Source organism: Capricornis sumatraensis, chromosome 14 (genome assembly GCF_032405125.1).
Source record: "Capricornis sumatraensis isolate serow.1 chromosome 14, serow.2, whole genome shotgun sequence".
Classification (NCBI taxonomy): Eukaryota; Metazoa; Chordata; class Mammalia; order Artiodactyla; family Bovidae; genus Capricornis; species Capricornis sumatraensis.
In genome coordinates, this window is record NC_091082.1 from 47,384,021 (window position 1) to 47,528,199 (window position 144,179).

General features: G+C 38.1%; 1 protein-coding gene across 1 annotated transcript; it reads left to right on the forward strand.

Annotated features, from left to right (window-relative positions):
• The first annotated feature begins 28,528 nt into the window (after window positions 1-28,528).
• Window positions 28,529-118,205, forward strand: SUCO (SUN domain containing ossification factor). Its single transcript, XM_068985733.1, has 24 exons — window positions 28,529-28,590; window positions 49,823-49,931; window positions 51,595-51,705; window positions 54,076-54,230; window positions 62,916-63,053; window positions 63,288-63,441; window positions 67,523-67,646; window positions 68,319-68,443; window positions 69,494-69,561; window positions 76,167-76,274; window positions 78,255-78,360; window positions 80,889-80,909; window positions 81,106-81,161; window positions 81,881-81,972; window positions 82,920-82,985; window positions 88,751-88,819; window positions 89,759-89,849; window positions 93,261-94,424; window positions 100,607-100,694; window positions 103,396-103,500; window positions 105,401-105,555; window positions 106,002-106,093; window positions 114,965-115,020; window positions 116,222-118,205. The coding sequence occupies exons 1-24, from the start codon at window positions 28,529-28,531 to the stop codon at window positions 116,663-116,665; spliced, it is 3,759 nt and encodes a 1,252-aa protein (XP_068841834.1). The 3' UTR covers window positions 116,666-118,205.
• The last annotated feature ends 25,974 nt before the right edge of the window (window positions 118,206-144,179 follow it).

Consider the following 144,179-nt stretch of genomic DNA (forward strand, 5'->3'; position numbering starts at 1 on the left):
CTGATGGCAAGGAATCATGATAGTTTATTCCAGTTTTGACAGTTGATAATATATATGAAAGCACTTTTACATTTGTAAAGGGAAAATATAACTGTTGTAGTTACACAGTACTCTAAAAATCCATGACAATGGAATTTCATGTGATTGGATGTGAGTCTGGAAACCTGACCAATCAGTGACTAAGAATAGTATTATAGGATTTTTTAAAAATACATCTTTTTAAGCTTTAGACTTCTTTGCTTATGAAATATGGTTATGTCTAATCTACCTACCTCAGTGGGTGGGATATATGATCAAATGAGATCATGAAGATTGAAAATGTAGACACCGTCTTTCCCCCTTAACCAACAATCAACATCTCAAGTCTACTTCCAAGGGAGGAAAGTAGAGTAAAGGATACTTCTAATCTTCCTGTGAATCCCTTTGAAGAGGGAGGAGAAGTAGATAACGTGGTGTCTTGGCTCACCATCCTCCCCACCCCCAGTATGAGTCTCAGTGAATCATTAGCCTTTGATACAATAGAAACAGGTTTTTCAGAAACTTTGTAGCATATTTCCCTGCTTCTGCCTGCCACTGCTAAGTCGCTTCAGTTGTGTCCGATTCTGTGCAACCCCATAGATGGCAGCCCACACCAGGCTCCTCCACCCCTGGGATTCCCCAGGCAAGAATACTGGAGTGGGTTGCCATTTCCTTCTCCAGTGCATGCATGCATGCTAATTCGCTTCAGCTGTGTCTGACTCTGTGCGAGCCCACAAGGCTCCTGAGCCCACAAGGCTCCTCTGTCCACAGGATTCTCCAGGCAAGAATACTGGGGTGGGTTGCCATTTCCTTCTCCATTCTGCCCAGAACATCAAACATTTATTGTATCTACCTCATGAAAGACAATGGGCTTTAAAGGTGAAAAATCACAGTTCCTGCTCAGGAGTAAAATTGCACTGGGAAGTGACCCCTAGAAGTTTCAGACAAGAATAGTTCACAAGACAGGCAATGGGAAGGAAGATCTTTCCAAGCTAATTGTATCAGGGTCAAGATTAATTCAGAAACTTTAGAAGATATGTTTAAACTAAGGTTGAATGATTGTTCTCATCACTGGACAAGATGCATGAGATCTCATTTTTTAATGAAGTAAAACAACAGATCCCCCAGAATGATGGAGCGTCTTGCTTGCTTTGGAGATAACGTGGATTTCATTCCCAAGTTTTCTCAGATGTGAGGTTTCAGTAATAAAGGTTCAGCAAGACACAGTGTTCTTGCTCAGTCGCTCACTTGTGTCTAACTCTTTGTGACCCCATGGACTGTAGCTCGCCAGGCTCCTCTGTCCATGGAATTTTCTAGGCAAGAATACTGGAACGGGTTGCCATTTCCTACTCCAGGGGACCCTCCCAACCCAGGGATCAAAAACCGAGTCTCCTACGTCTCCTTCATTGGCAGGCAGATTCTTTAACACGGCGTCATGTGGGAAGCCCCACTAAGACACAGAAAAGCAACAAAATGATAGAACTGGAAAACAACAGAAATGGGTAGGCGACTTCAGGGGAATTGAAATGAAAGAGGGATGGCAGATCATGGCATTAAATCCGCGAATAGACTATGTATTTACTTTGCATCAGTTACCTTACTAATTAGTGTGAAGGTAATCTAAATGAAAGATTTTTAAAAGTTAACGTCTAGATTCAAGTTTTTTATTAATGTGCTATTTAGTTTACTTAAATCTCCTTTTATAGTGTCTGATCGAAAGCTGCGCCAAGACTTAAATCTGGTAACGTTGAATATTGAATGGATGAAGATTTGTCCTTGATCTTCTGCTTTTAATCCTTTACTTTGGGCACCAAACAAAACCTGCCTACATTGATGAGAACCCTGTGGTCCAGACCTCTCCCTGACCTGTGTACTCCATCAGCATTTGGGTTCTGAATCAAATTTCAACATGACCCTGCTCTCCACTGAGAACAGAACCAGTTAATCAACAGCAGTAGAACCTCCATTAAAGGAGAAAAATAGAACTGGTTAAGAGAGATGATTTAGGGAGCTAGGAAGAGAAGCAGAGAAGCCAAAGGAGAAATGAGGTTAAAAAAGGAGGTGGTGAAGAGCAGTCTTGGACAACTGAGAAGAATTGTATTTAATGATTTAATGATTAGAATTGCTGAACTGAGTAAAATGAGAGGAGAAAAGAGAGAATGTAGCATGTTAAGGAAAGAAATCAGCCCATGAAGAAGTGGAGACAAGGTTATAATAATGATGATAACCAGTGTTTATTTAGGAGCTTAGCTGTGTGTCTAGTATTCCACTAAACACTTGGCACATATTATTTCCTTACAGAGACCCTATTAAGTAGGTACTCTCATTATCCTCATTTTAGATGAATATTTCAATACAGAGTAAACAGTAATTTATGTAAGTGGGCTTCCTTGATGACTCAGTGGGTAGAATATCTGCCTGCAGTGCAGGAGACATAGGAGACGCAGGTTCCATCCCTGGGTTGGGAAAAAGCTCTGGAGAAGGAAGTGGCAACCCACTGCAGTATTCTTGCCTGAAAAATCCCATGGATAGAGGAGCCTGGTGGGCTACAGTCCAAAGAGTCGGACACAACTGAGTGGCTTAGCACACATGAATTTACTACATTGTGTTACTGATAATCTGGAGCTGATGAAGCTCAGATTCAGACTCAGAACTGTGCAACTCTTGACTCCCAGGCTATGGTGCCTCTCTCTCTAGGTTTGGTTGATTCAGGGGAAAGAAATAATTTTATCTGTATCTCACGAGGAGAATGTGGTTTGGGGGAATTTTTTGTCAAGATGAGGATACGAGGATCTATGTGAGCAGATGGGAAAGGAGCAGTGGAGATGGAGGTCAAAGATACAAAGAGCTGAGTCTCCTAGATGGAAACTTGCAACTGATGGGATAAAATTTCCCCAGGATAGAAAGGACTCTGATTACAAACACAGCTAAATGAATTAAGACATAAGAAAAGGAAGAAAAGGCTTGCTGGGTTTGATGATTAGGAAATAATTTTGTTTGAAATAGCTTTAAAACTCAGATTTCACAGAGGAAGTCAGTTGTTAAGAAATATTCAGTTATTTCTCAGATGAGTTACGCACCCTGTCAAGTAGAGTCAACAACAGTACTGCTTGTCATTTCTAATTATTTTCTAGACACTGATTATAATGATGAAAAACAGTTTATCATTACTCTGCCACGTAAAATATTTGTGTTGCTCCATTCATCTGAGAAATTGTATTCTTCAGGTAATCTCTGGATAGATAGGGCATGTCAATTAGAATTCTTCTAATTGTAAGGATCAGGAACACAACTGGAACTAGTTTAGGTAAAAGGATTGCCATGTCTCACACAACCCAACCCAGGAAGGCCAGGGTTGTAGCCAGCCTTGGGAGAACTGGAGCTGGGAGTTGGGTATCAGCAGGGTTCTCTCTTCTCTCTGTTTCTCTGTGCTGCTGACTTCATGTGCTCCTACTCCGGGCTACAGTCTCCATTCCCTCCCTACCAGAAAGAAAGGCATTTCTCCCAAACTCCAGTATGAAAATCTCAGGGAAACCCTCAGAGTGCACTATAACCCAGGTCACATGCCCAGTGATGTGGCTAATGACTGACCAGGGGAGTGGGGTCAGCTCCCATCCGAACCACGTGGGGCCAGGTGCAAGGTGAGGAGGTTCAGGTCTTCTAAATAAGGAGATGCTGTTCCCAGAAGAAAGAAAGGCTGACAGTCAGAAACAGATAAAACAGATCCACCGCCTGAGTGTGGTCAGCTCTTTTACTGATGGGGAAAGGGAAGCACAGAGGCATTAGAAAATCCACTCAAGAGTCCTGGAGTCAGAGCTGGCAATAGATGTGGTTCTTTTTCTTTTTAATTAGTTTATTTTTTATTGAAGGATAATTGCTTTACAGAATTTTGTTGTTTTCTGTCAAATTTCAGCATGAATCAGCCATGGGTAAACACACATCCCCTCCTTTTGGAACCTTCCTCCCGTCTCCCTCCCCAACCCCACCCCTCTAGGTTGATCTGCTCATCCTCCTCATCTTCCTTCTGGCTACTGTGCTAAATGTTGGGTTCCGTTTTGATCATAATTATTTTGCCCTCCAGTTGTATTCTTTGTGAGCATATAGAAACATGTGGCTATAAGTACATATTTCTGGATATATCCTCAAGAGTCAGCTTCCCTCTTCTCCAAAGAAAATAGTAGGAAAAGATTCATTACAAATTTCTCCTGGGTCAGCAAGACTCCGCTTGCTTCAGGCCTGTCTTCACCTGGCTTATTCACAGTGATCTCAGAGAGAGCCCCACCTGCAGAGTCATAATGAGTGAGCTAAGAAATAGGCAACTTCAGCTCCACCCCATCTGCTGACACAAGCCTTTGAGCTCCCATTTCATCTTCCACAGTTCATTTAGAGTGAGGATGTTCCCTTCCCAGTCCTGAGAATATAGACATTTAGGGCCTCTAGAGCATGGTCATTTTATGTCCAATTTGTGTCTTTTAACTTTAAATATTCTTAAGGAATTGGCATATTTTGCAAAGCCAAAGAATATTTTTTCTCCGCATTAATGAAAGGAATTTGCAGAAGCAATGATTGGATACTCAGAAGTAAAGCAGAACACAAGGATTATCATTGTAGGCAGTGCTCTTGGAAATATACATACATGAAAAGAAGGCAACGTGGAACTGAATAATGCTTATGTCTCCTTAATAGTATGCAGATCTTAGACTGGAATACTGAAAAGATTCATTGAGAAAAACCCAATTCATTGCTTCATTGTTGAGAAAATAAAAGGAACTTTTCTATTAACCTCCAGATTAGTAAGTATAGGCTTCCTGGGTGGCACAGTGGTAAAGAATCTATCTGCCAGTGCAGGAGATGCAAGAGACCTGGGTTCGATCCCTGGGTTGGGAAGATCCGCTGGAGGAGGAGGAAAGGGTAACCCACTCCAGTATTCTTGCCTGGAGAATTCCATGGACAGAGGAGCCTGGCAGGCTATGGTTCATAGGGACACTACTGAGCAATTAGTAAATAAAATGCAGAAAACATGGCCCTTGACTAGCAGAACGGCTTTTAAGACTAAAAATGCTCCCAATGGGTATTTTTCAAGTATTTGGTATTCTCTGCCACCACTGACTCAGACTCAGCTGATGTTTGTGACGGACTGCCCTGTTCTGGCACTTTGCTGTTTGCCTGTGTTACCTCATTTGATTCCTGCTTCAACTTCAGAGGAGTCTCAGCATTCTCATTGTACAGAGACTTAGGGAAATTCAGAGCCTAATTAAGGCCTCTTCAGTGTGGAGTGAGGAGTTGGGGTTCTGGCATCAGAATCTGGTGTTTCCTGACACTACAACTCTGACCCTTGTCTGCATTTTATCGGAGTCTGTGAGGTGTATCGACATGAAGACATCAAATAGGAATAGGAGTAGGAGTGAGCAGAAAAGTATTCTTTCTTTGCTAATCTTAATTTTATGAACAAAAATTTAGTGATTTGCACAGAAATAGCAAAGAATAGAGCAAGCATAATCTGAGCAGTCATGAGGCATGATCTGAAACCATCTGTTCTTTCCCATGTCTTTGTGTGTGTGTGTGTTTGCTTTTTGTAATGTCAACAAGTTCTCTGTGTGGCAGAAAGGCATGAAAGATGAAACAGCAGGTTTGAATCACAGAGTTGTATGGGTCTGGCCTGTCCCCCAACTCAGGGAATTTTATTTACTCATTGAAAGCCTTGTGCAACATGTGTTCAAAGACAGCTGGGTCTTGAACGAAGCGATATTACACCGGTGATATCAGAGGGTCACGGAGCCATGTGGGACCTTAAGATAAAAACACTCCTGCACAGCCTGTCCCAATCAATACACAATGTGCCAACTTCACATGAAATGTCCTTTGGCAAATAAAAAGGTTCTCTTAGAGAAATACAGGATGGATACATGCTGGGTTTTACCTCCAATTAAAATAAAGTTATCAAGTAGACTGTTAAGGAACAAAGGTCAATTATTCCTAAACACATCACCCTAATACTACAGCTGATTTCACTTCTGTATATTCCCTTCCGAGGGACATCACTGTCTTTAGGACGCATCGCTTTAGCTCCCATGACCTCTTTTGATAAATGACAGTTTGCTAGAGATGGAATGCCTGACCTTGTGGTTTATTTTGCAAGCCTGTGGCCCTCAGCAGCATGATTACATGGTGTTTCTTTCTTTTTTTTTTTTTTATTCCCTGGTGGTATCTAGATGTTCAAACCCACATCCTAAGAACAAAGCGAGTGTGCTAAGTAACAACCATTTCTCTGTAGCCCAGCTCTGCCCAGTTATTTCTGGTACAAAAGGCAGATCCCCTCGAACTGCTTCCTGATCAAGCATTTTTAGTTTCTTAAGCAACTGCAACAGGAAGGTGTGAGACAAGGCCTTATTTCCTAAGAGGCATTATTTTTGTCAGCCCATTGCTCCTATCAGTATTCAGCTCTTAATTTTTACATTTTTAAATAAATCCCTTATTTTTTTCTTAAAATAAAAGAACCGTACTCTAAACTGCACACTCATTGCTGCCAGTAAAAGCAATGAAAGAGGACAAAGGTATAGGAGCTTCCTTCGACAGTAGGTCAACACTTTCAAGCTTGTTTTTCTGGAAACACACAGGAGGAGAGAGAGATTGTTTCACAAAGGGGATCTTAATGCACGCAAAGTTGCAGTACTCACCCCCTTATATATTTTTTTATTATTTATTTATTCATTTGGCTGTAACATGTCATAGGGGCAGTATGCAGAATCTTTGATCTTCACTGTAGCATGCAAGATCTTTAGTTGCAGCATGAGGGATCTAGTTCCCTGACCAGGAATCAAACCTGAGCCCCCCCGCATTGGGAACACAGAGTCTTAATCACTGTACCACCAGGGAAGTCTCTTGCCCCCTTCTTAATCACTCCTTTCTCCTCTCTCCCAGCTTCCTCCCTCTTCGTCTGTTTTTCTTTCTCCCTGTCCTTGACCGTATTCTCCCTTCTCCCCTCTTTCCCTTGTATGTTTCTATCTGAACAGGTTTTTAATGCTGTAAGAATATTAAGATTAATGAAATAATATTTGAGTGTTCTGATGCTCTCAGAGGAAGGTTCTTTGGATTTCCTTGTTCTCTCATAACTAATATCTTCTCTGGGAGTGAACTGTTCATCCATCAAGAATATTAGCTCTTCTCCAGCCAGATAACCATCTGCTGGTCTTTGAGAAGTAAGACATTCATTAGGTGATTTTTTTTTTTTTTAAGACTAAGGCCAAGGATCTGTATTGGCACCTCATTGGAAGGAAATGGGAACAGTTCCACCCAGGGCTGCTGTCCAATGGGAAAAGAGGAGAACAGGACTATTGGAAGATTGAAGAGGCATTCAAGGCCTTCTATAATATGCCCCAAACTACCTTTACAGCCTATCACCTGTAGTCCCCTGACACGCCTGTAGCCTTCTCTCAAGGTAGACTGAACTTCTTTCTTTTCCCTTAGTCTATGAGGCAGGCCCAGACCTTAGCTTATACGCTCTTCCCACTGCCTGGAAAACACCATCCCATTCCTCAGACACAACAGGCACACACATGGGACCTCATGTGCTCCTTCTGCCAGGGAAAGTGCATCTATCCACGAAGGCCCCATCCTAGGCCCATCTCTTCCTCTGCCTCCCTCGAGTATCTCACCTCGCTCCTTCTCTTCTTTTCTTCTCTGAACACCTGTGGCACTTACTTGTGTCAGGCAAAATCTCATCTCCATGAAGAAAGCATACTGACAGTGAACCTAAAGATGATGCTCTTGATAAAATGTAGCATGCTTTAAAAAAGTGGCATGTGTGTGTCTTAGTGAAGAGAGGGTGAGGAAAGTAGATGATGAAAACAGACTAACTAGAGAGAAGTGATGAAAGTAAAACATCACCTTCTGGCCCTGACTGTGTACCTTACAAAACCCTTTTTCACTAGTCCTCTCGTATAGCCGTGCTAATTGTCTCTCTCTCTTTCTTCACTTTGGCCTTCATCCTGCAACTGTCAGTCATACTGATGGTAGAAACTCAACAAGGCTTCTCAAACTCCAGTTCAAAATTTTAGAAACATATTTTTCATTAGGAGACACCACTATACATACCACACACACACACACACACACACACATGCACACACACTCTATATCACTCGCACACACACACACACACACACACACACACACTGTATATATCCCAGTTGGCCAGATGTCCACTAAATTGCACTTAACTTCCTAAATGCTGCTGCTGATGTTGCTTTTGGCGCCTTCTGCATCCTCTTGGCCAAAACTAAAACCTGAATAGTCTATATTCTTCTCCCTTCCCTTCCCTAGCCTTTTCCTGAAAGTTCTAACATGGTGTCAGAACGGCTTCAGGCAGTCTCCATCCTGTGCTGCAATCTAGTCTGCACACACGCTGACGCTTTGACACATCAGACAAAACCACCTGGCACTTTGGTTCTCTAGTGTGTGTACCCATATCCTTACAATTTGGGATCACATACTCTCAATAAGTTGTGAAAAATAAATTGTTAAAAAGCATTTGTCAACACCCTATTTTGCTTCTAGAGTAAAGACATATTTGTGAAGGATAATGGAAACCTTGTAGACCTTCAGATAAAATCCTAAAAAGCATTTATATATATATATTCATAGCCATACACATGTAAAACATGATCATTATAACTCATATGGTTTATTTACTTATTTTAATTGGAGGATAATTACTTTATAATATCGTTATGATTTTGCTATGCATCAATATGGGCTTCTCTGGTAGCTCAGATGGTTACAAATCTGCCTGCAGTGCAGGGGACTTGGCTTTGATCCCTGAGTTGGGAAGATCTTCTGGAGAAGAGAATGGCAACCCACTCCAGTATTTTTGCTTGGAGAATTCCATGGGCAGACCATGGGGTCCCAATCGGACATGACTGAGTGACTAACACACTTCGTAGGTGTGCATGTGTCCCCTCCATCCTAAACTGCCCTCCCACCTGCCTCCCCACCCTATCCCTCCAAGTTGTCCCAGAGCACCGGTTTGAGTACCCTGTGTCATGCATCAAACTTCCACTGGTTATCTGTTTTACCTATGGTAATATATATGTTTCAATGCTATCCTCTAAGATCATCCCGCCTTTGCTTTCTCCCACTAAGTCCAAACGTTTGTTATTCATGTAGTTTTGAGATGAAAGAACAATGAAACAAATATGTACAATATCAAAAGTAACTCCTTCCTTCCCCAGTGCCTCAGAGGTTAAAGCGTCTGCCTGGAATGCGGGAGACCCGGGTTCGATCCCTGGGTCGGGAAGATCCCCTGGAGAAGAAAATGGCAACCCTCTCCAGTACTCTTGCCTGGAGAATCCCATGCAGGGAGGAGCCTAGTAGATTACTAGTCCATGGGGTCGCAAAGAGTCGGACACGACAGAGCGACTTCACTTTCACTTTCACTTTCCTTCCTTCCCACTTTTCCTTTCTTTCAACAAATACTTAATACCTACTGTGTATAATATCTAAGCTTTCCAGGTGGTACTGTGGTAAAGAATCCACCTGCCAATGCAGGAGATGCAAGACACGTGGGTTTGATCTCTGGGTCAGGAAGATCCCCTGGAGAAGGAAATGGCAATGCATTCCAGTATTCTTGCCTGGGAAACCCATGGACAGAGGAGCCTGGTGGGCTACAGTCCATGGGGCTGCAGAATCGGACAAGACTGAGCACAGCAATACATACATACATGCATTTGCTGCTACAGGGAATGCTTATGCTCAGTGTCAGTCGCTCAGTTGTGTTCGACTCTTGCTTCCCTTTGGACTGTAGCCCACCAGGCTCCTCTGTGTGTGGTATTTTCAGGTAAGAACCTGCTATATATGTATTCAGTACTATAGGGAATAGAAAGATTAAAATACTCATCTCTGTCCTGAAGTCACTTTCAGTCTTGTTAGGAAGATAAGGAAAGATGGAAAAGATTATATGATACAGATATTGAAAGATTAATACATAAAGTGTTATGAAGTAATATGTGATGGTGTAACAAATAAGTGGCATGGGGAATTAGTGCTATGATTTTGAGGTAGACATCTTTGTGGGTTAGGTGGTCCCAGCAGGCTTCCTAGACAAGGAAAAGTTTTAGCTGGGCAGAAAAGAGAAGTGCAAGACCATTTTGATGGGGGGAACTAAACTAAGTAGTGGAATAAAAGACTGTATGTGGGATTAAAATGTTGTATCAATAATGTGGTCTCAATGAGATTTTAAAAACAGATACTTAGAAAAAGGAAGGACAAGGAATACAGAAAAAATACTAGCTGGTTGACTTTGAGCAGTGAAACGATTGTTTTCTTGGTAGTATCTGTATTTTCCAAATTAACTATCGTGAAACTTAAAAAAATAAGATGTGATGAAACGTTGGAAAATCATGCATCAACCTTTGTTGACTTTTTGATCACAGATCTTCTAGTGACAAAACAGGATTATCTCTCCTAGCTCATGTTTGCAATAGGCCACTCAATTATTTTTCTCACAGAAATGTGTGTGTGTGTGGATTTCCATGACTGATGTTTTGTTTGATATGTTAGGTAGCTTTTGTGTTCTCTTCCTTTCAGTGTATTAGCCATTGTTCCAGTTATCTTCTGAGTAATAAAATCATCTCCATACCTAGAGGAGTAAACAGGGCTTTATTGTGCTCATGGGTTCCATGAATCAGACATAAGTGTATGCAGGGAGGATTCATCTTTGCACCATGATGTCTGGGCCCTCTGCTGGAAGATGAAAGCTTTGGGGTGACAACAGCTGAAGTCTGGAATTATCCGAAGGCTCCTTCACTCAGACGTCTGGCAGAGGATGCTGACTGTTGACTGGAATGTCAACATTCCGATAGCTGAGACTATCAGCCAGAACATCTCCATGTGACCTCTCTGTGTCTCCTGGGCTTCCTTATAATAGGAAGTCATTTTCTGAGGGTGTTTCCAAGTAAGAGAACTAGGCAGAATCCATAGCTCCTTATTTATTTATTTGCAAGAGGTATTAACTGTGGCATGTAGGTTCTAGTTCCTTGACTGGGGATCAAACCCAGGCCCCCCACATAGGGAGCATGGAATCTCAAAACTGGACCACCAGGGAATTCCCTGTGTCTTCTTTTCAGATCCTCGATGACACAACCCTGGAAATCACACAGCCTCACTTTCACCACAGTGTATTGGTCCAGGCAATCACAAAGCCCACCTCCTCCTCTAGTTTCAAGGGGAGGAGAGAGAGTCTCTGCCTCTTAATGGAGGAGTGACAAGGTTCCAGAAAAACATGGGGAACTAGACAAGTTTATGTGACAATTTTCAGTTCAGTTCAATCGCTTAGTTGTGTCCGATATTCACGACCCCATGGACTGCAGCATGCCACACTTTCCTGTCCATCACCAGCTCCCAAAGCTTGCTCAAACTCATCTCCACCGAGTCAGTGATGCCATCCAACCATCTCATCCTCTGTTGTTCCCTCTTCCTCCTGTCCTCCTTCTGACAAGGACAATTTTGGGAAGATAAAATCTACTACAGCTGTTGTCATGCTTTTTCTTGCAGTTAAGTCAGTTGTACCCAATTGCTGCTGAAAAAGCCAGATGAGCCAGATTTTCAGGCCCAGATCTTTTTTTTGATAGCTGAGAGATCCCTTAGTGCAGTGATATCAAGTATCTGCTGCAAGTTGCTTTCCCGCTAAAGAAAGGCCTCACTTTCATCACTGAAATGGTTTGGTTTATAGTCTGGGAACTGCTGCTTATTAATATGTTGACCAAGGCCAGAAAGTTCTGTTGAGAGATACCCTGTCTTATTGAAATTTATGTTCTGTGTTATGTTTATGTCAGATTTTTTGTTTTCTTTTGGCTATGCTGCATAGTACATAGGATCTTCGTTCCCCAGTCAGGGATCAAACCCTGTGCCCTCTTCATTGGAAGCTCAGAGTCTTCACCACTGAGGGACCACGGGAAGTCCCTTATGTTATATTTGTAAATACAGATATAAAGCCATTACTTGAGTATGGAAGGACAAAACAGACCCAACAGAGGGAGCAGGGAAAGAAGGAAAGTGAGTACATGGGAGAGAGGATGAGTGGAAGGAGCTTTTTTAAAAAATATCTTCCATTCATCATTGCCAAGTGGGAGATCTAGGTTGATAGCAGTTGGGGCCTGGTCAGCAGAAGATTAGCAGAATGATCTCCAAACCATTCTGCTTAGGTCTGGGAGATGTAGAGGTAAAATTAAAAAATGAGACTCCAGCCTTAGGATGTTTACCTGTCTCAATGAGCATGGCGAGGAGGAGGGCAAAGGAAAATCTCATCCATATATACTTCACTTGTTCACTCTACAAAGAGAATGGGAGTTGTCCACTAATCAGAGTGGTGGAACAACTTAAAAATGGACTGAAATTAGAATCAAGTTTATCAAATTTCCCCGCAGCCACACTTGTAGTCCAAAACAATGGAGATGCTTTATATACTCCTGTACAAATAATGGCTCAAGGAGATGAGGGAAGAATGTCTTAGAATAGTGTTTCCAAACTTATTTGACAGCAATAATCACCTCTTATGTATGGATTTCAGGGACTGTCTTCTGGAGATTCTGATTTTGTGTTTGTAGGGTGGGCTTAAGAAACTATACTTTTTACAGAGGATTCCATTACAAGGAAAATTTAGAAAATTGAGATCTAGGAGAAATTGCAGCTGACCAAAGAGGAGTGAAACCCAAAGGACTGCTTGTGCAAATAAAAACACAGAAGCACAGCTCATTTCATGCTTTGTGCACCTTTCACAAGTTGACTGAATCTACATCAGCAGGATTGCAGATAAATATAGTAAAAATAAATTAATTCAAAATACATCTGTCAAGATATTTCCAACAAATATGAGTCTCTGACTAAAAAGTACATAGTTACTCACAACTGTGCAAATAAATGCAACACGTTAATTTTTTTAGCCTATAAGTAGTTTCTGAAGAAAGGTAAAATCAAAAACATACAATGTTTAAATTTAATCAAAGTCATTTTAAAGGATTCAAAATTTAAATTCTCCTCAGATGATCAAAAATCCCTTTCATCTTCATCCTTATTCTTTAGGAATAACCTTTCTATTTTTCTCTCTTTTCAAACTTCTTAGAGTATTTTTTGTTTTCAATCGTATCTTGGAAGATGCGACTTTAACTACTGACAGTCCTAATAAAGTCCTATAAAGAATGAATATTTCTAAGCATTCTAAAAACATGAGACTAATGTTCTATCTTATATAAGTAATAAAAGGAGGGTAGTATTGCTTCACTGTAGCTTGAATTTTTTTTTAACATAGTTGTAATTTTAAATGAAAGAACACACACGAAAGCTCTAACTCTGAATATAAAAGATGCCCAATAAATTTAAGTGTCCCACTTTTCCATCATTGTCAGCATCACCAGTGTCTTCCTCATAGTTCGACTCGATTCAATGGCTCCTTTGTACCAAGACTCATGCTACGTGCTGTGGCGGTGACAGAGGTGAAATAAGATACTTCCCATCCCTCCAGTGAAGGACACACTAACTGTAGTGTATGTCAGAATGTAATAATCCACACTACAATGTTCACAAAATGGAGGGACTGCGCAGCAAGATTCTGCCATACTTTATAAAGTGGCTTTTTAGCCGGTCTACAAAAAGTTTCTATATAAATGGAATAATCTCAACAACTTTCCCTAGAAGCATCCTTGTTACTCTTCATTAGTTATTTGGCGATGTGGAATGATGAATGTATAATGCTTTCCTATGGAACAGACTTTCCCAATGAGTTCAGTCAAATGGTTTGAGTCATTTCAGGGTCTCTTATTGAAAGTTGTTTTGTGGAAGGAAACTGCAAAGGCTCTTCAATGCTAGTTTACTTTGAGTATCGTTTCATGCAGATCCTTTAAAGGTTTACTGACTGACATGCCTTAATATCCCATTATCTCCCTGTGCAAAATGAAGAGGTGAAATTACTCGATCTATATAACAATCTTCACAGTTTAGGCCTCAAAACAGGATAATGACTGAACAAGGAGGCAAAGTAAGTATGCCTCAATTATCCAAGTAGTTGCTTCACTTCATGGAACAGTAGAAAGATGGTTTAAAAATAGGTGCAGATAACAGAGGGAAGCAGAACTTTTTAGGCCTGGAAAAAGTTACATTTTAAACACTAAATAAGTGGTTCTGAAAGCAGAAGTAGCCAGAACAGTTCTAATAACTGGCTTTCTTATTCTAAAAGAGAAAAATAATCAATAGGAAAGTGTTCATTTGCTCCACATCTCCACTTTTTATTATCTTCTTATATTTGACTCAGATTTTTAAGTCTAGGCACTGAATGAACATATGTGAAATCTACACATTATAGCAGGTAGTTTACTTTGTTCCACAGATCCAGTACAGACAAATGGAGAAGAATATGAATACATGAAAAATATGAACTTATTTTGCCACAAATCACAAACATTATAATAAAATATCTTAACTTGGGGGAGTACCCTCATGGGAACTAGGATGGATCCTAGTGGCCAGCATTCCAAGCCTTTGTTTCTGTGGCCCAGGTTCAATCCCTGGTCAGGGAACTGAGATCCCACAAACCACGCAACATGGCCAAAAAAAGAGAAAAGAAATACTTAATTTTTAAAAAATCCAAAGTTTACATGCACATAAGAATCAAACAATTGTAACAAAGTTATGAAAAAAATCAATTCCCTACTGGTCACCTTCTATTTCTTCCTGTTCAAAAATCAACTGCTTCTACTACTTATTGTCAGCTATTTTCATATTTGCCTCCATATCCTAAAAACCGTATTGTTATTTTTTGTTTCTACTTTTCCAAGTTTTAGGCATTATTGATTGACTTTCATTTATGGAAGCTGAGGATTTTGCTCTTGTTTCTTTTTCCTGACCAAGAACTCCTACCAGAAACCTATAATCTTTCCAATCCTCCCATCCTTCTCATGCAGTTATAATTTTGTTTGGATTTAATTTCACTGTTTGTTATTCAGATCATATAAATGTTCATCACAGATGAAACTTTCTGCATGGCTGTTTTCTAAATTGTTATGTTTTAGTTTTCTAAGTGCTTCTCACTCATCAACTCTTTATTTCATAGACATCTAAGTTCCCACCAAATCACTCAGCTCCAGTAGATGTTCTACAGATGCCATCTTCTTGCCGAGGTCTCTCTCAGGGCCGCTGACCTGCGCCAGTCTGCATGGCTGCCTCCTTCCTATGTCTGGTTCTCAGCTGTCCTGCTGGGTTCTTTCTTCACTTGTCACCCTGGGGATCCCTTTCACCTCTTTCCTCTGTACTGGATTTCCTGTTTCCTGTATCAAATGTCTTCTTCTTTTGGGTGTCCTCCCTTGTTTTGGTAGAGCAAAATCTCTTTTCATGAGAAATTCCCAACAGGTAAATTTATTGAGATCTTGCCTGTCTCAAAATGTCTTTATTCCCCCTGGCACTTGGGGATTGATTAATGGCTTGAATGAGCAAAGAATCCTTGGTTGGAAATAACCTTCCTTCAGTATTTTGAACATGTGGCTCCACTGCCTTTCAGCTTTCCATGTAAACGTAGACAAGTCTGAAACTAGTATCAATTCCTGATTCTTTGTGCATGGTCTATTTTTCTCTCCTGTCTCTAAAACTTCTGTGATCTTCTCTTTGCCCGCATTGTTCTCAAATTTCACAGTGGGGCACCTTAGTGTTGGCCATTTTTATCCAGTATGCTGGTCACTTTGACTAGGGAACTTTCAATACAGAAACTCTGAACTCTAGGAAAACGTCTTGAAAATTGTTCATTATCTCATCTATGTCTTCTGTCTTCCTCTATTACAGATACATGCCTGGACTTCCTGGATGAGTCCTTTATCTTTTTGTCTACTTTCTAGATGATTTCCACAACTTTATCTTCCAATTTTTTTCTGTAGGGTTTTTTTATTTCATAGCTTTACTTCCTAAGAGTTCTTGGAAGATGTTGACAGGTTCCTTCTTTTTAGTATCCTGCTCCTGTTTTATGGTGGCAATATCTGGCAGTGTTAGAATTTCTTTCTTTTGTTTAAGATTTCTTCTCACTTCAGAGTCTCATTTCTTCTCACTTCAAGTTAACAGCTGCTCCTATTTGTTCTCTCTCTCTTTGAATCTTTGAAAGTAAGGTGCCATCTGTTTATAATAGCCAGGACACAGAAGCAACCTAGATGTCTATCAGCAGACGAATGGATAAGAAAGCTGAGTACATATACACAATGGAGTATTATTCAGCCATTAAAAAGAATACATTTGAATCGGTTCTAATGAGGTGGATGAAACTGGAGCCTAACATACAGAGTGAAGTAAGCCAGAAAGAAGAACACCAATACAGTATACTAATGCCTTTGACTGTGTGGATCACAATCAACTGTGGAAAATTCTGAAAGAGATGGGAATATCAGACCACTTGACCTGCCTCTTGAGAAACCTATATGCAGGACAGGAAGCAACAGTTTGAACTGGACATGGAACAACAGACTGGTTCCAAATAGGAAAAGGAGTACATCAAGGCTGTATATTGTCACCCTGCTTATTTAACTTATATGCAGAGTACATCATGAGAAATGCTGGGCTGGAAGAAGCACAAGCTGGAATCAAGATTGCCGGGAGAAATATCAATAACCTCAGATATGCAGATGACACCACCCTTATGGCAGAAAGTGAAGAGGAATGAAAAAGCCCTAGAGGATTTTTTCATCTAGAATGAAAGTGAAAGAGGAGAGTGAAAAAGTTGGCTTAAAGTTCAACATTCAGAAAACTAAGATCATGGCATCCGGTCCCATCACTTCATGGGAAATAGATGGGGAAACAGTGGAAACAGTGTCAGACTTTATTTTTTGGTGCTCCAAAATCACTGCAGATGGTGATTGCAGCCATGAAGTTAAAAGATGCTTACTCCTTGGAAGAAAAGTTATGACCAACCTAGATAGCATATTGAAAAGCAGAGACATTACTTTGCCAACAAAGGTCTGTCTAGTCAAGGCTGTGGTTTTTCCTGTGGTCATGTATGGATGTGAGAGTTGGACTGTGAAGAAGCCTGAGCGCCGAAGAATTGATGCTTTTAAACTGTGGTGGAGATGACTCTTGAGAGTCCCTTGGACTGCAAGGAGATCCAACCAGTCCATTCTGAAGGAGATCAGCCCCGGGATTTCTTTGGAAGGAATGATGCTGAAGCTGAAACTCCAATACTTTGGCCACCTCATGCGAAGAGTGGACTCATTGGAAAAGACTCTGATGCTGGGAGGGATTGGGGGCAGGAGGAGAAGGGGACGACAGAGGATGAGATGGCTGGATGGCATCACTGACTTGATGGACGTGAGTCTGAGTGAACTCTGGGAGTTGGTGATGGACTGGGAGGCCTGGCGTGCTGCAATTCTTGGGGTTGCAAAGAGTTGGACACAACTGAGCAACTGAACTGAACTGACCTGAATGTATATATATGGAATTTAGAAAGATGGTAACGATAACCCTGTATGTGAGACAGCAAAAGAGACACAGATGTATAGAACAGTCTTATGGACTCTGGGAGAAGGCGAGGGTGGGATGATTTGGGAGAATGGCATTGAAACATGTATAATATCATATGTGAAACGAATTGCCAGTCCAGGTTCAATGCATGATGCAGGATGCTTGGGGCTGGTGCCCTGGGATGATCCAGAGGGATGGAATGGGGAGGGAGGTGGGACGGGGGTTCAGGATGGGGAACACGTGTACACCTGTGGCGGATTCATGTTGATGTATGGGAAAACCAATACAATATTGTAAAGTAATTAGCCTCCAATTAAAATAAATAAATTTATAGTAAAAATAAATAAATAAAATAAAAATAAAAAGTAAGGTGCTGTCACTATGACATTTCACTCTTTAATATTTCAGCATATGTCTCCTTAATGTGAGGACATTTCCTACATAATGGCATTATCATATCTAAGAAAAAATAATGTATTAATTAATAACCAGTCCTCATTCAAGTTTTCCCAACTGACTGTCACAAAAAATACTCTCCTTTTTTTTTATTGTTTGCATGGTATTTTTGCTTTAAACTATGCTCAGTTCAGTTGCTCAGTTGTGTCCGACTCTGTGACCCCATGTACTGTAGCATGCCAGGCTTCCCTGTCCATCACCAACTCCTGGAGCTTGCTTAAACTATGATGGATGTTCCCAAATCCAAGCTTTACCTTTATTTTCCCCTGATAATAAATCTATAGGTTTTTTTTTCTTTCTTGCTGGTGGTAGGGGAAGGGCACTCATCGAGCCATGTAGAGCAGTGGAGGGTCTCTATTTTTTAATTTGCAACCCCTTTCTACTACCACACTACCAAACACACATACCATTAACCTTACTTCCCATGGTACTTTGTGTATTGTTTCCTGAATGGGCTTTCTGGGGATTCTGTGTCACAAATCGAGTCAGTTTTTGCTATTTCCTGTTGCTAAATTAGGGTTCATTTTTTTCATGTCTGCTATGTTGAACATTACTATTTATTGTTCAAACCAGAACATATTTGAAAGTAAAAGTTCCCACTGTTATTAATTATGCCAGGACCATCAATAAGGGTAAACCAGAATTGTCCTTGGAAGGTCACATTAGGAAGTTGTTTCCTTACCAAAATAATTTTCAGCTTCAAAGTTTTGTTCTTTTGATTCTCTCACCTGACCTCTCCGTCCTTGTGACTTTATGTACAAAGAACAAATAAAACTTTCCTGTTGTTTTATGGAGTTTTGTGAGTAAAGGTAATTGTGTGTGTTCAACTGTATTATTTTTGCCCAGCTTAAAGATCTTGAACTCACTGTGATCACTTTGTACTTGGCATCACTTTTTGGTATTTTAATGTTCTTGAATGTCTTGTTTCTTGTTTTTGAAGGCTATTAAAGGGTATAGCATCTCTAATACTTAGTCTTTAAAGTTATTGTATGACCTAACGTGAATTATTTTATGTAGATATTCAACAAATACCTGTTTCTTTATTTTTTGTTTAGAATTCACTGTCACTGATTATGTCAAACACAGAGTACCAAATAAATGTCAGGCAAACCAAAATTATAAGGTTCATGGTAAAAATTGTTAAGGTAGTTTTTAATTAAATTATAGAGTTTACTGTTCTCTCTACCTGAAATAGGTACTCCTCACATCTCTGTCTATTCAAATACTACTCATCTTTCAAAGCTCACCTTAAATCTACTACATTTTCAGGTCTTCCCTGATGATTTCCTTGTAAGAAAAAAATTTATCCTCTAAAATCTGTGACACATATGATTTGTATTGTTTGTTGCATTTATTCCAGAGGGCTTCCCTGGTGGCTCAGACGGTAAAGCATCTGCCTACAATGCGGGGGACCCAGGTTCGATCCCAGGGTCAGGAAGATCCTCTGGAGAAGGAAATGGCAATCTACTCCAGTACTCTTGCCTGGAAAATCCCACGGACAGAGGAGCCTGGTAGGCCCCAGTCTACAGGGTCGCAAAGAGTCAGACAGGACTGAGCGACTTCACTTTCACTTTCACTTTATGTATCTTATTTCACCTAGTGCAATGGCTTTCACTTGATTTTTACTGCAGCCCACATTAAGACATATGTTTTACACTGCAACTCAATATGCATATACATATATAACAGAACACACGCAAATATACACACATGCATACACGTGCATATATATACGACATTTATACCACTGAAACAGGAGTAACTGAGATATTACCCCTTACTGAGACACTGATATTTTATAAATTATTACTTTTTGCTTTTTAAAAAGTTCTACTGATGTCCCTGAAAATTGATTACTTGACTCTCTAATGAGTTGTGACTCACAGTTTAAAAAGTAATGCCCAGCTGCAGGGATTCTTGACTTAGAATCCAAATATAAATTCACTGGTCCATGAACTTGGACAAAAAATAATTATGTCTTTACTTTCACTAAGCTTGTACTGAAATTTAGAATTCTCTCTTATTGCGAATGGAGGTAACTATCTCAGAAACTTGTCACTAATAGAAGTCTCCATGTCACATGATACATATTGTAGGTATCTTAAAATACATTTTAAACTCATCACTCTTTTGATGATTGAAAATCACCACTAGCCATGGTGGTTTAGTCGCTAAGTTGTGTCCAACCCTTGCGACCCCATGGACGGTAGCCAGCCAGGTTCCTCTGTCCATGGGAGTTTTCAGGCAGGAATACTGGAATGGGTTGCCGTTTACTTTTCCAAAGGATCTTCCTAATCCAAGGATAGAACCCACACCTCCTGCGCCTCCTTCTTGGCAGGTAGATTCAATTACTAATCACAAATTTGCTTTGAAATAGTTTCACAACGGTATTTCAGTTTAATTGGTTTCCTTTGTAATCTATTATTTTATTTTATTCCCTTACAAATACTCTGAGGGCTTCCCTGGTGATTCAGATGGTGAAGAAGCTGCCTGAAAACACTCTGAGAAGGGACTTATGTGTATCATGAGCCTGCCAAAAGGGTGCAGTCTGGAAGAAGATTAAGAAACTACAACACTGAGTTTCCTGGAGGCAAATAATCTACTGCAGCACCTTTCATATAAAAAAAGCTCAATAAATACTTGTTGAACACATTATTTCTCCAGATTACTCAAGGATAACTTAAACCCAGAAAAGTTTAGTCACATAAACGTCAAACAGTGTTATGCTAAAAAACTAATTTGGCTACTTGTAGTGGAAGAGATAGTTGGCTAGTATCTCTGCTGCTGCTAAGTCGCTTCAGTCGTGTCCTACTCTGTGCAACCCCATAGACGGTAGCCCACTAGGCTCCTCTGTCCCTGGGATTCTCCAGGCAAGAACACTGGAGTGGGTTGCCATTTCCTTCTCCAATGCATGAAAGTGAGAAGTGAAAGTGAAGTTGCTCAGTTTTGCCCGACTCTTAGCGACCCCATGGACTGGAGCCTACCAGGCTCCTCCGTCCATGGGATTTTCCAGGCAAGAGTACTGGAGTGGGGTGCCGTTGCCTTCTCCTAGTATCTCTAGTCAGTTGCTAAAATTTAGGGATTTTCTATTCCTGGGAATTGAAAATATTGAGCAGCTTGTAGTTTGGTATGATTAGACAAATGAAATAGTAACTAAGTAAAAAATCATTTTTTTGGCTCCTGTAATAAAAAACACATTGTGTTTTTCATATATAACACATGACCTCTTTGCATAAGGAATTGATAGACTGCTTGGGGAGACAGACATTACAAGAACTGAGAACACAGGGGTTTCAGAACTTGGCAAGCAGCATGGTCTGTGAGAAGGTTGAGTCCTGAAAGGAAACAGTGGAGGATATGTCTTATACTGTCAGCTGAGTTGGATCTTGAGAAGCTTTAAAAGCAGGACTTTATTCAACAAATATTTAAGTGCTATTGGAGATTTTCTTTCCTTTATTTTTTTTGCATCAAAGAAAGGATGTGATGGGCAAAGATGTTTGTGTTCGCAGGAGCTCTTTCCTTGGCCTGGAATTCTCCTTCCCTGAATCCTGGGGAGACCTGCCCTGACCCTTGCCCACCCAAGACATCCACCCATCAGCACCCTCCACACCCCTCAGTCTATGCATCTTCTTCCTGGCATCTTTTCCTCTATGGGAGGTTCCTTGCCATCCTGAGGGTAGGCACTCCGGGCCTCGGATGTGCCTGGCCAGTGGCAGGTGGCCATGTGGACAGTACCATCCCCCATGTGGCTGCCAGTACTACCACCCACAGGTCTTGAGAAAGCAGGTGGTGTGTTCCTTCCATAGGACGTGGGCACCATTAGGACCCATTACATCCTAGGTTCACATCCGAACTTTGATGCTTGGGTGACCTTGAAGAAGTTATTTAGTGTGCTCCTGCCTCAGTTTCTTTATCTGTACAATGGGGACAAGGCTGGTGCCTATCACATAGCATCACAAGGATTAAATTAATTAATATGTGAAAACACTTAGCACAGCCCCAGCACATGGTAATACCACCATGAAGGGCCCTGTGGGGTTCCTGGGCACAAGGCCTCTCTGTGTCCCCCATTTCTTTGATTATAGGAAATAGCCTTCATTCAACCTCCACGAACCTTCATTCAACCTCCATGAACTTCCCTGAATTCCAGTGGGCAGAGGCAAACAAGTAGTTGTTAATATGGAAGAGAGACCAGGTAGAACAAACTGTTAAGAGCAGTGTTGGGCAAGGTCCCATTTCCCCATAAAAGGATACACACAACAATATCTTTGAATTATTTTGTAGATACTGAAACCCCTTCTAGATGGGAGAAGTTAACAATTAATGATGGTAGGCTGCCCACAAGCATGTAGACCCCAGACCAGTTGGACCTGAAGGTCGATGATGCTGACTCCTACTTCAGTTCAGTTCAGTTCAGTCCCTCAGTCGTGTCCGACTCTTTGCAACCCCATGAATTGCAGCATGCCAGGCTTCCCCATCACCAACTCCCGGAGTTCACTCAAACTCACGTCCATCGAGTCCGCGATGCCATCCAGCCATCTCATCCTCTGTCGTCCCCTTCTCCTCCTGCCCCCAATCCCTCCCAGCATGAGTCTTTTCCAATGAGTCAACTCTTCACATGAGGTGGCCAAAGTACTGGAGTTTCAGCTTTAGCATCATTCCTTCCAAAGAACACCCAGGGCTGATCTCCTTCAGAATGGACTGGTTGGATCTCCTTGCAGTCCAAGGGACTCTCAAGAGTCTTCTCCAACCACTCAGTTCAAAAGCATCAATTCTTTGGTGCTCAGCTTTCTTTATAGTCCAACTCTCACATCCATACATGACCACTGGAAAAACCATAGCCTTGACTAGACGGATCTTTGTTGGCAAAGTAATGTCTCTGCTTTTGAATATGCTATCTAGGTTGGTCATAACTCTCCTTCCAGGGAGTAAGCGTCTTTCAATTTCATGGCTGCAATTACCATCTGCAGTGATTTTGGAGCCCCAAAAATAAAGTCTGACACTGTTTCCACTTAGCTCACCACTAACACATCAGAAGAATGTCCACGAGCTGATCCTGCCCTCTTTGGACAACTGATATAAAACTTTTCACTCTTTTCCATAAGTAAAGACCCACGGTTTTGAGGACATGAGCCCGTTGTGGCCCCCTTTGCCTGGCAAAGCAATAAAGCTATCCTTTTCTACTTCACCAAAAAAAAAAAAAAATAGATGTGAATGAGGTAATATTTTAGGACATGTTTAGGACATGGACTTCCCTGGTGGCTCAGATAGTTAAGAATCTGCCTGCAATTCTGGAGACCTGGGCTCGATCCCCAGGTGGGGAAGATCTCCTGGTGAAGGGAATGGTAACCCACTCCAGTATTCTTGCCTGGAGAATCCCATGGACTGAGGAGATTGATGGGCTAGAGTCCATGGAGTTGCATAGAATTGGACACAACTAAACTACTAGCACCCCGAAGGACATAGCAGTTAGAACTCTTAACATGTCATCATCAGTTGCTGTTTCTCTCCCTTTTGGGAAATATATGTTTGTAAATGCTTGCCAGATGCTTCCACCAGAACCTAAAGCTCAATACTACACTTCTAAAATCAAACTAATCTTCCCTACAAACCTGCATGTCCTGACTTTTCTATTCATGTCAAGACCACATGCCTTCTCAGAAATCCTCTTAGATTTCTCCCTCTCCATCACCCACTTCCTGAGTAATCCTTTCTCTGGCTGATTTCATTACTGCTAAACTCATGAGCTTTCAAAGTAGACATTGAAAAGCCAATGTACCCGGTTGAGAAACCATGTTATAGCATGGTAAACCAGTGATAGAAGACTAAACTGATGGTCAGAAAGTGCAAACATTTTAAGGGGAAATCTTTTGTTATTTGCAATATAAACAGAACTAAACAGACTGACATTGCAATTTGTGATTTTTCTGTTAAGAAACTAAGTTCTCAGGCTGTCCTTGAGAAACAAGTTTTTCTTCTCTCCCTCTGATTTCTACCTTTAGTTCCTTAAGTAGCTACATCATCAGAGCTCTAAGGTAAATTTGGTAAAGTAGCTTAGGCTCTCCTCAGGCAAGCAAGCAAGTTTAGTTGGTCAGTTATATTTGATTCTTTGTGATCCTTTGGACTGTAGCCCCTCAGGCTCTTCTGTCCATGGGATTCTCCAGGCAAGAATACTGGAGTGGGCTGCCATTTCCTTCTCCAGGGGAATCTTCCCAATCCAGGGATCAAACCCTTGCCCCCTAGGTTTCCTGTATTGAAGGCTGAACCTTTATTTGCGGAGCCATCGGGGAAGCTCTTCTCAAACAACGAGTGGCTAAATAAAACAGGCATATGCTATTCTATGCACGTATCTATAAACACTCAAAGAAACAGCAGCAAATGGAGTGAAGAGAAATAATAATAAATCTCTATATCTACTGTATCTATATGTAGATAATATTTTTAAGTGCTGACCACCACATTCACCCTTCTTCCAATCTAGTTTAGTCCCTTTCCTAGTCTCTATATTAGTCTTTTCTCAGTTCTCTGGGCTTTCACTGATTTCCAGGGAACTTTTGTCCTAACTAGTTTTGCTCTGGAAGCATCTAATTTCATTGAGCCTTAGCTGTTCCTCTGTAACACACAGTGTCTCAGTATTTTATAATATTGAAAAGGGCAGATGAGTTTTCAACAAATTCAAAATATGTCGAAGCTTGCTCACCAAATACCACCACCAACTTGAACAAATATGCCTTCTCGGGCTTTTAAAGTGTGATTTATATATGAGACAAAGTACAAAGGAGCTGGCCAGAGGGGTTGACTTCTTATCTGAGATCTGCTTGTTCTTTTTCACCACGAGCAAACACAGTATCTGACTTTTATCCTGGCAGGGACTTAACCTGTCCAGCGTTTCTATGTCTTTAACCTTTTAAGAACAGGAGAACTCCTGTTCACCATGTGTCTTGTCCTTGGTGACTTCCTAAATAACCAAGGATCTGTAAGGCACATAAGTTATATGCGTGTAGTTTGTGCTTTATAGATTTTATAGAATTGGGTGATTCTGTTATAGCAGGGTTTCCCAAGCTGGGCACTTTTGACTTTTCAGGCCAAATCATTTTTTGTTGTGTAAGGTTGTCTTCTGCATTGTAGGATGTAGCATCCCTGGTCTCTAACTATTAGATATAGCGCTTCCTCAGTTGTGATAACCAAAAACGTTTTTAGACATTGCCAATTTACCCTCAAGGGAAACAATTGCTGCTGGTTGACAATCACTGTAGCACAATTAAGAGGTGGTAGATGGTGGTTAGTTAGCTTGTACTAAGATTAAATACACATTTTTCTTGCCATTTTCTGGCATACGGTATATATTTGAGTATGAAGGCAGTTATCTATACTCAATTTATTCTATATGATACTTACTTATTTTATCACATTTATTGTGTTATAATAAAATTTCTTCCATTATTTTTTCTCATATTTAACAACCATGCAGAAAAACATCTACTAGTTTTTCAAAGGTTAGCTCCATGGAACTCCTCTTATCCTCACTATCTGAGGCCTTAGAACAAAGAAGAATTAATGCAAATAAAAACTCAAGTGAAGAACTTAATTTATGGGGAAATTGAATTTATGCAGAAGCAATTTTATTTTATGTAGTGATGGTAGTATAAGTGTTATGTCCAGCCACTATTCGAAGAGAGGCTGGGATCTAGAGTTGACCTGGGAGTCAACTGTATAGCTGAGAACTGAAATTATGAAAAATCCTAGAGAAAAATGAAAAGCTAAAGGGACTGAAGATTAAACCTTAACATGAAGCTATGGACATGAAACTGGCAAAAAGAGAAAAGGATATTTATTGCTTGAAACAATAGCAGCCAGTGATTCATTAATAATAAGGGAATGACAACTCTACCACAGCAGCACCCTAAAGCCTCAACTGTGAGAAAAACGGAGAAAGGAAAGAAGGGAGGGAGAAAAAAAGGATGAAAAATTCTATTAGTTGTATGTGGACTTGTGGGTTTGGAGTGAGAAGGACAGGATACAAGACTGGCACCTGATAACTTGTCAGGCTTGAGATGAGTATGTATTCTAACAGAACTTTGTTGGCTGTGATCTATGGAGAACCAGCTCAGGAACACCTGCTCTTCGTCCTGAATAACCTAGTTCCTGGAGTGAAAGGAAAAGGGTGCCCAACACGGTAAAGAATGTAAAATAATCCCCATACTTCTTTTGTCCCTACCTTCCTTTAAATTTACATATTAATCATTTGATACTGCTCTTGGGCTAGTTAAGTGCTTGCCTACTGCAGTGACAGAGATAAAGAGCCTTTGTTGTCATATGCCAAAACGGCCATGAACAGATCATTCTAGATTTTGCAAGAAAAATTAGTTTAGGATGAATTCTTCTAAAACCAAATCATGCTTTGTAGAATTTTTTTAAATATCCAGTTGACTTATAGCAAGAATTTTAGAATGAGTCAAAACATTCAGTTTCCTGGAAATACAATTAACAATTCAACCTAGAAGGTTTACAAGGAAATTACATGGCTCAAAATTAGATGGACATTTTATGGAGTCTTTTTTCCTTTAATCACATAAGCAATAAGTGCCTCATACTTTAATAACACTTGCTTTGACCATTGGACAAGTCGGACAGTTGGAGTCTCCATTCTCCCATTTGTCTGGATGCTTTCTGGAGAAGGTAGTTTCGAGTTTCTGATAGCCAAGACAAAAAGGGAAACACCATTGAGTTATATTTCTTATTTTATAAAAGAAAATAAGCGACTCGGTAGCGACTAACTTCCTTGGTAGTGTCAAGAGTCTGAAACAAATGTATCACCAGGGATAGAAGAAGGAACACGTTAGGCCAGAGACCAGATGTCTTCTTCCCAGATCAGAAGCTAATGCCTCTTCCCCTATACAATCTACAAGAAGAGAACTACGTTAAGAGGCGCTTGGGAAGAAGCTGCTGCTGCTGCTAAGTCGCTTCAGTCGGGTCCGACTCTGTGCGACCCCATAGACGGCAGCCCACCAGGCTCCGCCGTCACTGGGACTCTACAGGCAAGAACACTGGAGTGGGTTGCCATTTCCTTCTCCAATGCATGAAAGTGAAAAGCGAAAGCGAAGTCGCTCAGTCATGTCCGACTCCTAGAGACCCCATGGACTGCAGCCTACCAGGCTCCTCTGTCCATGGGATTTTCCAGGCAAGAGTACTGGAGTGGGGTGCCATTGCCTTCTCCGGAGAGGTTAAGAATTGCGGACTTTCAGGCAGACGGTCCCTAATCTAGTTTCTGAGAGATCTTTAGAAGCCTCAGGGGCATAAAAATCTCGGGTGGGTACATTGCTCGTTTTACAGATTGAGAAGGGGTAACTTTTTGGTCTCAGACGGTAACGAAAGACGTGTGAAGGCGACCAATTCCCCCGCTTTCGGTGAACCCCAGAACTTGAAACTCCGAAGGAGCCGCAGTTTTCCTTTCTGGCCCCACCATAGCGAACCAAAGCATGAATCCAAAAGAATAGAGATGAATCGAGCCGATTCCAACAGAGGAATCCAGCCGGCTGCGAAATTCTCCCTGAGGCGGAAAAGATGAGAAAGTTGTCCCACTCCAACCAATCAGGTTAGAGGAAATCTTGACACACACCCCTTTCTGCCAGCCAATCAGCATCTAGTTCGATGGGCCCGGCCCACTGACACAGGGACACTCCTTTTAAATTTTATTAGTATAGCTTCCCCCCTACCCCCCCACCGTCATTCTAGGCCTTTCCACAAATTGCGGTCAAAAAAGGAAAACTGCCTGTAATACTTCCAAAGCTGGTCAGTCTTGCGGTGAGAAGCGAAACCACAGATTTCTTAAAACAGTGATACTAAGAGGGACAGGGACAGGGAAACGAGGGTTCTGGAGAGAAAACTACAACTCCCAAGGGCCTTTGCGCGGACTACGCGCGCCCCGAGCAAGAGGGCGGACCAGCGTAGGAAGGAGGCTGAGGGTCACGAGGCTGCTCTAGGACTTCCTGAAGTGGGCGGGACTTGAGGTGGGCGGGGCGGTGGCCACCTCGGCTCTCCGGCTTTGTGTCCTCCTCCCTCGGCGTCAGCCGCCAGAGACGTCGGAGGGGGCGTGGCTGGCGCGGAGGCTGGTGGGGGTGCGATCGCCGCGGGACGTGGGTGACGCGTCTCCTTCCAGCTCAGCGGTGTGTGAGGTGTCGCGGCTCGGCTGGCGATTGGCTGTTGAGAGGCGAGTGCGCGGCGGCCGTTGGTCGCCGGCAGCACGGAGCGAGAGCCGGGGCGGGCGGGGGGGATATGGGGCGGCAGCGGAGGTGGCGGCTGGAGAAGGCGGGCGCGGACGAGCCGGCGGCCGCGGCAGCAGCGGCGCTCCCCGGAGTCGTCCTGTGAAGCGCCCGGGTCGGCGCCGCCGTGGGCCCCTGGGAGAGGGCAGCCAGCGCGCGAGCCGCTCCGGAGCCGGTCCTCCAGCGCCGCAGCCCTTCGGACTCTCGGTCCCATCCTCACTCTCCAGCTCCGGCTCCTCCATCTTGGCCTCGGCAGTGGCAGCTGCAGGGAGGATGTGCCGCCTTCTGGCAGGGGGAAGAAGGAGGAGAAGATGAAGAAGTACCGGCGGGCCTTGGCCCTGGTCTCCTGCCTCTCTCTATGTTCCCTGGTCTGGTGAGTAGCCGCGACCGTACGGGAGTTTCCCGTAAGGGGAGACGGGGCAGGGAGCGGCCCAGGTCACACCCCCAAATTATCCTGGCTTTTGGGGTGCGGGTCTCCGAGGCGCCTATGAAGCAACAAACACATTATTCCGTGACTTCCCGGCGGACTGGCCTGGCAGCACTCTGTATGGAGGTTTTCATGGTGCATTTTGGAATTTACAGTCTTAAGTGGCAGAGGAAGCGCCCGGGTGCCTTTGTACCCAGTTACCCTGGCCCTTGGCGATGGAGGGGTGTTTGGGTAGTGTTCAGATAGAGACTGGCTAAGTTGTTCGGGCTTAGTACCAGCCACTTGGTTTCATGGTGTGCGAAGGGCAGAAAGCTTGTCGGATGTGGCGTGTTCCCGACAGGCGATTTTAAAAACGTGACTTCTGAAGGTGAAATGTACAAACAGTAGTTCTGGCCCTTTTCTCGCCTGGTCTTTGCCTCGGATACTCTTGGGGTTGCTGTTGTTGGAAACTTTGGGGGGCGTTATGTAGTCCTTTTTCAAGGGGTAGATGATAAGCTGTTCAGTAGTGTGTCTTAGGTGTAGTGTGCACGGGGATTTCTGATAGTGTGCCTTGGATAATGTCCCTTAGTAATGGAAGGATAAGCCCTGCATTTTGAAGGCGGGAAGAGTGCTTTGTCTATAAGTTTATGTATGGAGTTTCTGTTAATCCCTGGCACATTTGGGTTTTTGGGGAGGAACAGAGAAAGCCAGCTTATCAATCAAAGGATCATTACCATTGCACTTGAAAATTCCCTTCTGTACTCCGAGGGGATTTCTTCAGAGCTGTGTGATGTTTGCTGATTGAACAGATGCTTCTTGGTCAAAGTGACTTGCTGTTACATTAAAATCTAGGTAAACTAAGTTTCTTGTTTAGCTTATTTCTGCAAAACACCAATATTTTTCTTTTTCATTAATGTGGGGTGTCTGACGGATTCCAAAGACACTGAAGTTGTACCAGAAAATAATAGATAAATAAGAAGACACTTGCCTGGCTGAAGAATTTTGAGTGGTAGGTTGGTAGACGTTTTAGAGAACAAGAAATTTGACCTTTTTGACATTTACTCTCAACGCTTTAGTAAGACCAGTGTTACCTCACCTTAATACTTACCAGCATCACGTTGGGTACAAAAAGTGCTTGTAGGAAGTGAGTACACTCATCTCATTTTAAATTTAAATTTGTACGTGAGAGAGGGAAACCTTGTATTCATAACCATTTCTTTCTACTGGCTGTTTAGTTGTAGGTTATGTATCTTTTCTCTTTCTCCCTGATCTTGCCCATCTTTAGACCATGTTATTGTTATTCATTACTTTCTGAAATGGTTTAAGGCAAAGAGGTTACACTTTTCATTCACATTTAAAACGCACCAGGATCTCTGATTTTTGTTCTTTTTTAAGTTGAAATATACCCAAGTGAAGAGGAACTAAAAAGCCTCTTGATGAAAGTGAAAGAGGAGAGTGAAAAAGTTGGCTTAAAGCTCAACATTCAGAAAACGAAGATCATGGCATCCGGTCCAATCACTTCATGGGAAATAGATGGGGAAACAGTGAAAACAGTGTCAGACTTTATTTTTCTGGGCTCCAAAATCACTGCAGATGGTGACTGCAGCCATGAAATTGAAAGACGCTTACTCCTTGGAAGAAAGTTATGACCAACCTAGATAGCATATTCAAAAGCGGAGACATTACTTTGCCAACAAAGGTCTGTCTAGTCAAGGCTGTGGTTTTTCCAGTGGTCATGTATGGATGTGAGAGTTGGACTGTGAAGAAGCCTGAGCGCCGAAGAATTGATGCTTTTGAACTGTGGTGTTGGAGAAGACTCAAGAGTCCCTTGGACTGCAAGGAGATCCAACCAGTCCATTCTGAAGGAGATCAGCCCTGGGATTTCTTTGGAAGGAATGATGCTGAAGCTGAAACTCCAGTACTTTGGCCACCAGATGCGAAGAGTTGACTCATTGGAAAAGACTCTGATGCTGGGAGGGATTGGGGGCAGGAGGAGAAGGGGACGACAGAGGATGAGATGGCTGGATGGCATCACTGACTCGATGGATGTGAGTTTGAGTGAACTCTGGGAGTTGGTGATTGACAGGGAGGCCTGGTGTGCTGCGATTCATGGGGTCACAAAGAGTTGGACATGACTGAGTGACTGAACTGAACTGTCTGACATATAACATTGTGTAAATTTCAGAACATATTGTGTAAATTGTAGAACATATTGATTTGATACATTTATATATTGTAATATGATTACCATTGTTAGAGTAGTTAAGCACCTCTATCATATTACATAGCCATTCCTTCTTGTGCTGGTAATAGTTAAGATCTAGTCTCAGCAAGTTTATAATTATCATAAAATAGTGTTGTTTATACTAACTATACAGTGGTCTTCAAGACTAACTTATCTACCAGTTCCAAGTTTCTACCCTTAAATGGAATTGAAAAAAATTTAATTGATTGGTGGCAGTGAAATCAAGCATTTCAGTGTAGTTTTAAAAATCATTTCTGGATTTAAATTAACTGTGCTTCTATTACTTTGTTTAATTTCTGGCTGTCTTTTGCTTAAGCTAATCTCAGAATGGTTTCTCAACTTGATTCATTAGAAATAGTGATGAGCTCATGATTTGTTGTTCAGTTGCTCAGTCGTGTTTGATTCTTTGCGACCCCATGGACTGCCAGCACATCAGGCTTCTGTGCTTCACTGTCTCCTGGAATTTCCTCAGACTCAGGTCCATTGAGTCGATGATGCCGTGACCTGTTAGGGGAAAAGAAATCAGTTGGCCTATTGAAAATAATAGTCATAAAGTTCTGTAAAGTTTGTTGATTTTCACAATGAAAAATAGATATTGAGGGTTTAAGTAATGCAAAATTTAAGAAGTTTTTGTTTAAGAAACAATTGGGTTAGTTTGTTTTGAGATTTGTTTGCACTGCCAAATTCAGAGAGATTTTAATTGCCCTCTACTGAAGCAGTGGGAAGGCATTAAGGTAGAATATTAAGGCTTGAGAATATTTTGGAAGGGTCATGATGACATCAGGAAGAGGAGTGGTGTATGGTGTGATTGGTAAGGAGACTTTTCTTCCTTGGGAAATTGGAATAATGAAATTAAGTCACTGACTCACCTGGCGATCTGGTCCTAACAGAGCTACAGTCTGCTCTGTTAGGGCATTTCTCAACATCTCCGTTCTCCCTTAGCCTAATGCCATTTTAGGGTTCAGCAGGTTTGGCAAAAGAGTCATTTTTGTCTTTGTCATTCGTAAAGTGTTCCAAGATTTTGTGATTCATTTCTAAGTTGTATCATTTTGTCGATTTTTGAGTGCTATATGTTTATACTACAACACTCTAGTTTCTAAATTTCCAGCCTCCTCATCCTACCAATATTACTGCATTTTGTAACCACCTCATTTATATTGTCACATATTTACAGATCTTGATTATGTCTCCCCTCTCCTTTTGTCTTTCCAGCCTGGAGTCCTAACCTTAGATTACTTTCACAGAAGACCCATCCAATCTTTACTATTCATTCTGGTTGCTATTTTTTTCCTTTTTTCATACTTTTATGTGATTATCAAGTAGCATAGTATTCTAGGCATAAATGTACTATAGCTAACAGCAAGAATAATTATGATAGCTGTTATTTATTGTTAGCTACCTCTTTGCCAAACCTGTGGTGTGTACTTTGTACATTTTAGCACCTTTAATCTTCAGCACCTTTAATCTTCACAACAACACTATGTGCATATGATAAATTAATTTTACATTTTACAGTTGAGGAAGTAGAGAAGTAACTTGGCTAAGGCAAAGCAGCTATTAAGCTCTGAAGCTTGGATTTGAACCTAGGCTGCCTGATTCATAGGATCCTGATTGCTGTAATCCTTTTGATTATGGGCCAGAAAGCCTATATTGTAGTTATGGCTCCATCACTTAGTAGATCTGTGTCCTTGGACATGTTTTGTGGTGTCTTCGAATCTTATTTCTTATATCCTAAAAGTGGGAAAACTAATTCATTCACAGCCCACAGGGTTTTAGGATGATAATACAAGAGAGAATATATATGATAGATCTTTGTAACATAGTAAGGGTACATTATCTATATATTTCACCATAAACTCATTCAACAAAGGTTTTTTGCATGCTCATTATGTAGCAGATGTTGTTACTGTCATTGAAAACCTGAAAATAGGGTGACCAACTTATCCTGGTTTTAGCAGTAAAAGCCCCAAGTCCCAGGAGTCCTCTCTGTTAGTTTTCTATTGCTGCTGTAACAAGTTACCAAAAATTTAGTGACTTAAAACAACATACATTTATTATCAGTTTTGTGGGTCAAAAGTCCAAAATAAGTCTTAACTGGGCTAAAGTCAAGGTGTCAGCAGGCCTGGTTCCTTGAGACTCTAAGGGGAAGAATCTACTTCTTGACTTTTTCAGCTTCTTGGGGCTGCTTGCATTCTGTTGATCACCATTCAAAAAAAGGAAAAAAAAAAACAGTTGCCTTAAGTGGTAGACATTCAGATTTTTTTGTGTCCTCCCCTCATCAGAAATTAAAAGATGCTTACTCCTTGGAAGGAAAGTGATGACCAACCTAGACAGCATATTAAAAAGCAGAAACATTACTTTGTCAACAAAGATCTGTCTAGTCAAGGCTATGGTTTTTCCAGTGGTCATGTATGGATGTGAGAGTTGGACTGTAAAGAAAGCTGAGCGCCGAAGAATTGATGCTTTTGAACTGTGGTGTTGGAGAAGACTCTTGACAGTCAAAGGAGATCAGTCCTGGGATTTCTTTGGAAGGATTGATGATGAAGCTGAAACTCCCATACTTTGGCCACCTGATGCGAAGAGTTGACTCATTGGAAAAGACCCTGATGCTGGGAAAGATTGAGGGCAGGAGGAGAAGGGGACGACAGAGGATGAGATAGTTGGACGGCATCACCGAGTCAATGGACATGGGTTTAGCTGGCCTCCAGGAGTTGGTGATTGACAGGAAGGCCTGGCATGCTGCGATTGATGGGGTAGGAAAGAGTCGGACACAACTGAGCATCTGAACTGAGCTCATCAGAAAAACATTGTGTATGTAGCTTTATTATGTACTTAGTTGTTTATAAGATTTATACATGTGCAAATACGGTATTAGTGTATTTATATACTAATCACTGTATATAATAAGTGACACAAATTAGGTAATTAAGAAAAGTGAGAAAGAAAATAATCTAATACTTTGTTAACAGACTTTTTGTTCTTATTTAAAAAGTAATAATTTGGTGAGAGGTGTGTAATTGACTAAATTATTTTACATCATAATGGGGATGAATAATAGCTTGTTCTTAGCCCTGCGATTTTGTTGTTGGCTTATGCTTCCCTTATTGTTATCTTTGTGGGAATTTTTTCAGAGCCACTTCTCCATGTTGTGAGAGTCAGTTTAGTTAAAACTAAATAAGTTAATCCCTGAATCTGCTTCATTGGGCACATGTAAATGATATTGTATCACAATATGCTGGAAGTAAAATATATTTTATGATTTACTGTTTATGGAACTTTCATTCTTTCCTTGACTTTCAGCCTGTATAGTCTCTGCTGTTATGACTGGCTGACCTTTAGATGGAGTGTGAATCCTTATATTAATCTTGGTAAAGCTAAATAAATGAAAAGTTAACTTTTTTTTAGAGTATTTTTAGGTTCATAGCAAGATTGAGCAGAAGGTACAGAGATTACTTTCAATACTTGATCTCTGCCTCCACCACATGCAAAAATTCTTCCATTATCAGCATCTCCCACAGAGTGGTTTAGTTTATTTAAGACTAAAAAAATCTATTTTTTTCTTTTTGCACCGAAAAGGATCATCTTAGAGGAGCTCATATTTAGAGCTAATGAGAGAGGAGCCTGACATTTAAACGATTCTCATACATTTGAGAGATAGTTACCAAAAATAGTTTAAAAGGTCTTTAGGAACTCGAAGGGAAGACTTTGTATTCTGTAATAGATATGGTCTATCTCTAGTTGTGTGTCCTGGGACAAGTTACCTCTGTGAGCTTCAGTTCTCATCCACAAAATGGTTTGAGAATGGTGAAGTGGCAGTCACACTAGGGGAGAGTTTGATAGATAACCTAATTCAGGGTAATCTGTTTTGTTGGCCTTTTTGGCCTTAGTATTGATAGTAATTTTTCTGAGGATATGTCACCTAGTTTTCATTGATTTAAGAGGTTTATTTCTTGGTTTGTAATTTTGTCTCTGTACCCTTTATTTTGCGTTTTCTCTGACAGTTTTGCTGGTTTCTTGCTCATTTGTCAATATGCCTAAGTGAGCAGAAAAATAAGAAACTTGATTTTTTTTTTTGCATATATTTTTATAAGCAGTTCCCCCCCTCCCCCGCCCCCCTTTTAAAGATAATGATTAGAAATTTCCTTGGGGGAAAAATTTTTCCTTGAAAAATCTCAACTCTATCTTTGATCTGGAGATTTTTTTTTTCCTCTATGTTTTGTTTCTATAACTTTTTAAAGACTCTAAATCTGCTTCTTTTCTGAATCAAATAATATTCAGAATAAGTAAAATAATAAAATAACCCTTTTTCTCCAAATCATTTGATGACTTTAAAAAAAAGTCTGTGTTGTTATGGGAATGTAATGTTCAGCATGGCGAGTGTAAGTAACAATAGTGTATTGTATGTTTGAAAGTTGCTAAGAGAGTAGATCTTAAGAATTCTCATCACAAGAAAAAGCATTTGTACTGGTGATGGTGGATGTCAGCTAAACTTTTGTGGCAGTCGTATTGCAATAAATACTAATATTGAATCATATTGTACACCTGAAACCAATAAAATGTTATATATCAATTATATCTCAGTAGAAAAAATTAAACACTTTCTTATGGAACTTTATGTGAGTTTGGGAAGAAAGTTTATTTTTAGTCTGGGATATACATTCCATAAACAATGTCTGGTACTTAAAAGAGGTTTTGGATTGTTAAAAACAGTGTCAGATCCCTTCAGACAAATGAGATGAAACCAGATTGCCTAAATAGGAAAAAGTCTGTGAGAGAAGGTGTATGATGTCTTTGTGTAAAAGCTGAACACGTGTCTTCAGTAAAAAATGATAAATAATTTACTTATAATATCCTTTGGAATTATTGTTTAAAGAACTGGATGTATTTCAAAAGAGCCTTTTTAGATTATTAAACATTCGGGGATGTATTGGAATAGATGCAAGTAGTAGACAGTAAGAAATGTCTTGGCAGACATTGAAAAAAACAAGAGATGTCAGCTCCAAACACGTTTGGATGTTGGCTATTTCATTTTTCAGCTGTTCATGAACTCTTTAAGTATTCTTTCACTTTTCTCAACAATCTGAATAGAGAAATGAATCTACATGTATACCTAATAGTCTAGTGCTTTTTAATGAAAGGAAAGAGATGTTTACTAAACATTTAAGTGCTTTATTATTCTCTCAAGTCATCTTTATGTAGAGACATTTGTGTATTTGAAATACGTTAGTGAGAACCTAAATACTCTTTGTTGGAAACATGTACATGTTGCAGCTGGTACTTCAGTGCCAGGTGTATGTTCACCTGTTTTGTTTTCAAGGCTGTATTTTAAGTAGTTTCAGAAAATAAAATTGTACATGTCTCAAGGGAATGAAAATTGCTTTTAAGTATTTGCAGTATGTCAGTCCTTTGGTATATATTTGTTTTATAAATGCTGAGTTTTTTTAAAGAAACTTTGATTTTATTTTTAGGACTTCGTTTTTGTAATGACTCAGTTAAAAATTATTTTATATTTTTCGTAAAAGTAACACTTCGTTAGAAAATGTTTTGTAGCATTGACATAGCTCGTAAATACTAAGTTTATGTTGTATTTCTTATTATGGAGTATCTGAAGTCAGTAACAGGAGAAAATGTTTAAAGTGCTTAAAACAGTGCTTTGCTCTTAGTATGCCCTGTTAGGTAAGTTCTTGTTATTCACTCAGTCTGGATACTTTGGCAGAAGTTGGATCCTAGGCTGAGGTATCAGAGTTCAGAAACAGGAATCCATATGTTTGTTCAAAATATTATTTGGTGGCCAACAATGTATTGGGTGTGGTGGGGGTTGCTGAAGAAGCAGGAGACTTGAGCTCTGCCCTGAGGAGTATACAAGTTGATGTCAGAATATACAAAGATACTGGTGTAGTGAAAATGGCAGGAAACCAAGTTAGACTTGATTGTAATCCTTTCTTTCCTGTATTAACAGTGAACCTTTTGGGTACTTATTTTTGTTCTAAGTGCTTTATACACACTAACTCATTTTGACTTTATTAAACTGTTTTTGAGATAGTCACATTTTAAAGAGACTAAGAAAGGCACAGAAAAATTAACCAACTTGCCAAAATTATCAGTAAGCAATGAACTGGAATTCAAGTAGCCTTTGAATCTCAGCCTGTGCTCTTAACCACTACCCTGTGCTACCTTAGGCTGATAGGTGGGTTTAGGCAAGTTTTTCTACCTTTTCTTTGTCAGTTTTCTTATCTAAAAAATGAGGTTGACTGGATTGACTCAATGAGGAATGAATATTGGAATTATTCATTCATGAAGCTTTTAAAAAAACGCCTAAGCCACTTACCTTATAGGTTTGCTAACTCTGGAATATTTTTTTGTGTGTTCCAGTAGTTACTACCAAATTAAATGAATTCTGAGATTTTTCTTTTGCACTGTTAACATTCTGAGATACCTAATTTGAGCATTAGTGAACAGTACAAAAAGCTGAGTTGGTTAGAAGGTGCTTGAAGAGAAAAACTGGAGAGGAGTTGTCAGATAAGACTTGGTTTTAAGAGAAATGATGTCCGTGGTTCATAAAACTTTGCTTCTGTGGAATACAGGCACTTCACAGACTGAAAAAAGATATACTGGTACTGCTAATATGAATAGTGGCCTTTCCCTGGTTTGTGTGTCTGTGTTTCTGCTTGCCTGCCTGTAGTGGGCAGACCTTAATTGTCAGGAGAAATGAGAAAGAGTTATGGGTAAAGGAGACAGTGTACTGGATATGGGTGGAAATGATAGTAAGCAGACAAACCTGAGTAGGAAATAGAGTCATTCCTTGGTATTTGTGGGGGATTGCTTCCAGCACCCCACCTCGATGTTTAAGTCTGCTTTGTAAAATGGCATAGTCACTTTGTCCTCTGTATAAATGGATTTGGAACATCTCCAAATGTTTTCTGGAGATTATGATGGGTTTTGCATGTTAAACCAAGGAATTAGGCAGCGAAGATCCAGCAAGAGAAGTGGTGTTTGGAGACTGTTATTTTGACATCATTGTACTAGATATTTCTCAGAGAAGAACGGCTGGAGGGATGAATACTAAATGAAAAGCAATTGGAATAGTTGAAGTTTGTCTTAACAAGGACTTCACTTGGCAGCAGAAATGGAGAGGGTGTGTTGAACAGAGGTTTTGAGCAAGTCAGTGATAGGTTTGGTGATAGGTTGGCAGGTTGGCAGTGCAGTAGAAACAGCATTGGGCTGTGATTGAAAGGAACTGGGTTTTGGTTTGCCTCTGACCAGCTCTTGGTCTTTGACGTTGCCTTTCTGTCATCTATCTCAGTGTTTAAAGATGTTTACTGAGACTTCTGTTTGCTGTGTTCTATGCAGGATTCTGGTGGACAAAACAAAGTAGCTGCTTTCTTGGAGCTGATGATGGTTGAGAAAATAAATTCTAGGGTCTAAAATTAGGAATCTGAGATAAAGTTCAGAGAGGAGTGAACTTGTTTCTTTTAACTTGGGCAACTAGAGGAATTGGAGGTATTAAAAAAGAATTAGAAGAGTTGCAAAGAGTTTTAAAAGAGAAGGAACTTTTGGTTCAGTTGAGTAGAATGTCCTGGTGGAGATGTTGTATGAGTGAAAGTTGCTCAGTCGTGTCTGACTCTTTGCGGGCCCATGGACGATACAGTCCATGGAATTCTCCAGGCCAGAATGCTAGAGTGGGTAGCCTTTACTTTCTCCAGGGGATCTTCCCAGCCCAGGGATTGAACTCAGGTCTCCTGCAGTGCAGGCAGATTCTTTACCAGCTGAGCCACAAAGGAAGCTACAAGGGAGACTTTATATAGGCACTTAAATGCAGACTTCAGTAAAGATGACACTTTGGCTGGAGCTGTTCTTGTAGAGGGGATCATTTAGGAAACAAAATCTTTTGACTGAACATGGAGTTGCTGCAGATACTTAGAACAAAGAAAGGTGACAAGCAAACTAAGGCTCTGAAGAGAAGGAAGAAACTAGGGAAAGAAGTTTAATGAGGTCAGAAATAGAAAAGTCCCAGATAGCCTGAGAAGCTTGAAAATTGAGAAAAGGACCTTGTTTTCAAAAGAGAGAGGTGATTGATAAACTTTTGTGAGCAGAAATAGAAAATATTTGGAGAATGGTAGGTGTGAGTTCATACACATTTGTTTGGCAGCCAGAAGGAATGTAAGAGGTTGGAGTAGCCTCCTGTATGCTTCAAATTATCCAACCCAATTCCATCTGAGGTTGATTGAATCCAAAGATGCTGAGGGCCTCCTGCAAGGGATGTGAGCGTCCATGGATTTTGGCATCTAAAGAGGGTTGTAGAACCAAGATACCTAGAAACAACTGTTTTCACTACTTTGGAATTCGATAAATCAAAGACGATGAGAAGGACAGCAGCTGATAGCAACTGCTGCAATTTGAGTGCAAATTCTATGCCAGACTAAGCATTGCACAAATAGATGCAAGGGATGAGGTTTGATAGACAGAGTGCCTGAAGAACTGTGGATGGAGGTTCATGACATTGTACAGGAGGCAGTGATCAAAACCATCCCCAAGAAAAAGAAATGCAAAAAGGCAAAATGGTTGTCTGAGTAGGTCTTACAAATAGCTGAGAAAAGAGAAGCGAAAGCCAAAGGAGAAAAAGAAAGATATACCCATTTGAATGCAGAGTTCCAAAGAATAGTGAGGAGAGATAAGAAAGCCTTCCTCAGCAATCAGTGCAAAAAATAGAGGAAAACAACAGAATGGTAAAGACTAGAGATCTCTTCAAGAAAATTAGAGATACCAAGGGAACATTTCATGCAAAGATGGGCTCAATAAAGGACGGAAATGATATGGATCTAACAGAAGCAGAAGGTATTAAGAAGAGGTGGCAAGGATACACAGAACTATACAAAAAAGATCTTCATGACCCAGATAACCACAGTGGTGTGATCACTCACCTAGAGGCAGACATCCTGGAGTGTGAAGTCAAGTGAGCCTTGGGAAGCATCACTACGAACAAAGCTAGTGGAGGTGATGGAATTCCAGTTGAGCTATTTCACATCCTAAAAGATGCTGCTGTGAAAGTGCTGCATTCAATATGCCAGCAAATCTGGAAAACTCAGAAGTGGCCACAGGATTGGAAAAGGTCAGTTTTCATTCCAGTCACAAAGAAAGACAATACCAAAGAATGTTCAAACTACTACATAGTTGCACTCATCTCATGCTAGCAAAGTAACGCTCAGAATTCTCAAAGCCAGGCTTCAACAGTACGTGAATTGAGAACTTTCAGATGTTCAAGCTGGATTTAGAAAAGACAGAGGAACCAGAGATCAAACTGCAAACATCCGCTGGATCATAGAAAAACCAAGAGAATTCCAGAAAAACATCTACTTCTGCTTCATTGACTACGCTAAAGCCTTTTACTGTGGGTCATGAGAAACTGTGGAAAATTCTTCAAGAGGTGGAAATATCAGACCAACTTAGCTGTCTCCTGAGAAATCTGTATGAAGGTCAAGAAGCAACAGTTAAAACCGGATATGGAACAATGGACTGGTTCCAGATTGGGAAAGGAGTATACGTCAAGGCTGTATATTGTCACCCTGCTTATTTAACTTATATGCAGAATAGAAAGTGAAAATGAAGTCGCTCAGTCGTGTCTGACTCTTTGCAACCCCATGGACTGTAGCCCACCAGGCTCCTCAGTCCATGGAATTTTCCAGGCAAGAGTACTGGAGTGGGTTGCCATTTCCTTCTCCAGGGGATCTTCCCAACCCAGGGATCGAACCCAGGTCTCCCACATGGCAGGCAGATGCTTTACTGTCTGAGCCACCAGGGAAGCAGAAGACATCATGTAAAATTCTGGGCTGGATGAAGCACAAGCTGGAATCCAGATTGCCAGGAGAAATATCAATAACCTCAGATATGCAGATGACACCACTTAATGGCAGAAAGCAAAGAAGAACTGAAGAGTCTCTTGATGAAAATGAAAGAGGAAAGTGAAAAAGCTGACATAAACTCAGCATTCAAAAAATGAAGATCATGGCATCCAGTCTCATCACTTAATGGCAAATAGACGGGCAAATTTATTTTCTTGGGCTCCAAAAATCACTGCAAATGGTGACTGTAGCCATGAAATTAAAAGACGCTTGCTTCTTGGAAGAAAAGCTATAAACCTAGACAGCATATTAAAAAAGAAACATTGCTTTGTCGGCAAGAGTTCATCTAGTGAAAGCTATGGTTTTTCCATTAGTTGTGTATGCATGTGAGAGTTGGACTATGAAGAAAGCTGAGTGCTGAAGAATTGATGCTTTTAAATTGTGGTGTTGGAGAAGACTCTTGAGAGTCCCTTGGACTGCAAAATCAAACCAGTCAGTCAATCCCAAAGGAAATCAGTCCTGAATATTCATTGGAAGGACTGATGCTGAAGCTCCATTAGGACTTTGGCCACCTGGTGTGAAGAACTGACTCATTAGAAAAGACCCTGATGCTGGGAAAGATTGAAGGGAGGAGGAGAAGGGTCGACAAAAGATGAGATGGTTGGATGGCATGACCAACTCAGTGGATGTGAGTTTGAGTAAACTCTGGGAGTTGGTGATGGACTGGGAAGCCTGGTGTGCTACAGTCCATGAGGTTGCAAAGAGTCGGACACAACTGAGTAGCTGAACTGAAGCATTGCACATGCGTTATTTCATTTTCCTGTTTTACAGTGTTTATATTGAGACTTACAGCTTTTGTAATTAGTTTGTCTAAGAGAATGCACATAATAAAAGGGGGAACCCAGGATGTAAGAGTTGGTTTATAAAGAAGGCTGAGCACCAAAGAATCGATGCTTTTGAATTGTGGTGCTAGAGAAGACTCTTGAGTCCCCAGGACTGCAAGGATATGAAGCCAGTAAATCCTAAAGGAAATTAACCCTGAATATGCCTTGGAAGGACTATTGCTAAAGCTCCAATACTTTGGCTACCTGATGCGAAGAACTGACTCTTTCGAAAAGACCGTGATGCTGGAAAAGACTGAAGGAAATGAAGGGGGTGGCAGAGGATGAGATGGTTAGATAGCATCACCATTTCAATGGACATGAATTTGAACAAACTGGTAAATAGGAAAGGACAGAGAAGCCTGGAGTGCTGCAGTCCATGGGGTCACAAAGAATTGGACAGGCCTTAGTGACTGAACAACAAGTTTTGACTCTGAAGTCCATGCCCTAGCCACTACACTACAAAACTTTGTCTCTTGGGGCTGGTATCTAAGTCAAGGGGTAAACATTGCCCCTGCTTTATGATAGTTCTTATATTTGTATCTGCAGTAACTAGTCTTAACAACATGATCAGTTCTTAAGAGAATGGATGAATGTTATTTTCTCACCTTTCTTTTCATTTATCTGTTGACTAGAGAATATGACATGGGAAATGTAGCAGGACAGAAAGATGATAGGCTTTGGAGAGATCTAGATTGGTTGAGTGACTTTTGACCAATTAACTTCTGAGGTTAATTTTCTTTATTTGTAAAAGTTAAATTAATATTTTAATGTAAACAGTTTGACGCATTAAAGAGAGACTGTGTTCTCTTCTAGAGACATCAGATACTTAGAATCGGATTGGTCATACTCAGTTTATGCTACATTCTTTATCAGTTCAGTCGCTCAGTCGTGTCCGACTCTTTGTGGCCCCATGAATCGCAACACGCCAGGCCTCCCTGTCCATCACCAACTCCCGGAGTTCACTCAAACTCATGTCCATTGAGTCGGTGATGCCATCCAGCCATCTCATCCTCTGTCGTCCCCTTGTCTTCCTGCCCCCAATCCCTCCCAGCATAGGTCCCCCTTTTTCCCTCCACTTTACATCATTACTCTTTTATATTCTATCTTCATTTTCGCTTCTATCTCCCCCATGTTGGGCATTTACCCTGGAGTATATTTGATGTGTTTTTCCAGTTAATCTTCATGTATTTACTTAGATTTCTGATTTCTTCCAAAAATAATGTTTTGTTTATATGTTTTAAAATTTGCGTAAATGGTATAATGCTATTAATCTCATTCTTTTTCCTATTTCCTTCTAGCTGACACTTTAAAAAAAAACAAAAACACTAACTTGTTTTAGTTACTGGAATCACCGTTATGTGAATTCTGAGTAGTGTGACAGATGCCTCAGGAAGGGCTGATGTCATTTATTCACTGAGTATTTATTGGGCCCTTTGCATGTATGCTGCTTCTAAAGAGAGACTTTATACCAACAAATGCATTTGGGAGTATTCTGTTCCATTTGCTTATCTTTTGCTGTCCTAATACTGTAGACTAATTAGAGTGGTTTTGCGATAAATTTTAATTATCTGGCAAGGTGAACCACTTGCCTTTGCTTTTTTTGCTAATATAGTTATTCTTAGATCAGTTTTTCCATATTTAGAACATCCTTCAGGTTTTTTTCTCTAGGATTTTCTTAAAAAAATTTTTTTTAGTTTATATTGGAGTATATAGTAAATTTACAGTGTTGTGTCAGTTGCAGGCATACAGCAGAGTGATTGTTATATATATACATGCATCTGTTCTTTCTCATTTTCTTTTCCCACATTATTACAGTGTATTGAGTAGAGTTCCCTGTGCTATATGGTAAGGATCCTTCAGGTATTTTGATAAGAATTATATTGGAGTGCTGAATTAGTTCGGGGAGAACTGCTGTCTTTACTTTGCTGTCAGCAGCACTCCATCCATGAACATACTAGATCTTCAGTTGTCTCTTCATTTTATGGTCTTTATTAGAGTTAACATTTTTTCCTCTGTAAATGGTTGTGTAGTTTTTAAGGTTAATTTCTAAATTATTTTAAAAAATTGTTACTGCTAATGGTTTATTTTCTATCTTGTTATTGCTGGGGAGGAAAATATTGACTTTTTTGCTTATTTTTTAAATTGAAATAATTTACATACAGCTAAGTGCATATGTTGTCAACTGTATAGTTGGATCAGTTTTGACAAATGCATACATCTGTGTAACACACCCATCAAGATGTAGAGCATTTCTATCACTCCAGAGTGTTTTCTCATGTCACATTCTACAGAATTCCTCGAAGCAACTGGAGATTTGGTTTCTATCACCATGGATTAGTTTTGCTACTTCTGGAAACCTATTTAAATAGAATTAATACAGTATTTATTCTTGTGTCTGACTTCTTTCACTCAGTGTAATGTTTCCAACATTTATCCGTCTTATTTCATTCATTTGTAATTCATTCCTTTTGATTGTGAGAACTAGTATAATACATTGTATGAGTATACTACAGTTTATTTATATTCTCCTGTTGTTGAGCATCTGGACAACTTTCAGGTTTTGGCTATTAGGAGTAAAAGCTATTGTGGGCATTTTTGTACACATAGTTTTCATTTCTCTTAAGAAGTATGTAAAAGTGGAATTGCAAGTACTGAAACAGATGGATATCCTGTGCTTCTGGAGATGGTACTCTGAGAAAGACACATTGCTTATGAAGGATTCCAGCTAGGAATATATAACCTGAATCTGGTCGTGTTGAAACATAAGACAAACCTCAAAAAAAGGACCATGGTATTTAAAAATAAAAGGATTATGTCCTTCAAAAGTGTCAGTACCATATAAGATAAAGGCCAAGAACTGTTCCAGGTTAAAGGAGGCTAAAGACACAGGACATGGTCTTAGACTTGATTCTGTGCTTGGGGTTGAGGAGGGGAGGGGGAATGCTGAAAGGACACCTCTGGGGACATAGATTAATTGTGTCAGTTAACATTTACTCAGATTGTTAATTGTAGTGTGGTTGTGTAAGAAAGTATCCTTTTTTCTGAGGAAACACGTACAGAGATACTTTGAGATAGATTACATGGAGTGGGGAAAGAGAGAGGGCCATGAACTTGCTGTGAGAATGGCAAATGACGGGACAAATGGGTCACAGAAGGTAGAGAGGGTTTGCAGTTGCTCTTTGTACTATGTTGGCATTTCTTCTGAAAGCTTCAAATTATTTCCAAAGGAAAAGTAGGGGGAAAAAAGATTGGGATTTCCTTTTCTCTAGATAAGGTGTTGATTAATCCACTCAAAATTTTTACATTATTGTCAGTGAATTCCAATTTTTGTATACTTTGTCCCAATTTTGTTATTTTTCTAGAAACATCCATGTCTTCTGAGTTTTCAAATATATTAGTATATATAGCTGTTAATATTTTATAATTAAAAAAATATGTCTTGCCTGTGGCTATTTCATGCTTCTAGAACATATTTTGTTAATTCATAGCACCAACTCTCCTTTACCAGTTTTTCCAGAAGTTTGTCTTTTTAATATTTTCCTTGGAGAATCAACTTTTGGTTTTAATCTTTTGGTTTGGTTTTTCTTTCAGTGATTTCTGTCCTTAAGAGTCCTTTTTTCCTTAGATTTAAACTGTCCTTTATCTTCTTGAGTTGAAAGAGTAGCTCTTTTGTATTCAGTTTGTCTCCAGATGGGCTCAGAAGGATAGTTTTCGTGCTGCTGTTTTACCTGCATCCTACCTACCAGTTTTGACCTGTGGTCTTCTGCTCTAATATTTTGTAATGTGCCCTATATTTTCCTCTTTAATAAAAAAATTATTCTGCTTTATAATTTAGTTTACAGGTTTTAGAAGATGGTTAGCTTTTTGTATCCTAAATGACACTCAAATGCAAATTTCACAAGACTTTTAATTACATCTACTCTAAAAGTTGATACCTTTCCATATGAATGGTGAATCCATGCCACATTAGTGGGGTGGCGGTGGAGGGGGGGGTGACAACAAGACACAATTGTCGTCTTATTTTCCAGATTCTATGTTTTGTGTTTGTGTGAGGGGGTGGTGGATCGGTGGTTGAGTTGGGGAGGTGGTGGTAGTGGTCAAGGCAGGAGATGGGGCTGATGGGAAGAGGAATGAAAAGTGATTGAATTTTGTTTCTGCTGTGTGCTACAAAACAGTTCCCCTAAGAACCCTCTTTAGTAAGTATTTGTTAAACACCTGATGCTTGCAGGTTTTGGCTATATGGGGAGGGGCTAAAGTAGTTAGGGATATGAAATCGATTCTCAAAGAGTTTAAGTGTAAGAGGATATACTTGGCTCACAATCGATTTAATCAGTAGTAATAGAGTCTGAGGGGAGAGTGTCGGGCTGCATTTATCTTGCTTGTTGTGATTTCTGGTGCTGAATTTCTAAAAAATTTTGAAAGTAATTTCATCAGGCTTGGGGTTTTCACAGTACAGTTTTTGAAAGTTGCTTCAGTAGTATGGAATCAGATCCATTTAGTCATGCAGCAAAGTGCCCTTAGCTGTTTTAATGTGGCCCAGTGATTCTTAATGATGGGGCATGCATATCTAATTCACCTAAGAGAACTTGTTGACAATAAAGACTGTATTATAGAGATTCATTCTTCTTCAGTGTAGTTGGTATGGGTTTGTGTTATTTCATTTTACTTTGGTGATTTAAAATTTCTTGACAGTTCCTAGTTGGTGATCATTTTTATCTATTTTAGGCTTTTTTCTTATACACAAAATTAAGGATATCTTTGCAGGTCTGTCTTTAATTAGCATCTGTCTTTATATAGGGACTGATATATTAGAGGTAAACAGTGATACTATTGATAAAGCTATAGGGTAGCTTTATCAGTAGGGTAGATATGCTAATAATGTAGTACATACTAATGTCAGGTGTACTAGGGTTCTTCAGAGAAATAGAACCCACTTTATATGTAAAATGAGATGTTGAGTCACACGATTATGGAATCTGAGAGATTCTACTGTCTTAAAGCTGGAGACTGAGGAAACCCAGTGGTATAATTCAGATCAAGTCTGAACGCCTATTAACCGTGTGAAGCAGAAGATATAATCCCAGTAAAAAGGCTAGAGAACGTGAGATGCCACAGCTCAGATAGTGAGGCAGGGGAAAAAAAGGGCAAATTCTTCTGATCAGTCCCATAAAGGATTAGATGATGCCCACTTATATCGGGGAGGACAGTCTGCTGAGTCCACTGATTCATATCTTGTTGTTCGGTTGCCAAGTTGTGTCTGACTCTTTGCAACCTCATGGACTGCAGATTCCGGTGCTAGTCTCACTCAAAAAGCTCCTAACTTTGGATAATGGAATTTGATTATGTGATAGTAAAAATAAGTCTCATGAGATTTAATGTCTTTTGGCTGTCTTCACACTAACTGCGAATATTGGGATTTATATATACATATGCACATGCAGAATTACTGATAATAAAACTAGTATATGCTCGTAGTAGAAATTTAGAAAGTATAGAAAAGAATAAAGAAAATAAGGGGGTATAATCACCAAAATTCTAACACCCATAGTTTTGAATATCTGAAACTTTTTGCTGTCCCAAATATGTGTATATATACACTGACAAGTACAACTACAAACACCCATGTGAGAAACAATGCAAAAGTCTGTCAATAAGGAAATATTTAATAAATAATGATATATCTATATGACAATTTGAATAAGTAATATATTTTTATGGCTCAAAATTCAAAGGACTTAGGGTATTAAAAAGTGAAAAATATCCATCTATCCAGTCATTCAATTTTCCACCCTGGAAGCAACCAAGGTGGTGCTTTTTTTCCCTTTTGTTTTTAATTCTTTCAGAGAAATTTATGCATGTACAGGTGCCTTTAGTACACATGTGCACACATAGAAGCATACTATATGTATATGTTATTATGTACTTTGCTGTTTTATTTGATTTTAATTTTTATCAAAATGATGTAACAAAAAGATAGCTCTACAAGGATTTTTGTTTTATTTGCTTTTGCAAAGTAGTCATTCCTTCATCCCTCTTTCCTCATTTTTCCTTTTCAAGGAAACCACTTTGATCTTTTAGTTGATGAATTTTGTTTACTTCTTTTTCTCTAAAATAATTGTTTTAATGTCAGTTTTAGGTATGTTACAGCAAATGATCAGATTCTCCTGGTAATGTAGTCAGTCATAATTTGTATTAGATCAGTATTCATGACTATGAATGACACAACTGAGCCATGTAGTAAAACATGATTACTTTTCCTTTTTCTGTTTTACTTTTCCATTTTCATGGGGCTAATATATGACTTGTGTTTTCTTATTTTTCTCTTTAATTACAAATTATCTGCTAGTTATGCAGATTTGTTCTTGAGATTTTCAGAGACTCCTCTAACTTGTGCTGTTAATTCCGTCCTCCAAAAGAAGACTCTTCCAGAGCTTCTGATGACCTCCAATTTAGTTTCGGTTGCCCTCTTTGTGTACGTACAGCTGTCATCCACGGAATTCTCTTTGCAGCCACCCTGGGAATTCCCTTTTGCTTTTTCATCTCACTGCTATATTGTTGTAATTATTGTGATTTCTTAGATGTCTAATTTCCCCACATTAAAATCTTCTTGACTACTCTGTTTAAATAAACTTTAGAGTCAGTTTGTCTTAATTTTTTTAAAGCTTTATTTTTTGCAACTTCAGTGTGTGGTTTTCAGATCTTCCATATAACTTTGAATTGTGTAAAACTTTTTTTCAACTTAAATAATATCAATTTCAAATATTTTTACAATTAAGAACACAGAACACGTATGTGTATTTGTGTAGAACATTTCTCGCTAAGTTTATCTTTGGTATTTTATTGTTTCTATTATAAATGGGGACTTTTCTTCTGTTAACTCTTACACCTGGTGGCGATGATTTGAGTAGAGTATCTGCTGATTTCTTTCTTAATTTTTTATCTGCTGCTACTGCTAAGTCGCTTCAGTCGTGTCCGACTCTGTGCGACCCCGTAGACAGCTGTCCACCAGGCTTCCCCATCCCTGGGATTCTCCAGGCAAGAATACTGGAGTGGGTTGCCATTTCCTTCTCCAGTGCGTGAAAGTGAAAAGTGAAGTCGCTCAGTCATGTCTTGACTCTTAGCGACCCCATGAACTGCAGCCTACCAGCCTCCTCAGTGGGATTTTCCAGGCAAGAGTACTGGAGTGGGTTAGGAATATTATTTTATACCCAAGCCTTCTTTTAACACTTTTTAGCTTTCCAACCATATAAACTCATCTGCAGTTATTGGTAATTTTACTGTATCCTTTCCTGTTTTTATACTGCCTTTGTCCTCGTATTATGTAATACTAGTGATAATGGACATTCTTGTCTTGTTTCAGATCTAAATAGGGATATTTTGGTTTCTTCACTGATTATGATAGTGACTCTTAGGCTTATGTGTTATGCATGTACTGTGTATTTCTCATGTTAAATATCTACGTATTACTATTTTATTGACTTTTAAAATCTGGATGGCTGCATAAATTTATCAGATGTCCTTTGGTGATGATAATGAGATTTCTTTTCCTTGATATTTTTGCATAGCAAAGTAAATATATTCTAAACCATTTTGGAATATCAGAGCTAAACTCTACTTGACCGTAACAGTGGTGTGTTGCATCTTGGGTATGTTAATGGAGATTTTTTCTTTTTTATTTTCTTCAGAACTTTTGTGTCTGATTTCATATGTATTATTAACCTATAGTATTTATATATATGTACTGTTTCCATTAATTTTTGATATCATTGTTTTGTTCCCTATGAAATAATTTGGAAGCTTTACTTCTATACTTTGAAATAGTTCAGGTAGCGTTAGCATTATCTGTTCTTAAATATTTGGTAGAATTTAGAACAACAGTGGCATCTGGTGCTTTTGAGGAGGTTAGCTGTTCGTCAACTTTCTCTGTTCCTTCTGTGATAATTGTCAGATACTCTTATTATTGTGAAGTATTTCCTGTTTTACCTTTGTGAGATTAATGATGTCTTACTTGGAGTGCTGATAACACTTTATATTTTTCTTAGGGTATTAAATAAAAAACCTTTGTCTTATGTACATTTGTCTTCATCATTAAATGGTCAAATTGTCAAGAACATTAGGATAAGAACCATCTGTTTGTCTCTTGCCTCAAATTCTAGTTCATGGTATGGAATATGTTGATTTAACAACCTTACTCTTTTTTTTTTTGGATGGTGACGGTGGATGTTTTACAGGCTTCCAAGTTGGCATGTGTGTTGTAAAGAGAGTTCTTCAGCTTCATTGTATTACTCTCAAGATGACAATTGTGCACTAGAAAATGAAGATGTACAATCCCAGAAAAAGGTACCTTAAATAAAGATGAAGTTGTAATTTGTGTATTAGCTTTCTGTCTTCTCAAAACATTTGGAGTAAAAATATTTCAAAAATACTGTGACGTTATTTTTGATGGAGATTTGTAATTTTCTTTGCTATACTTTGAGGAGTTACTTAGGTAATTCTGAAATTAACCTAAATATTTATTTATTTATTCTTATTGCTTATATTATAAGGAGAAAAATAGTACCTGTTCAGAGAACTGAAAACTAGGACTCTCTTTTTAATACTTTAACTACTTAAAGTGTCTCTAAAGAAACCTGAGTCTTATAAATTAAAAACTATTAGAAATGAGAATTGTAGGGAGAACCTGAAATGATTGGCTATGTACTTTGTTTCATATAATTGGGTAGAATGAATAGACAGAGGCAAAAAAATCTGATGGTCTCTAAATAGTTTATTATCATTTTAAATCGTAAAAGGTGATTATTGACTTCAACTAGATTTGGCTTCCCCTCACCCACCCCCCCGAAAATCAACGTACTTATTTTAAATTAGAGGAATAATTTATAGACACTGTAAGATATTCATCTTGTATCCCCTTCCCATCCCCAAAGGAACCATAATTTGCTGTTTCTTATTAAAACAATCAGACCATTGTCTTTGGGTATAGATACATCATAGCTCACAAATTAATGTTTTAATTTTTAGTGAAATGCCATAAATATTGCACAAGTTGACTTCCCCTCTTCCCCAGCAGTATCTGTGGCTACCTTTGTATGTTACTGTATTATTTTGAATAGCTACATTTTTATTCCATTATATGGATATGTTAAATTTATTTAAGCACTTTTTTGGCTGCGAGGCTCTCAGTTGTGTTTATACATGCGTGTTTGTGTCTGCATTTGTGTGTGTGTGTGTATGCATAAACTTTTAATTATATGCTTGGGTGTTTTCTTTTTTTGACATGATGTTTAGAATGGATTTAAATTTCTGAGTTATACAGGATCTGTTTCAAGGATAGAGCAGTTAAAATTTTGAAGACTCTTGCTGGATACCTCTCCAAAAAAGTATAATTGTATGCGTCTATGCACGATCTGTAAGACTTAAAGCTGATCTCTTTGATGAGAAATAAGACTTAAATGTTGTTAAAAATGAATTTAAGCAAAGTGTTAAGGAAGGGGAAATAGACATTCTTTTAGTAAACATTTGGTTACCTATTATGTTCTTTATAGGGTTAGAATATGATGGATATGAACTTTGCTTTTATGAAACTTATATGCCAGAATATACATTTAAAGAAAATATATCTGAAATTCTAACTTAACAGTATCAAAAGAGATGACACAAAAAGCTATAAGCATATATATTTACCAGATATTTACTGATCTTCCTGTGTGTCTAACATATAGTGCTGGGTGGTAGGACTAAAGTGCTTATTAAGAAATCAAATGTAGTGTATATTTGGAAGGCAGCTATGCTCATTACTGTACTGCTAGTGTACACATGTAGTATACATTTGAAGTGAAGCAGTAAGGAGAGTAATGCATGAAGGTAGACAATAAGCATGGAAACAAAATTATTAAAATCACAATAAAGTGTTTTGGTTGTATGGAAAGACAGTCTTAATATTGCTTCAGGACTGTTTTGTGAAGCAATTTTATCAGTCGGCCTTTTCTTTGTTGCAATATAGGATGAAAGAGGGGGACCTGTCAATGCTGAATTATCGGGAAAAGTAGATTCAAGCTTACCTGTTCCTCCAGAAGAAAACAAATTAAAAGATGACTACATTGTGAATGTACAGGTAAGATTTGTTGCTTTGATTTTTGAATGATACAGCTTTTCAAACCACTTCACAACATAGAATACATTTATTTGGTCAACATATTGTATATTTTTTTTTTCCTCTTTCTTTTTGTGATACCATGCAACTGGCTTTAATACTAGTCACCTGTTAGTTACTGTTTTTGAGAAAATTAAAAATTACTGATGTAATAGTAAATGTGACCATTTTCCTTGTAGTATAGGTTTGGTTGTAAATCTTTCTTTTTAGGTTCCATTTTGCCTCAGTATAATTACTTATCTTCCCTCAGGTTTTCAGATGTCAGGGGACATTTTTTCTGACTTAAAGTATTTGTATGTAGAATACAGAGTATTTTGACACCAAAATTGTATCACTTAGTGTGAAATATTAATAAATAATCATTAATAGATTATGTTTTTTCCCCTTTTCTCTCATATTATATCCTAAATGTTATTTTTTCATTTTGTATACCAGCTTTTATGAACTATGTAAAACTAGACCAGAGTGTAAGTTGATCAGAATGCTGATGTATCTGGAAACCATTTAACATCAGGAATAACTGAAGAAACTGGGGATATTTGATCTGGAAGGAAGAAGGACTAAGGAAAAACTAAATCTCTTAAATATTAACAAAAATAAATTTCAGCTTAAAAGAAGGGGAAATGCTCTTTAAAAAAACACAGCTGGAGTTATTTTATGATTTAATTGGGTTATCTAGGGAGAGATAGTACATTTCATTTTAATGAATTTTGGAGGACATTTGGAAAAGATTTATGCATCAGAGTAAGGGAAAAGTGATCTCTGTAGCCCTTCAGTTATACAAGTATCCCAAACAGTCTTGCCATTTTTCATTTTCCTGAATTTTTCTCATGATATTCTCTTGTTCAAGTACATTGAAGTGCTTACTGCATCTTTAGAGACTTGTGCTGTTCAGTACAGTAGCCACTAGCTACCTGTGGCTCTTGCACATTGGAAATGTGGATAGTCTTAGTTGAGATTAGCTGTAAGTATAAGATTCACATTGATTTTGGAGACTTAGTATTAATAAAAGAAAAAACATAGTGTAAACTATCTTATTAATTTTTTCTGTCGAATGATAATGCAATATTTGATAATAATGCGATGGTTCTTTTCTCAAAGCCTCCGTCATAAATTTTGCAAACTATTTGTATTCCTTTGCTAACTTTTCATTCCAGTGTGAATTCCTCAAATGATCCCATTTTATTTTATTTTCTTATTCTATAAAGAATTTTTGTTTTATATCACATTGTTAATTTTATATTCTTTTATATTTTATATTGTTTTATATTTATTTTCTTTTACGTTTTAATTTTATATCACAGTCCTTATTTTATATTCTTCTGACTCTGCCTCTTGTTTTCTTTCTGTTGCTGTACTGGCTTGTCCTTTTCTTCGAAGTCCTAGTTCTTCTAGTTCATTGTAGTCCTTAGTTTCTCTTTTCTTTGAACTGAGCATGAGTACCTCTCTCTCATTTGATACTCACTTAGTAAGTATTGTCTACTGTGTGCTGGGTACTAGTACATGCTAGGCACTAAGAACATGAAGATCAAAAAAACATAGTCTGTACTCAAGACATTTATAATGGAATTGAAGAAGAGAAATAAATAAATAAGGGCAATTAAGGTGTGATTAAAGTCTATACAGATAACAGTGGAGGCATAGAAGAAGGGGAATGGCTAATTCTATATGGAGTTGGTTGGTGGAGGGAAGTACTTATAAGAGGTTTTCAAAGATAAGTAGGTATTAAGTACATTTCAGATTATATTTTGGAAGAGTGAAACAGCATACAGGCCTTAAAAGAACAGCCAGAATCGTGTATTGCCTTGTAATGTTATTTATACATGCCTTGTATTGTTACTTCTTGATACACATTATCTTCTAAACTGCTCAGGGACAAAAAACTATGTGGTACACTATTTTATACTACTTTAATTTATACTATTATATATTAAATACTAGTATATAATATTTTATACTAATAAATAGTAATGCTATTTAATAGATACTGTTTAATGTATTTACATAGGATTTCAGTGTTGCTGTAGGATACATTAAGGTGTAATTATAGTAAGAGAGAAATTTTGTAGGTCCTGATACAAAATAGGAAAGAAGAAAGACAAGCTGCTTTATCCTGGCTTATGAAATGCTATGACAAATCTGTAGAGCCTGTATTGTAATATGAGATGTATTCCTTAGGGTGGTCATGTTAGAAGAAGGGACTTTTATAAAAGTAATTTTTAGTGAACATTATATTGTTACTTTGAGACATACTTTTTATAATATCCTCTTCAAATAAAGAGAGAATTTGTTAATCCAAGCATTAAATATAACTGACTTTTTTAGAAACAGGATGCGGAGTCAAAAAAGTTAAGTCCATCTGTGACTGAGACACTCCCTACAGTTGATCTTCATGAAGATTCTTCCAGTGTAGTTGTGGACAGTGAAAATAATGAAAATATTTCCAGTTCATCTACCTCAGAGGTCACTCCAATCTCAAAACTTGAGTAAGTCATAACAAAGAAAAAAAGAACATCATTAGATAATGACAGAAAAATTTCTTTGATACTTAAATTTGACCTTTAGTCTGTATAGCAGACCTATATAATAATGCACCTGTTTTGTGTTTTTAATTTTTTTATTTTTAAATGTAATGATCTTATGGCATAATGAGTATTTATTCTTCTGTCTAACTCAGGGAAGTTGATTGTATCCCAGGCATGAATTATCTGCATAATATAGGTAAAGTGAGATTCTTGTTTAAGAAACATGGAACCTAACTGAATAATCTTTCCTATAATTATCAAAAATTCCAATGTCAGAGTGTTCATTTCCTTTAAGTATTACTGTGTCATTCCATTCATAATATGTCTTTGTATGATAGCTAACTTTCTCAAGCTTGATAATAAATATTCAGTATATTTAGATAAATTTGGAATATTTTGGTTTCTTTTTCTCTCTTTTAAAAATGTTTTACACCGTTTTTAAAGGCTACTTTCCATTTTCAGTTATTACAAAGTATTGACTCTATTCTCCATGTTTTATGCTACATACTTGAGCCTGTCTTATACCCAGTACTTTGTGCCTCCCACTTCCCCACCCCTGTATTGCTCCTTCCTACACAAAAGGAAAGATATACCCATTTGAATGCAGAGTTCCAAGGAATAGCAAAGAGAGATAAAAAAGCCTTCCTTAGCAATCAGTGCAAAGAATTAGAGGAAAACAATACAATCGGAAAAACTAGAGATCTCTTCAAGAAAGTTTGAGATACCAAGGGAACATTTTATGCAAAGATGAGCACAATAAAGGACAGAAATGGTATGGACCTAACAGAAGCAGAAGATATGAAGAAGAGGTGGCAAGAATACATAGAAGAACTGTACAGAAAAAGATCTTCATGACCCAGATGATCATGATGGTGTGATCACTCACCTAGAACCAGACATCCTGGCATGTGAAGTCAAATGGCCTTAGGAGGCATCACTACGAACAAAGCTAGTGGAGGTGATGGAATTCCAGTTGAGCTATTTCAAATCCTAAAAGATAATGCTGTGTAACTGCTGCACTTAATATGCCAGCAAATTTGGAAAACTCAGCAGTGGCCACAGGACTGGAAAGTGTCAGTTTTCATTCCAATCCCAAAGAAAGGCAATGCGAAAGAATGTTCAAACTATTGCACAGTTGCACTCATCTCACATGCTAGCAAAGTAATGCTCAAAATTCTCCAAGCCAGGCTTCAATTGTACATGAACTGTGAACTTCCAGATGTTCAAGCTGGATTTAGAAAAGGCAGAAGAACCACAGATTAAATTGCCAACATCTGTTGGATCATTGAAAAAACAAGAGAATTCCAGAGAAACATCTATTTTTGCTTTATTGACTACACCAAAGCCTTTGACTGTGTGGATCACAACAAACTGTGGAAAGTTCTGAAAGAGATGGGAATACCAGACCACCTTACCTGCCTTCTATGAAATGTGTATGCAAGTCAGGAAGCAACAGTAGAACTAGACATGGAATAACAGACTGGTTCCAAATAGGAAAAGGAGTACGTCAAAGCTGTATATTGTCACCCTGATTATTTAACTTATATGCAGAGTACATCATGCGGAATGCTGGGCTGGAAGAAGCACAAGCTGGAATCAAGATTGCTGGGAGAAATATCACGAACCTCAGATAGGCAGATGATACACCCTATGGCAGAAAGTGAGGAAGAACTAAAGAGCCTCTTGATGAAAGTGAAAGAGGAGAGTGAACAAGTTGGCTTAAAGCTCAACATTCAGAAAACTAAGATAATGGCAGGTGGTCCCATCACTTCATGGCAAATAGATGGAGAAACAGTGGAAACAGTGACAGACTTTAGTTTTGGGGGCTCCAAAATCACTGGTGATGGTGACTGCAACCATGAAAATAAAAGATGCTTGCCCCTTGAAAGAAATGCTATGACCAACCTAGACAGCATATTGAAAAGCAGAGACATTACTTTGCCAACAAAGGTCTATCTAGTCAAAGCTATGGTTTTTGCAGTAGTCATGTATGGATGTGAGAGGTGGACTATAAAGAAAAGTGAGCATTGAAGAATTGATGCTTTTGAACTGTGTTGTTCGAGAAGACTCTTGAGAGTCCCTTGGACTGCAAGGAGGTCCAACCAGACAATCCTAAAGGAAATCGGTCTTGAATCTTCATTGCAAGGACTGATGCTGAGGCTGAAACTCCAATTCTTTGGCCACCTCATGCAAAGAACCAACTCTTGCAAAGACGCTGATGCTGGGAAAGATTGAAGGCAGGAGGAGCAAGAGACGACAGAGGATAAGATGGTTGGATGGCATCACCGACTCAATGGACGTGGTTTGAGTAGGCTTCAGGAGTTGGTGATGTGGGATGGGGAAGCCTGGTGTGCTGCAGTATGTGGGGTCACAAAGAGTTGGACACGACTGAGTAACTGAACTGAACTGAACCGTCCCCATTGGTAGCCACTAGTTTGGTCTCTATATCTGCGTCTGCTTTTTTTTTGGTTACATTCACTAATTTGTTGTAGTTTTTAGATTTCACATATAAGCTATCTCATACAGTATTTATCGTTCTCTGACTTATTTCACTTTTAGCATAATGCCCTCCAAGTCCATCCATGTTGCTGCAAATGGCAAGATTTCATTCTTTTTTTTTTTTGCTGGGTAGTATTCCATTGCACGTATGGGTATATATATGACAGCTTCTTTATCCATTCATCTGTTGGTGAACACTTAGGTTGTTTCCATGAGTTGGGAATTGTAAGTAATGCTGTTGTGAACATTGAGTACATGTATCTTTTCAAATTAGAGTTCTGTTTTTTTTCGAGTTCATACTCCAAGGGAAATTGCTGGGTCATAGTTTTAATTTTTTTGAGAAACCTCCATGCTGTTTTCTACAGTGGATGCACCTATTCACATCCCCACCAACAGTGCGCATGGGTTCTCTTTTCTCCATATCCTTGGCCAACATTTGTTACTTAGTCCTTTTTTTTTTTTTGGAATTTATTTAGTTTTGGCTGCACTGGATCTTCATTGCTATGCATGGGCTTTCTCTCAGTTGTGACGAGTGGGGATTATTCTCTAGTTGCAGTGCACAGGCTTAGGTGCCCCACAGCATAGGGAATCTTAGTTCCCAGGCCAGAGATTGAACCCAGGTCCCTCCATTGGGAAGTGGATTCTTAACCACTGTACCACCAGGGAAATCCCTGCAAACTTTTCGATAATAGCCATCTGACAGATATCTCTTTGTGGTCTTGATTTTCCTTTTCCCTGATGATTAGTGATGTTTAAAGTTTCCTTAATTTAGAAAGTCTCTTTTGTATGCCTAGCTTCAGCAACAGTACAAAGAACAAAACCCCTTTCTTTTAATAGTATATTAAACATATCCTTTGTCAAATGAGTTAGCTTATATAAAATGTATAGGACAGTATCTGGCATAGAGTAAGAATATATGCATGAGTTAATATTTTTATCATTACTACTATTTTTCTGCCTCAGGCACTTTTTAGATACATGCTCTTTTCTAGAATATGAGGGACTGGGTTGAAGGAGTTGTACACAAAGATGGTACAGTTATCATTTAGGAGTTCACCCTGGTAAGGGACGAGGGAACAAAAGACATGCCTAGAAATAATGACAGTTTTTAAATTTTTTTAATATTAAACACTTAGTATTTAAGTCTAGATACTATATATCTGAACAGTACATCTCATTTTCTCATTATATTCAACATGATTGTCTAGTGAAATGAAAGTAAGTTAGGGAAAAATACTAAGATATATATATTTTAAATGAAATTATAAAAGTGCTTTAAGAAGTTTAGTGAAGCATTTTGAGGTAATAGATGATTTCTTCATACTGTAGGCAATAACTCTAATATTGGCTCAGTTCAGTCGCTCAGTCGTGTCCTACTCTTTGCGACCCCATGAATTGCAGCACGCCAGGCCTCCCTGTCCATCACCAACTCCCGGAGTTCACTCAAACTCATGTCCATCGAGTCAGTGATGCCATTCAGCCATCTCATCCTCTGTTGTCCCCTTCTGCCCCCAGTCCCTCCCACCATCTCTCTTTTCCAGTGAGTCAACTCCTCACATGAGGTGGCCAAAGTACTGGAGTTTCAGCTTTAGCATCATTCCTTCCAAAGAACACCGAGGACTGATCTCCTTCACATGGACTGGTTGGATCTCCTTGCAGTCCAAGGGACTCTCAAGAGTCTTCTCCAACAACACAGTTCAAAAGCATCAATTCTTTGGCGCTCAGCTTTCTTCACAGTCCAACTCTCACATCCACCATACATGACTACTGGAAAAACCATAGCCTTGACTAGGTGGACCTTAGTTGGCAAAGTAATGTCTCTGCTTTTGAATATGTTATCTAGGTTGGTCATAACTTTCCTTCCAAGGAGTAAGCATCTTTTAATTTCATGGCTGCAGTCACCATCTGCAGTGATTTTGGAGCCCCCCAAAATGAAGTCTGACACTGTTACCACTATTTCCCCATCTATTTCCCATGAACTAATGGGACCAGATGCCATGATCTTAGTTTTCTGAATGTTGAGCTTTAACAACTTTTTCACTCTCCCCTTTCACTTTCATTAAGAGGCTTTTTAGTTCCTTTTCACTTTCTGGCATAAGGGTGGTGTCATCTGCCTGTCTGAGGTTATTGATATTTCTCCCAGCAGTCTTGATTCCAGCTTGTGTTTCTTCCAGCCCAGTGTTTCACATGATGTACTCTGCATATAAGTTAAATAAGCAGGATGACAATATACAGCCTTGACGTACTCCTTTTCCTATTTGGAACCAGTCTGTTGTTCCATGTCCAGTTCTAATTGTTGCTTCCTGACCTGCATATAGGTTTCTCAAGAGGCAGGTCAGGTGGTCTGGTATTCCCATCTCTTTCAGAGTTTTCCACAGTTGATTGAAATCCACACAGTCAAAGGCTTTGGCATAGTCAATAAAGCAGAAATAGATGTTTTTCTGGAACCCTCTTGCTTTTTCTATGATCCAGCAGATGTTGGCAATTTGATCTCTGGTTCCTCTGCCTTTTCTAAAACCAGCTTGAACATCAGGGAGTTCACGGTTCAGGTATTGCTGAAGCCTGGCTTGGAGAATTTTGAGCATTACTAGCGTGTGAGATGAGTGCCCTTGTGCGGTAGTTTGAGCGTTCTTTGGCATTGCCTTTCTTTGGGATTGGAATGAAAACTGACCTTTCCCAGTCCTGTGGCCACTGCTGAGTTTTCCAAATTTGCTGACATATTGAATGCAGCACTTTCACAGCATCATCTTTTAGGATTTGAGATAGCTCAACTGGAATTCCATCACCTCCACTAGCTTTGTTTGTAGTGATGCTTTCTAAGGCCCACTTGACTTCACATTCTAGGATGTCTGGCTGTAGGTGAGTGATCACACCATCGTGATTATCTTGGTCATGAAGATCTTTTTTGTACAGTTCTTCTGTGTATTCTTGCCACATCTTCTTCATATCTTCTGCTTCTGTTAGGTCCAGACCATTTCTGTCCTTTATCGAGCCCATCTTTGCATGAAATGTTCCCTTAGTATATCTCATTTTCTTGAAGAGATCTCTAGTCTTTCCCATTCTGTTGTTTTCCTCTATTTCTTTGCATTGATCGCTGAAGAAGGCTTTCTTATCTCCTTTTGCTATTCTTTGGAACTCTGCATTCAGATGCTTGTATCTTTCCTTTTCTCCTTTTCTTTTCACTTCTCTTCTTTTCACAGCTATTTGTAAGGCCTCCCTAGACAGCTGTTTTGCTTTTTTGCATTTCTTTTCCATGGGGATGGTCTTGATCCCTGTCTCCTGTACAATATCACAAACCTCCGTCCATAGTTCATCAGGCACTCTGTCTATCAGATCTAGTCCCTTACATCTATTTCTCACTTCCACTGTATAATCATAAGGGATTTGATTCAGGTCATACCTGAATGGTCTAGTGGTTTTCCCTACTTTCTTCAATTTAAGTCTGAATTTGGCATAAGGAGTTCATGATCTGAGCCATAGTCAGCTCCCGGTCTTGTTTTTGCTAACTGTATAGAGCTTCTCCATCCTTGGCTGCAAAGAATATAATCAATCTGATTTCGGTGTTGACCATCTGGTGATGTCCATGTGTAGAATCTTCTCTTATGTTGTTGGAAGAGGGTGTTTGCTATGACCAGTGCGTTCTCTTGTCAGAACTCTATTAGCCTTTGCCCTGCTTCATTCTGTATTGCAAGGCCAAATTTGCCTGTTACTCCAGGTGTTTCTAGGCTTCGTACTTTTGCATTCCAGTCCCCTATAATGAAAAGGACATCTTTTTTGGGTGTTAGTTCTGAAAGGTTGTGTAGGTCTTCATAAAACCATTCAACTTCTTCAGCGATGCTGGTTGGGTCATTGACTTGGATAACTGTGATATTGAATGGTGTGCCTTGTGCTGGGGTCCAGCCCCCACAGGATCCAGGGGAACCTGAAGGAAAAACAGCGTCAGCGGATGAATTAGAGAGAGATAAGGAAAGAATATTGTAGATAAGAAAATAGAGGAGAGAAAGAGGCTGATATTCCTTGGTTTACATAGAAAGCCAATAAAACTTCGAGACAAGAAGTTTGCCTTGTTCATGGAGGCCACAGGTGCCTTCCCGGTCTTCCGAGGGAGTGAAGACGCAGAGCGTCTTCCCGTTCAGGTCTTAGAAACCTGGGCAGATAAGTGAACGCAGGGAGCCTCTGTGCTCCAAGGGATCAGCCTGAAAAAGTAAGAGAGAAAAAAAGAGAGAAAAACACGGAGTGACCAAGCTTCTTCAAGAGAGGCCCATTGTTTTTATTTTTAAAAGGATCTTTTATACCTTTACTTGTACATAAAGGGAAATGAAAGATGCAAAGTCATACAGAGTCAGCCCAAACATTATATCTGTTTTGTCTTTATCGAAACCAGGATTTTTCTGCAAACCTTTCCCATAAACAATATTGTGTACATTATCTTCTGACCTTGGTGGTCTGTGAACATTTTATGACCCTCTTTTGATAAAGGCTTCTCAACCAGAAAACTTATTTTCCCTTGAAATGTTTTTTCTTATATTTCTAATCTATGTCAGCCTCAAAAAGTATTAAACAGAGTTACATTCTCATGAAGCAAAGGTGTAGTGAGTTACAAGAAAGAACCAATTAGCTCAAAAGTCTGATGTGGTTAATTTCAAGGCTACACTTGTTTTTCTTACTTTCCAACTGTGTTAACTAATGCACTCCCAGGTGCACAGTGGATAAGAGATATGGGAACTTAGCAACAAGCATTGGCCTAATAATGAAATCCTATGCCTAGCACTACTCTAGTAACTTTTAACTCTTTGAAAGGCTCTATGTTTTAGGCTTTCCGTGCCTCTCACAGTTGGGAGGCTGTAAATAATCACATGTGTAGCTGCAAGAGTCTGAATATATCTGCCAAGCAAGCTAAAATGCTAACAGAGGGGTTTTGATTGGAAATATTCTTCTCATGTCCAGGAGACTTATTAGCTATAGCCCTAAGTTGATTTTCTCCAGAGAAAGGTGATCAGGAATAGCCCCCTGTTAATGTCAGAGGAATTGGTGAAAGTCATGAAATAGTAAAACAGACAGATTCTGGTTTTGGGGTAGATGTTCGAGAAAGCCTAGGGAGCCCGTTGAGTTCTGAAGCCTTGCTTAACAGTTCTCTTCCACATGACCCTGTCATGGGTGGGATCTCCCGGGGTGGCTCCCAGCAGCCTTGGAAACGAACTGAGATCATTCTGTCCTTTTTGAGATTGCATCCAAGTACTGCATTTCAGACTCTCTTGTTGACCATGATGGCTACTCCATTTCTTCTAAGGGATTCCTGCCCACAGTAGTAGATATAATGGTCATCTGAGTTAAATTCACCCATTCCAGTCCATTTTAGTTCGCTGATTCCTAGAATGTCGACGTTCACTCTTGCCATCTCCTGTTTGACCCTTCCAGTTTGCCTTGATTCATGGACCTAACATTCCAGGTTCCTATGCAATATTGCTCTTTACAGCATCAGACCTTGCTTCTGTCTCCAGTTACATCCACAACTGGGTGTTGTTCTTGCTTTGGCTCCATCCCTTCATTCTTTCTGGAGTTATTTCTCCACTGATCTCCAGTAGCATATTGGGCACCTACCAACCTGGGGAGTTCCTCTTTCAGTATCCTATCATTTTGCCTTTTCCTACTGTTCATGGGGTTCTCAAGGCAAGAATACTGCAGTGGTTTGCCATTCCCTTCTCCAGTGGACCACATTCTGTCGGATGTACTAACAGAAGTGAAACATGAGAGAAGATGCATTTAGAATAAATAATTTTAAGATCTTATTTTTGACAATATTAAATATTAATATATTTTTATATATTAATATATAATATTAATTATATATTATATTAACATATATATTTATATATAATATTAAATATTATAATAATATTTTGTTTTACATTTTGGTACTTAGCTATTTAGAGGCCAGGCAACGGCACCAGCAGATCAAGGGTCTACAGTTCACACGTTTTAAGTCTTTCCACAACTTACAGTATGTGAAATCTTGAAAACCCTCTGTAGAACTATAAAGCATTTTTTCCTGGCTTGGATTTTTTTGGAAATCACTAATATCACTTTTAACTTATGCTGCATTATGTCCATTAAATTGTCAGATCGTCTTTTTTGTTTCTATTTTAGTGAAATAGAAGACTCTGGTACTATCCCTATAGCCAACCCAGGGGAAACTGAGCAGTCTGAAACTGATTGTGATGTTGGTGAGGCCCTTGATGCAAATGCTCCAGTTGACCAACCTTCCTTTGTCAGTCCACCTGAAAGGTGAGTGTGAGCTGTTGTTTGTCTTTATATGATTCTATAATAAACGGCAGTGTCACCTTTGAGTAGACTTTGGTGTATACGTAATTCAGTTTTATGATTGAGAGAAAACTTACTTCTTTGTGCTCCTTTCTTGGTTTACTTTTTATTCATGTATACTTTTTATAGTTTGGATTTGTGTGTACTTGTTATTCAGCTGAAATTTGTTGATTTAATATGCCTTTTGATTTCAAATAGCCTTGTCGGCCAACATATAGAAAATGTGTCATCTTCGCACGGCAAAGGAAAGATAACAAAGTCAGAATTCGAATCAAAAGTTTCATCAAGTGATCAGGGTGGTAGTGATCCAAAATCTGCATTGAATGCTTCTTCAGATAATTTAAAAAATGAGGTAGGTAAATAACATGCACTATCTCCTACTTTGTTATACAATTCATTTTCGTTTTTAACCAGTCTTGTAATTTGTTAATCATATTTGCCATAAAGTTAGGGGATCAATAGTTAGTGATCAGTGTGGAACTGAGGTGAAGTGTGCTCCCAGAGAGCAAGTGGTTACTTCATGAAACTATTGCCAATGTAATGTTCATACATAAAGTTGTCCCAAATGTGACCTCTCTTTGGTTATGTTTACGTATAAATGGTTTTCTGCCACCATAGACTGTTTGGTACCAGATGCATAAAGTTCTTTTTTAAGCGATTTTTAAAGAGAGCCTTATAGAAGTTATGATTGTTTTAAGTATCTTCAGACTATAATTCAGTAATACAGGATTAAATTTAGGCTTTTCAACTAGAATTATTTTAAAGGGACATTTTACCCTTTGTTATTTGTATGCAAAATACAACTAGACCAGCTTATATTAACGAATATGATTCTTAAAGGCAAGGCTCATCCCTGTATAAGAGCTTTATTTTCTTTTCTCCTTTTGAGTTTTACTTTGACTTCATGTAGAGGCCAATACACAGGCCAGTATAGAACTTCCTGAAAGAATATTGGCAGAGAAAGTGTATTCCCTTCATCTAAGAAATAACTAAATAAAGAGGGAAAGGCCACTCAATGAACTTAACAAAAACAAAACGTGAAATTGGAGTTCAAAATACTGAGTGCCACGTCTGTATTTGTTTGTTTCTCATTCAACTGTTCTGTTCTCCACTTTTTCTTTTACATATTTTCTGTGAATCTGCATTCATCACTAACTAAACTTCATTCTGGAGACCTGACTGTTATTGGGCTAACTGTTTCTACAATGCTGCTTATAAATGTAGGAAATCAACATTTCATAGTCTGAAATCTTGTAGGAACAATTTTCCAGTGAAACCAAGTCAAGTATGTGTTACAGTTCAGTTGTCAAATATCACAGGCGTAAATAAAATTAGACAAACATTACAAAAATGTCTTCTTTAAGCTATTTAAGTACCAAATGTAGAATTCAAGCATGGCAGCTAGTTTTGTCCAAGATTTGCTTGTTCGCCTTGACCATTCACAGCAGTGTCTTGCAGATCCTTGAGGTAATAGGGATAAGCTCTTCCACTCACACAGACTTAATTGGGCAGAACTATTCTGAACTGGATAGTGTATAGAACTACTGGACACTTTGTGATAAAATTCATCTGACAGTTTTTCTGGAGTATTAAATAATTTAGGAGGTAATTAATTCAAAATTCCATTCCTTTGCTTGTTATAATGCTTTGCAAAATAATTTTATTGTGTTATTTAGTTTTTATATTTGTTGCTAAGAGGTGAGAGTGATTGCTGTGCCTGGCCCTCAAAGAGTGTGTGTGTATTCTTACTTTTTATTGTATTTCTTTTAGTATTTGGGCTTTACTGTCAAGCATCTCAACTAGATTAATTTTTATAAATATTTGTTTATTTTCTCACTTAAACTAAATTTTTATTTAATTTTTCAATTAGTGTAATGTTGGTTTTTTAGTTTTATTTTCTGTATATTATTTTTTAAATAGCTACATACTTTTATAAGCTTGTGTGTTCTGCAAAACACTCCCAACATGAAGGTTGTGGAGGAACCAGTTTGCTAGTTTGTCTTCCTAAAGCGAGATTATGGAAATTTGTGTTGGTGTGTTATACTGATATACAAATTAGCATCAGTACTTGAAAATGTACCCTAATACGAGATTTGTGCCATTTACTGAAGTGAGTGAGTGAATGAGTGATAGTCTGTCAGTCATGTCCGACTCTGCGACCCCCATGGACTGGAGCCCACCAGGCCTCTCTGTCCATGGAATTCTTCAGGCAAGAAGACTGGAGTGGGTTGCCATTTCCTTATCCAAGATTTACGGTCTAATAGATTTTGTATACTTCTCAAGGCACTATTAGCTTTCCTGGTGGCTCAGACGGTAAAGCATCTGTCTGCCTGTAAGGCGGGAGACCCAGGTTCGATCCCTGAGTGGGGAAGATCTCTTGGGAGAAGGAAATGGCAAACCACTCCAATACTCTTGCCTGGAAAACTCCATGGATGGAGGAGCCTGGAAGGCTGTACAGTCCATGGGGTTGGTTGCACAGGGTCGGACACGGCTGAGCTATTTCACTTTCATTTTCAAGGCCCTATTAATAAATACATTATGTATTGTTTTAGGGAGACAGAAATAATGTTAAAATGGAATGAACATCCTTGCATACATTCTTCCAATTAAGGCTAAAATGAATTGTATGCCCTCTCCAGTTACATTTCTTCTCTCCGCTTTAGATTTAACCACTATCTTGAATTTTTTTTTTATTTTTACATTTTAGAGCATATTTTTAAGGTTTTTCAAATATTCGTTGCTATAAACAATATATACTATTACTTGGCAAATTTTGAAACATAAAATGATGTCATTTTAAATATCATTTTACTCAACATTGTTTTTGAGTTTTACTTATTCTTTGTTTTCACTGTTATATTTGATTCTACCACAGTTTACCTGTTCTTCAATTCGTAGATATTTAGATTATTTCTAATTTTTTTGACATTATGAATAGTGCTGTAATAAATGTCCTTATGCATATTTTCTTAGGCACATATGTATGTTTTCATTGATATTTATACTTAGGAATTAAATTATTGGGTCATAGAGTATGCATATCTTTAATATTGCTAAATGTCGCACTCACTTTGGCAGTCTCATAGATGTCCATGGCTCAACAGGCTATCACATTTTAACCTCCATCAGATTGGTATAATTTATTATCTTTAGTTTTCATTTGCATTCCCTGATTTTACTGAGAGTGAGCATTTTGTATTTTCTCTTTACTCAGTTGGCTGTACCTCTTCCACTTTTCCCCATTATTGATTTGTAGGCAGTATTTATGGTTAGTAATAATCCTTTGTTGTCTGAATAGTGTTTCATATATTTCTGTCTGTGGCTTATTGAACTGTGTGGTTTATGGTCTTTTGATATATTTAATTTTCAAATTTTAATCTAGCCAGATGTATCAGCCTTTTAAAAATGATTTCCTTCATCTTGCTGAATCCTGGTATAGCCTGAATCATGAAGATATCTTTTCAATACTTTCTTTAAAGCTTTGCTTTTCACATTTAAGTTTTTACAGCCACCTTAAAATTTTATATAAATGATACTTTTATTTTTAAATTTTTTATTAAAATCTTTGGTGGCTCAGCGGTAAAGAACCCACCTGCCTAAGCAGGAGTTAACGTGTTCAGTCCCTGGGTCCGGAAGATACCTTGGAGAAGGAACTGGCAACCCAGTCCAGTTCTCTTGCCTGAGAAATCCCATAGACAGAGGGGCCTGGCAGGTACAGTCCATGCGGTTGCAAAGGGTTGGATACCACTTAGTGACTAAATAACAACAGCAACAATAGCTGATTGATAGTGTTGTAAAAGAGTTGGACACTACTGAAGTGACTGAGCACGTTGTGTTACTTTCTGTTGTATAGAAAAGAGAATCAGTTGTATATATATGTATATCAACTTTTTCGTCAGATTTTTTTCCATATAGGTTATTACAGTGTTCCATGTGCTATACTGTAGGTCTTTATTAGTTATATAAATGGTACTTTTTATTAAAGATTTAGGAGAAGCAGTATGCATGCTTAGTTGCTCAGTACTATATCTAAAATTAGCTTGCTTTAATATATATATTATTTTAAGGTAGATTTTAAGGTGGATTCACGACAGTTACAGTCTGTGTACAGTTTTTGTTTGGGTAATTGTTGGCTTATGAAATTATATAGAGTTTTTTACAACCCATGCTAATATTGCTAACATATGAAGGGATTCATCCTGTGATACTCAGGTAGAGAAGGTTTTAATTCTTCAAAGAGAAACTCAGCTTTTAAGTTAAACCAAAACTTTCCTTTGTATGTTTTTGTTTTTTTCCAGAATACTGTCATTCATTATAAAATTGGACTTCTAGTTTAATTTGACAGAAACATTTGTATTTACTACTATAATTTATTCTGTTTCCTCTGTATTCTTTGAAACCTGAAATCTATTTATTTTTGACATTTCTTTCAGAGTTCTGATTATACAAAGCCAGGAGAAATTGACCCTACACCTGTTACAAATTCCAAAGACCCAGAGGATATACCAACATTTGATGAATGGAAGAAGAAAGTTATGGAAGTAGAAAAAGAAAAAAGTAAGGAAGCACTAAAATGTAATTTTTTTTAAGGGATTGGTTTAAATACGCAGTTTCTCTTCTTAATTGTTAAAGTAAAACTTCTGAAAACTTTTTAAAGGTGAAACTTAACAAATATGCTTTTGGTTACCCACATGGAATTTATCTGTGTCTGTCTTATTAATCTTAATTAAAATCCATTATTGTAAATTATTAAACAAGGCTAAAATAAGATAAAGTGGGCAAAAGCAGTGATTTTCCGTATCAGTTTATAGGAGGAAAGTTGAAGCATGGAAAGTTCTCAGTCATAAAGCTTTAAACTGTAAACAGAATTGGACTAAAGTATTACACTTTCTCTTTGTCATTGTAAAAGTCTCAGAGTTAAAAATTATTGTTGGAGTTAGTGATTGGTAAGCTTCTATCCTTAATACAATAAAATGTATATGCAAAAGTTTTGATTCTCATAGTAAACTCCGTTTTGTGGATTACACTAAGCATAAGTCAAGTAATGTGGATTTTTGTAGTTAATTTGTTTACTAAGGATATAAAGCTATTTCATATGGGTTTTAAAAATATTCTCTTTAGTATTAAAACCTGGACTCTAGATGGCAGCCTGTTCTTGAGATTGTTTGCTGTGGGTATTTTCAATCATAATCATCATATATATATGTTCATAATAAGGTTTGTCTGCAGGTCAGTCAATGCATCCATCTTCTAATGGAGGTCTACATGCCACAAAAAAGGTCCAGAAAAATCGAAATAATTATGCTTCAGTAGAATGTGGTGCCAAAATTTTGGCAGCTAACCCAGAAGCCAAGGTACTTAAGTGTAAAATTCTTCTATACATATAGGAAGCTAGAGATTTTATTAAATATAAGCAGTGGTTTCCTGGAAACTGTATTTTAACATGAGCTATTTTCCTAATCCACTAATAAGTGCAAGATTATGCTTTAAAAGACATAATTTCTTACATGAATTCTTAGTGTATTGGTTGATGCATTGCACCATTTTTTTTTTAAGAGTAATTATAAGTTCCCAGCCAAATTGAGAGGAGGGTCCAGAGATCTGCCATATACCTGCTGTCCCCACATGTGTTAGTCTACTCCATTACCAGTATCTCCCACTAGAGTGGTACATTTGTTACAGTTGATGAATTTATATTGACAGATTTTTATCCCCTGAAATCCATAGTTTATGTTAGAGCTCACTCTTACACATTCTTACACATTTGGATAAATGTATAATGACATGTATCTGTCATTATAGTATCATATAGAGTATTTTTACCGTCCCAAAACTCCTCTGTGCTCTACCTATTCACTTCTTCTTTCCTCCAACTTTTGACATCCACTGATCTTTTCACTGTCTCCCTAGTTTTATCTTTTCCAGAATATCATATTGTTGAAATCATACCGTATGTAGCTTTTTCAGACTGACTTCTTTCACTTAGTGATATGCATTTAAGTTTCATCCGTGTCTTTCCATGACTTGATAGCTCCTTTCTTTTTAGTATTGAAGAATACTCCATTGTCTGGATGTACCATAGTTTATCCATTCACCTACTGAAGGGCATATACTTGGTTTTTAAACTTTTAAAACCTGTGTTTTAAAAGGAAATAGCTAATAGGAAAAATCATTTTGCTTCTATAGCAACAGATGTTTAATTTTAGTTGTTTTATTACAAGCCTTGCTTAGCATAGTATAGACAAAACTTGTAAATTTTAGCCGCTGTTATGCTTTCTTCCCAGGTATTTCAGTCTCTTAGGTATATTTTAAGATCTAAAAATATAGAAAACCTAGAAAACTTGAGAGTTGAAATAAATATTTTTCTTTAAGTAATTTATTCCCTTCCCCCTTTTTGAAAATAGAGCACATCTGCTATTCTTATAGAAAATATGGATCTTTATATGTTGAATCCTTGCAGCACTAAAATTTGGTAAGTAATATAAAATTTAATAAAGTATGCTTTATATATATATATATATATATATAAACCTTTTATGTTAGGGTTAGATTGATTTGTTCATATAGTCACTTAATAAGCATTTATGATTTGTTTATATGTCACTTAATAAACATTTATGATTGGTGCTGGTACTATACTTTCCTTAGGTCCTGGGGTCTAAGGACCTAAAATGTCTTTCCTTTTAAGGATGTCACTCAAAATTGACAGATCTAGTTCAGCAATTATCAAATAGTATGAAAAGTATGCCTGAAAAGATACTATAGAAACGGAGATGATATATAACTGCAGAAGAGAATGAGCTTGCTAGAAGAGGTGATTTATGAGCTGAATCTTAAAGAATTAATTCCTTGAGTTCATAAGTAAGTCACAGATAAGGGAGACAGAGGTATTCAGGAATTGTAAGAAGAAGGGGCCAGCACTAATAGGAGCGAATGTCTTCTGGGCAGCTGTAAGTAGGAGCAAACCGAAGAAGCTGTTTCAGTGATTACAAGAATAGAGGTAAAACTAGAGTAATCATGAAAGATGAGCCAGGAGACTCAGTTTAGCAGTAATCAGGCCATTCATGCTATGTATAACGCAGCTTAAAGGTTTCTGAGGTTTATCTTAAAGACCATGGAGGGTAGTTTTAAGTAAGGTAGTTTTAAGTAAGGAAATGACATGACCTCACTGGCATTTTGGAAAGGGTTATCCTCAAAAGATGGCCTACAGCATAATGCAGTTAGAAGCAGTGAAACCAGTTAGGAACCTACTGTCATAGCTCATGTGGAAAATAAGGGCTTTAATTAAGGCATGTAAATTTGGGTAAAGAAGAGAGAGGAAAATCTGAAAAATGGTTATAGCAGTTAAAATTGACAGCTTTTGCTTAGAAATCAGATGTGAAGAAGACAGAGGCATCTGATAAATCTCCCTGGATTTTGGCTTCATTGCTTCAATCTAATTCTTCCATTAACTAATAATATAAACAAAGAAACTTATGGGGGATATATGGGGAAAATAACGTTTAATATGCCAACAGTTTTATTAGATTACTTGATTTCGTTGATCAAAAGCAGCTGTTTTAAAAAAGAATTTAGGTGAATCACCACCATTTTACTGACTGATTAATGATGTAGTGTAGTCACTAAGTTGTGTCCAGCTCTTTGCAACCCCATGGACTGTAGCCTGCCAGGCTCCTCTGTCCGTGGGATTTCCCAGGCAAGAATACTGGAGTGGGTTGCCAGTTCCTTCTCCAGGGGATCTTCCCAACCCAGAGATTGAACCTGCATCTCCTGCTTGGCAGGTTGATTCTTTACCACTGAGCCTCCTGGGAAGCCCGTTTTCCTCTTTTAGATAATTGTTTATTCACACTTTCCCCTCTGATTTACAATAATACATTTATCATAAAATTCTCTTCTATATGGGAATTTGTTTCTATACTCTTTGTCCTGTTCCTTTGGTCAGTTTATCATTACCTGCAGAAACACCACACTCTTTAGCTTTATAAATCTTAATAACTGGTAGGGCAGGTTTCTGTACCATATTCTTCAGGACTGACTGGGCTGTTCTGCCGCTGCTTTCTTTCTTTTTTCTGTTAAATCTTAGACTTATTCTATTGAGTTCCCCAAGTGTCCCATTGGATTTTGTTTGTGATTGCATTGCATCTTTTGCTGACTTTTAGATATTGAGTTTACTTATCCCATATAGGGCATATTTTTAAATTGTTTTTAATATCTTTTAATTATTTTTTTTAACTTTTCATGAAAGTATTGTGTATCTTTTGTTAAATTCATTTGTTGGTATCAGCAGGAAACTAACACAACATTGTAAAGCAACTATACTACAGTAAAAATTAATTTAAAAAATGGTGTTTTGTTGTGTTTAGATATCCAGTTTTTTTTAATATATGAGTCTTAGAGCCAGCTTTTTTTATAGTCTCTTATTTTAATAGTTTATATGTAGAATCTTTGAGGATTTCTGCATAGAAAATTATAACTTCCCTACATATTTTTCTCCTTTTTAAAATTTTCTAATCCTTTTTATTATATTTTACTTTCTTTTTGTCATCACATGCTGGCTAGATCATTGAGAAAATTGTACGTAGTGATAGTAAGCAGTTTCATCTTATTCCTTATTTTGAAGGCAGTGCATCTAACCTAATACTTACAAGATATGTGTTTTGTGTTTTTTTTTCTTTTTTACTGAAGTGTAGGTGATGCTAGTGGTAAAAAAACCCATCTGTGAGTGCAGGAGATGTAGAGATGCGGGTGCAATCCCTGGGTTGGGAAGATCCCCTGGAGAAGGGCATGGCAACCCACTCCAGTGTTCTTGGCCAGAGAATCCCATGGACAGAGGAGCCTGACAGGCTATAGCCCATAGCGTCACAAAGAGTCAGACAAGACTGAAGCGACTTAAAGCACAGAGCTGATTTCCAAAATTGTATTAGTTTCAGGTGTACAAAATAGTGCTTCAGTATTTTTCTTGATTATATTCCATTTAAAGTAATTACAAAATAATGAGTATGTTTTCCCATGCGGTACAATATATCATTGTTGCTTATTTACTCTGTGTATAGTATTTTGTGTCTCTTAATTCTGTATCCCTATCTTGTCCTTCCCCTTCCCTCTGCCTCCTGTTAGCCACGAGTTTGTTTTGTTTTCTTCTTGTCTTCTTTGTCATGGGTGGATCGACCCTAAGTTCATGGGGTCATTTCTGGGCTCTCTGTCCTGAGCCGCTGATCTGTGTGTCTGTTTCTGTATCTACCATGCTGTTGTGATTACTGTAGGGTTGTTGTATAATCTGCAGTTAGGCAGCATGATATCTTAAGCTTCTTTTTTCTCAAGATATTCTAAGTTTGAATCTCAACTGTAAAGCCTTCCATGCCTCAGGGAAGATGTTAATTTTAAATTAAATATGTGATTTCAAAAATAGGATATTCATGTGGCTCAAACTCAAAAAGGTGTTTAAAAGAGGTAGAGGAGCTACAATGAGCAATACACTTCCAATCTGTCATCTATCTTCCTGTTCAGTGTTAAATTTTTAGATACCTTTTAATTTTCTTTATGCAGAAACAGAGATTTTATTTACCTCTCAGTTTTCACAGCAGCGTATTATACATAATATTTATCACCTTGAATTAAGTTTTAACTTAAAATTTTCTGGTCATGTTTCTATTTCATTCATACATAAAACTTTTTCTTTTTTTTTTTTTGATAACTTCATGAAATTCCATTATATGATTGTAGCAAGATTTAACTAGTCTTATGTTGATAGTATTTGGGCTGTTTATAGTAATCTTTTGCCATAACAGACAGTTATTATAAATAAGCTTGTGCATGCCGTGTTTTATACTTGTGTGATAGATGACAAGGTTTAATTATTAAAAAAAAAGAAAAAAACATATTTAAAAGAAGTAATGAGACTGTATGCGTGCTAAGTTGCTTTAGTTATCTCCGACTTTTTGCAACCCCATGGACTGTATAGCCCACCAGGCTTCTCTGTACATGGGATTCTCCAGACAAGAATGCTGGAGTGGTTTGTCATGCCCTCCTCCAGGGGGTTACCCTGACCCAGGGATCAAACCCTTGTCTCTTAAGTCTCCTTCATTGGTAGGTGGGTTCTTTACCACTAGCGCCACCTGGGAAGCCCATACATGAGACTGTATAGGTTTTCTGTTTCTTCTCAACTTAGTTTTAGTAAATTAGTTTGGTTAATTACATTTTTCTAGAAATTTATCTTTGATCCATTTTGAAGGTTTTTGTAATGAAGTTGTTATTCTCTTACAGTTAAAAAATCTTTTCTTTGTACCTTTGCAGATAAGTCTAAGGTCAGCTTTGTTCTTTCTCAAGATTATTTTGGCTATTTGGGGTATTTTGTGTTTCCACATAAATTTTAGAGTTATGCATTCTAGTTTTGTAAAAGTGTCGTTGGTATTTTGATAGGAATTGCATTGCATTTGCAGATTACCTTGTGTAATATGTTCATATCATCTAAATTTTGACACGTGGTATTTTATCAATGTACTCTTACATTTAGGTCTGCTACTTTACTGATGTTTTAAAATTTCTGACCTACTATTAATTAAGAGAAGTATGTTGAAATTAGATGTGTCAGCTTTTATACGTAGTTTTTACTAATTTACATGTGGTGTTATCTACCTCTAAGAAAATATAAAAGATGAGGCTTAGATAAAAAAGCATTTTAAAATCAACCTTTATGAGGCACAATTGCATATGTACTACTAATTTTATATATATTATGAGTGTTTACTACTTTAATATAAGTTTTAGAAATGTTAAATCTTCTTGGTGGATTGATTGTACACCTGGTAATACATTTGTCTAAAAATTTATTTTAATAGTATCAATAATATAGCTCATATCTTCTTAGAAATGGAGAACCTTGTATGCAAAGGAGGTAGAGAAGAATTTGCTTTTTCTTCTTAGTGCTCTTTTAGATTTGTAAATAAAAAGCAAAATCTGAGTCAGATTTTCTTTAGTTTCCTCTCCCTGGGATAGTAGTACAGTGTTTAGGCTTTGGAGCCAGATAGATGTGTCTTTTAACTTTTAACTTTGTTACTCACTGGCTAAATAACTCTTTAGTTAAGGCTCTTGATCCTGCCTTTTTAACAGAGATGAATGAACTGTGGTTTGAAAAAAATAGTTAATTTTCTCTGACACAAAAACCTCAAGTTGATATGTGGGGCAGGGGTATAATAGAAAACAATTAAAGGACACATTTACCTTCTGTCATGTTTCTCTACCACTCCCGAGATGTTGTCCCTGCCTGCATTGCTGTGATGATTTCTTCCTGTCACATCCTCATTGTGACCTATCAGGTGGGAGAAAGCAGAAGTAGAGGTGGCAGCTTCCTTTTGAAGGCTTAACCTGAAAGTTGCACTGGAGACTTCTGCCCACATCCCATCACTATAATTAAGTAACATTGCCAAGACTGGGAAAAACAGTCTTTGATTAGTGACTGTATGCTTGGCTACATCTTTGGAGAGGGGAGCAAGTTCTGTTTTAAAAAGGCAGAAAGGAAAAATGTGAAGTAACCAATTGAATGATTCTGTAAAATAGAGATAATCTATGCATTTTGGTTGTAAGAATTAAATCAGAGCATGGACATAAATCATCTAATATGGTATCTGACACAGACTAAGCATTCAGCAACTGTTAGTTTACTTTTTATCAGGAGCTGTTCTCTGAAACATGGCTGTTCTTACCATCTTCTGGAATTCAGTTCTGTTGCTCCCCAAACACAATATGTTAATTGTAATGCTTTTAATTTAACATTTACTTGTTAGTGTATATAATCTCATTTGATATAATAATTAGTTTATTAAAGTATTGATTAGAGTCCTAGATATCAAGAGTATTTCTTTCCTCAAATGCCATGCTGGATGTAGTTTTATGTTATACATGTAGAAACATACTGTTAATGTTTTCCTAAATAGCAATATTTTGTGGCATCTTTTCCAGGTCCATGATACATATCTCAAATATCTTTTTTTTCAAAAATTTCACACACATGATTTCATATAGTTCCATAATAATACTTTTCTTTCCCTACCCCTGTTTGCCATCCCCTGTTCCACCTCCCCACTGGTAACCGCTAGTTTGTTCTCTATACTTGCGAGTCTGCAGCTTTTTTGTTTTATTCACTAGTGTGTTGTTATTTTTAAAAACAGTTTTATTGAAGCGTGACTGACGTATAAACAACTACATGTAAAATAAATTGTAAAATGTTAAAGTGTATAATTTGATAAGTTTTGATATTTATTCATCTATGAAGCCATCACCACAGTGAAGATAATAATCTGTCTCCCCCAAAATTTTCTTCATGCTCCTTTATAATTTTTCCCTCCCACCCCTTACCCCCATAGCAATTACAGATCTGTACTTTCTGTCACTATACATTGGTCTGTATTTTCTGTATTTTTATATAAATGCAATATATAGTTTCTAGTATCATTTTTAATAGCTCTTTGGTATTTCATTCTGAATGGGGCCATAGTTTGTTATAGTTTCTAGTACCATTTTTAATAGCTGTTTGGTATTTCGTTGTCTGAATGGGGCCATAATTTGTCAATCAATCCTCTATGTTAAACATTTAGATTGACTTCCCTCCCCCCTAGCCCTCACTTTTATAAACTGTGCTTTGATATATTTATTAAGATGCGTATACAAGGGTGATGATTTGGAGCTGTGTGTCCGTAGATTAAATTTCTAAGAGTATATTGCTGAATCAACAGCTGTGGTACCTTTTGAGATAATATGGCCAAACTGCCCTCTAGACTAGTCAGGTTACACTCTTACTAGTTGTTCTTTGTCAAATCATTCCTCCAAGAATGAACTTTGTTATTAGAAAAGAATCTTTATTAAAAAAATACTGTAGGACAAAATCAGTATTTTTTTCCTACTAATGCTATGCTTGGGGAATACTTAGGGGTGTTCTTTCTCAAATCCTCTTCCTTCTTTACATTTTTTAATGAATAACTTAATAGAGGTCTAGTTTATGTAAGTTGTTAATGTCATGTTTAATATGAATTGTTATTCTAGTTGGTTTATCTAAATAATTGTCTTGTGCTCTTTTTAAAGGTTTGTTATTGAACTCTGTGAACCAATTCAAGTAAAACAGTTTGATATTGCAAATTATGAATTATTTTCTTCTACTCCTAAAGACTTTCTGGTTTCTATCAGTGACAGGTAAATTCTAAAGCTGGTTTCTAAGGAGTTAATATTGGATTTTCAGAATAAAAATTTTTAAATGGGTCATGATTTAAAACTTTAATTATTTTTTTTTTGTTTTAATCAACTTGTACCCATTTGTAAGAACAGTAATAATACTGTTGTAGGGTAGTCGTTTGTTATTTTACATTCATTAACTTACATAGTGCTTATAACAACCCTCTGATATTATTCCCTTATGAGACGAAACAGAGAGAGATTAAATAGCCTATCTAGGTCACTTGATTTGTGAGTTGGACAACCAAGAATCAAACATAGATCTCTATGATTTTGAAGTCCTTACTTTGCATTATTACGCTGTATTGCTTCCAAACATTTCTTTACAAAGTTATTAAGAACATATATGAGAAAAAGAAAAAAAAAACATATATGAGTATTTCATTTTACATCATTTTATAGCATATGTTTTTGTTAAAGTATATTTTAAAAACTTTGGTATATATGTGTGATTATAAGAGAAACATACATTCTAAGGAATTTGGTAGAGAATCCCAGTTCTATCAACCAAAGATACCTATGTTAACATTTTAATATGTTCCCTTCCAGTCTTTTGTACACATTTATATGTTTATAGTTCTATCAAAAATCAGTTTCGATGCTTACATCTTGAGAATATCCTCTTTTTTTTTGTTTTAAACACATCATTTTTAATAAATACTTGATATTTTCCTCCAGATGGAGGTATTAGTTCATTCCGTAAATGCTTTTTGAGTGCCCGCAATGTACCATGTAAGGATGCTGTTATTTAATCCTTCTTTTATTATTGACTATTAAGAATTTTCTGTGGTGTTTCTTCCCCTACCCTACATGTAGCATTGCATATATACAGTTTTCAAAATGGTTTCTCAAGATCTCTTACTCATTTTTCTTTAGCTAACTTTGCTCAGGTCATTTCCTTTTTCCCTAAGCTGTAATTTTCCTACCTGTCAAATGAATGTGTTCAGCTATGACAAGTAAAGTGTATTTTTTTAATGTGATAAGAGAATACTCATTACTTTCAGGGATTCTCTAAATGCTGTAGTAAAGAAAAACAGTAGTTTGGGACTTTTACATTAGATTTCCTTTAAAATCGGAAAAGCTATGTAAATGCTGTGAAATTCAAATATGATATTAAAGGATTTTTTTCTGTTTCCCTTTCAACTAGTACTTATGCTTTATATCATCACACACTTCAGTTCAGTCGCTTAGTCGTGTCCAACTCTTTGCGACCCCATGAACTGCAGCATGCAGGCTTCGCTGTCCATCTCCAACTCCCGGAGTACACCCAAACCCATGTCCATTGAGTCAGTGATGCCATCCAACCATCTCATCCTCTGCCTTCCCCTTCTCCTCCTGCCCTCAATCTTTGCCAGCATCAGGGTCTTTCCAGATGAATCAGCTCTTCACCTCAGGTGGCCAGAGTATTGGAGTTTCAGCTTCAACATCACTCCTTCCAATGAACACCCAGGACTGATCTTTAGGATGGACTGGTTGGATCTCCTTGCAGTCCAAGGGACTCTCAAGAGTCTTCTCCAGCACCACAGTTCAAAAGCACCAGTCTGATCACACACTTACTGGTACATAAAGAGTAGTACCTCATCCTTCCAAAACACTCTCTTGGCTACTTTCTGTTTTAAAGCCTCTAGTTTACTTGGAAGCCCTCTAAAACTCCAAGAGGCAATCCTTGTCCTTTTTGTCTTCTTCTTATCTTCTATTTGATAGTGTGATTTTTCAAGATAGTCTTTCTTCATAAGGAGAAACCTGTCAGAGTTTAGTTGGAAAAGAAAATGTATTTATTGAACTTGATGCTTAACTCATATTTAAACTATGTTAAGTGAATGTGTTACCTGGAGAGGGGAAAAAAAAAAAGTACAAGATCTCATTTGAAAATGATAGGACCTCTCAATGTGTGATTTATGATTTTCTAAAAAGGAATGTTAATTTTTTTTTATTGTCTAGATACCCCACGAATAAATGGATTAAGCTGGGTACTTTCCATGGTAGAGATGAGAGGAATGTCCAGAGTTTCCCTTTAGATGAACAGATGTATGCAAAATATGTGAAGGTAATGTTTATCTTTACAGAACTATATTCTATAATTAAACATACCTGTTATTCATACTTGGTACCTCGCCTGTTTAGAAATAAGAAAAATTAAGAGGAGATGTATTGCTGTATTCCTTTTAATAAAACAGTTCTTTCTTGAAAATATTATTTTATGGGACAAATACTAATACATTCCCTTTTATGTAACTGGAAACCTAAGCTAGTTTTTTGATATCTGTGGCTTTGATGAAATTCCAAATTATAACTCTTAATATTTTTGAAGTCTTGATATAAAATGTCATCTTTATAATATTATATTTCTTTATATTTTAAAACCTGAATCAGTTACTCACTGCTGTCTTTAAAGCAAGTCTGGTTTCTTATTAGAATCTGATTCTGAGATTTCTATTTTAATGCCCAGTTATTTTTCATTATAGCTTTTTGTCTTTTGTATATTCAGGTGAAATATTTAATGTTTAAGTAACAATTTCAAATAAAGTCTTAACCATTTAAATTCCTGCTGCAACCTAAATGTCCTTGGACAGAAGAATGGATAAAAAAGCTATGGTACATATATACGAAGGAATATTATTCAGCCATAAAAGAGAACAAAATAATGCCATTTGCAGCAACATGGATGGACCTAGAAATTGTACTGAGTGAAATAAGACAGAGAAAGATAAATATCATGTCATATTGCTTATATGTAGAATCTAAAAAATGGCACAAATGAACTACTTACAAGCAGAAATAGAACTACAGATGTAGAAAACAAACTTATGGTCACCAGAGGGTAAGGTAGAGGGTAGGAGGAGAGAGAAACTGGGAGACTGGTACTGACAAATGCACACTACTATACATAAAGTAGGTAACCAGTAAGAACTTACCATATAGCACGGGAAACTCTTCTCAGTACTCTGTAATGACCTATATGGGTGAAGAATCCAAAAGAGAGAGAGAGAGAGAGAGAGAGTGAGTGTGTGTGTGTGTGTGTGTGTGTATGTATCTGATAAATTTTGCTGTACAGCGGAAACTAATGCAACATTGTAAATCAACTACACTCTAATAAAAGCCATAAATAAATTCCTACTGCCTCCCTCACCAGTCTTGAGGTGGAATTATCTACCACAATAGAATTATTATCACTCTTGAATTTAGACAAAATATGGGAATTTCTTACTCCTTTTTATTTCCTCCTTTTTTTTTCTTTATGATACTATAGCCATACCTTAAAGTACAACTGTGTTGTTAGTAAGACCTTTTGGAATGACAGCAGCTCTCATTTTCTTCCTAATTATTTCTTCTTTAAATGTGAAAACTTATACTTGCCTACTCATCTCTTGGGATTTTACTTTCTGTGTCTTTTGTAAGCATGTTTTAAATTGGCTTCTGTAAATGGGTAAACTTGTAGTATTCCTACTCTCCATATAAAAATATATTTATAAAAATGCTGTTTTTAAAGTACAGTTGATATTTTCAGTTAATGAGTCAACAGTGTTCAGGAAAATGATGATACATTTTCAGTTTCTTTTTAAAGTGAATTCCAAACCAGTTTAATGACCTTTTTATGTAGCTTTTTCTACACTGTGATGCCGAAAAAAATATATAAAATATTTTGGCAGATGATACAATTGTACCTGATTTTGCAATTAAAACAACTCACATGTTATGAAATAGTTCCAAGAATCAGTCTTTATAGAGTCTACTTTGTTAATAACAGAACATTTTATTGGTGATACAGAAAAATCCTATATAAAGCTCCCTACTTTGTCCTCTTTATAATGGGAGACTATAGAGCATTTTAATGCCTGGTTTTCTTAAAAGCCCTTTTTGGTAGATTTAAACCTAAAAGCAAAAAACATTTACTTCTGATTCTTATTTTATACTGATAAATGTTATATAAGGTTACCTGAGTTTTGCTCATCACAAAAGAATTAAAACCCATATTTAAAAAATGCTTTTTAATAGCTTATATTTTAAAAATGAATTGATAAATATCCTCTAGTTCTATAAGTTATACTTAAAATAGCAGCATATCAGAAATCCAAGTTTTCCCCAAATAGTTCATATACAGTATTGTGCATGAATAAATATTATTTTTTATTATGTTAATCTTTTTATCAATATGTATGTTCATAGATATGTATAGCCACATATATGTACCAATGTATTAATATATAGGTATATACATGATAAAATTTATAATATTTAGTGTAATATATGACAGGTTATTTCTAGATATACTTTAATTACTTTTAGAATGCTTTCAGATCTAATGAATAAATAAAACAGCAGCAGTGGATTTAGGTTAAAGGTAATTTATTTCATTACAGTTGCACTATATTTTCTAGTTGTGATGGTAAAAATAAATGCAAATCATTGCTTTGGTTTCTGCAAAGAAATGAGTACTACAATGTTATCCATCACAGTATATTGCTTTCTATACTTTAATTATACAATATAATTTACAAATATTGAATATTGCTTATGGCATGTTATTCAGACTTTGCAACTGATTTCTTTTTCTTTTCCTTTCTCTTGCTTCAGATGTTCATCAAGTACATAAAGGTTAGCAACCTTCTCTTTTGCAATATTGAATAATAGGGCATGACATTGCATGGCAAAGCAAAACTTTACAAATACTAGTTTTGGGGAAAATTAGGACTTTATTTTTAGAAATGTTATAATGAAAAAAACAATGTTTTGTTAGATAATTTCACATACACTGTGCTGGCTTGTCATTTTGTGTGCTTTTATTCTTTAGGTGGAGTTGGTATCACATTTTGGATCAGAGCACTTTTGTCCATTAAGCCTTATAAGGTAATACAGAGCAAAAAAATTTACTGAGTGGTTTAAAAAGAAAAAAAGGCAACATAAAAATCCCAGTATATTTAAAGTGAAAAATAAAATTTGTTATTGCATGAGATAACACCATAAAAAATATACTGCTAAACCTTTCTTCCTTTTGCATATGGTTTAGAAAAGTGTAAAAATTTAGATAGGAATTAGGCATGTATCATTTCTAATTATTTTTGAGAATTTATATTCATAGTTATATCCTTGAAAAAAGTATTTAAAATTTTTTATGCTAAACTATATATATTTTGCAGTTTCATTTTATATCTATCAATATGATTTGATAATGACCATAATAGTATATTTCTGATTTCTTTAAACTGCTGTGTAAGTTTCACAATCTGAATAAACCACAATTTGTGAATCCTCCTAAAAAAATTTTTTTTTCCTTTGTTAGGAAAAAAGAACCTTCATTTTATGTGGTCAATTTAGCTTGCTTGATATGATGATAATAAATGGAAACATTTTAGGCCAATAAGTCATTGGCCTATTATTATATTTTTAAATGCCGTAAATAGATTAACATTCTAATGAAAACAGTGGATTGAGAAAGTCATTATTTTTGAGTTCAGAAGATAATGACACTCAAAACAACCAAAATTATTATAGTTTGTCATTTATTATGAAGAGATGAGTCTTAACAAGACATTAGTGAAAAACTTCAATGAAATTGTTGTTAACAGGGTATTTGGCACTAGCATGGTGGAAGAATATGAAGAGATTGCTGATTCCCAGTATCAGTCAGAACGTCAAGAACTATATGATGAGGACTATGGTGAGTGATTTTTTAAAAGTAACTATCTGGGACTTCCCAGGTGGTCCAGTGGCTGAGACTCCACATTCTCAATGCAGGGGGCCCCAGATTCCATCTCTGGTCAGGGAACTAGATCCCACATGCCACAACTAAAAGATCCTGTGTGCTGGAACAAAGACCCAGCGCAGCCAAATAAATAAATAAATATTAAAAAAAAGTATCTATGTATTTTTTTTGTTTTTTAAATGGGTAAATGTTGTAGGGCACTTAAAAAGATCGCCATGATGATTAGTCTTTAGTTTTTTTCCTTGTTTTTAACCCTAGTAACTAATTTTCTCCTAAACCTATTTCTAAAATATTTTTCTGCTTGTCGATCAGTTATTTGTGACTTGAAACTCAGTGCTAATAAATTATGGTTATATCCCTATGCCAGGCCTCAAAGCCTATTACTCAAAGGTAACTGACATAGTAGAAATGTGCATGAATTTCTTTGATTTGCCTTTAGCCTAAGAGCAAGCAAGCAAGCATATTGAGGCATGAATTTTTGAAATTCCCATGAGCCTGCAGAGGTCAGAGAACGTTTTATGACTCCTTCCATTTCTATTTTATTAAGTTCTTGTTTTAAGATGTCTTAAACTGTAGTCTGAAAAATCTAATTTTTGCATTCCCTAGTTTTGCCATAAGTGAAGTGAAGTCATTTACTAGGGGTTGGTAAACTACACTGAAAGCTTGAGTAAAAGTCTTATAAATGTGATTAAAATTTTTGTAAGCAGTAGAAATATATTCTTTGGTTTTTATATGTTTGATAAATGGCTATGAATTTCCTTTGTTGTGAATGTGCTTTGGATGTATACTGAAAACTGTAAAATTGTTTTGTCAACTGACTTGACAGGATATAATTTGTGCTTTTAAACGTATCATCTGAGATAGTTCTCAGCATAATTAACCTTCATTTTCTCTTTGAACAGATTACCCACTGGATTATAATACTGGGGAGGATAAATCCTCAAAAAACCTTCTTGGTTCTGCTACAAGTAAGTATTTGGTGGGGCGGGGTTTCTAGTCACTATTATTAAAGTATATCTCAACTTCTGTTTCCTGGCATATGTGAACATTTTGTTTTGAAGTTTAGGGGGCTCCTTCTGTCCTAGTGTTGAACTTTGAGTTGAAATCAAAGAATACTTTTCAAAAGTATCTTCATAGGAATAAAATAGAATATATGTAAACAAAGAAGAGAGGTGAAATGCAAGCATAGGTCAGTTCTATCACAGAAATGAAGTAGTTATATTTTTAGGCAAGTTCCTTAGAGTGAAGAATGGGATATGAATTTACTTGGGGAAAGAATTATTAAAGAGGTCCTAGACCATATAAATAAGAGCATCTAGGTAATCATATTTGGTAGGAAAGGAGTTTATTTTTACAAGTGGTACCCATCAGTGAAATCCTACCAAATGAGGATTTGTTAATGTATGGGTATGGTTAGTTTCCTGATTAATTATAAAGAATAAAGGCTGTTCTTATTCATGATAATGATGATTCCCAAGCAGTAACAATAATAGTAATAATAATACACTCTTTGTAAACTGAAAAAAAAAATGACTAAGATACTAGTTGTTTAGCTTCTTGTCTTGCCAACCTATTATCTGAACTTATAGACAGGCTAGCCAAGTAGACTCCTGGAAAGACCTTTACTGACTGATACTTTATTTTTACTGTTAGAATGCAGGTAGGTATATTTTACATTTGTTAGTTTTGGTTAGTCCCCCAAAATAAGGACTTCTTATTTGGAGGTTAATAATTGAATGTAATGAAAGTAAATCTTAGTAACATAGAAGACGATTTGTGCATTTTTCTTTTACTCTTGAGTTTTTTGAATCCCAGTCTCACTGTGTATATTGTCCTCGTAGCTTTTTAAGGTACTCAACCAGTAGTACCTTAGGACTTCCCTGGTGGCTTAGACGGTAAAGCATCTGCCTACAATGCGGGAGACCTGGGTTCAATCCCTGGATTGGGAAGATCTCCTGGAGAAGGAAATGGCAACCCACTCCAGTATTCTTGCCTGGAAAATTCCATGGACAGAGAAGCCTGGTAGTCTATAGTCCATGGGGTTGCGAAGAGTCGGACACGACTGAGCAACTTAACTTTCACCAGTAGTACCTATACCTAGGTAGATATTTGGGTGGCTGCACTATATGGAATTAAGAGTCACTTGTCTTTCTTTTCATCTTTTATCTTTTTCGCTTTCTTCCCTTCTTGTCCTCTCCCTCTCCATAGAAGACTATAGATTTCAGTGGACTATTTTAGGGAATAGGGAAAAGAATGTTAAAAAATAACTGCATAAAGGGAATGCTTCTATGTAATATTTAACTTTGTTATAGATTAGCTTAATATATTTTTACTCTGTTGCTGGTCAACTGACTTTTTAGATATTATTGATCACTTTCAAGTGTATCCTTTGCAATTTCTGCTGATGATAGCATTAAAAACAGGTGCCTCATTCACTGCTATGGAATAGTTTTTTAGGAGTGAGACAAGATGCTGTTTTATTTAATTGGATGTTAATATGTTTGTTCGTGTCCTTAAATTTGTAGTTTAAAAACTATATTATGTAATAGTCATCATAATTCAGTAATGCTGATTTAGCTGTGAGGTGGCATTGTTATTTTATGGGGTCAGAAAATAGCTCCAGACTAAAAGTTCTCTAGTTTTTGGTGGTTACTGGGAACGAAGGGGCACCTTCCAGAAGTAATAATTTACTATAGTTTTAGATAAGGGAAAATTTTGTTGATATTTTGCTTTCTTTCTCTATCTTCCTATGGGATTAACTCCAAGACAGCATTAAAATGTTTTCAGTAGAGGACATTTCCCTATTTGTAATCACTGCTCTGACTGATGTATTATTTTAATTAATCAGACATATAATTTTTTTAGACTCTATTTTCTGGATCTTTTTCCTTGAAGACATGTTTCTTGGTAATACAGTTCATTTTTGTTTTTTATGGCTTTCTGGAAGAGCAGTCCATTTATGTTCCAGTGTTCCTAGGTGTTGAAAAATTTTGTGTAGTGAGACAAGGTGGATGGGAGGATATCAGCTGAGCCTAAGTATGAGAGGCTTAAAAAGATATCCATTTCTTGATGTTTCAGAACAAGAGAGGCAGTAGTAGCTGAGTGATGAGACTTTGCTGTTATTAAGTTAATAAGCATGACCTAATACTGCTGCCTTCGATACCTATATCCTTCTAGTTTTCTCTGAATAGTCTAGACTGATTTTGAGCTTGACCTAGTAACTTCCTCCAATGTAATATAATGTTAGGAAAAAATAACAAGGTGGAATCAGGCCAAACAGCTCGTCTCTAGCAGTGGAATGTCTGAATTTGACTGTAATCATCACCACTTCCTAAATTAGCTTGAAGTTGGCCAATTTTGCACCTAATTTATCTTTAATATTTATATAATGTCTCTAAAACAGAATTCTGTGCCTTTAATTTAAAAGAGAAGCTCTTTTTTCTTTTGCTATTGAGTAATTGGTAGTCACAGGAAATATATGTTACCCCAGAGTATGTTGCTTCTAATGGGACTTGGTTGTCAAAGAGCATGCATGCTGCTTGTTTAGACGTTTTTGATATTATATAATTTACTGAACTTCCAGAAAGGGAGAGACTACTATAGAGCAGCATTCTTGGCTTTGTATGTTTGCCAGTTCTGGGACTCTTCTGCCTGAATCTTTTGTTTACATTCAGTTCAGTTCAGTCGCTCAGTTGTGTCCAACTCTTTGCGACCCCATGAATCGCAGCACGCCAGAGCATATAAATATTTTACATCAACAGAAATTCTTCGTTATCAACCCACTCTACTTGTGCTTGGTCATGTGGGTCTTCCAGGCCACTCTCTACTTTGATATTCTTGTAAGTCTGCCTTTACTCCTAAATATGATCTGTATTTGATTAGAGTCATCAGATTTGCTAAGGGCCAGATTTCTGCTTCTCTTTCTGTATAAGTTTAAGATGAACTGCAGTTTTTGTTTTAAGTCAGAATACTTTTTTTGAATGTATTTATTTTAAGATCCTGGAAGGAGGAACAGAGAAGGAAGGTAGGCATGTTGCAGAGTTAGTAGCTCAGTACAGAGAGGAGGAGGTAGTTTTTTTACTGGTTTGTCTTCTTGTGTTGTAGCATAGGCATTTGGTTTTCGATATCAAAAAGAGCCACTGGTGTGTTGGGAGGGACTAGGTGTATATAACATGTTGATATCTGGTCCCTAGGAGAGAGTTTCATTCCTAAAATAATGGGATGGGATGAATAAGTTACCCAATTCAAGAGAAAGGAGTTGGCAAATCCATGAGAAATTGAGAGCAGGTGTCTAGTATATGCCAAATTGTTGCTTTTACCCTTTAGCCTTTCTGAAGGCTTTTCAGTGATTAGATTATGATCACGACAAGAAGTCATGTGTTTAGATGCAAAGTGAGACTGGTAAGAAAATTCACAAAGCTGCTTTCTCTCAAAAGAAAAAAACTGTATTTGACAGCATTCTGTGAACATAGCAGGATTATTTCTTATAGGTTAGGTGGGCTGAGAAAGAAGAATCTGCCAGATTTTGCTTTTATTACCAAATGGCCCTCTGAAATAATAAACAATATTTTTAAATGATCAGTAGTATGTATAAATCTTCCTTATTTTAGGTACTAGTATAAAAATTTACATTGAAAAGTAATACTCTAAAACTTCTTTCTCTACACAGATTAACAGATACAGATTTTTAAAGCTTTTAATAATAATACCCCAAAATTTAAATGCAAAATTTGAAATCTGAAGTAAGATTGCCCTTTGAAGCAAGCACAAGGGACTTAGAATATAAACTTAATTTCAAAATTTGGGTTTTGTGAGCAGTCAGTTTTGATTGAACTTCAGCTGTCAGGCTAAGTAGAGGATCAGATACTACTGTTGCAATATTCAGTGCAGTTCAGTCTCTCAGTCATGTCCTGACCCTTTGTGACCCCATGGACTGCGGCATGCCAGGCTTCCCTGGCCGTTACCAACTCCAGGAGCTTGCTCAAACTCACGTCCATAGAGCCATCCAGCCATCTCATCCTCTGTCGTCCCCTTCTCCTCCTGCCTTCAGTCTTTCCCAGCATCACTGTCTTTTCTAATCAGTCAGTCTTCACATCAAGTGGCCAAAGTATTGGAGCTTCAGCATCAGTCCTTCCACTGAATCTTCAGGACTGATTTCCTTTAGGATTGACTGGTTTGATCTTGCAGTACTGGTTGACATTAAAATTTGATTTATGAGGAAATACAGAGTTTCCATTGCTACTTTAGTTTTGTTTATAAGGGAATGGAGTTTCCATTTCCTGTTTTTATGCTGAGGTGTCCTTTAGCCTAAGATCTAAGACTGCTTCACTGTTTTAACAGTTTCCCAGGTGAAAGGACAGGGTTGACCTATAATCCTAGATATTTCAAAAGCAAATATAAAGCTTTTGTGTGTTAAAGTAATGATTGGAAACAAAGGACCACTTCTTGTTGTCTTTCAGATTATAGAATCATAGTTATATAGTTTAAAATTAATAATTATGTACTACTAGTTATCACATTTAAAAGTCTAAAATCTCCTATTTTACCTGTCATAAAGCATATGTTTACAGTATCAGCACCAGGTGACAGTGCTTGGCTTGTTCCCAACCTTCTGGGTATGCTATCTTTTCCTTCTTTAGATCCTTTCCTACTTCTCGCATCTCTGGTTTTCATGAAAGTGTGATGAAAACTCGGATCTGTTTTAGGAAAGGAAACCAAGATGGAAGAAAGTGATAGGTTTAATATGTAGCTCCTGCCAGATGTTAGTATTTTAATGGTAGAAAAACCTGGTGAATTACCTTCTAGTAGAATTTCAGAGATTAGATTGGAGTTGGAATTTAGTTTCCTGTGAAATTACATTAAATTACTAGAAAGAAGTCTTCTGTTCCAAGCCAGCTTTTTATGGAGTTATGATATTTCGTGGTCCTCATGTATCTTCAGCCATTTATGTAGATATTAAGGTTTGTAGCACTTTACTCATCATTGAGATAACCACTTTGGAAAGAGAGGAAGAATTAGAAAGTATGCAGATTGTTTTACCTACAGCACTTAAGTTTTATGACTTTGACTTTTAATTCATCTTCCCATGCCCATATTCACCCAGTTCACAAAAGAATTTGTCATTTATTGTCCATAAAACATTGTTACAAGTCATCAAAGGCATGATTCTCTGCAGTGTCAATTTGGGATTTAACCATATTACTTAGATATTTTATATTCCTAGTTGAAACCAGTCTTTCTGCTGTCCTTTGAAGAATAATCTTCCCATTTTATTTATTTTTACCTATGAAAGTCATATGTTTAGGAAAAGGATTTTTTGTTTGTTTTTGGTTTAAACTGTGGAACCTTTTCTTTAAAAAAAAAAAAACAAGGCTTTTCTGTAAATTATGGGTTTTGGTTGTCACATTTTTTTCCTCAGTGCAGGCTATATGCTGAATTATACTTGAATCTTGTGATATGCTGAAGGTAGTATTTGCTGAAAGGTTTGGGGAGGTTTTGTAAAAAAAGTATAATTAGATTTTAAAATCCCTCTGAACATAAAAGTTTAGATTTATATATAATACTTTTTGCCTGAAATTTGTATCCTGTATTGGACTAATAGTAAGGTGAGCGGAAAGGTAATTAGGCCAAAAAATGCAAAAGACCATTACAAATGATTTTTTACTATCTGATATCAGTTATATGAAAATATTTAGGTGTATTAGTATTTTTTTCTGATTGAATTTTGTTTTAGATGCCATTCTAAATATGGTGAATATTGCCGCTAATATTCTGGGAGCAAAAACTGAAGACCTGACAGAAGGTACCTAATCATTTTATGGGTCTTTTAAATATATGATACTCCAGGGGTCTTCTTAGTTAGTTAAATTAATTAATAAGCCAAGCAGTTTGATTTTTTTATTTAGAAATACAGAAACCATTGAAAGGAACTTGCCAATCTTCTATTATTCATTGTTTATTTGAATTTCACAAGTTCTCTTTAATAAATAGGATCTTGTCTATATAAAAATTATTAATTTGATTTTTCACTGTTAACCTGCTGTAGAAATGATATTATCCCTAGTTCTTTCCTGAGGTTTTGATGCTCTAATGGTTACGTGAAGTATGCTTTTATTTGTCAAATAGCAATTCAATTTAGAAAGTAACAGAAATATGAATATTATGAACAAGGGGAAACAATCTTGCCCTTTTTTTGTTTTCAAAAATACTTCATTCTGTTTATAAAATAAGTTGTCATAGGGTTGTAATATATAACCTGGGGAATGCAATGTGGTGGCAGATGGCAACTAGACTTAATGTGGTGATCATTTTGCAGTGTATTACAAATGTCAAATCACTACGTTATACACCTGAAAATGAATATAATGTTGCTATGTCAAATATACTTCAATAAAAATTAGTTCTAAGTGCAAACTTAAAATGTCCCATTTATTTCTTCTTCTTCTCTTTAGTAACTCTGGTGTCTTATTCATCATGTAAGATTACACAAAACTCATAGTTACTTGCTTTAATTTTCTGAGAAGTTGAGAAAGAATATGCACTACGTATAGTTGTGACTTTCAGTGATTATTTCTTTTTAAAAGAACTTGATGAAAAAAAAAAGCAGAGTCTGCAGTAGAAAACCTGTTTGCCTTTTTTCTTCTCCCTTGAGAATCTAAAGTTCCTTATTTGTTATAGTGAAATATTTTCATGGTATAGCTTTTTAAAATTAAACTCAATATGGACACCTTTCTTAAAATAGGAAATAAAACTATATCTGAGAATGCTTCTGCCACAGCTGCACCCAAAATGCCTGAATCAGCTCCTGTTTCAGCTCCTGCTCCATCACATGAGTAAGTTATATTGGGATATTAGAGCTCTGTTAAAAGGGAGATATACTTGTACATAAAAAGGTACTTGTGATTTGTGGAAGATGAAAAACTCTGAGTCATGGGACAGACATTCCACAGCCACTTTCAACATCTTTGAGTTGCTTTTTGTATACTGGCAGTTCACCGTAGATAGACCAAATGTGTGTTATTTTGATATAGTGTTACTTTTATTATTTACAGTACTTAATCTTTTCCTTATTGCAAATAATTAACTCTGCAGGTATAAGTTTAAGGACAAATTTTAAAGGCCTGTTTTTATTAAGTTCAGATTTAAAAGCCTTGATTATTTATGTATCTGTGCTATGCCCAGAAAGCTATACAGGGTACCTGAAATACTTAGAGCAGTGATTTTTAAATGATGTGTTGGTCACACAGCTTACTCTTAGAGTGTTCAATTTCTGAAATTGAATGATACAGGTCTTTCCCCAGGTTGCAGTGGTTACTTTGGGCAGGGATATATATGCATCAGTCAGTCAGTGAGTTCAGTCGTTCAGTAGTGTCCGACTCTTTGTGACCCCATGGACTGCAGCATACCAGGTTTCCCTGTCTATCACCAACTTGGAGCTTACTCAAATTCTGGTCTTTTCTAGACCAGAGGTAGAGGTGATTAAGGTTTGTACCTCAGCCTCTGATCTAAAATAGATAGGTTCACTAATGATTTGGGTTATTGGGATAATCTGGTTATAGTTATGATAAATTTAGCTATGTATATTTCATTAGATATACTCCCTGTAAACTTTGACAGACATTTCTTTCAGAGGAACTCTACATAATGAGATAAGATATTTACATAAAACAGTTCAAGGTAATAAGTAATGAAACCTGCAGTGAGTACGCTTTTGAGCTGTAATTTCAAGGTACTATGTTAATTTAAAAATGAGATTTTTGTCCTTTGAAGGGCACAGTGTCAAATTTGTGTTTTCGTGAAATATAACATTATATGTTACTGATTCCTAGATGGTCCTAAGAAATCTCTTTGGGATAGAAATTCCTGACATTTCTAATTATCTGGATCTGTCTCGGTTTTGTAACTAGGTTCTTCAGTGACTAACACATAGTATGTCTTTATTTTTCAAAACTAAATTAATTTTATTTTACACACACACACACATGCGCGCACACACACACACACACACATATATTTACCCCCTCGTGTGTGTGTGTAAATATTTATTGAAAGATACCACATCTAGCTAATGTAGCAGTTTTTACTCTTCTGCTTTAGAGTTTTGTTTTTTAGTAGATATTCTTACATAACTTTCTTAATGTTTCTCCATGTATGTTTGTTTTAAATTCTTTTTGATGATTATATGGCAGTTCTCTGAAAAAAATAAAAGAATCCATGATACGGTATCACTCAAAAGTTTTTATGAAATGATGACTTACTTTCTTTTCCCAGGTTTGAGTTTCTTAAAGTGTAACTCTGACTAGAGTGTATACATAGTTGATAGGGCTTCCCTGGTGACTCAGATGATAAAGAATCTGCCTTCAATGTGGGAGACCTGAATTCAATCCCTGATCTTCCCTGGTTGGGAAGATTCCCTGGAGAAGGGCGTGGCAACCCATTCCAGTATTCTTGCCTGAAGAATTCCCATGGACACAGGAGCCTGGCAGGCTACAGTCCATGGGGTCGCAAAGAGAAGAACACTGAGCGACTAAGCACAGCACATCACAAAGACAGTATAACTTAATTTTTACCAAATTAATTCAATTTAGTTGTAAGAAATATTGTGTAGAGACTATATACAGCTGTCTATATCTGTATCATCTGTTAAGGGAAGCTTAGCCTAATTATGTTTTAATTTAGTCAGTTTACTATTTTATTGTCAACAAAATGAAAGTCCAGGTTTTAGATATTGTCTTTAAAAACAAAATTTCTGTAGAAAAATATATATTTTTTTAAAATGTGGACTATTTTTAAAGCCTTTATTGAATTTGTTATGATATTACTTCTGTTTTATGTTTTGGTTTTTTGACTCTGAGCATCTGTTATCTTAGCCTCCTGACCAGGGATTACACCCATACCCCTGCTTTGTAAGGCAAAGTTCCAGTCAGTGGACTGCAAAGGAAGTCCCTAGATACTGGTGTGTTTTTTTATTCCTACTTTTGCTGTTGTGATATTAGACTTCATTTAAAGACATTTCCTGGCAATTTTAGTAGTGGTTCACAGTAGGAAAATTTGCATATGAAGATTTCTTTTTGGTATTCAAATTACTTTGTTTTTTCAAATTACACCTTTGTTGCTACAAAGCCTGCACCTGGAAATTCATTACCTTTATCTTGGAAGGGACCACATATTATAATTTTCAACACTGTTCCCACCAGCTTGAATTCTCCACTCTTCCCTAATGGACATACATACTCCAGAGACCAAAGATAAGACTAAGTTAGTGATACTAGTAGTATATTATTAGCCAAGATTTTCATTACAATGGTTAAGTATTTAGCTTCAATAGCTGAAAATTAGCCTAGATAATACTGAAATTATTTGGGGGGAGTAGGGATATTTTCTTCTTTCTAGAGCAGATAATCGTGTGTGTGTGTGTGTGTGTGTGTGTGTGTGTGTGTGTGTGTGTAATGCCACATTGAAATTCCTCAAAATCGTGTGTGTGTGTGTGTGTGTGTGTGTGTGTGTGTGTGTGTAATGCCACATTGAAATTCCTCAAATATCCATAGAGACATGATCTTTGAGAAATCTGCAGTTGACCCTTGAATAATGGGTTTGAACTGTACAGATCTACTTACACGTGGATTTTTTCATTAGTAAATACTGCAGTACAGATGATCTCCATTGGTTGAATCTGTGGATGCAGAAATAAAGTATAGAGGAACTGTGGATATGGAGGACAGGCTCTAACTGACTTGCTGCATAAAGTTCAAGGGTCAACTGTACGAGGACTCTTGAAAGTAGTATACTCAGGCACAAAGTGCATCTGTAGTAAGAGTCCTGGCTTCTTGTTCTAACTGGGACTTTCATAGCCCTTGGGTAGCTCAGTTTCTGATATAAGGGGTGATAAAGCTTGTGATACTGGTGAATATGGGAGGAAGGGTACTATATTCACTAAATGGAAATATTCAGTAAAGGTACTATGTTCAGTAAATGGAAATATTCACGTAACAAACTGTTCTTAAATAGGGATTAAAGAAAAACTTAATTTGGTAAATACGGTGATTTGAATCATCTGGCTTGTCACTTGATAGGTTATCTTTCTGTTACCATTCCTGAATAATACTGTTTTTATAATGAAAGTGATTTGAAGGATAGTAATTCATTCAAAGTAAATTTCAGTGTTTTCTGTACTTCCCCTTCTTTTTATCTTATGTGTGATACATTTATTTTCCTTAAGCATAATTATGGATATGTATTTCTAGGTTTGGAACCACTGAAGGACACGTACATGACACCGAGTCATTGTCACCAGATACTACAAAAGAAAGTCCCATTGTACAGCTAGTTCAAGAAGAAGAAGAGGAAGCAGGTCCTTCTACAGTGACCCTTCTGGGTAGTGGTGAACAAGAGGATGAAACATCACCTTGGTTTGAGTCAGAGACACAAATATTTTGCAGTGAACTCACCACAATTTGTTGTATTTCTAGTTTTTCGGAATATGTATATAAATGGTGTTCAGTTAGAGTTGCTCGTTATCGGCAACTCAGCAGAACTGCTCTGAGTAAAGAAAAAGAGTATCTTATGTCAGCTGAACCACCACAAGTACTTCCTGAAGAACCAGTAGGTGTTTCATTATTGCAGCCTCCAGGTGGAGAGCCAGACAGTAAGAATAAGGAAAAGGAAGCTGAAACCATTGTTCTAGATGATTTAAGTGGTGTGCTTCAGGAAGATTTGATTAATCACACTTTAGATGCAATTGAACTTGAACCAAGCCATCCTCAAACTCTTTCTCAGTCTGTTCTCTTAGATGTTACTCCAGAAATGAACTCATTATCTAAAATAGAAGTATCTGAGCCTATTAAATATGAGGCAGGGCATTCACCACCACAAGTGATTCCCCAAGACAGTTCTGTTGAGGTTGATAATGAAACAGAAAAAAGATCTGAGAGTTTTAGTTCAATAGAGAAACCAACTGTGATCTATGAAACAAAAATACTTGATAAAGTAATGGATAATGTTGTAAAAGAAGACATAAACTCCATGCGAATTACCACAAAGCTATCTGAAACAATAGTGCCACCTGTAAACACAGCTGCTATGCCAGATATTGAAGATGGGGAAGCCAAAATGAACATAGCTGACACACCAAAGCAAATTTCCACTCCTGCTGTGGATTCTTCTTCATTACCTGAAGTAAAAGAAGATGAACAGTCTCCAGAAGATGTCCTTTTAAGAGGGTTACAGAGGACAGCTACAGATTTTTATGCTGAATTGCAAAACTCCTCAGATCTAGGATATGCTAATGGGAATCTTGTACATGGATCAAACCAAAAGGAATCAGTATTTATGAGACTTAATAACCGTATTAAAGCCTTAGAAGTTAACATGTCTCTCAGTGGTCGCTACCTGGAGGAACTTAGTCAAAGGTAAGCTTTCTTATGAATTAGCACAATCCACTTTGCACAGTGAGTTAAGTAGCAGAGTCTAATCTGACTAAAGGAGAGGATTTAATTATCTCATGATTCCTTGGTGGCTCAATGGTTAAGAACTTGCCTCCAATGCAGGAGACATGGGTTTAATCCCTGGGTCAGGAAGATCCCCTGGAGAAGGAAATGGCAACCCATTCCAGTATTCTTGCCTGGGAAATCCCATGGAAAGAGGAGCCTGGCGGGCTATAGTCCATGGGGTCGCGGAGATCAGACACAGCTTAGCGGCTAAACAGTGAATGTAATAGTAATAAGCAGCGTTTAAGCTGGAGAGAGAAAGTTATTTGGATGTCAGTAATTTTAAAAAGTAATTTCCATTTTTAGAAATACTAAGTGACATAATGAATTTGAATTATCTATATTAGTTTCTCCTTTTTCCTGTTGCTTAACTTTAGCTACTTTTGTTGTTTGATTCCCAGAGCAGTCATGGAAAAATTAAAGTTTATAGACCTTAAAGCTCTTTGTGGAACTTGACTAGGTATTATTTAAGAATTTAAATAAGTGGATACTGGAATAGACTAAACTAGATGATTAGGCAACATTTGAACTCTCTCACCAAGTATCCAGAATCCTAGTCCTAGCTGTAATAATTTATCTTCTTGTGCTTATAAAATGCCAGAGGCAATGTCAGTTTGCTTATGCAGTGATGAAGACCCCTGGCATAGTTCTCCACTTTTTAAGCCAATTTTCTTATTGTTGTTGTTCCTTAAGTGTCATTGTTCCTTAGGACTTTTCCAACATTTTGTAACTACAAGGAGCTCAGTGCCCAGAATTTCTGAAATACTACCTTTTCCTAATCCTCCTAAATTAAAATGCTACTAATGAAATGTCCCTAGAGTCATTCAGTTCAGTTCAGTTCAGTCGCTCAGTCGTGTCCGACTCTTTGCCACTCCATGAACCGCAGCAGGCAGCCCTCCCTGTCCATCACCAACTTCCGGAGTCCACCCAAACCCATGTCCATTGAGTCGATGATGTCATCTAGCCATCTCATCCTCTGTCATCCGCTTCTCCTCCTGCCCTCAATCTTTCCCAGCACCAAGGTCTTTTCAGATGAGTCAGCTCTTCGCATCAGGTGGCCAAAGTATTGGAGTTTCAGCCTCAAAATCATTATTATATGCTAAAAGCTATTACTTCTTAATTCATACATATAATTTATTGGCAAGTTATATGTGGGTGTGTGTACATGCTTGCATCATACTTGCTCAAGCCTCTCCTCACTCCCACCCTTTTTGCCCCCACTACAGGTACCACTGAAATCATGCATGATAAACCTTTTTTTTTAATTGAGATGTAATTGATGTGTAACATTACATTATTTCAGGTATAACAATGATTTGCTATTTGTATATATTCTAAATGATTACCACAGTAAATCTGTTAATATGATCACCATGTAGTTACAGGTTTTTTTTCCTAGTGATAAGTTTTACGATCTACTCTATTAACAACTTTGAAATAGACAATCCAGTATTATCAATGGTAGTCAACATGATATACATTATATTCTTATTCAGTTCACTTCAGTTGCTCAGTTGTGTCCGACTCTTTGTGACCCCGTGGACTGCAGCATGCCAAGCCTCCCTGTCTATCACCAACTCCTGGAGCTTACCCAGACTCATGTCTGTTGAGTCAGTGAGGCCATCCAACCATCTCATCCTCTGTCGTCCCCTTCTCCTCCTGCCCTCAATCTTTCCCAGCATCAGGGTCTTTTCCAGTGAGTCAGCTCTTTGCCTCAGGTGGCCAAAGTATTGGAGTTTCAGCTTCAACATCAGTCCTTCCAATGAACACCCAGGACTGTTCTCCTTTAGGATAAACTGATTGGATCTCCCTGCAGTCCAAGGGACTCTCAAGAGTCTCCTCCAACACCGCAGTTCAAAATCATCAGTTCTTCGGCACTAAGCCTTCTTTATAGTCCAACTCTCACATCCATACATGGCCACTGGAAAAACCATAGCCTTGACTAGACAGACCTTTGTTGACAAAGTAATGTCTCTGCTTTTTAATGTGATGTCTAGGTTGGTCATAAATTTCCTTCCAAGGAGCAAGTGTCATTTAATTTAATGGCTGCAGTCACCATCTGCAGTGATTTTGGAGCCCCCAAAAATAAAGTCAGCCACTGTTTCCATATTTCCCCATCTAATTGCCAGGAAGTGATAGGACCAGCAGCCATGAAATTAAAAGATGCTTACTCCTTGGAAGGAAAGTTATGACCAACCTAGACAGCGTATTAAAAAGCAGAGACATTACTTTGTCAACAAAGATCCATCTAATCAAGGCTATGGTTTTTCCAGTGGTCATGTATGGATGTGAGAGTTGGACTGTGAAGAAAGCTGAGCACTGAAAAATTGATGCTTTTGAACTGTGGCATTGGAGAAGACTGTTGAGAGTTCCTTGGACTTCAGGGAGATCCAACCAGTCCATCTTGAAGGAGAACAGTCCTGGGTGTTCATTGGAAGGACTGATGTTGAAGCTGAAACCCCAATACTTCGGCCACCTGAGGCGAAGAGCTGACTCATTTGAAAAGATCATGATGCTGGGAAAGATTGACGGCAGGAGGAGAAGGGGATGACAGAGGATGAGGTGGTTGGATGGCATCATTAACTCAATGGACATGGGTTTAGGTGGACTCTGGGAGTTGGTGATGGACAGGAAGGCCTGGCATGCTGCAGTTCATGGGGTACCAAGGAATCAGACATGACTGAGTGACTGAAAGGAACTGAACTGGTGGGACTGGATACCATGATCTCAGTTTTCTGAATGTTGAGCTTTAAGCCAACTTTTTCACTCTCCTCTTTCACTTGAATCAAGAGGCTAAGCAGAGTGACAGTATACAGCCTTGATGTACTCCTTTTCCTATTTGGAACCAGTCTGTTGTTCCATGTCCAGTTCTAACTGTTGCTTCCTGACTGCATATAGGTTTCTCAAGAGGCAGGTCAGGTGGTCTGGCATGCCCATCTCTCGAAGAATTTTCCACAGTTGATTGTGATCCACACAGTCAAAGCTTTGGCATAGTCAGTAAAGCAGAAGTAGATGTTTTTCTGGAACTCTCTTGCTTTTTCCATGATCCAGTGGATGTTGGCAATTTGATCTCTGGTTCCTCTGCCTTTTCTAAAACCAGCTTGAACATCTGGAAGTTCACGGTTCAGGTATTGCTGAAGCCTGGCTTGGAGAATTTTGAGCATTACTTTACTAGCGTGTGAGATGAGTGCAATTGTGCGGTAGTTTGAGCATTCTTTGGCATTGCCTTTCTTTGGGATTGGAATGAAAACTGACCCTTTTCCAGTCCCGTGGCCACTGCTGAGTTTTCCAGATTTGCTGACATATTGAGTGTAGCACTTTCACAGCATCATGTTTTAGGATTTGAAATAACTCAACTGGAATTCCATCACCTCCACTAGCTTTATTTGTAGTGATACTTCCTAAGGCCCACTTGACTTCACATTGCAGGATGTCTGGTTCTAGGTGAGCAGTCACACCATCGTGGTCATCTGGGTCATGAAGATCTTTTTTGTACAGTTCTTCTGTGTATTCTTGCCACCTCTTCTTAATATTTTCTCCTCTGTTAGGTCCAAACCATTTCTGTCCTTTATTGAGCCCATCTTTGCATGAAATGTTCCCTTGGATCTCTAATTTTCTTGAAGAGATCTCTAGTCTTTGCCATTCTATTATTTTCCTCTATTTCTTTGCATTGATCACTGAGGAAGGCTTTCTTATCTCTCCTTGCTATTCTTTGGAACTCTGCATTCAAATGGGTATATCTTTCCTTTTCTCCTTTGCTTTGCTTTGCACTTCTCTCCTTTTCACAGCTATTTGTAAGGCCTCCTTAGCCATTTTGCTTTTTTGCATTTCTTTTTCTTAGGAGTGGTCTTGTTCCCTGTCTCCTGTACAATGTCACGAACTTCCATCCATAGTTCATCAGGCACTCTATCAGATCTAGTCCCTTAAATCTATTTCTCACTTCTACTGTATAATCTTAAGAGATTTGATTTAGGTCATACTTGAATGATCTAGTGATTTTCCCCACTTTCTTCAATTTTAGTCTGAATTTGGCCATAAGGAGTTCATGATCTGAGCCACAGACAGCTCCTGGTCTTGTTTTTGTTGATTGTATAGAATTTCTCCATCTTTGGCTGTAAAGAATATAATCAGTCTGATTTCAGTGTTGGCCATCTGGTGATGTCCATGTGTAGAGTCTTGTGTTGTTGGAAGAGGGTGTTTGCTATGACCAGTGCATTCTCTTGGCAAAACTCTATTAGTCTTTGCCCTGCTTCATTCTGTACTCCAAGGCCAAATTTGCTTGTTACTCCAGGTGTTTCTTGACTTCCTACTTTTGTCCCCTATAATGAAAAGGACATCTTTTTTGGATGTTAGTTCTAGAAGGTCTTATAGGTCTTCATAGAACCGTTCAACTTCAGCTTCTTCAGCTTTACTGCTTGGGGCATAGACTTGGAGGATCACCATGATATTGAATGGTGTGCCTTGGAAACGAACAGAGATCATTCTGTCCTTTTTGAGATTGCATCCAAGTACTGCATTTTGGACTCTTTTGTTGACTATGATGACTACTCCATTTCTTCTAAGGGATTCTTGCCTACAGTAGTAGATATAATGGTCATCTGAGTTAAATTCACCCATTCCAGTCCATCTTAGTTCACTGATTCCTAGTATGTCGACGTTCACTCTTGCCGTCTCCTGTTTGACTACTTCCAATTTGCCTTGATTCATAGACCTGACATTCCAGGTTCCTATGCAGTATTGCTCTTTACAGCATCGGACCTTGCTTCTATCTCCAGTCCCATCCACAACTGGGTGGTGTTTTTGCTTTGGCTCTGTCCCTTCGTTCTTTCTGGAGTTATTTCTCCATTGATCTCCAATAGCATGTTGGGCGCCTACCTACCTGGGGAGTTCATCATTCAGTGTCCTATCTTTTTGCTTTTTCATATATTCTTATTACTTCATCATTTTAAGTTATATCCTTTGCCCACCTCTTCCCTCTGCAATTGACAATCACCAGTCTGTTCTCTGTATCTATGAGTTTAAGATTTTTGTTTTTCATTCCTCATGTAAGTGAGATCATACGATATTTGTCCATCTCTGACTTGTTTCACGTGGCATAATGCCCTCAAGGTCCATCCGTGTTGTCACAAATGGCAAAACTTCCTTCTTTTTTATGGTTGTATAATAATCCATGGTATACACATACCATGTTTCTTTATCCATTCTTTTGTTGATTAGTTTGCTTCCACTTCAGGGCTGTTGTACACAATGCTGCAGTGAATATGGGGATGCAGGTATCTTTGCAGGATAGTGTTTTTTTGTTTCCTTCAGATAAATGCTCTAAAGTGGAATGGCTAAGTCATACGGTTCCTGTTTTAAATTGTTTGAGATACCACCATACTGTTTCCTGTAGAGTCTATACCAATTTACATTCCTACCAACTGTACAAGGGTTCTTGTTTCTCTACATCCTCTCCAACATGTTATTTTTTGTCTTTTTGATAATAGCTATTTTAATAGATGGGGGGTGATAACTCATTGTAATTTTGATTTTCATGTAGGTAGCCTTTTCATCTTGTTGATGGTTTCTTTTGCTGTGTAGCTTTTCAGTTTGATACAGTTCAACCTGTTTTTGTTTTTGGTGTTAAATCCAAAAAACATTTCTATGACGGAATTCAAGGAACTTACTGCCTGTTTTCTTCTAGGAGTTCTGTTGTTTAAGTTTTTACATTTAAGTCTTATACACATTTTGAGTTTTTTGTGTATGGTGTAAAATAAGGGTCCAGTTTCTGTTGCTTGTGGGTGTTTGGTTTTCCTAGTACCATTTATTGAAGTGACTGTCCTTTCCCCATTGTGTATTCATAGATCTTTTGTTATAAATTGACTGTGTATTTGGCTAGTAAATCTTCTGTAGCAACAAGGAGCATAGAATTGTTGTTGAGGTAGCAAATACCTCAAGGGACCTGTTTATTTTACCTTTATAAGTTTTCCTTTATTGCACAGAATTCAATAAGTCATTTTCAGAAATATGGCTTTATCTCATATGTTGAAATCAGAAGTATATTTCTGATAATAAATTAGTAAATAAGAAATTAAAACCAATTTAAATCAATTCTTACTCCATAGGTACCGAAAACAAATGGAAGAAATGCAAAAGGCTTTCAATAAAACAATAGTGAAACTTCAGAATACGTCAAGAATAGCAGAGGAGCAGGTTGGTCATCTTCATGTCTTACTTTTTACATAAAGTTCCATTGAATTTTATAGGCTCTGTCTGGTTAGAAGGATCAGTAATGTTCGTTCACCTTTTCCCTGATAGTTGATGATTACTCTGTAATACAATGCTTTCTAGCCCGTAGTATATAACCCAAGAGAAAATTTTCTTGAGCATTATTCGTGTTACATTTCAAGATTTGTATGTATATATACGTGGGTAGAAGTGTAGTGGACTTTTTCGTAATTTTGTTAAACTCTAAAATCATTTGTGGGTTTCTACATAGACAATTTTTTGTTAGTAAGAACAGCTCTAGTTCATTTTAATCCTTGTACTTTTTTCTTCTTGTTTTCTCTTATCTCTTCTTTAGAGCTATACAGTGATGCAGTAGGACTGGTGATAGTAGCCGTTTCCCTGTCTTGTTGATTTTAAGGGATTGATTTCTGTATTTTACCATTAAGTGTGACATTCATGAATAATTTTTTTATGGTTTGTTACCATGATGAAAAGATTTTATACTTTTCTAAAGAAATTTTGGGACTAAAGGATGATGAAGTGAGGTAAAGAAGTCTCAAGTTGCAGAGTTGCATCTGACTCTGAATTTGTGACACATAATTGTGGTTCCAAGTAAAGTTCTTCCAACTTGCCTTTTTTTTTTTGTTAGTTGAGGTTTGAAAGTTATTTGCATATTCTAAGTACAAGTTCTTTATCAGAGACAGGCTTTGCAAATATTTTCTCCCAATCCATTACTTGTTTTCTCATTCTCTTAAAAAAGATACCTTTTAAAGAGCAGAATTTGTTAAAGCCCTGTTTACCTGTTTTTTCTTTGCTACGGAAACTTTGCCTAACCCAGAGTCACAAAGATTGTTTGTCTATGTTTCCTTTTGAAATTTCTATATTTTTAGTTTTACATTTGGTTTATGATCTATTGTAAATCCTATGTGTTGCAGTGCCATAAATTATGGATTAAAGTGCTTTTTTGTGAGGGCTAGGGGATTGAGAAACATGAATATTCCTTTCTTCCAGCATCATTTGTTGAAAAGACTATCTTTTCTCCCCTGAATTTTCTTTGCACTTATTTTAAGTCAATTTGCCATATACACGTGGCTATGTTTCTGGGCTTCTCTTCTGTTTTGTTCATCTACTTGTCTATGTTTTTGGTTATACTACACTGTTGTGATGGCTAGCTATATAGGAATTCTTGAAACCAGATAGCGTGAATCCTCCAACTTTGCACTTCCTTTCCAAAATTGTTTTGGCTAATCTGGATTTGACTAACACAGATTTTAGAATCAATTTTTCAGTTGCTACCAGAAACAAACAAAAACCTGTTTGGATATTGATTGGGATTATGTTGAATTTATAGATCAATTTGGAGAGTTGACGTTTTAATTGTCTTAAGTCCTCAGTCCCATGAACACAGTATTTATTTAGTTCTTTATTAATTTTAATATTTCCCTCTATATTTGCTGTTTGCTTTCTATGTAAATCTATGTTTTATGAAAGATTGTTTAAGTACTTTTTAAATAATCTTGTGTACCATTAGCACTATTGGAAGTAAATCTTGATTAGAAGTGTTAACCAGTATCATAAATTTAATAATTTGTCCTTTAAAACTGTCTACAGTTTATCAGTGTTTATCAAATGTGAGTCAAAAGAAATAGTTTAATGACTCACATTCAGCATTTTAAAAAGATGAAATAGGATAGAAAGTACCACAGTGGATCACAGTGAGGAAAGTAAGTGAAATGTTTTGTTACAGTTTTATACATCCACCTACTCTCACCCCCACTCACCCCCATACATAGTTAAGACTTAAAACTTATTTAAATGTAAAGTTGAAATATTTAACTTGAGAATCATAAATGGCTATGTAGATATTTCATATAAGATCCTAAATTAAAGTGTTAGATTTCCTTGACTTCCTGCTGCCTTCTTTTCCTTCTTCCAAAATTTGCTAGTAAGTACACATTTTCAGTAGTATGCTTAGTGTAGGTTCATGACCATGAGCATATTGCATAAGCTTCTATAATATGCATGTAAGTGATACTTTAAATAAAGACATGTTGGTTCATTATAAGTTTCTAAAATTCTGATAGATGGATGTTCTTGATGAATTTCTTTTCACTGGTGATAACCTAGCTTTGATTAGATGATCCATTGTCATTTTTTGACTGTGTGACTTCCTGAGTTTCAACCTGTCATGCTCTGAAATAGAACTTTTAAAACCTTCTTGGTATGAGCCTGCTTTGTATCCAGAAACATTCTTGAAAAAATTTGCAATGTGTCTTTGTGTTGACTGCTTTGGTTTAGAAAAATCACACTTGACAAAATGACAATTTTGCAGATAGCTGGTTATATACTGTTTTACACATATAGAGCCCACATTAACTTGAGAAGTAGTTTATTAGAATTTGCTAGGCAATATTCTACATGGTAGCAGTGAATAGCAAAAGGTGTTTTTGTTTGCTCAGGTCGAGGAGGAAGGTTGAATAGTCTTAATTAGATTCTTAAGGGTTTTAGATGTTTTTAAAATTTTTGGTCCAGATTTATAATATTCGTTCATTAAGAGCTACCTATTTAAATGTCACTCTGCCTTGAGGAATTTACAGTTTTTCTAGGTTATTTTATTTGAATTTATAATGAAGCTAATGTGTACATGAAACAAAAAGGAAAATATTTATTTCTTCCTTTATTATAGGATCAGCGGCAAACTGAAGCCATCCAATTGCTGCAAGCACAGCTGACCAACATGACACAGCTTGTTTCAAATTTATCAACAACAGTAGCAGAATTAAAACATGAGGTAATTGTTATTGATGGTACTGTAGGAAACAGTGTCATAAAGGTTGGCTTCATATCTAAGAACTTTAATACAAGAAGATTGTCATTTATGGAGAACTTTTTCAGAAAACCAGAATATGGTAGTTTAAAGTTATGGAAATACATTAATTATTATAATACTTTGGAAAACATGGCTTTCATAGCTTAGGTCTTACCTACAGTACAGTTATAAAGCAATTCTATTAGGCCTTTTGAAAACCATTGGTAGTTGTAATATATACTTCATTTTCAGTTCAGAAAGGCTTATTATTACGTTGCTTGCTGCTGCTCAGTTGTGTCCAACTCTGCGACTCCATGAACTAGAGCCCACTAGGCTCCTCTGTCCATGGGATTTTTTAGACTAGACTGGAGTGAGTTGCCATATCCTCCTCCAGGGGATCTTCCCAACCCAGGGATTGAACCTGTGTCTCTTGCGTTTCCTGCATTGGCAGGTGGATTCTTTTATTTACCACTGAGCCACCTGGGAAGCCCTATTAAGCTGCTTAATGAAACAAACTTTTCATTGATTTAGGAACCATTTATTGCAATACAAGTGTGTGTCAGGCATGAACTGTCCAATCCTTGGTTTAAGCATACAGCAGTCAGTAGCCCCTGGTAGAGAATGACACGTTTATGTGTGGACTGGTGGCACTCTAAGTGTTGCTGCTTTAGCTCAAGTGGTGTTGAAAGGCATACCTGAGGAAGTGGTGTTAGAACTGAGTGCTCAAGAGAAGTTAGCATCCACACAGAGCTTGGGGTCAGAACAAGCCTGTTAGTAGCGGAAGTAGGACAAAGGGCCTGTGCTTAAAAACAGTGTAATGTTTTTGGGGTCGGAAAGAAGGCTGGTGTGCAATACATGACAGACATCATTCCACGTTCGTTCATGGAGAGCTACCTCATCCCCGGATTCTGTAATTTGCACTGTGGCCTAGCATTCTTGTGGGTTTATGCACTTAGCCCATGAAGCCAAGTGCATAGTTTCTAATGTTTTGCTTGATAATTAATTTTGCAACAAAGATCTTAATTCACCAAAAAAAAAAGGAAGAATAAAGCTGGTGTAGCTGGACCAGAGTGAATGTGAGAGGTGAGGGTAAGAAATGAGTTCAGGAAATCGGCAGAGACCTGATCATGTAGCCCTTTGTAGGCAGCTTAGAGTTTGAATTTTATTCTCATCATTGCAAGTCATTGGGAAGTATTAAGTAAAGAAGTAACGTGGATCATTTCATCAACAACACTTTGAGAAATCCCTGCTTGTTGTTCTGTGGAAAATTGCTTCTTAGAAGACCATCTAGACCACAAGTAGGGAGGAGACCAATTAAGGAAATAATTGATTGAAATAACCTGAATGAGGTGATGTTGGCTTGGTTTAGGATTTTAGGAGTGGGGAATAGTGTGGAGTTGCTAAACTTAGGATATATTTAAGAGAGAGAAGGACAAGCTTGTTGGGAATTTGGATGTAGGTCATAAGGAATTAAGGGTGATCCTTAGGCTTAAATCACTGGGTAATGGGTGGTTTAGTTTTGTATGAGAAAGACAGGTGGGAGCATTTTTTTTTCTCACTCCAAAGGATAGTACAAATGATAAAAAATGAAATATATGTGGCAGAATGTAAGATTGGAGAACATAGGTGAAAGGCATACGTGTGTTCATCGTACTATTTTTAAAACTTCCATGGGTTTGAAAATTTTTAAAGAATGAGAGGGGGAAGGAAGAAAAAGGAAAACGTTGCCTTTGTAGTACATTTTCAAAGGACTTGCCTTGCATTTATGATTTTGAAGAACTTTGAAAAAAATGTTTAAATGGTTTGTCCTTTGAACTTTAGATTTCTGTGTTTTTCCCTAATATGATTTTCAAATTGTTATTAAGCTCTCCTCTCATCTCAGGTTTCAGATCGACAGAGCTATCTTGTCATATCTTTGGTTCTCTGTGTTATCTTGGGACTGATGCTTTGTATGCAGCGTTGTCGAAACACTTCTCAATTTGATGGAGATTATATTTCAAAACTTCCTAAAAGTAATCAGTATCCAAGCCCTAAAAGGTAAGTCAGCATTATTTCACAATTTTCCTCTTATTTGAGAAACTTGAGCAAGTGAAAGATGCTGAGATAATTTCTTTCCCCATATGATTATCTTGAAACCAAAATGTTAAAAACTTGGAACTAGTGAGAGGGTCCTGTGCCTAGAAGGTTCTGTAGACTCTCATAGAGAAAACACTAAGTACATAAAAAACCCATGTAATGGTTGTGAAAGATACTTCAGTGTGGAATTCAAAGGGGGAGGAGGAGAATAGGTATTTTAATATAGCACCTTTTAGAGAAAAATTGGTGAATTTTTTTTTACATGTGTTATCTATAACTGGAGTGTTACCTTAGAGATAAGTCCTATATGGCATGTACAGTTTTCTAGCATTCACGTAACTCCAAATACAGAGTAAATTATATGTATTTTACTCATCATTCCCAATGTTGATTTTTCTTAATGTTAGGTGTTTTTCTTCCTATGATGATATGAGTTTGAAAAGGAGAACTTCATTTCCACTCATCAGATCCAAGTCTCTACAGTTAACTGGGAAAGAAGGTAGATTTTTGTGCATATGTAACATGTATATAGAAAAGTGAATCTAGCTTCCTTCTAGAACAAGTATAATGTCAATGTTGTGTTGGAGACCGTCCGCAACCGAACAGTGGGTGTGCGTGGCCTTTGTTTGTGCGGTGTCAAAGCCACTACCATTTCCACACTTTATCTTTGTTCCTAAAAGCCCAGAGGGTGGAGCGGAGGGGGGCTTAGTTTAATTAGCCATTAATTAGCCATTGATAGCCTGTTTGCACATGCTCCTGTTTAGAAGTATTTCTTTTTAGAAAGGGGTGTTTGAGAAAGTTCAGCAGATATGGAAAACCTGAATGCTTCCATAGTATCCTGTGCTTATCTGCCTCCTCTTCCTATACAGGTAGGACCCCTTTTGTCTCTAGGACTGTGAGGCACTTTATGAAAAATAAATCTTTTTCTATTTTACAGTCCAAGGTCTATAATAGTATTCCATAATCTAATGCTTGATGAATACTTAAATTTAATAAATGAATGAATGTGTACTGAGTGGCTTTCATGTATCAATACTTTTTAATAATTGGTACTATAATTAGTGCTTACTGAGACATATCTTCATAGCAATATTAAAATAACTAAATTAATTGTATATTTCAGCTAATGCTTTCTTAATAATCATTGGATTCTCTTTCTTTAGGATTTAGTAGCTGAGTAGTGTGTTTCGATTGATTAAATCATTCAGGCAATCATTCCTGTGCTGCTCTGGTTTACTGTTACTATGAAACTTTACGGACTTAATCTATTACATGTGTGTTTACTTAAAACTAGTAAATTTCTTCCTACTTCCTGCTCTTTTCTTTTCTTTTTTTCTTTTGGCTGATATGTCTTTTTATAATTGAGTTTTTTTTAAGGAAGTATAATTTGTACAGGATTTTATACTTAATCATTTATAAAGTTTGGTGGATTTTCACAAACCACACATAACTGTGTGACCATCACCCAGATTAAGAAGTACAGCATTATCTAGCACCCCAGAAACTTCCTTGTGCTCCTTAGTCATTACCCATTTCCTCTCAGTAGAGTCACTGCATATTTTGATATTGTGAGATTCACCATGTCGTTGAGTATAGTTAGTGTTGCCTTATGCAAACATACTATTCGTTATTTGTTTCCATTGGATTATTTTCCTGCATACACACATCTGTTGGGTATATAGCAGAAATGGAATTGCTGGATCATAAGATTCTGTCTACTCCACTTTAGTAAATACTACCACACAGTTTGCCAAGAATGTTGTGTGATCATTCAGCTGTTTTTTAGAGTTCCATTTGTTCCACATCCATATTAAGATTTAACATTTAGTATTGTTGATCTTTTAGCTGTATTTGTGTGATTATGAAATACCAATATGTTGAGGTGTTTTTCCTTCTCAGCATTTCTAATCCCATTCTAAATTAGTTGAAAGCCTGACTGTTTCTCTTCTTTTGTACCTGATAGTAATATTACTTATATTTTAAACAACTGTATCATCTTGGTTCATCTTTATAATTTAAAAAGTTGAGTGCAATAGTCAGGAAACTAATTCTGATTCTGCTATTCATTAATTCATTTCTTCTCCTAATTTGAATTAAATATCTTCTTATGACATTTACTATTGTCTACTTTGATTTTAGCCATCTTTGTACTTGCCTTATTTTTAATTCCAAACTCTATAAGAAGGGGTCCATTTCTTATTTTGTTTTCTTATTGTAGTAAAAAAAAATATATACAACATAAAATTTACCATCTTGAAATTTAAGTTTCTCTTAGAAATTTAATTACTATATATATTATATACTTTAGTAATGTTTAGTATGTTCACAGTGATGTGAAACAAATCTCCAGAAGTTTTTCATTTTGTAAATCTGGAACACTGTATATATTAAACAACTACCTTTTTTCCCCTTCCTCCCAGCCTCTGGTCACCATCAGTGTGTTTTCTGTTCTTGTGAATTTGAATACTTCAGATACCTTATATAAGTGAAATCATATATTATTCATCTTTCTCTGACTGAGTTATTTCACTTAGCATAATGTCCTCAAGTTTCATCTATGTTGTAACATGTGACAGGATTTCTTTTTAAAGACTGAATAATATTATGTTGTACAGATAGATACTATACTTTGTTTATACATCTGTTGATGGGCACTTGGGTTGCTTCTGCCTCTTGGCTATTGTGAAATAATCCTGCTGTGAACATGAGTGTGCAAATATATCTTTAAGTCCTTGCTTTCAGTTCTGGATATGTAGTTGACCCTTGAACAGTGCTGGAGTTAGGGCCACCGAATCTGTACAGTTGAAAATACATGTATAATTTATAGTTAGCTCTCCATAGCCATGGTTCCTCCATTTTCGAGGTTCTGCATCCCTGGAGTCAGCCAACCACATATTATGTAGTACTGTAGTATTTATTGTTGAAAAAAAATCCACATATAAATAGACTGACATATCCATGTATAAGTAGACTTCAAACCCATGTTGTTAGAGGGTCAGCTGTGTACTCAAGCGTGATTGCTGAATCTTACGGTAGTTCTGTTTTTTTGAGGAACCTTTACAGTGTTTTCCATAGTGCTTGCACCATTTTACAATTCCACCAACAGTGCATAGTGGTTCCAGATTTCTCCACATCCTCACCAATACTTGTTTTCTGTTTTGATAGTAGCCATCCTGATGGGTGTGTGGTGATACCTCGTTTGGCTTTTGATTTGTGTTTCTTTGACGATTAGTGATGTTGATCATCTTTTCATATGCTTGTTGGCCATTTGTAAATCATCTTTGACGAAATGTCTATTCAAATCCTTTGCTCATTTTTAAACCAGGTTATTTTTGGCTTAATTGTAGGAGTTCTGTATATTCTGGATATTAATCCTGCATCAAGTATATGATTCACAGATACTTTCTTCCATTTTGTAGGTTGCATTTTCACTCTGATGATTTTGTCCTATGATGGACAAAAACTTGTTAAGTTTGATGTAGTCCTCTTAGTCTGTTTTTGCTTTTGTTGCTTATACTTTAACTAGCACATCCAAGAAATCATTGCCAAGGCCAGTGTTATAAAGTTTTTATAACTTTTTGGAAAAAGAAATTTTGTAACACTGTGGCCTTGGATGTGACATTTAAAGTACAAGCAACAAAAGCGAAAACAAAGAGGACTGCATCTATTTTGAGTTAATTTTTGTATATGATGTAGGATAAGGGTTCAACTTCATTCTTTCGCATGTGGCTATCCAGCTTTCTAGCACTGTTCGTTGAAGAGACTGTTCATTCCCCGTTGAATGGTCTTGGCACCCTTGTTGAAGGTTATTTGACCGTTTGTGTGAAGGATTATTTCTGGACTGTTTTATCCCCCCTTGTTGTTCTGTATGTCTGTCTTTATACCAGTACTGTTTTGACTACTGTGTTTGAAATCAGGCAGTGTGAGTCCTGTAACTTTTTCTTTTTCACAATTGCTTTGCCTGTTTAAGGTACTTGGGATTTGATATGAATTTTAAGATGCATTTCATTAAAAAAAGAAAGCTATTGGAATTTTGATAGGGCTTATGCTTAATCTGTAGATCGTTTTGGTAGTATATGGACATCTGACAATATGAAGTCTTCCAGTCACGAACATGAGATATTGTTCAGTTTGTTTGTACCTTCTTTAATTTCTTTCATCAGTGTTTTATAGATTATACTTAGATTTGCATCTCTGACTTTTGTTGACCATCCAAGTAGACCTAAACTGTTTTGATTTTTGTAATACATTTTTGTTGTGAAATATGTGAAATACCAAAACTTGCATAAAACTGAAATGTACAACATGCAGAGTAATTATAAAGTGAACACCTGTGTAACTAACACCCAGATCAAGAAATAGAGTAAGACCAGCACTTTTGGTATTGCTTTTTGTAGAAGTAACTATCTTGATTTTTTTAATTAGTTGTCATCTTCATTTTCATAAGTTTTACCATCAGGATTTGTGTTCCTCAGCAATATAATTGGATTTTTGTCTGGTTTTGAGCTTTTGATAAATGAAATTCATATATACTCTTTCTGCCTTCTTTCCTTCAGCATTCTATTTGTAAGGTTCATGTACATAATTGTACTTCATTTTCAATATTGTATAGTATTTCAGTAACTGACTAAATTACAATGTAAGTTATCCATTCTGCTGTGTTATTTACAGTTTGGAGCTATTACATATAATGCTGGTGTAAACATTCCCTTTGTTTGTATATAGGCAGAGAGTTGCATAAGTTTCTCTAGGAATATTTTTGTTGTTGTGTTGCTAAGTCATTTCCTATACTTTTGCAAGCCCATGGATTCTTGCAAGCCTACCAGTCTCCTCTATCCATGGGACTTCCCAAACAAGAGTACTGGAGTGGGTTACCATTTCCATCTCGGGTGGAGGGAGTGGGGGATGGAATCTTTCTGCCCCAGGAGTTGAAGCTGCCTGCTTGGCAGGCTTATTCTTTACCGCTGAGCCACCTGGGAAGCCCCCTCTAGGAATATTACCTAGATGTAAAATTGCTGGATTGTAGAGTATGCTAATCTATAAGTTACAAGATAATGGCATACTTTTCCAAAGTGGTCATATCAGTTTATCCTTCCGCCAGTACCATGAGAATTTCCATTTTCTACACTTTTGCCAGCGCACAGTCAGAATGTCAAGTTTTAAAGTGTGTGTTAAGCTCATTTCAGTTATAATTTGCATTTACCTGATTACTATTGAAGTTGAGCATGCTAGCTTAGGCCTTTTAATCATTTGACTTTCCTGGACATTGAAATTTTTGCCTGTTCTTTTATTTGGTTATTTATCTCTTTCTTGTTGGCTTACAGTTATTTTTAAAATTTGTATCCTAATTGTTAGTTCGTTAATGTTGCAGATAATCTTATTTCACTCTTGAGGCTATTTATTTTCTTTTACATGGAGTCTTTTTAAATAAGAAAAAGAAGCTCTTAATTTTAATTTAATCAGACTTATGGAATTTTTTTCCTGGTGTGGTTAGTGCTTCTTCTGTGTTGTTTAAACAGATTTTTTTTTTTTTTTTTTTTTTTACTGTTTATGGATGATATTCTCTTATAGTTCTAGTGTTTGGTTTTTATTTTTAGATTTCTAAGATACCTGGAATTGATTTTTTTGTATGTGGTTTTTAGGTAGGGAATTCATTGTAAAATTTGTATGAAATTCAGTTGTTTTAGGTTGCTCGGCCATTACTGGGTCTTTGTTTCCATGTAAATTTAGAATCATTTATTAAGTATTTCATTGAAAAATTATTAGGCTTTTGGTTGATTACATTGACTCCACATACCAATTTGGGAAGAACATAGCATCTCTGTGTACTCCAAAAAGTCAAACTTTTGAAAGTTTTATTTCTAGAATATTTTTTGATGCTGTTGAAAATTGCGTTTTGTGTGTGTTTGTGTTTATTCCTGGTATGTAGAAACGCAGTGGATTTTGGTGCTATTGACATTTGCCATATTCTTTGATTCTCTGCTTGCTGGATCTTCAGATAGAGGAGTGTTAAAGTCTCCAGCTATAATAGTAGGTTCATCTGTTTCTCCTTGTAGTTCTACCAGTTTTTGCCACATGTATTCTGCCATTCTGTGAGATGCATGCACATTAAAGATTGTTATGCTTTTTGGGTAATGGACCCCTTTATCATCATGAAATATCCCTCTTTATCCTGAATAAATTTCCTTGCTCTGAAGTTTGCTCTCTCTGAAATTAATATGCCATTCCTGCTTTCTTTTGATTTGTGTTAGCATGGTATATCTTTTTTCATCCCTGTACCTTTAATCTATATGTATCTTTATATTTAAAGTGGACTTCTTATGAGCAACATATGGTTGAATCTTGTTGTTTGATCCACTTTTACAGTCTTATAAATTGGTGTATTTAGGCCATTAAAGTTTAAAATGATTGGATATTTATCCACCTATATTTGCTATATTTGTTACTGTTTTGTGTTTGTTGCCCTCATTCTTTATTCCTATTACTATCTTCCACGTATTTTCTGTCTTTTGTGGTTTTAACTGAGCATATTATATGGTTTCATTTTTTTCCTTTCATAGCATATGTTAAATTATGACTTTTTTTTTAGGGTCCCAGAGTTTACAGTATACATTTACAGCTAATACAAGTCCACTTTCAAATAACACTATATTACTCTAGAGGTAGTACATATATTTTATAATAACAAAATATTTCTGATTCCTCCCTTCCATCTCTTGTATCAGTGCTGTGATTCTTTTTATTTTTACCTAATCTTGTCTATTTACATAAGCATACTCAATTACTGTTGCCATTATTTTTTTGAACAAATTGTTATGTTATGGATTAAGAATAAGAAAAGTGAAAGTTTTTATTGTCTGGTGCTCTTCCTTTCTTTATGCAGAGCTGGGTTTCTGACCGACCTTATTTTCCTCCTTTCTAAAGAACTGCTTTTTAACATTACTTGTAAAGCAGGTCTGTTGGCAATTTTAGGTCCTCAATTTTAGCTTAGATCTTTGATTTTTTTGAAATTTGTATATGATATGCCTGGTTGTAGTATTTTGGGCATTTGTCCTGCTTGTTGTTCTCAGTTTCCTAGAGCTGTGGTTTCTGTCGGATGTCAATTTGAGAAGATTCTGTCATTATTACTTAAAATATTGCATCTATTCCTTTCTCCTGTCCTTACCCTCCTGTATTCTCATTACTTGTATGTACACCTTTTGTAGTCGTCCCATGGTTTTTGGATAGTCTGTTCTTTTTTTTTTTTTTAAGTCTTTTTTCTCTTTGTATTTTAGATTTGGAAATTTCTATTGTCATATTCTCAAGTTTAGTGATTCTTTACTCAGTCTATTAATGAACCCAGAGGCATTCTTCAGTTTTGTTCCTGTGTTTGATCTCTATCTAGCATTTTTTAAACTCCTTTTTAGAATTTTTCTGCTTATATTATCCATCTGTTCTTGCATGTTGTCTGCTTTTTTTCAATTTACATCCTTAATGTATTTTTTTTAAATTCCTGATCTAATAATAATGTCAACATTTCTGTCATATCTAACTCTGGTTCTGATGCTTATTTAGTCTTTTCAAGCTGTGTTTACCCCTTTTAAAATGCCTTGTAATTTTCTGTTGAAAGAGGAATGTAATGTACAGGTCATCTCTAATTTATGATGATTTGACTTAATTTTTCAACTTTATGATTGTGTGAAAACAACGTGCATTCAGTAGAAACTGTACTTCGGTTGTTGATGTCTCCCTGGCTAATAATATGCAGTATGAGTCCATGTTTCTAGACAGTGGTGGCAAGGTCTCTGGGCAAAAATGACTTGTGTTTCACTTGACGGGTCTGGATTACTGCTTTTCCTTCAGTTGTGGCCTGGGATTACTTACTTACTTAGTCTTGACAGCCTAATTAAGTGCTGTTGATGCTGCTGCTAAGTTGCTTCAGTCATGTTCAACTCTGTGTGACCCCATAGATGGCAGCCCACCAGGCTCCCCTGTCCCTGGGATTCTCCAGGCAAGAACACTGGAGTGGGTTGCCATTTCCTTCTCCAGTGCATAAAAGTGAAAAGTGAAAGTGAAGTCGCTCAGTCATGTCCAACTCTTCGCGACCCCATGGACTGCAGCCTACCAGGCTCCTCTGTCCATGGGATTTTCCAGGCAAGAGTACTTGAGTGGGAAGTATTGTTAGTGACTTACAAAAAACATTCATATTTAATTGCTTTTAGTGGAAAATTTGATCTGAAAACCATTAGCAATCATTCCTAGAAGTAGACATCGTGTTTTTTTAAAAACAATTTGAATGAGATTAGTAATCTAGTAGAAATGACTGTTTAAAGGAATCATTGGATATTTTTATATATTTGATGACTTTCTCAACAAGTTTCTAAGATATAATGTGAAAAATGATAATTCATTGAATCATGTTGTTAGTAAATTTCTGGCACATGAAGTTTATTATACATTTATTACTTACAGACTTCGCCTGCATCAAACCATAAATCATTTACTTTTAGTAGGTTGAATAGGACTAAAATCTCATAGCCCCTCTTTTATATGTACATTTATCTTGTCAGTAAAGCTGTCTTGAATGTGATTAAAGTAATGAAACCTTAGAAACTTAGTATTTCTGATTTTCTTATCGTACCAGAGTGTTCTGGTATTGATCACAAGAAATCATAGTTTTGATCACAGCAAATCATAGTAATAAACTGTTAGGAAAAACTTGTTAAACTTCTTTTGTGTGTATGTTCCTTGAACTGAATTTCATACTATGTGCTTGTTGCACATAATTAACCCATAATTGCAACACAGTGTGGAGTTTAGTCTTTTAGAAAAATATTCATATGATCTGTAAGTTTGGTATTAGCTTATCTGGTAATGTTATTTTTCTTATCAAGTTCAGAGGGTAGAGGCTTTCCAGGTGGCTCAGTGGTAAAGAATCCACCCACAAATGCAGGAAATACTGATTCTGTCCCCAAGATAGAAGATCCACTCTAGTATTCTTGCCTGGGAAATCCCATGGACAGAGAAACCTGGTGAGCTATAGTCCATGGGGTTGCAAAAAAGTCGGACACGATTTAGCGACTAAACAACAAGAGGGTAGAGCTGGTCCAAACAAGGATCTTTACTGTGTTGGCTGATAGCCAGCTGTTAGTTAAAAACCTAAGGTATTCAGTGATGACCAGTCAAGCTCAGAATAAGAATGGTGCCCTCTTCTACCTTGTTGCTTTAGGCTTACTAATTTCAAATGCATAAATATGTGTTTTAACCTGTTACAAATATAAATTCATTGGTTCTGTTATGAAAATAATCATAAATGGATAATAGTTATAGCATTTAATCATAGTATAATCTACTTTACATTTTATATCTGCCTTTTTGTTTTCTCTTACAGTAGATCCAAGTGATTTGTACATTGTAGAACCCCTCAAGTTTTCTCCAGAAAAAAAGGTAATCCTTTGTTTCCTTTCAAGTGTATTGGTGTGTTATGTGGATGTAGATGAAGAAATAGGTGAAAGTTTCACTATAACCTTTACTGGTCCTTAAACTTATTATTTTCAATAATGATAATGATTTGTTTACAGGGTCTGCAAACTGTGGCCCATAGGCCATATATGGCCTGTTTTATTATGATCCTGGAACCATTTTTAAAGGGTTATAAAATAAAAGTGAGTATGTAGGAGAGAGAGTATGTGACCTGAAAAGCCTAAAATACTTACTGTCTGGCTTTTACAGAAAAAACTTGCTGACCCCTTGTTGATAGTCATTCCTATTATCAGTGCATGTCAGGCAGTGTGTATACCTATTCCTGTAATCCTCTTATCAACCTGAAAATGATACTTTCCCCATTTTTTAAGTGAGAAAACTGAAACTCAGAATTTGTATCTTCTTTAAATGACGCATTAAAGAGGTGGCAAAAATCAAAATATACTTAGACATTTTTGGTTACAAAGTGTGAGCTTTTCTCATTTTGCCTCTGAAAGTAAGTTGTATTTACTAGAGGTCCAGGTAGCTCAGTGGTAAAGAATCTGCCTGCCAATGCAGGAGACGCAGGTTCTATCCCTAGGTGAGGAAGATTCCTTGGAGAAGGAAATGGCCACCCACTACAGTATTCTTGCCTGGAAAATCTCATGGAGTGAGGAGTCCATGATGTCACAAAAGAGTTGGGCACAACTTAGCAACTAAGCAAACAACGTTTGTCTCTAGGCTAAAGAACTTGACCGTTAAAACCAAATAGCCTAGGATTCAATCCTAACTTGGCCACTTACTGCCATGTAACTTGGACAGGGAATCAAACTTATGAACCTCGGTTTTCTCATTTGGTAGTCAAGGACAAAATGCTCACCTTTCAGGGTTAGTAAGATACACATGAAAGCAACTGGAAGAATATATGGCATATAATAAGCATTCAGATACCTAATCTATATTCAGAGGTGACAGATAAATGAAGAATTTGGTTGAGTAGTATTACAAAGTGGAAAGGTAGTTATGGTAGTACCTGTATAGAAAATAACAGTGTGTTTTGCTGTTTATAATACTTTCACTTTCCACCAGGAGGTGGCACTTTATTCCAGCAGCTCAGCTGTCTGAATGTTTGATTAGGTAACTATCAGAGGTCTAATTCCTACCCTTTCTTTTACTTGTGTTAAAGAAGAAACGCTGCAAGTACAAAACTGAAAAAATTGAGACCATAAAGCCAGCTGATCCATTGCACCCTGTAGCCAATGGAGACATAAAAGGAAGAAAACCTTTTACAAACCAGAGAGATTTTTCTAATATGGGAGAAGTTTATCACTCTTCTTATAAGGGTCCTCCATCTGAAGGAAGCTCAGAAACTTCATCACAGTCAGAAGAGTCTTATTTTTGTGGCATTTCAGCTTGCACAAGTCTGTGCAATGGACAGTCCCAAAAGACAAAAACTGAGAAGAGGGCTTTGAAACGAAGGCGATCTAAAGTCCAAGACCAAGGAAAATTGATAAAAACTTTGATACAGACTAAGTCAGGATCACTGCCGAGCCTGCATGACATAATCAAAGGAAACAAAGAGATCACCGTGGGAACATTTGGTGTTACAGCAGTCTCGGGACATATCTAAAATTAATCGAACTTTTCATATTGGAGACTTTTCGTTGTTCTTTGAAGAACAGTCTGTGGTATTTGAAGGGTATGGGGAGGGAGAACATATAAATGGGAAAAGTATTCAGAAATTATGGTTTCTGCCTTTTTAAAAAGTAGGTGGGATTATGTCAATCTTGGTTAATGAGCTGGAGTTTTATAAGACTGCAAGGACAATGATAGACATTTTATAAAGATGTTTTTTCACAGATTAATTACTGGGACAAAAGTAATTTGGAAGCCCAGTTCCTTGGGTGGGATAGGAATGAAAGCCTAAACCTCTTCCTTTAGCTTTGTTCCTATTTCTTGCACCTTCCCATATTTATGTGCCTTTGTCTATTTATAATGCCACTGGAAGAGGAGGGAGAACTTTTTCTGTCATTTGATTTCTTTTATAACTTTGTTAGTTTTTGAAGCTGCAAACACTACAAGGCTTTAAAGTGATCTGCGCCTGGCGTTCAGTAAAGATCAGTAAAGAGAGTGTAAAGATCCTAAAGACTTGGCCAGGTAGGCTTTTGTTTAGCAAACTCACCTGAAACAGACACTTGATGGAATTTTTAGGTCTATTCTTTTAGGTAAGTGGTGATACTTTTAATATTATTTTCAGTTAACTTATTCACACTAGTTTCCTTTGGTTACTAATTCAGCGAGAGGAAAAAGCAACTACATAATTTTTTTCTTCAAATGATTGGTATTTGCAAATAATTTTTTTTTAATAAATTCACGTGTTAAACACATTTAGCCACCTTTAAGGGTTTCCTTTAGCTATGTTACATTTTAAACAATCACAATAAGCACTAATCCTCGTGACTTTGAGATCATTGTTTTCTCTTACAAATGGAAAATTTGAAAGTTTGTCCAGTGAGTCTAGGCCTCATAATCACTGCCTATGTACATATGCACAGAACCAGCTAGTGAGTTTGTCAAGCCTTGTCTAATTGGTCAAGTCTAAAGGGATTATTACTCCTTGGTGTTTGCTTTGTATTGGCTACAAATGTGCAGATATACATGTGTGTTGTCAATGTGTTTGTATTCATTTTGTCTCTTTTCTTTAAAAATAATTGGCAGTGACTTTGAATCAAATGATTTCTAAGTATGTGTTTATACAGTAATGGAGTAAAAGTGGAAAGTTTCTTTTTGAAAGGGAGAGAATTCACTGTTCTGTGTTGTAAGATTTAAGTTATAAGTTATTGAGCACTTTTAGTAATAACTGTTTTAAACTTGTCTAATACCTTATGGGGGTATTGTTCGTAATGTGACTTATTTAAAGCCTCTTTTGTTTGTTTAAGTTGCTGCTTTACGTTAACAGTATGTTTTAGATGATTTACATTTTTTTCCAGTCTGTACAATTAGCCATTCAGAGCAAGAGGGCCTGATTGTATGGAAACCCATTGAAAAAAGGTCCAGATGAGAGCAGAGGTAGAGCGGGAAGTTACACCGTCTGTGTGCAGCATCCAGGGTTGTGGAAAGAAGACTTTTAATAATGTAACTACGGAGCTGTAGTGCCATTAGAAACTGTGAATTTCCAAATAAATCTGAACACTTGTCTTTATTAATTACTGGCTCTTCTGTTCTTTGAAGGAGAACTTACAAACAATACTCTGAACATAGATTTGTTTTTAAAATTAAAATTTTTTAAATGAATTTTTAAACATAAATACAGCAGCATCTTGTTAAATACTTGGTTACATTCAGCCAACTACAAACTGATTGAACTTTCACATAAATATTTTGTTCCCAGTACAGTCAGAATTTCACCATTTCAAACACTGAAAGAGAGTTTTAAATATTCAGTGGATTACACATAATGTGCCTTTCTTTACTAGGTGCCATCTCTAAGACTAATAATTTTTCAATTTTTTACATATATAAATATAGCACATTTTTACAATTTGGGGTTTGTTTTTCCTCTCTGAGATTATACTTACCTGAGGGATAAAAGCAAAAAGTCTTGCCAATAATAGATTTGTGCCTGGTGAGAAGCAAATTATATGTGTGTGTGTATATAAAATAGGCTTTCAATGTTCCTTGGTAATCAGCTTCATTTTATTTCTTCTGATATTAAGAAAAGCTTTAAAACAGTAAGAAGAAACCGAGGGAGCTGTAAGAGCAAGAATACAAAATAAAGAAGTCCTTTTAATTGGATTTTTTTTCAGATAGAGTTATAAAATTTGAGGAATGAAATCATTTTATTAGGTAAGCCTTGCACAGAAAGGTGGCAGTTCTCTATTCTCTGCCACTACACCCCCCAGCACTCCCATGTTGCACCCTGACCTTTGCCAAGCACTTCTTTCGCCCTAGCAGCAGCTGTTTTCAGCACTACATCACCAGTCACTGTGCTTATTTTGCTACTTACTTACTTGCCAGTTTTTGATGTGCCCCTAATTTGAATATGTAAACTTGTCAGCATGAATATAAAGTAGATATAAATGTATATTTGTCACCCTAGTCAAATTTAAAATCATAGAATAATAAGCAACATGTCCATTTGGAATTGTTTTAATGCTCCATTTTATAGAACAAAACTATGCAACAGAAGCATGAGACATGCCTTCAAACAATACAATAATGATGGCTTTCTTAAGCTCCCTTTACACCCTGATTTTTCTTATGCCATTCCCGAATCACTTTTCTTTCACTAAAAAGAAAGTTCTCTTTGCTGTAGGGGAGGGGAAAAACTGACACTCTCCAAATAACATTTTCAAATAAACCTAATTTTCTGTTAGGGCGAAGACAATGCTTCCTGTCTTTGTCCTTGACTTCCAGGAGTGGCTGAAAGACGGACTTCCCTTTTACCATTTCAACTCAACACCCTTAAAAGTCAACAGCTACAGGAGAGGAATCACGATGGTGGAGGAGTAGGACGTGGACCTTCCCTCCTCCCACAAATACAGCAAAAGCACATCTCTGAGTGGCATGATTCACACTGAACAACTACTGAATGCTAGCAGAAGACCTCAGACTTCCAAAAGGCAAAAAAACTTTCATGTAACAAGGTAGGACAAAAGGAAAAAGAGGGAGAAAGGAATCGAGACAGGACTTGCACCCCCGGGAGGGAGATGTGGAAGAAAGGTTTCCCCACCCTGGGAAGTCCCCTCACCTGCAGGGAGATCAACCTAGATGGAGGGGGAGCTTCAGAGCCTTGGAGGAAGAGTGCAACAACTGGTTATAGTGGAAGGACCCGCATAGATGGTTCATACCTCTGCCCTGTGTACCCTGGCTGACATGCTCATCTATTGGTGTGGTGAGGCTAGGTGCCAAAGCTCAGCCTTCAGAGTCAGACCCAGAGAGGGATTGGCGGTGTAGAGACAGCCTGAAGAGGCTGGAGAGTGGCAGCTAAGCGTGCACTCAGAAGAGGCGGCCTGCCAGAGGCAAGACACCATTGTTGGGTAGGGAGGGCACGTTAGAAGAGGGGCAAGACCACCATAGGAGATTTGTTTCCTGTACCTGGGCTCTCAGGCAACAGGACACCACCTAACATGAGCTCTGGGGGTAGGTGCAAGCTGCTGTCACCGTTATGGGCTCCAGAGATACGCACAGGCCACTCCCATAACTAGGGACCCATGAGCAGGCACCAGTTGCTCTCCTTGGGAGTAGGCAGGCTGTCACTACTACTGAGAGACACAGGAGCAAGTGCCAACTGCTAGCCCTGCTGTCCCGGGACATCATGGACCACTGCTGCCCCTGGGAGGCCTGGGAGGGGGTCCTGATCATGGTGCCTGCTTACTGGGAGTGTGCATGGGCCTTTCTGCATTGTGCTTGCACACCAGATACCAAGGCAATAGCAGCCAGCACACACTGCCAAAAAAGGCAGCAAGCATCCAAACTAAAAACAGTCCTTCAATTCCAGACAAGGTGGCAGGCGTAGAAGGACTTGAACTTACCTCCTGTCATAAAAACACCAAAATCACAAATAACTGCTTAAAGACCGTTGGCAAAAAAAGACTGGAACCTACCAAAAAAGATACTTTACATCCAAAGATGAGGTCTCCATGTGATGGTAGGAGGGGCCCTTTCACTGTGTAAATCAAATCCCATACCTGGCAGTTGACCAACTTACAGACTAGAAAGTAATTTTATCACAGAGGTTCTCCCCAGGAGTGAGATCTGAGCCCTATATCAGTATACCTAGCCTGAGGGCCTGGCATCAGGAGGAGGAGCCCCCAGAGCCTTGGCTTTACAGGCCAGTGGGGCTTGAGTGCAGGAGCTCCACAGGACTGGGGGAAACAGAGACTCCACTCCTGGAGGGCACACACGATTTCACACACACGGGGACCCAGGGCAAAGCAGTGACTCCGTAGGAGCCAGAACTGTATATATAGGGGCTTCCCTGGTAGCGCAGTGGTAATCTGCCCACCAGTGCTGGAGATGTGGGTTCGATTACTGGGTCAGAAAGATCCCCTGGAGAAAGAAATGGAAATCCACCTCAGTATTCTTCCCTGGGAATTCCCATGGACAGAGAAGCCTGGCAGGCCACAAAGAGTTGGACACGAACAAGTTTGGCCTTGGAGTACAAAATGACGCAAGGCAAAGGCTAACAGTTTTGCCAGGAGAACACATTGGTCATAGCAAACACCCTCTTTCAACAACACAAGAGGCTACACATGGATAACAACATATGGTCAACACCAGATTGATTATATTCTTTACAACAGAATATGGAGACGCTCTATATACTCAGCAAAAAAGCAAGAACAAGACCTGTGGAGCAGACTCTGGCTTAGATCATGAGCTTCTTATTGCAAAATTCAGGCTTAAACTGAAGAAACTAGGGAAAATTCTGGGCCATTCAAGTATGACCTAAATCAAATCCTTTATTATACAGTGGGGGTGGTGAATAGAGTGCCTGAAGAACAATGAATGGAGGTTTCTAACTTATAGGATGTGGTGACCAAAACCATCCCAGAGAGAGAGAAATGCAAGAAGGCAAAGTGTTTGAGGAGGCTTTACAAATAGCTGAGAAAAGAAGTGAAAGGCAAGGGTGAAGGGGAAAGATATACCCACTTGAATGCAAAGTCCTAGGGAATAGCAAGGAGAGATAAAGCCTTTCTAAGTGAACAATGTAAAGAAATAGAGGAAAACAATAGAACAGGAAAGACCAGAGATCTCTTCAAGAAAATTGGAGATATCAAAGGAACATTTCATGCAAGGATGTGCACAATAAAGGACAGAAACAGTAAGGGCCTCACAGAAACAGAAGAGATTAAGAAGTAGCAGCAAGAATACACAGCTACAAAAAAACAATGACCCAGATAACCAAAATGGTGTGGTCACTCACCTAGAGTCAGACATCCTGGAGTGTGAAGTCAAGTGGGCCTTAAGAAGCATTACTATGAACAAAGCTAATGGAGGTGATTCAGTCTATCTGTTATTTAAAATCCTAAAGGATGATGGTGTTAAAGTGCTGTACTCTATCTGTCAGCAAATTTGGAAAACAACAGTGGCCACAGGACTGGAAAAGATCAGTTTTCATTCCAATCCCAAAGAAGGGCAATGCCAAAGAATGTTCAAACTACCATAAAATTACTCTGATTTCCTATACTAGCACGGTAATGCTCTAAATCCTTCAATCTAGGCTTCAAAAGTACATGAACTGATAACTTCCAGATAGATGTACAAACTGGGTTTAGAAAATGCAGAGAAACCAGAGATCAAAGTGTCAACATTGGTTGGATCATAGAGGAAGCAAAGGAATTTCAGAAAAACATATACTGCTTCATTGACTACTCTTAAAGCCTTTGACTGTGTGGATCACAACAAACTGGGAAACTCTTCAAGAGATGGGAATACTGGACCACCTTACCTGTCTCCCGAGAAACCTTTATGCAGATCAAGAAGCAGCAGTTAGAATCAGGCATGGAACAACAGACTAGTTCAAAATTGGGAAAAGAGTACATCAAGGCTGTGTATTGTCACCCTGTTTATTTAACTTACATGCAGAGTACATCATGTGAAATGCTGAGCTGGAGAAATCCAAGTTGGAATCAGGACTGCTAGGAGAAATATCAACAACCTCAGATATGCAGATAACACCACCCTTATGGCAGAAAGCAAAGAGAAACTAAAGAGTACTGTAATGAGGGTGAAAGAGGAGAGTGAAAAAGTTGGTTTAAAACTCAACATTCTAAAAACTAAGACAATGGCATCTGGTCCCATCTCTTCATGGCAGATAGAAGAGGGGAAAGTGGAAACAGTGACAGATGATATTTTCTTAACAACTCCCAAATCACTATGTAAGGTGACTGCAGCCATGAAATTAAAAGACGCTTGCTTCTTGGAAGGAGGGCTTTGAAAAACTTAGTTCAGTTCAGTTCAGTCGCTCAGTCGTGTCCAACTCTTTGCGATCCCATGAATCGCAGCACGCCAGGCCTCCCTGTCCATCACCAACTCCTGGAGTTCACTCAGACTCACGTCCATCGAGTCGGTGATGCCATCCAGCCATCTCATCCTCTGTCATCCCCTTTTCCTCCTGCCCTCAATCCCTCCCAGCATCAAAGTCTTTTCCAGTGAGTCAGCTCCTTGCATGAGGTGGCCAAAGTACTGGAGTTTCAGCTTCAGCATCATTCCTTCCAATGAACACCCAGGACTGATGTCCTTTAGGATGGACTGGTTGGGTCTCCTTGCAGTCCAAGGGACTCTCAAGAGCCTTCTCCAACACCACAGTTCAAAAGCATCAATTTTTCAGTGCTCAGCCTTCTTCACAGTCCAACTCTCACATCCATACATGACCACTGGAGAAACCATAGCCTTGGTTTGTCATAACTTTCCTTCCAAGGAGTAAGCGTCTTTTAATTTCATGGCTACAATCACCATCTGCAGTCATTTTAGAGCCCAGAAAAATAAAGTCAGCCACTGTTTCCACTGTTTCCCCATCTATTTGCCATGAAATGATGGGACCAGATGCCATGATCTTCATTTTCTGAATGTTGAGCTTTAAGCCAACTTTTTCACTCTGCTCTTTCACTTTCATCAAGAGGCTCTTTAGTTCCTCTTCACTTTCTGCCATAAAGGTGGTGTCATCTGCATATCTGAGTTTATTGATATTTCTCCTGCCAATCTTGATTCCAGCTTGTGCTTCCTCCAGCCCAGCATATTAAACTTAGACAGCATATTAAAAAGCCAAGGAAGGCATCATTTTGCTCAACAAAGGTCTGTCTAGTCAAAGCTATGATTTTTTCCAGTAGTCATGCATGGATGTGAGAATTGAACCAAAAAGAAGGCTGAGCACCAAAAAGCTGATGCTTTCAAATTGTGGTGTCGGGGAAGACTCTTGAGAGTCACTTGGACTGCAAGGAGATCCAACCAGTCAATCCTAAAGGAAATCAACCCTGAATATTCATTGGAAGGACTGATGGTGAAGTTGAATCTCTGATACTTTGGCCACCTGATGTGAAGAGCCAGCTTATCAGAAAAGACCCTGATGCTGAGAAGGATAGGGTAGAAGGGCAGGAGTAGAAGGGGACAGTAGAGAATGAGTTGATTGGATAGCATCACTGACTCAATGTACTAGTTTGAGCAAACTCCAAAAAATAGTCCAGGACAGGAAAGCCTAGAGTGCTGTAGTCTATGAAGTCACAAAGGATCAGACATGACTGAGTGACTGAACAGCTATATATATATGTATATGTGTATATACATACATATATATATAATATTATTTAGCCTTAAAAGAGAATGAAGTAATGCCTTTTGCAGCAATATGGATGGACCTGGAGATTATCTGACTAAGTGAAGAAAGTCAAACAGAGAAAGACAAACTGTGTGATACCACTTAAATGTGAAATGTGAAAAATGATACAAGTAAACCATAGAAAACATAAGTAGAATCATGACATAGAAAACCAGCTTATGGTTTCCAAAGGGGAAGTAGAGAGAGGGATAAACTGTGAATCTGGGATTAAGAAATGCACACTACTATAAATAAAATAAACAAGGATCTACTGTATAGCAAGGGAGATATATTCACTATTTCATAATATGAGAAGAGTATGAAAAAGAAAGATATGTATAACTGGACTATACACCTGAAACTAATACAACACGGCAAATCAACTATACTTCAGTAAAAAGAAAAAAGATGAATCTTTCTTTCAAGAGATATTTTATTCAATGAGGCAAAATATTTTGTGATCATTATGTATTCGGGATGGACCACCACAACCCTAACTTTAAGGGGTAAGGAAGTTTGCACAATCCAGTTCTAAGACCCAGGCAACATTCAGTAGAAATGAACAGTATTTTTTATCACTGGTCATGAAAGGTCTGCTCTCCCCAGGAGCAGGCAATCAGAATTCTTATCTATTATGGTTTATGGGACTTTAAAGAGTAAGTATAAAAATGACTCAAAATCCCCACATGAAAAAGAATATTGATTTGAGGGAGTGTGAAATGTTAATGTGTCTCACATCAAAGAGGCTCAGCTTAAATATAACAACTAGTAACACAGCAGAGAACGGAAATTGTGGCTCTTCTTTTCTCCCCCAAGAGTCTCTGATCTCCCCCTAAAGCCCCAAGAGCACCCTTCACATGAATCACATGAGCCTCACTAGGGTTTTGATCTGCATGCTTCTATGAATCCCAGAGTGACCAAGTTTATCAAATCACTCAGAAATACCTTAAGAATTTATCATAGGGCCATATTGCCTATCCCAGGCTAACTCTGGCCATTGTTTTTACCAATTATGTGTGCTCCGTTGCTCAGTCATGTCCGACTCTGCAGCCCCATGGACTGTAGCCCACCAGGCTGTTCTGTCCCTGGAATTTACAGGCAAGAATACTGGAGTGGATTGCCATTTCCTCCTCTAGGGGACCCAGGGTTCAAACTAGTGTCTCTTGCATCTCCTGCATTGACAGGTGGGTTCTTTACCACTAGTGCTGTCTGGAAATCCCTGGCCATTGTTTGCCTAAGTATAGTTGGAGCAAATAAAGAACCCTAGGCATTTTAGAGTGGTGTTGTTTTGTTTTGTTTTCAAACTATAGTATGGATCAGTTTAGAGCTATCTCTGACAGCTTCTCTGATGGCTCAATGATAAAGAATCTGCTTTGCAATGCAGGACATGCGGGTTTGGTCCCTGGGTCAGGAAGATCCCCTGGAGGAGGAAATGGCAAACCACTCCAGTATTCTTGCCTGGAAATCCTATGGACAGAGGAGCCTGGCAGACTACAGTCCATGGGGTCGCAAAGAGTCAGACACTGCTACACAGACACACACAGACACACAGACACACACACACAGTCCATGGGGTCACAAAAGAGTCAGACACTGCTACACAGACACACACAGACACACACACACACACAGTACATGGGGTCGCAAAAGAGTCAGACACTGCTACACACATACACACACACACACACTGTCAGCTGTTTCATTGTAAAAATAAGTAATCCTCTTTGCATGTTATCAGGAGTGAGAGTCTGAACTGTAAACTGATTCAGAGACTCTTATTTACAGTAAAGAAATGATCAATTCATCTATTTTTGAAAAGTGGCTGTGGGTTGGTATTTCTGTTCTGCAATATTCATGAAAGAGGAGTCACATAACTGAAAGACAGTTAAATGAAATTTAAGGGAAAGATTTGCCCTCAAGATTGCCACTGGGGAACATTAATTGCTAATATATTTCAACTTCCTATAAGAAGAATTACAGATGCAAACTTCCACTGGTAGTTCGATGAACTTATTTCCCCCTCATCACAAGTTTTATAGTTCTAGGACTCTTTCTGTGGAATCAAGTAACTTAACTGATTTATTACCCTTCGTTCAAAAAGGATCCAACAGATGACCCTTTATTGCCCGACCCATTTCAAAACTTTTCCCTATTCCAAACTTTTCCTGAGTAATACAGCACCCAGTACTTTGTTTTTATTTTTTTAATTTAAATAAAATTTTAATTTAATCAAATGTATATCCAAAATATTAACATTTCAGCATGCCACCCAGTACTTGAAAATCCTCATAGACCAAGAATACATTCTCCTAATGTAAGGAGCCCTTCAGAAGGGCCAAGCAGACCCAATCCAGGTGCTGCCGGGCTATGTCAAGGCTTGTCTCATTTTCTTTCGTGGCATAACCACCGAAGAAGAGAAAGTCAGGTCCACCTGACCTCCTGCCTTACTCTGGGCCTTCTCCTGTCTCTCATGGGCACAGCTTGGACAAGTCCATGTGGGCATCCACACACTTGCCTGCACACATACATGTGACTTCCATGAAACAAACCTCATAACTTTCAGAAGAAGACTGTGTACGTACTCATTTAGAAAAAGATGTTCCAACAACATTCGTCCTTTCACGTATCCCTGTACTATTTGATCATTATAGTATAATGATAAAAATTTTCTTAGATATCTCTGTCTCCTCTCCCTCACTAGAATTGTGAGGTTTCTGAGATTAAATACTTAAAAGGATATGCCTTGTTCAGTTATGTCTTAACTCATGTATTCCTAGTTATATTCTGTCTAAAACATCATTTGGGTTACTTTGCAATTTTGAAGTTTCCCCAAGAAAAAATGCAGAGACCTCAGACAGGGCTGTTTTAAGACAGTCCCTAAACTTAGGAACTTCAGTCTAGTAAGCAGGGGTTGACAAGAGAAATGCAAAGAGACAGCCATTAACAGTGTATCATGTTTAAGTGCTCTAGTAGTGGTATGATGAAAAGTTATAGGAAGACAGAGGGTGTACCACTGTCTGGGCAGAGCAGATTTCAGAGAGAAATTGAATGAATAGGAGTTTCCCAGGCAATGGAAGCAGTGATGGACATTGTTGGGCAAGGGTAGGACTGGGGGCTACCCTGAATGGCCATCAGGAGGGTATTTTACCCACGAAAAGCCCTGAAAAGCTCAGAGGCATAAAGTACAATGAGCTTCATGACCATAGCTGGTCACTGACCAGATGGACTTCAGTTTCTCTCCCAAGGCCAAGATCATCAGATTCTTACCTCTCATCTTGGCTTTCTCTTATTTTATGAAGATGCCATTATTGAAACACCATATGAGTTTTTCTGTTTATGGAGATTAATTAGTAGTTGTGGGGCCTCCAAATATTATCTCTTCTCTGCTGTTACCAAACCAAGCTTGAGTCTGCTTGCCTGTGGCAGTAAAGCCAGTCTCCAGACACCAGGTTGTAGTGAAAGAAAGTACAACATTGGTTGCAGGGTGCCAAGTAGGGAGTTCAGGACAGCTAGTGCTCAAAACCTCTTTGGTGGCTCAGGCGGTAAAGAATCTGCCTGCAATGCAGGAGATCTGGGTTCGATCCCTGGTTTGGGAAGATCCCTTGTAGACGAGAATGGCAACCCACTCCAGTATTCTTGCCTGGAGAATCCCATGGGCCAAGGAGTCTGGCAGGGTGCAGTCCATGGGGTAATAAGAGTTGGACACGGCTGAGCAACTTTCACTTCACTTCAGTGCTCAAAAAGCTTGAACTCCCCAGTGGATTTCTGCAAGGCATTTTGCATCTCAGGACATGGAATCAGCTCATGGACAATTCTCTGATTGGCTGATGGTGAGGTAATAGGGTGGAGTCACAGGGTTAACATCGTTAATCCTCAGGCTCCAGTAGGTTGGAGCCTCTGTGCTCCTGCGTATCAAGTAATTTCTTCCATTTGGTGGTATATTTTCCCTGGCTTAGAAAGATCCCCCAAAGAAGGGAAAGCAACCCACTCCAATATTCTTGCCAGGAGAATTCCATGGCAGGCTACAGTCTGTGGGGTCACAAAGAGTCAGACACAACTGAGCAATTAACACTTTCACTTTAGCATCTGTAAAACAACTCGGGAAATGTGCATCAGATAGTGTTATCTAGGTACTTCCGAGAGGAGCTAAAGCAGAGGACATGGGATCCCCCATAGAGTCCCGCTCAGTTACACTGAGACTGGAGGCTTATGTTTGAGATAATGGCCAACAGGGATTAAGAAAGTAGCCTTTGCTGTGATTATGGATCCTTACAGGTCCTTTCTATTCTGGGTTAATCAGCGGACTGTATATATCTATAATCTGTGACACTTTAGGAATTTTTAATCTCTTTCAGGCAAGGAGTGGGGAAAAGTGTCACTTCCTCATTTTCTTCATTGCATTTCTCCATGAAGGACATAGAAAAAAATTCCCAAGTCAAATAAGAGAAAAATCTAAATTTTAAAATTGGCATGTGCTGTGCTCAGTTGTTTCTGACTCTGCAACCCTGTGGACTGTAGCCTTCAAGGCTCTGCTGTCCATGGGATTTCCCAGGCAAGAATACTGGAGTGGGGTGCCATGTCCTTCTCCAGGGGATCATTCTGACCCAGGGATGGAACCCGTGTCTCTTGTGTCTCCTGCTTTGCAGGCAGATTCTTTACCACTGAGCTACCAGGGAAGTCCCAGTAACTGGCCTGGAAAAAAACTAAAGACACAAATGACCAGGAAGATTGAGTTCAGAAGTCTGGATCAAAACCAAGATAAATCCTGACACGTATTTTATTTAAGGAAAATTTCCCTCTTCCATAATGACTCTCCTTTATGGAAGAATTACTTCACATCAAAGAGGTGGCCCACCTGGAGAAAGGATTTTCCTTGAGCAACTCAAAGATTGAGGACACATGTGGGATCCGCTTCTAATTATTCAGAAGGTTTCTCAGATAGTGGTTCCAGGTGTGTGCCTTACAGTAGGGGGGAGTGTGGTATACAGTGTGACTCTCTCTGCCTAGGGATCTGATGGGTCTCCCTGGACCCCCAACCTTTGAGAAGCAAGGGTCTGGGATGGAAGTTCATCTGAGCTTGGAGAAGGTATCTAAGGACCCTGAAAGTCCCTGCAGAATTTCAAGCTAATTCTTATTTGTCTTTGGGTTTTATCAGTTTCTCAAAGGACTCTTTCACTCTCAAGTAAGTTTAAAATCCCAAGTTTGATACACTGTATTTTAAGTCCTTCCTGCCCCTGCCCCTGCCCCTCCCCTTTTTAGGGTCAGGGTCAGTGGTGGGAACAAATCTGGTGAAGCTTGTTTCTTTTTTTATTAAGAAAGTGATTTCCTTAAAAAAATTCATTTATTTATTTGGCTGTGCCAGGCCTTTGTTGTGGCACGCAGGATCTTCATTTCAGGATATGGTGACAGAGCCGGCAGAAGTAAAACTGCATCTTGTCTCAGCCTGGAGAGGTAAGAAAAGACATTCTTACACAGAGTAGGGAATGGGGGCTGCTTGCCAGAAAGACACCCCCAATTTCTGAGGAGGGTAGAGGGGCTGGAGATTGAATTAGTCAGCAGTGGTCCGTGCTTTAGCTGATCACACCTACATAATGAAACCTCCATTAAAACCCCCTAATCAATGGTGTTTGGAGAGTCTGAGGTTGGTAAGCACACGTGTGCTAGGAGGGTAGTGTGACCTGAAACAGCATGGAAGCTTGAACCCTGTTTTGTAGCCAGTCAGCCAGAAGTATGGGAGGCCAGGACTTTCGACTGGCACCTGAAGTGGAACACAGTCTGTGAGACTGAGCCCTTAAATGCTGAGGCACTCTGGGAAGTTAGTGTCAGAACTGCATTGAGTTGGTGGTGGTGGAAATCAGAGAATTGGTTGTTGGTGGTGGAAAATACTCCAGAGTGAGACTTTCATCATAGTGATTCTCAAAGCACATTCCCATGGAACAGTGGTGTTTGTGGAGCCAACTGAGGTTTTCTGTGGTGATTGATACTTGAATAATGATAGTTTTTAAAATTTGCTGGAAAAAAAGTGTAGAGGTTCTCAAATTGTGCTTCATGAAAACAAAATTCAGAGATCCACTTAACACCTAGTCAGAGAGGCACATTCAGTGCCTGACCTGATATGAAATAACATCTGACTTGTTATCAGAGAACTCTGTTCAGCAGCAGGGAGGCCAGGTACTCTTGTCTCTAAGACTAGTATGAAAAAGCGAGTAGAATTTGGTTCTGATTTTGATTTGGCTATTTATAAACATTTTCACCATGTGCTAATGTTTGGTCATTTCTAAGCCTCAGTTTTCCTTTCTTTTATCTAGTTTTTCTTTTCTTTCTTTCTCTCTCTCTTTCCTCCTTTCCCTTTTCCTTCTTTTTCCCTCTGTCCCTCCCTCCCTTCCATCAGTTATTACCTACTATCATCTATCATTTGCATCTGTCCATCTATGGTGGACAAACTACTCATCAGTATCTATCTTCTTTTCCTTCCAGGCATTTAGAACATATACACACACACCCTCCCTCTCGCTCCCGCTCCTTCCCTCCCTCACTGAGGAGAGGTGATGACTTGTGTTCTGAAAAGCAGAAACACTGACGAGCTGGTGACAGTGTTCCATCTTTCCTTCTCCCAGCTGACAGTGTAAATGTGATGCCTCAGCTGACTAGGGTCCCTGAATGAAGACACAGTGGAGCCCAGCCATTGTGGACCTTTTGTGCCTGAGAAATACGCTGTTGTGTTAGGCCAGTGAGACTTAGGGGTCATTCGTTGCTTAACCCACCTTCACCTGACTAACACATCATCTTGCCTTGTTCCAAAAAAACGTTAAAGTAGATTGAAAGAGAAATAAAGCACAGTAGGATAAAAGAGTAACTGAGTAAATTAAGGATAATTTATAATAGCATTTGCCTCACAGAATTATTGGGAGAAGACAGAAATATTTATCAGTTGTGATTGACAGTAGATGTAACAATATGAGACGTTAGTTCATTTTTATGTTTGGATCTTTTTTTTTTTCAAGATTTATGACAATCTTTAATGATAAAGAAAAGGGAAATTCCAAAGCTCTTGTTCTTACTTTAAAAAGAACTTCCCAAGTATTATACTTTTCAGAAAACAGATAACAATTCAAATCTTATTACAAGGGCAATGAATTATTAAATGAATCAGTCAGAAATGGAGAATGTTAGAACTTAAAGGTTACATTCACAGGACAAAGTGGGTCTTTCTATATGATGGTCCCTCCCCATCCCAGAGACCTCTTTCACTTTCTGCTATGCTCAGGGAGCCCTTCCTTGACCCACTTACTTACAATTACAACCCAATTTCTTCCACCCCACCCACATTATCACCCTAGCTTACTTATTTTTTCCATTGTACTTGTCACTATCTGCCATACTACATCTTTTTCAAATTTATTTGCTATCTTCTCCAACCCTGGAATGGAAGCTCCATGAGGACAGAGGCCTTTATCTGTTTCTGTTTACTGCTGTGTCCTCAGCACCTAGAACAGTGCCTGACATTTAGTGTCAACGCTCAGTAAAGTTTTTTTGATTAAGTTATTGACTTGATAGGAGTTTCCAGAATCCTTAGTGCAGACACCAAAATGGAGAAAATAGCCAGTTGCCTGGCCCTCTAGAGTTCGTGTGAGCAAGACATACACACCACACTGAGAAATGTCTTCTCCATGTGCACTCTCCTTGACCCTGATCTGTCGATCCATACCTTCCCTGTCTCTTCCCTTTTCAGTGTTCTGGCTGTGAAAGATGCTGCTACCCACTAGACAGACTTCAACAACAGTAGTAATGAAGAGTAAAATTAAATAATGGTTAACATTCATTGAGCACTGATGATGTGCTTGCTTCAAGGTTAAGTACTCCCATTCATAGTTTAATTTGAATTTCAAAAACTCTAAAGTTAGTACTGTTATTGATATTTTCCTTATTTTAAGGATGAAGAAGTTGAGGCTTAAAGATGACAAATGATATCCTTAAGGCCACATTCTGAATAAGTGGCAACGTGTGTGTTTGAGTTACCTTTGCTCTGTAACAAGTCACCAAAACACAGTGGCTTAAAACAGTTTATTAATATTTCTCATGGTTCTGTGGGTTGAAAGGGTTCAACTGGCTGGTTCTTGCTTGGAGTCTCTCGTGATGGACTTCTTTGTATGTAGTTAGGTGGGTTCTGAGAGTCAAGATGGCTTTCACATGTCCAGCATCTCAGGTGGGACATTTGGGGACTCTGTCTACATGGCATCTCCTCATTGTTAGCTTGGGTTTCCTCCCAGCATGGAGGCCTCACGGTAGTCCGACTTCTTGTGTGATAATTAGCTTCTTATGAATTGTCCTTAGGAGTCACACAATGTCACTTCTGCCTCATTCTATTTGTTGCATCGTAACAATTCAGTTTCACTGTGGGAGGTCATAAATACTGGCAGGTATGGGTCATTGGGAGATTATTTTGGAGACTTGCTATCACATTGGGATCTTTAAACCAGACATTCTGAACTCAGGCTAAGAGGTTGCAAACCCATTTATCAAGATAGAATAGCAGGTGATATGTGAAGAAGGAAGCCTTAGCAAGACAATTGAGATTGGAAAAGATTCTGGTGAACTGAAGAGCAGTCTTATTAAAAACCACTAGCTATCTTTATGGTTAGCATCAGTTGAATTGCCTGGCAGGACTACAGGGTCTGTATTAATGCAAACTCTGATTATTAAAGGGAATCTTGAAACCTAGTTTGTTTGCCTTTATAAAATACCCTAATTTAGATTATTTTCCCACATAGGCTATTACAGAGTATTGAGTAGGTCCTTGTGATATACAGTAAGTCCTTATTAGTTATCTATTTTATATATAGTAGTGTAAATATGTTCAAGAGTAGGTATATGTTTATGTATAATTGAGTCAGTTTGCTATATACCTGAAACTAACACAACACTGTAAATCAACTACACTCCAATAAAAAATTTAAAAATACCCTACTTTAAAAAGCACAGCATAGGTCAAGCAAAGCACTCCCGTATTTGGCCCATGGGCTGCCAGTTTTAAAAAAAGTTTTATTTTATATTGGAGTATAGTTGACTAACAATATTGTTTTAGTTTCAGATGTACAGCAAAATGATTCAGTTATACACATATCTATTCTTTTTCAAATTCTTTTCCCGTTTATGTTGTTACAGAATGTTGAACAGGGTTCCTCTGCTATGCACTAGGTCCTTATTATTTATTTTAAATATAGTGGTGTGTCTATGATAGTCCCCAATTCCACATTTATACCTCCCCCACCTTTCCCCTTTGATAACCAAAAGTTTGTTTTTTAAGACGTTCATTTGTATCAGTTTTTTAGATTCTGCGTACAAGTGGTGTCATGTGAATTTATCTCTCTTTATCTTACTTCACTTAGTGTGATAATCTCAAGGTCTATCCATCTTGCTGCAAATGACATTATTTCATTGTTTGAATGGCTGAGTGGTATTCCATTTGTGTGTGTGTGCACGCCGCATCTTCTTTATTCATTAATCTGCCAGTGGACATTGATGTTGCTGCCATGTCTTGGTTACTGTAAACAGCACTGCAGTGAACATTGGGGTGCATGTATCCTTTTAAATCATGGTTTTCTGGATATGTGCTCAGGAATGGGATTGTTGGATCACATGGTAGCTCTGGTGAGCTTCCCAGATGGTGCTAGTGGTAAAGAACACACCTGCCAATGTAGGAGACAGAAGAGATGTGGGTTCTATCCCTGGCTCTGGAAGATCCCCTGGGAAAATACACTTTCTAGTCTTCATATTCGGAGAAGGCAATGGCAACCCACTCCAGTACTCCTGCCTGGAAAATCCTATGGATGGAGGAGCCTGGTGGGTTGCAGTCCATGGGGTCACGAAGAGTCGGACACAACTGAATGACTTCACTTTCACTTTTCACTTTCATGCATTGGAGAAGGAAATGGCAACCCACTCCAGTGTTCTTGCCTGGAGAATCCCAGGGACGGGGGAGCCTGGTGGGCTGCCGTCTATGGGGTCGCACAGAGTCAGACACGACTGAAGCGACTTCGCAGCAGCAGCAGCAGCAGCAGCAGTCTTCATATTAGCTCTGCTATCTTGTTCAGTTCAGTTCAGTCACTCAGTCTTGTTCGACTCTTTGCAACCCCATGGACTGCAGCACACCAAGCTTCCTTGTCCTCACCAACTCCAGGAGCTTGCTCAAACTCATGTCCATAGAGTCAGTGATGCCATCCAACCATCTCATCCTCTGTCATCCCCTTCTCCTCCCACCTTCAATCTTTCCCAGCATCAAGGTCTTTTCCAATGAATGTGTTCTTTGCATCAGATGGCCAAAGCATTGGAGCTTGAGCTTCAGCATCAGCCCTTCCAATGAATATTCGGAACTGATTTCCTTTAGGTTGACTGGTTGTATCTCCTTGCAGTCCAAGGGACTCTCAAGAGTCTTGTCCAACACCACAGTTCAAAAGCATCAATTCTTCAGTGCTCTGCTTTATGGTCCAACTCTTATAGCCATACATGACTACTGGAAAACCATAGCTTTGACTAGATGGACCTTTGTCGACAAAGTAATGTTTCTGCTTTTTAATATGCTCTCTAGTTTGGACATAGCTTTTCTTCCAAGGAGCAAGCATCTTTTAATTTCATGGCTGCAGTCACCATCTGCAGTGATTTCAGAGCCCATGAAAATAAAGTCTGATGCTATTTCCACTGTTTGCCCATCTATTTGCCATTGAGTGATGGAACCAGATGCCATGATCTTCGTTTTTTGAATGTTGAGTTTTAAGCCAACTTTTTCTGTCTCCTCTTTCACATTCATCAAGAGGCTCTTTAGTTCCTCTTCGCTTTCTGTCATAAGGGTCATCTGCCTATCTGAAGTTATTGACATTTCTCCTGGCACTCTTGATTCCAGCTTGTGCTTCATCCAGCCCAGCATTTTGCTTAATGTACTCTGTATATAAGCAGGGTGACAATATACAGCCCTGACTTACTCCTTTCCCAATTTTGAACCAGTCCATTGTTCCATGTCCGATTCTAACTATTGCTTCTTGACCTGCATACAGATTTCTCAGGAGGCAGGTAAGATGGTCTGATATACCCATCTCTTGAAGAATTTTCCTCAGATTGTTGTGATCCACACAGGTAAAGGCTTTGGTGTAGTCAATAACGCAGAAGTAGATGATTTTCTGGAACTCTCTTGCATTCCTATGATCCAATGGATGTTAGCAATTTGATCTCTGGTTCCTTTGCCTTTTCTAAAACCAGCTTGAACATCTAGAAATTCTCAGTTCATGTACTGTTGCTGTCTTGCTTAGAGAATTTTGAGCATTACTTTGTAAGCATGTGAGATGAGTGCAATCGGGTGGTAGTTTGAACATTCTTTGGCATTACCTTTCTTTGGAATGGGAATGAAAACTGACCTCCAGTCCTGTGGCCACTGCTGAGTTTTGCAAATTTGCTGGCATATTGAGTGCAGCACTTTCACAGCACCATCTTTTAGGATTTGAAATAACTCAGCTGAAATTCCATCACCTCCACTAGCTTTGTTTGTAGTGATGCTTCCTAAGGCCCACTTGACTTTGCATTCCAGGATGTCTGGCTCTAGGTGAGTGATCACACATCATGATTATCTGGGTCATGAAGATCTTTTTTGTACAGTTCTTCTGTGTATTCTTGCCACCTCTTCTTAATATCTTCTGCTTCTGTTAAGTCCATACTGTTTTATTGTACCCATTTTTGCATGAAATGTTCCCTTGGTAACTCTAATTTTCTTGAAGAGATCTCTAGTCTTTCCCTTTCTGTTGTTTTCCTCTATTTCTTTGCATTGATCACTGAGGAGGGCTTTCTTATCTCTCTGTGCTATTCTTTGGAACTCTGCATTCAGATGGATGTATCTTTCCTTTTCTCCTTTGCCTTTTGCTTCTCTTCTTTTCTCAGCTATTTGTAAGGTCTCCTCAGACAACCATTTTGCCTTCTTGTATTTCTTTTTCTTGGGGATGGTCTTGACCACTGCCTCCTGTACAATGTCATGAACTCTGTCCATAGTTTTTCAGGCACTCTGTCTATGAAATCTAATCCCTTGAATCTCTTTCTCACTTCCACTGTATAATCATACAGGATTTGATTTAGGTCATACCTGAATGGTCTAGTGGTTTTCCTTTCTTCAATTTATGTCTGAATTTTGCAATATGGGATCATGATCTGAGCCACAGTCAGCTCTCGGTTTTGTTTTTGCTGACTGTATAGAGCTTCTCCATCTTTGGCTGCAAAGAATATAATCAAGCTGATTTCGGTATGGACTATCTGGTGATGTCCATGTGTAGAGTCTTCTCTTGTGTTGTCAGAAGAGGGTGTTTGCTATGACCAGTGCATTCTCTTGGCAAAACTCTATTAGCCTTAGCCCTGCTTCGTTTTGTACTCCAAGGTCAAACTTGCCTGTTACTCCAGGTATCTCTTGACTTCTTACTTTTGCATTCCAGTCCTCTATTATAATAATATACCTTTTGGGGGGTGTTAGTTCTAGAAGGTCTTGTAGGTCTTCATAGAATCATTCAACTTGAGCTTCTTCCGCTTTACTGGTTGGGGCATAGATTTGGATTACTGTGATATTGAATGGTTTGCCTTGGAAACAAACAGATCATTCTGTCATTTTTGAGATTGTACCCATATACTCATTTTCAGACTCTCTTGTTGACTATGAGGGCTACTCCATTTCTTCTTAGTGATTCTTGCCCACAGTAGTAGATATAATAGTCATCTGAGTTAAATTTGCCCGTTCCAGTACATTTTAATTCTCTGATTCCTAGAATGCCAATGTTCACTCTTGCCATCTCCTGTTTGACTGCTTCCAATTAGCTTGATTTATGGACCTAACATTCCAGGTTCCTGTGCAATACTGTTCTTTACAGCATTGGACTTTGCTTCTATCACCAGTCACATCCACAACTGGGCGCTGTTTTCTCTTTGGCTCCGATCTCTTCATTCTTTCTGGAGTTATTTCTCCACTCTGCTCCAGTAGCATATTGGGCAGCTACCGACTTGGGGAATTCATCTTTCAGTGTCATATCTTTTTGCTTTTTCATTCTGTTCATGGATTTCTCACAGCAAGAATTCTGGAGTGGTTTGCCATCCTCCTCTTCAGTGGATCATGTTTTGTCAGAACTCTCCACTATGACCCATCTCTCGGGTGGCCCTATACAACATGGCTCAGTTTCATTGAGTTAGACAAGGCTGTGGTCCATGTGATCAGTTTGGTTAGTCTTCTGTGATTGTGGTTTTCATTCTGTCTGCCCTCTGATGGAGAAGGATGAGAGGCTGATGGAAGCTTCCTGATACTGCTGTCTTGTAGCTGTGCTCTTTCTGGTGTAGCCATTCTCATGCCCCTAAGACAAATATTTTGGCTGACATATCAGCCCACTACAGATGTTGTTCTGCACACAGAACAACTCCTTATGATTGCCACATAATCCTTTGCTCGCTCAAGGAAGTGGTGTACATGTGCATTCCATTTCCCTCAGATGTTTGCCTTTGTTCCTGATTTCTGGTCTTCATGATACTCCACTGAGCTGTCAGATAAGCTTCTAATAAATATACTCTCGGCAGTTTCCTCAGGGAATTACTCTTTCACGAGCTCTCCCTGCACTGTCTCTCATAATCCTGTGTGTTTGTGAAAATTATTTCCGTGCGACTCCAACAGAGGAGGGCATGGTAGCCCCCTCTAGTATTCTTGCGTGGAGAATCTCATGGACAAAGAAGCCTGGCGGACTATATAGCCCATAGGGTTGCAAAGAGTCAGACACAGCTGAAGTGACTTAGCATGCAAACATTCATGGTAGCCCTATTTTTACCTCTGTATTGTTCTCCATAGTGACTGCACCAATTTACACTCTCATTAATGGTGCAAAAGGGTTCCCTTTTCTCCATACCCTTTCCAGCATTTATTGTTTGTGGACTTTGATGATGGCCATTCTGACTGATGTGAGGTGATACCTCATTGTAGATTCAATTTGCATTTCTCTGATAATTAGAGACGTTGATTGTCTTCTCATGTACCTCTTGCCCATCCATATGTCTTCTTTGGAGAAAGGTCCATTTAGGTCTTCTGCCAATTTTTTGATTGAGTTGTTTGTGTTTTTGATATTCAGCTGTATGAGCAGTCTGTAAATTATGGGCTGCCAGTTTGTAAATGTGCGCCAGATCTCAAAGCTCATGGCCACACTCACTAGCAGAGCACACAAGACCCTCAGGGAGGCGCGGGCTACTCTGCCTGACTGTCCAGTTTCATTTCACACTCCTGCCAACATCCATGTATTCAGCAAGTGTTTATGATTCCTACTACATTCTAAGTATGTTCTAGGTGCTGAGGATATAGCAGAGAACTGAACAAAGTCCCTGCCATCGGGGGACTTATGTTCTAGTTGGGGGAGACAGACACAAGCGAAGGTACAAAATGACAGATGGCACCAAAGTGCCATAGGGAAAATCAGCAGGGTAAGCTCCTGCCCGGCAGCTTGCAGAACATGCCTTGCTTTCCTTTTCTGCTCTGTGTCTGCTGGGAATGACTCTCCCTTCCTTGAGGCTTAGCTGCTTGAGACCTAATGAGCATCACAACCTCTGAAATATTTTCTCTGACTCCCACCCTGTCCATGGAACATTGCTGACCCCCATCCTGGTTTCTGTGGCACCTGTCCCTGCTCTCACCACAAGGTTTAAGTATATAATTACTTTTCAGTATCTCCCACAAGATAGTGTGTAATCATTCGAGGGCTTCTGTATTTCCTTAATATTTTATAAGTATTTGACAATCAAAGGGATATCTTTGTGAAGGTCTTTAGTAAGGGAATTGCTGGGTGGGAGGAGAATCCTCCTGCTCTCTTTTCTTCATGCCCTTTCCCTGTAAGAAAAGCATTTTTTTTTCTGCTGTCAAAACACAGAACGGTGCATGTGGTTACCTAGAAAACCAAGTTAAAGGACACACATTGTTTGTGTCCTTTGGTTTAGGGGCAGCTTCTTAATGAGTGTAAAATACTGTCTTGTATTATCAGTGAGTCAAAGGAGGCAAAGCTGACTTTACCTGGTTGGGAAACAGATACTAGTATACCCATCACGTTTGTACAGTCACATATCATATTTGTACATTCACATATGCATATTCCTACACACATCGACACACACAAGATGAAGAACATATGTCCTGTGCCAATAGGCTGGGACCTAACCGTGTGTACTTACACTGTATGACTTAGGTAAACAGGATGCGTATTTATGACTGACAAGCATCAAACACTGAGCGCTGCTCCTGGCACAGCTCCACCTCTGACCAGCGTGTCTGACTTGCTGTGCACTGCGGTTGCATCTGGTTGCCGCCGCCTGAGTTTCCGTGGTTAAAGCCTCCTTTGTCTAAAATTCTGAGAACCCCAGTGCCAGTGCCTAGAGGCTGGCTTAGTTTTCTAGAAGACGCAGGGTTGGGGCTCCCTCTGCCCATGTGTTGCCACCTCTGGAACAAGATGAGGGCTGATTTTCTGTTTCTTGAGCGGAGCACACACTTGTTCCACTGCACTCTGGAACACCTGAGATCTGGAGCCAGACCACAGAGGGCTGTGGGCAGAGCAGCCTCTGATGTGTCTCATCTCTGGAAACCCTGACTTTCAGGCTGTGTCAGAGCCGCCCCAGAAGAAAGTGACCAGGCTTGAACCCCGGGTGAGGGGAGGAGGAAGGAGTGGCCTTGGGCAGCTGGCTGGGAAGTTTGTGCCCTGAAAGGGTGGCAGCAGGGAAAGGCTCACCGATGGGCATTACTTGTGTGTGCCTTACCTTAGAAGAGGAGGGCTGGTTGTGGATGGGACAGTCGAGGTTGCAGCTGCCGCTGACCTCGCTGCTGGGGAACAGGCAGAGCCAGGCCGGCAGGGGTTCTGATCACACTGAGCAAGGGAGATTCGGGTCACAGATCAAATCTGCAGTTTCTCTTCTCTTCAATTGTTTATTTGCTTCCTATGAGCTTTAAGGTGAATGCACCCAAACTTAAAAAAAAAAAAAAGCATCAGGCTAAATGAGTGAAGATAATTCTTCAAGTCCCATGTCAGAGTAAACCTCCTCGAAGACGTATTTCCTCTGCTCCCAGCTCTGTCCATTCCTCCACCCTCAGTCCAAGTAGGATTTACCTCCTTTTTAATACAACACTAATTTTAAGGTGTCTAGAATATTTATCACACTTGTAATGCAGTTACTGTTATATGAGGACTTCTCTTCTTCAACGCAGCTTTTCTAACCATGGGGAACGTGAGCTGGAGGATTGGCTTGCTCCATCTGTCTCCCTGAGGTGGGTGGTGAGGGCGCCACACGTAGAAGCTCAGTGATGAAGAGAGGAACCAAGGGGCTCTGAGACACGCTCCTTTCCCTGGCCCACTGCTGGTAACCAGCCACCAGTGCTGGCCGCATTCAGGGAAGGAGATGGCCAGGAGATCTTTTAAAAACGTTTCAAATAAATGAGGTTGGTAGAACACACAGTATGACATGGCTTCAGAAATGTTTCCTTTTTTTTTTTTTTTTTACCATTTGACATTGTTTAATTATTAGGAATATTCAATCGAATTAGTGCTATACATGATATATAAGTATATACAAACACATTTGTACATATATGCATATTATATATATATTTTTTTAAGTTAGTATTTTATGAAATCACAACTACTAATAGATGACATCATGACATCACTGTGAAGTCTCTTGACTGCCCCCAACTTTCATAGCCATTTGATAATCGGAGAGCTACACACAAGGTCCCCACTGGTGGTTTACTGTGTAAATTCCCTGAGGACAGGGTGTCGCTTGTGTCCACTGTATGCCCACAGGGGTCTGTGGTGCCAGGTGCTCAGAGCTACTGATGGAATGACTGATCGACTCCTGGCTTCATGGTGGCGCCTCAGTCCAATTTGTTTCTTCTCTCAGCTTCAGGTGGGGGGGATGGGGCTGATGATCATCAGGAAGTCAGTCAGGGGGGGCAATGAGAATTCAAGCCATCTGCCCAGAAAGTAGGAGTGCAGTCGGCCATGAAGGTCCAGTGCCGTGCTTTTATCAGAGGACTGATGTCCGCTCTGTTCTGGATGAGCACAGGGAGGGACAGAAGCCATGGAAAAGGAAGGGCCTTGAGATCGGGGATAGCTTTTATTAAAAAGAAAAATACCTTGGGTTTTGAGCGATAGAGAAAATGTGGCTGCTGATGAAGCCTGATTCAGATGTCTTCAGGTGCCTCTAAAATACAAATTATGTTCTGGGGACCTGGAAAGCATTGTGGGAGTTAGAGGAGGTGAAACCTCATAAAAGCAGTTTCATATTCTCACACTGAATTTCACTGGAAGGTTAGGTGGGTGGAAGTCTCCCTGTCAGCTCAGGATGAGCTCTGCTCTTCTCGTGAGCTCTGCTCTGCCACCCTGCAGCCCTAACTTTTGGGGCAGTGTTGACCTTTCCTCTTCTCATGGACTGGCAAGACTTAGGCCAGTTGCCCCAAACATTGTCACTGCCCTTTCATTAAAGTTCTTACTCTCTTTAAGCAGCCACAGAGATTTCCACTTTCTCTTGAATTGTTTTCTTGCTTCATATGAACGTTCAGTTGAATGGACCCAAACTTTCTTTTTAAGACATCAAATTAAATCAGTGGAGATAATTCTTCAAGTCCCATCCCAGAGTTAACCTCCTCAATGAAATATTTCTTCTGCTCCCAACTCTGTCCATTTATCCACCCTTATTGTTATGGGTTAATTATGTCTCTTTTGGTTTTAAGTGACAGAAACCCAATTCAAATAGGTTTAGACTTAAAAATAAAGAAAATTTTATGGCCCTTGCAGTTTATAAAGTTTAAGGGTAGATCTCCAAGAGTAAGGCCCCCTAGAATCAGACACTCTGGTAATATCCTCAGGTATTTACCTTTGCCCCTCTCTCAGCTTTGCTCTCTTACACACTGCCACATGGATGACTAGACAAGCAGGTCCAGGCCTCCTCTCTGTGTTACGAAGAACCCCCGAAGAGCAAGAGTACTTCTTTCCTAATAGCTCCAGTAAGGTTCCAGAGCTGCTCAGTAATGGCCTAGCTTGGGGCACTTGGCCAGCTCTGACCCAGTCCCTAAGGCCACTAAAACTCATGGTTTACTGACCAAGTCTGAGTCCTGAGTCCATCCTTGGAGCAGGATAGCATCTGGGTGGAATCAGCTACAACTGAACCACAGAGATAGACGGTGGAAAATTTCTCAAAGAAAATTGGACTGTTGTTACCAAAAATGGGGTGATGATTACAGAGTGAATTACATCACAGTGAAAAAGCGCAGGCACTCTGTAAAGATTTCTGCATCCTTCCTACATGCAAGAGTGTTCCTATAGAAACATGTCTTTCCATCTAAGCTTTAAGGGCTGGGCTCCTAAAATTGTGTCTCCCATTCCTCAATACCCTCCTGGTTCCATTTAAGAGCTGTTTTGTTTTTTTTTTTTTTTAAAGAAAGTTGGATATTTTCTTGTAGAGGGTGTTCATCAAGAGGGAAAATACCATTTCATTTTTTTTTTTTCAATCCAGTGAAATAATCAAGAAGCACAATCTGTGCTCCTCAGTGAGGACAAACAAAGTTTCTAAAACCATCTGGGAACAAAAGATCATCATAGATTTATCTGAACGGAACCAATATGTCATGTGGTTGGAGCCCCATCTCCAGGGTGATCAGGGTGTTTGGAGCATGCGGTCAGATGTACCTGGCCTTGATGAATGCTGGGAGACTGGAGGTTTTGGCCCTAACTTTGCCACTCACAACCTGGGTGAGACTGAGTAATTCACTTCTTTCCTGGGCTTCAGTTTTCTCATCTGTAAATGTTAGGTTTTGGACATTTTCTCTCTGGTGTACTCCATTTTATTTCTGAAGTATTTGATTTTTGGTAGATATTCAAAATCCATAATGCTCTTAATTATGGAGTAATCCACTTCTTTTCTGGGCTTCAGTTCTCTTATCTGTAATGTTAGGTTTTGGATGTTTTATCTCTAGTGTACTGTACTTTATTTCTAAAGTATTTGATTTTGGGCTGGCATTCAAGTCTATAATACTCTGGGTTACACCTCCTCCATATTTGTATATGCAAAACTTAGGCACTGCAAGATTAAATTTTAAAAACACCTTTCTGCTTGATTCAAGAAGAGGAATGTGAGTGACAATAATGCTCAACACTTCTTTCAAGATAAGAGATGTCACTAAGTCATGGATATCTTCAGATCCAGTGTGGGCTACACTTAGTTTCTGGGACATAGTCAACTAACTATCAACTGTCCACTGACCTTGTGACATGAAACTGCCCACAAAAATGAGCAGATGCCCCCTGCATGCCTAAACATGGAGGATATGAGACAGGGAGGGAGAGAGACATTTGTGCACAGGAAACAAGAAATTGTGTCTATTTCATGTTTAATCATTCTGAGATATATCATTAATGGAAATGAAATACTGCCTGCCACGATGCTCATTTCAGTTTGGAAAGGTCTTTTATCTTAGATTTCCAACTGGGCAACTAAGAAGTTATACTGGATGATCACACTGTGTTGAAACCTAAGGCAGGTCCATGCTAGATACAGAGAGAAAGAAAGAAAGAACGAACTGATGGCTGGATGCTAAGATGAATTTCAGTTCCAGCTCCATGGCCGTGAGCACAGGGATCTCTCTTCAGGAGGGAAGACAGCGCATAGGTACAGGAAAAAAAGTGGAGAACACAGAAAATACATGTCTATAAACTGGAGAAAGGGGCTATGGGACAGGAGAAGAGACGTTTGAACTCAGAGGTCATAATGCTTAGCTTCTGCCCCTGAGACC

Bases quoted from the DNA above. Each gene is read 5' to 3' on its own strand.
- SUCO (XM_068985733.1), top strand. From the start codon at position 28,529: ATGAAGAAGTACCGGCGGGCCTTGGCCCTGGTCTCCTGCCTCTCTCTA. The intron at 63,054-63,287 runs GTGAGTGTGAGC...GATTTCAAATAG, and splicing joins TTTGTCAGTCCACCTGAAAG to CCTTGTCGGCCAACATATAG. The intron at 69,562-76,166 runs GTAAGTAATATA...CTCTTTTTAAAG, and splicing joins CCTTGCAGCACTAAAATTTG to GTTTGTTATTGAACTCTGTG.